Below are 136,000 nucleotides of genomic sequence, written 5' to 3'. Positions count from 1 at the left end.
TGTTCTTTCCATCCATTCCCCATCCCCACTTACCTGGTTAATTCCCGCTTGTTCTTCAGCTCTCAGTTCAGTCATCACTTCCCTAGGGAAGCCTTCTAATCACTCAAGTCCCTTATTACAGGCTTTCCTGTATTTCTTTTTCTCTGCAGCTCTTTTCACAGTTGTAATTTTACATTTACTCATGTGATTATTTTTGAAGCCCTGTAAGCTCCATGAGTGTAAGGACTGTATGCATTTTGCTCACCATTGTACCTTTCTTTAGAGGCTAAACTGTGCCTAGCATATTATAGGTGCTTAGTAAATATTGTTGAATAACAGATCACTGAGTTCTGACCAGTCAGATTCCCATAGCACCTTTCCGCCTTTAGATGAGACTCTTAAAATTGGGTGGGGAATGTGGAGAGGGTGGCAGGATCTGTTATTTCATAAAGATCATTTATGAGTTTGAATCATGTTCTTATGTTGGAAAATGCCTATATTGCGTACTAGATCTTTCTCTAATTTGCTTTCAAGAGTGATTCCTTTCAGCATTGTCTGGCAAAAGTGGGAAAATGTTGGGTCCTGAACAGTATATGGGAACTGTTTTTTACAGATGTTCATAAGGTCGCCAGATTAGATGGGATGTCAAAAAATCCTGCAGGGAAAAACAGAGAAAGTGTTCCAGTTAAAGATCATTTTGAATTAGAGGTACTTCAGGCACAATACAAAGAACTTAAAGAAAAGGTAAGTGATTTAACTTATGGTTTTTGTAGTTAATGCCTTCACTTATGCATGTGTTATAAAGCATTATACAATAAAATATATAAAAGCTTTAAAATAAGACTCCAGATTCATCCCCATGAAATGAGGGCAAGTTGGGGGAGGAGGGAGCCAGAAAATTGTGGTTGAAAGAAACTGTCCTGAGATTCCTAACAGCCAGGGCAAGAAAGGAAACACTGTATACCTAATCCAAAAAGAGATACAAATTTTCTGTTCAACTTATAGCATATGTCTTATATAAGAAACACCGCATCATAATGGTTGCTATTTTCATTAACAGTTTTGCAAAAAAGCAGACATCTTTCATCTTTCATTTATAAGTCCCTAGAAAAACCAAGAACATAATGTGGAATTTATTTTTGTCAAGTGTGCAACCCAGATTTTTAAATACCTATTAGAGCCTACAGGATCTGCATGCATGTGTGGACAAGTGGTATCCTAAAGCTATATTGCTGAGTATCAGCTGTCCCAGGAATAGGCCTAGCAGATCATGGTGATGTCTGGTTGGTACAGGTATATTTTGAGTACTCATTGGTCTCTAGGACATATTTTAAATGTGCTTTCTCCATCTCCCCAGCTCTATGTTGAAACAAGTACATATATAGTTTTCCCTTATAAACTTTTCACAAGATCAATTTGGGATTTATAGATGAAGGCAATGGAAGATGAAGTCCTCATTAAAAATGGAGAAATTAAAATTTTGCGGGACTCCCTGCATCAGACAGAATCCATCCTAGAGGAACAGAGAAGATCACATTTCCTTCTTGAGCAAGAGAAAACTCAAGCACTCAGTGACAAAGAAAAGGAATTCTCCAAAAAGGTGACCCAGAGCACTTGTTTTGCTTATCTGGACATCAGCTTTGCCTGCTCACTGAGTTCCTTTAGAAGCAATGACTAAGGTTGCTTGTAAATCTCCCAGGAAGATTTCAACAGTTGTTTGTCTTAAATACTTCCTGCTAATCAACTAATTGCATATACTTTTCTTTCAGGCTGTGCACGTGGTTTGGAAAAGGACTTAGGTGAAACTCTGCTTTGCTGTGGTAGTCTAAATCACTAGCTTAGACTTCCCAGAAACAGGTGTAAATTAGGGCCTTTGGTGGTGGGGGCAGTGTAGGGAGGCAGATCAGAAACACAGTTGACCTAGCTTGGGCCAAAAGGAAATATATTGGCTTCCATAACTAAGTCTGGGGAAGACAGTGTGCTGGAGTATTGAATGACTCAAGATTTGCCAGGACTCGTCTTTATTCTCCGTACTGTAGACAGGCTTCATCCTTATGGTAGAAGATGTGTTCTCTGGAAGCTCCAGGACTCACAGTTCATAGCTCCAAAACAGACCGAAGACTTGAGGTTCCTCAGCTAAAGTTTTAAAATTCTGGGGAAGGCTTTAATTGGTCCAACCTGAGTCAGAGGCCTGTGCCTGAACTAGTCACTGTAACCAGAAAGACAACAGCTCCCATTCAAATCACACATTCAGAGGTAGGGAAATGATGTTTCTTAGGGGAAGGAGATAATGTTCTGGGGAGAAAAACTGTAGATGTCCAGTATAGACCACTTTCCTTCAGCACTTCCTGAGGCTTCAATCTCAAGGATACAGGGCCTTATTCTGCCATTACTTCATTCAGCAAACTCAGCAAAGTTTAGCTGCCTTTCCACATACATGATGAAGAACAAAGGATTTACAGTTAAACAAACCAGAGTTTGAATCTAGCCTTTATCACATTCAAGTGGTGACCTCAGGGTAATGACTTACGATCTCTGACTCATTTCCCTTATCTGTTCCAGAAAGTAACCAGAAGGGTTGTTGTTAACCACTTAAATGGTCCTGCACTGGTGTCTGGTGCTGTGCCTGGCACAGATGTGCTCGAGCAATCACAGTAGTTACTGTTGGCTGTGGGCCCCACAGACCAGAGCAGCAGGTCTCCCCACACTGCACAGGGTTTTGGTAAAACTCTTCCAAACACTCAACCCAGACTTTCAGAAAGACCTGGATTGTGCACCATTCCGTTCACTAAAAGGTCAACATATTACTATGAGTTATGGCACCTTGTCATCATTCTTACTTAATTCCCCCAACCATCAAGACAGGTATTTATTACAGATAAGCTGAAGTTCAGAGAGGCTGAGTAAATGGTGTTCGAACCCTCAAAAAAATAACTTGCAATAGTTCGGGTCAAAATATCTTTCTAGAATACCATGCTGTCTTTCCAGAAGAAGGGTAGAGCTTGATATTTCAGGACATTTATGTCATGGTGAACTTCTAGATACCGTTTCTCATTGTTTTTCCTTTACTAGCTCTAGATTTTGAAGCCCGGAGATGTTTCTGTATATGTGATGGGGCCACTACAAGTATGCTACTTTTGCCTTCCAGCTCCAGTCACTACAGTCTGAACTCCAGTTTAAAGATGCAGAGATGAATGAATTAAGGACAAAGCTTCAGAGCAGTGAACGAGCAAATAAACTAGCTGCTCCCTCCATTTGCCATGTCAGGTAATGGTGGTGCTGGAGGGAGAGTTCAATTTTGCATTGCTTAGTAAAAAGTGATTAACAGTGTCAGGCTAGTCCTGAATGAGGCTGTTTAGACTCTGCCTCTGGGACATAGATCGTCTCTGCTGAAGGCTTCAGAGGCTAGAATGTTTGGGGCATCACAGCATAAAGGCCGCATACTCTAGCAGTGCCTTCTCCTTGTAGGTCTTTATAAACACAACTCCTTGGGATGAGAAAAGGCTGGGAAGATGATCTCCAAACTTGTGGGGTGAACCAGTCTTCATTTTTTTGTAATTTGTTTCAAATAAGTGATTTTGCCCCAATTGTAAATGTCTTTTAGTCCCAACTACTTGGAATATTTTTTCTCATTTGCTTCCCTGGGACCTTTGTCCAACAGCCCCCACCTTTGCTGCAGATGTGATCAGCTTGTTAATGGTCTGTCTTGTCCCCTGCCTGCCAGAGAAGTAGTATCAGCCTTGAAATTTGAACAGTGTGGGTCAGGTCATCTTTTTCTGGTATTGAACGTTCTTCTGCCTTTACTTACAATGGGCAGGGTATGAAATTGAACTCTTCCTGCCTTGCATAGTCCAGGTAAGACAGGAGAGCAGAGAGAATCCATCCTCACCTCTTCATACACCACTAACCTTATTGTCTGATCGGATCAGAGGGTTAAGACTGCTTCTCTAACATAAAGACCCTGGCACCGAGAAACTGGCTCAGTTTTCAAGTTGCAAGACACAACATACCTTTTACTAGATCCTCTTTCTACTGAAAATCTTTGAATTCAGTCCCTGACTATTAAAAAAGAGGTTGTCCCAAACTAATGGTTACCACTGGGGAGAGGAGAGAAGGGAGGGACAATACAGGGATAGGGGAACAGGGGTACAAACTATCAGATATAAAATAAGCTACAAGGATGTATTGTACAATCTGGGGAATATAGCCAACATGTTTTAATAACTATAAATGGAGTATAACCTTTAAAAATTGTGAATCATTACATTACACACTTGTAACTTACATAATATTGTATAGCAATTATACTTCAATTAAAAAAAAAGTTTGTTTCAAATTGAAAAGGTGTTTTGGTGGAATTAGAAACAGTAATGGAATTACAGCCAATGCTTTTGGGTAATTAGAAAAACGTGGAAATAAATCAAAGATTATTTTTCAACAATTTGGATCAAAATGCCTTAAATTTTGCACTGCTTCCTGACAAAGAATGACAAATGTGTAATAACAGATAAAACTTTTTGGTCATGTCACATAGACCTGAAAAGTTTAAGTCTTGTTAGAGGTTTTATAACCAAGTATTTTAAATGGTGTTAGCAGAATCATTACTTTGCTTTCATAGTTAACTTTTTCCAGTCCTAGGAAAAGCCCTTCTGTGGTTGTAAAGCCAGAAGCTTGTTCTCCACAATTTGGAAAACCGCCTTTCCCTACGAAGGAGTCTTTTAGTGCTAACATGTCCCTTCCCCATCCATGCCAGACAGAGCCAGGATGCAAGTCCCTGGTGGCCAGAGAGGGTAAGTCAGTCTATCCATCATCCACTGCTCTGAATCAGACTACTCAAACTTGTGGCTTGAAACAATGAGTTGTTTTTCTCATTTCCATGGGTCAGCAGTTCTGATAGCACAGTGGGGATGGTTTGTCTCTGCAAGGACTGGAATCACTGAAGGCTTGTCAGGGGTGGAGGGTCTAATTCAAAGTGGCTCCCTCATATGGCTGGCAGTGGAATTCCTCTCCACATGTGGGCCTCCCCACAGGGCTACTTGGCTGGCCTCATAGCCTGGTTGATGGCTTCCTCTAGCGCTAGCACATCCAGAGAGAGAGCTAGGTAGACGCTGTCCTTTTTATGGCCCAGCCTCAGAAGTCACATAGCATCACTTCTACACATTCTGTTTGTTAAAAGTGAGTCACTAAGTCTGGGCCATGTTTAAGAGGAAGGAAACTAGGCTGCACCCTTTGAATGGAAGTATGTCAAAGAATTTGCAGGTATATTTTAAAACCTCCACGGTCAGCATCCATTAACATACCAGAAACACGGCTAGTAGGCAGGAATGTGGGCTCCTTTCACAGCCCAGCCTTGAGTTTGTACAGCGAGTCCAGACTGAGGGAGTGCTACCACTTTCTAGAGAGAGACAATCTAGCGTTAGTAGGTTTTCACTCTAAGATTGTGCTGTGCCAGTTTATCTTACAGTTCAGATACATTGCCTCTCTCCTACCACCAAAAACCCTCTCAAATCACTGGCCATCACCACCACCCCCTGAGAATCACAGCTACTCACATTTTTGGCGTCTAGCAACTTCAGGAGCAGTTACAGGGTAGTGTTACGACCAGGCAGCAGAGCCCACCAGCCTGGCTGTGAGTCCAGTCACACTGCTTACTGGCTTGTATAATTTGGGCGAGTCCCTTAACCTCTGTGCCTCAGGTTTCCCAGATGTAAAACAGAGTTAATGATGACACCTCCTGGTAGGGTTGCTGTGAGGAACAAGTGAGCTAGCATGTGTAAAGCTCTCAGAACAGTGTCTAGCACATAACAAGAACCATATAAATGTTAGGGTTACTGCTTTTATGTCATTGCCTGATTTTAAAGTGGGACAGACAATTTAATTTTCTTTTCTTTTCCTTATGCAAGTTTCTGTTTTATATGATGATGGCAAAGATGTGAAGGTTCTTGGGTTGTGTTGGCTCTTGTTTTGATCCAAAGTTGAAGTGAAACACTGATTTAAACTTGTTACATTTAAGAGTTTCTGATATGCTGGTGCTTTTGTCTTCAAGTTTTGATTCACATTTTATCTAGTTTCAGAGACTAAGATCCATAGTCTGGGAGGTGACCCCATAAAGCAGGAAGAGTCCCAGAAAAGTCTTGTTGACAGCTGGATGCAGAAGTCAAACACTCAAGGTACCAGAATCCCTGCTCCTTCTGCAGGAGACCTACATGGGTCCTATCGTCCTCTGCAGTGCCGCAGTGGAAATTGCCCAAGGAACTGTCCGAGACTCTGAGGTCCAACGCCCTAGGCAGTCCTTTAGGGGGCCCAGGGGAGTAGTAATCTGTGGATTAAGCAAAAGACTGTAAAATGGAAGGGGCACAGAGCAAGTATGCCAGAGCCTTCAGCACCCACAGGCATCTCAAGCGGGCTTAGAGCTAGCTTAGAGGACAGCTGGCATCATAGAAAAGGCCTCCCACATCAGAACCTTCCACTGTCTCCTTGTCTTCTGCAGGTTCCATTTTGATAAACCTTCTCCTGAAGCAGCCTTTGATCCCAGGGTCATCCCTAGGTCTGTGCCACCTCCTCAGCAGTTGTCCTGAGGCCCCTGCCGGCACCTTGTTGCAGCTACCAGGGTTTGGCAGGTAAGCGTAAGACTCCTAAAAACCTTGTTTAGGAAGGAGTTTCCGGGAAGCAGGTTCCTATCTGGCCCTGACCAGCCTGGGAGGTCTGTGCTCTGGGCAGGGAAGGTAGAGAATTTAGCAGGCATGCTATTTGGGTCCTTTGACCTTATCTCCTCTCACACTGTGTTTTCTTTTGTGTCTGTTGCTAGTACCTTGATTGGGATTTCAGGCCTGAGGACAACAGGTTCTCGCGATGGGTCATTTCCCCTCTTGGCTCTGAGAGAAGCACAGAACCTGGCACTGACTGGACTGAATCTGGTGGCCAGAAATGAAGGCTCCTATGACAAAGACCCAGCAGAGGGAGGCAGAATGGCCTTCCCGCTCTGCCAGCTTCCTGGAGCAGTGCATCTCCTCCCCCTGGTACAGTTCTTTATCAGCTTACAATGCCAGGCTCTGCAGGATTTGGCAATAGCCAAAAGAAGCGGAGCACCTGGGGACTCACCAACACATCCCCCCTGCGTGAGCTCTGGGGTAGAGGCCAGCCCCGAGGACTCAGTTTGCAACCTGGAAGGCTTCTCTGTGGCTTCACTGAACATCCTTCAGCACCTGGTGTGCCACAGCGGAGCAGTTGTCTGCAAGTTACTGTCAGGAGCCGGTGCAGATTCTGCTGTTAGGGAAGGAGACCAGAGTCTGGTTCATGGACATGGTCACGGGAATGTGACCTCAGCCCCAGGGGGGCTTGCCAATGACCAAAGCCAGCATCCACTATTGAAGATGCTTCTTCAGCTCTTGGCTTTATCTTCTGCAGCAACAGGTCACCTTCAAGCCAGTATCCTCAGCCAGTGCCTTAAGGTTTTGGTGAAATTAGCTGAAAATGCTTCCTTCGATTTCCTGCCCAGGTATAACATAGCATGGGAGTCATGATTTCTTGTGGGTCTTACCTGACCTTTTGAGGTCTGTCCTGTAGCCCCTGTTCTTTCTCCCATCTTGGCTTGTCCATACTGCTCAGCTCTAAGCCTTCGTTTAGGTTCTGAGGCTTAACTCAGAGTTCTGGAGTGATGGGAATTGGGTCCAAGTGTTAGAAGAACTAAGAAAGTGGTTTATTTGGCTAAATACTACCTCTGGACAGCAGGTAAGCAAAAGACACACGTGATAAAAGAAGGCTGTTAGCCACTGTGGAAGAGTGCCCTGCCCCAATGACAGACAAAGGCTGAACCAAGAGGCCTTTGAACCTGGGGTGTGGATCAGGCACTTTGAGTTTACTTTGTATATGATATTGGAGAATGTTCTAATTCCATTCTTTCACAAGTAGCTGTCCAGTTTTCCCAGCACCATTTATTGAAGAGAGTCTTTTTGCCATTGTATATTCTTGCCTCCTTTGTTGAAGATTAATTAACCATAAGTGTGTGGGTTTATTTCTGGGCTTTCTATCCTGTCCATTTTTTGTGCCAGTACCATACCATTTTGATTACTGTAGCTTTGTAGTATAGTTTGAAGTCAGGGAGCATGATTCCTCCAGCTGTGTTCTTTTCTTCAAGATTGTTTCAGCTATTTGGGGTCTTTTGGGTTTCCATATAAATTTTAAAATTATTTGTTCCAGATCTATAAAAAATGCCACTCATATTTTGATAGGGACTGCATTGAATCTGTACATGGCCTTGGATAGTACAGTAATTTTAACAATGCTGATTCTTCTGATCCAAGAACACAGTATATCTTTCCATCTGTTTGTGTCATCTTCAGTTTCTCTCATCAGTGTCTTAAAGTTTGTGGAGTACAGGTCTTTTACCTTCATAGGTAGGTTTAGTCCTAGGTATTTTATTCTTTTTGATGCAGTGGTAAATCAAATTGTTTTCTTAATTTCTCTTTCTGATAGTCCACTATTAGTGTATAGAAATGCAGCAGATTTCTATATATTAATTTTTTATCCTGAAACTACCAAATTCACTGATGAGCTCTAGCAGTTTTCTGATGGTGTCTTTAGGATTTTCTATAGTATGTCATCTGCAAAGTGGCAGTTTTACTTACTCCTTTCCAATTTGGATTCCCTTCATTTCTTTTTCTTCTCTGGTTGCTGTGGCTAGGGCTTCCAAAACTATGTTGAATAAAAGTGGCAAGAATGGACTGATCTTAGATGAAATGCTTTCAGCTTTTCACCATTGAGTATGACATTAACTGTGCAGTTTTTCATATATGGCCTTTATTATGTTGAGGAATAGTCCCTCAGTGCCCACTTTCTGGAGAGTTTTTATCATAAATGGACGGTGAACGTCATCAAAAGCTTTTTCTGCATCTACTGAGATGATCATATGGTTTGTATTCTTCAGTTTGTTTATGTGGTATATTGCATTGATTGATTTGCAGATACTGAAAAATCCTTGCACCCGTTTCATATTTTTTGAATGAATGAATTCCAGGAACCACATTTTTACCAGTTCCTTTGGTAATTACATCATCATTCCATCCCTGTTGAGCTTGTCCACAATGTCATCAAAAAACAATGGGTGCTTACTGCAGGCCAGACACAGATGCCTCCTGTTCACTGGCTCGGGCTGCACACTGTGAGCACTCAGTGTCTGTGGAGTGAATAAACTCCGTGCTGAGGTAGGGAAACTTGTCTGAAACCCCAGAGGGAGTGTGCTGGATGGTTTCAAGCTAGTTAGGCTCCTGAGCCACCGTCCTTGATCACTGTCTGATGCCACCTCCCACGCTGTGCTTCTCGTCCAAATTCCTTGGTGTTCACCTCAGAGTGAAAGCCAGGGACCAGTGCTACCCGGGCTCTAAAGCAGGACACGATGCAGCATGAGTAGTGCCCACTGGGTCACAGGAAACGAGTATCAGCAAGCAGGTGGTGGTCAGCTGCCATTTGAACCCATGCTGTCCGAATCAAGTCTCTTTGTCCTGGCCTCTTGAATTTCCTGTTACCTCCAGTGCAAAGTGAGGATGAGTTACAGGATTGGTTTGGAGGTGTCACATCTCTGGACCCCTGTGTTTCAGGTTCCAGTGTGTGTTCCGGGTACTGCCACAGTGCCTCAGCCCAGAGACACCCCTGCCTAGTGTGCTGCTAACTGTTGAGCTCCTGTCCCTCCTGGTGGACCACGAGAAGCTCGCACCTCAGCTCTGCTCCCACCCGGGTAAAGCAGGCCAGGGGTGTGCGTCTGGACTGCTGCTGCAGGTTGGAGGGAAGGGTGGTGGCAGGGACAGGCCCCCTGAGGGCTTCTTCAGCTTGTACCCCAGGTTCTGGGTGAGAAGGGGGACCCTGAGTGAGAGGTGGGGCGTCCTTTCCAGAAGGCTGCCTCCTCCTGCTGCTGTACATGTACATCACGTCAAGGCCCGACAGAGCGGCCTCGGAGACACAGTGGCTTCAGCTGGAACAAGAGGTAAGAATGCCAGAGCCCCTTTGGTGGACTCCTCACCACCCACCCCACCCCACCCAAACCAAGGGCTACTTTTCCTCCTTCCTCTGGGGACAAAGGGAGCTTTCATTCATTTTGGTAACGAGTTTAGCCACTAACAAGGTAAACTCACTTTGGGAGCTTCAAACTACACAGATACAGTACAGGCGAACCCCAGGGTACCCTAGGACTTGGCAGGGTTGCCTCATAACTGATTCTAACCTGGCTTTGGGGTCTGGTGGCTAGAGGTGAGCCTGGAAGCAGGTGGGTCTTGGTGAGATACAGGTATTAGTCCTGTGTCTTGTCTGGAAAGACCCCACAACACCACCTCTTGGACCCCACTTGTGCAGAGAAGCAGTTGCTGAGGCAACTGGAGCCCTTAGAGAAACCTGAGAAAGCCCTTGCTTTGCCCAGGGTCTCGTTCTGCCATGGATGGAACAGGGTCTGTTCTTGTTCTAGGCTGTGTGGCTCCTGGCTAAGCTTGGTGTGCAGAGCCCCTCCTCCCCAGTCACTGGCTCCAGCTGCCAGTGCAACGTGGAGGTGAGTGCCGGGGGCAGGCGGGCCGACAGCGGGCAGCTTTGTCAGTGAGTGAGGGGGCCTTGTGCAAGGACCCCTGCTCCTTCACCAGGCTTAGACCCTGGTGCCGCCACACAGAACCTTCCTTGTGTGGGTGGCTGGAAAAGGTGCTGCCCAGCTGAGCAGGCACCATGAGACCTGACCTCAGTCTGCGCCCTCCCCCAGGTGGTCAGAGCACTCACAGTGATGCTGCACAGACAGTGGCTGACGGTGCGGAGGGCAGGGGGGCCCCCGAGAACAGACCAGCAGAAGCGGACAGTGCGGTGTCTGCGGGACACGGTGCTGCTGCTGCACAGCCTGTCCCAGAAGGACAAGCTCTTCACTGTGCACTGCGTGGAGGTCCTGCATCAGTATGACCAGGTGATGCCCGGGGTCAGCACACTGATTCGAGGGCTTCCTGACGTGACAGACTGTGAAGGTGAGCGGTGGCAGGGCCCCTTCCTGCTCCAGCCCACGTGTGGGGTTTGCCCCCAAATCCATGGGCAAGTCAGACTTCCTGGCCGTAGATCAGCAGCACTCCATCCACACAGCCTCTGCCAGCACTGGGGCCATTCTTGTCTTCCCGCTCTGGGTCTTCTCTGAGTCTGTCAGCCTGCCTTTTGCTTGTATCTGTTGAGTCAGCCTGGCAGAGCCACGGTTTTTCCAGAAACATCCCTATTTGAATTGCCTTTGTATCACTTTGCTTGCAGTAGCTGAGGGAACAAGGCCTGGGTGTGGAAGGGACTGGTTAGTTCCTGTGGGCCTGGCAGGGAGGAGAGGTGGGACCCCCCCCCCCAGTCCCTGTGCCTTCAGGCTTTCACCACAGGACCCTCGTCTTTTCTGGTTCAGAGGCAGCCCTCGATGACCTCTGTGCCGCGGAGACCGATGTGGACGACCACGAGATGGACTGTGGCTGAGGCCTGTCCCCATCGAGCCACATGGTGGCACCAACACTTCTTTCCTTCCCTCATCCACTGATTAAAAGCAGTGACTGGCTATTTGAGAACAAGCCAGCCTTGTTTCCCGAGTCTGATCTGTGTCGGCTGAGTGGGAGGGACAGAGCAGGAGGGGGACCCGGAGAAGACTGCGATCCTTCTTCCTGTCCCTGCCAGAGCTGAGAGCCAGCCCCATGGTAATGAATCTGCTTTGAGGAAGGAGCCCTGCCCTGCCCGTGGAATTGTCCTGAGTCATCGCTTTGGGCTGAGGCCATGGGAAGAAACCATTGTGTGGCAGGGAAGGAGGCAGCCCAGAGCCAAGGCCTAAACCAGGAAGGCCTGGGAAAGTGGGGCCAAGGGGTGGGTAGACATGGCAGGGACTCCCAGCAGACTGGAGCCCTGGAGCTAGACTTCTCCACAGTAGCCCTGTCCTCCGGCTGTGAGGGCCCTAGTGTAGGATGGGCCAGCCCGCAGGCCCACGGCTACAGATCTGAGAAGGCCTTGGGGGCCGCACGGCGGAGTGCCTGGGGAGGGACAGCCCAGGCTGGCTGACGAGCAGGGCGGGCCTTGCTCACGCCAGCCCCTGGGCGGGCTCAGGCTGAGTTTCACTTCCCACCACTGCTGCCAGCAGCAAGAACCAGCCAGAGAGCGTGTACCGAATCATTGCTGCCTGTCTGCCACTCAGTGGTAAGGACCCCCAAGGGGATGGGGTAGGGTGGGAGGGCCATGGGTACCTGCCCCAGCCCCCACCACCAGACAAAGCAAGCACCTGGGGAGGAGCCAAACCTTCCCCTAAACAGACGGCCGAGTGTGCTGGTCCCACTAAGGAAGCTACCCTACCCTCTCTGGCTTCCTGCCCTGAAAAATGGGTCCTGGTGCTAACCAACAGTACCAGTCCGTGCAAGGAAGGCCAGCGAGGTGCTCCTGCCCACCCCACCCCGACCTGCCTCACCCTCTGTCATTGGGCACTCACACACCCACCCCTACCCCCTGCCCCTCCCCAGGCTCCGTGGCAGTACCCACCATGGGCTCACAAGCCCCACCCCCAGGTCCCGTGCAGACTCTCATCTTCTTGGACCTGGAAGCCACTGGCCTGCCCTTCTCCCAGCCCAAGGTTACGGAGCTGTGCCTGCTGGCTGTCCACAGATGTGCCTTGGAGAGCCTTCCTACCTGTCAGGGGCCTCCTCCCATGGTGCCCCCACCACCCCGGGTGCTGGACAAGCTCTCCCTGTGCGTGGTTCCAGGGAAGGCCTGTAGCCCTGCGGCCAGTGAGATCACGGGCCTGAGCACAGCTGAGCTGGCTGCACACGGGCGTCAACGCTTCGATGCTGACCTGGCCTACCTGCTCCAAGCCTTCCTGCGACGCCAGCCACAGCCCTGGTGCCTCGTGGCACACAACGGTGACCGCTACGACTTCCCCCTGCTCCGGGCAGAGCTGTCTATGCTGGGCCTTGCCAGTGCTCTGGACGGCGCCTTCTGTGCGGATAGCATTGCTGCCCTGAAGGCCCTGGAGCAAGATGGCAGCCCCTCAGAGCACGGCCCGAGGAAGAGCTACAGCCTGGGCAGCATCTACACACGGCTGTACGGGCAGGCCCCGCCAGACTCACACACAGCCGAGGGCGACGTCCTAGCCCTGCTCAGCATCTGCCAGTGGAGGCCTCGGGCCCTGCTGCGGTGGGTAGACGCCCATGCCAGGCCCTTCAGCTCTGTCAAGCCGATGTATGTGGTCACAGCCTCTACTGAAACCAACTCAAGGCCATCTTCTGCCACAGTCACTGTACCCCTGGCCAGAGCCAGGAACACCCGCCGCAACCTTGGTGGGGACAGAAGCCCCAAGCCCCTTCCTCCAGTGAAGGGCCCTGGAGCCCCATCCAGGGAGGGACTGCTGGCCCCACTGGGCCTGCTGGCCTTCCTGACCCTGGTAGTAGCCACACTGTATGGGCTGTCCCTGCCAGACCCGGGCAGTAGGCCGTGAAGGAGCGTCTGACAAATAAAGATCCCCACCCCCAGCACTGAGTGGTCACTCACCTCTGTCCTCCATGGCAGTCTTAGAGCCTTCTGTACTTCTGCACACACTCAGAGGCCTGGGCCGGGGGCGCAGAAAGTGGCAGTCTTCTGTCCATCACCCTCCCCAGCAGGATGGTCAGATGTCTGAGCCCAATACATGGGGAAAATGTAGAACTCCAAATAGTGAGTGGAAATGGTACCTGACCTGATATTCAAGGCCAGTAGCTCTAAATATTTGCATTTATTATAAACAAGGGGCCAGCAGCTCTAAATATTTGCATTTATTATAAACTAGACTCTCCAACACATCAACAGGTACAAAGCTAAGACAGATGTGGTGAAACATTAACAGAGGGACAGGGAACACCGAGGTATTTGTGTCTGGGCCAGACCAGCCACCCAGGGTCCCCCTCCACCTTTGGTCCAGACGACCCCTTGGCCCAGGTGTCCCCACTGCCAGGACAAACCGTGGACTGGGCTGCAGGAGCTGGCGGTCTGCAAGGCTGGTGCTGGGGGAGCAGGGACTCAGAGGTCAGGTGGTCCCTCTCTCTAGGGCAACTTCCCTCCAGGACCCAGGGCTTCCAGCCTCACAGCAATTATTCCACACATTTTGAAACAAAACAGGCAAAATGTTCAGCTACAAATAAAACAAACACTGCAGGGAGGACACCTGAGTGTGTAGGTGGACAGAGGCCACCCTGCCGACCTGTGGTGAGGGCCAGGGCCAACCAGGGGAGCCAGAACCCTGGGTAAATGTGGCCTCCAGGTGGTCCCAGGAGAGATGCAGGAATAGTCTAGGCAGACAGCTCAGGGGAGGGTGGGGCTTCACCTGAGGATTTTCCTGTCAGGAAGCTGCTTACCCTCCACTGAGCATGGCCCAGGCTCTGGGGAGCTATGGGCCCACGGGCCATCTGCCAAAAGGGTTGAGATCCACCTGAGCTGGCTCCCAAGCCTCACCCATTTGCCTGCATCATGGCTCAGGTTCTTCCAAGACAAGCCTGGGGACAAGCCTCAGCCTCAGGTGGCAGCTAGCCATTCTTCTGAAACCAGAACACGTATGCATCCTGCCCGCAAAAAGCTGTGCTATCCTAGTGTGACAAGCCCCACCTGGTCTCCCTGGGCTGGTCTGGAAAAGAACTGTTCTTTGAATTCTGCTTGAAATTTCAGGAAGCATAATTTCAAGTGAGGAAGGGGAACAACAAGTGGGCCCAGCAACTCTGGCAAGGACTGTTCTCCACCTCATCAGCTTCACACGAAGCCTCGTGTACAAACAGGACACACACACACACCACGCATGGGGAGAAAAGGACCGTGCCTGCATACCCATCCACACACACATATAGCAGATTGAGTGGCAGCCAGAGATGCAGGGTTGTGTTCAGGGGGCTGCCTTTGGGGGTTCCATGTAGGCCGGATTGTAAGGAGGCTGGCTGGCAGGGTAGGGCATGGCTGCACCTCCTGAAAATGGAGAGAACACCAGTTGGCCATGGGCATGGTGGGCTGCAGAGGGTCGGGCAGGGCCGGAGTTGGCCGCAGTACTCACCAGCCACTGTCTCGTGGTAGGCCGGAGGGCCCATGGGCTGGGCCGGGTAGGGTGGTGGGTACTGCGTCGGGTAGGGTGCTGCTGGCACCCCTGGCTGGGGGGACATGGAGTGGTAGCCCTGGTATGTTGGTCCAGGGTAGCTGGGCGGCACACTGGGAGGTTGCGGGTAAGGAGTGTGCACCACTGTGGTGGCCGTGGTGGTGGTCACAACCGCTGCAAAGAGAGCCCCAGTTAGAACCCTCGGGCTTGCCACCTCTCCCTCCAGCTTAGCCAAATCAGGGCCCTGGTCAGCTCCCCTTACCACCCGGGGTCTGTGCCTGCACACAAGGGCTCACAGTGGGGCAGTGGGGCAGGGTCGGGGTAGGGCATGCTTACGACGTGGTCGGCGGCACATCTTGTACAAATAGCAGCAGGAGCAGGTGAAGCAGATGATGACGGTGACAACAGAGAGCACAAAGATGGTCAGACCAACAGCTACAGTTGTCCCAAACCTGCCAAAAAGCCAGTCATGACCCAGGGCCTCTCACTCCTACCCAAGACCAGCAGTCCACACCCCACTCATTCCCAAGGGGCACCGCTCTTGCTGGAGGAGACTCTGGGCCACACAGAGCAACTTCCAGGGTGTTTAACTTGAACTTCTTTCAGTATCACTTTCCTCAAGTGTCAAATGGGGTTGACTGGGAGTCCGTGTGGAACACCTCACCCAGGGTCTGCACCTCGCCCCACCCTCAGCAGCACGGGAGGGAGTGCTTCCAGTGCTTCCCCAGGACACATCTTGTCCACCCCTGCCACGCCAACAGCAGATGCTCAGAGGATGTGCCACGAGCACTGTGTGGCTTGAACCAGAAACTCAGCAGTGGGCAAGACTGACCAACTCACAGCCTCTGGGAGCCCACAGATCACTACAGGAGGCAGGTATGGGAGGGAAAAATTACTCGGGAAGCACAGGTGATAAAAATGGGGAGACGTTCCAGGAAAGCGGAGGCTAGTGTGGCCAGGACAGTGAAGAGAGGCGCTCAGCGAACACAGGGCAGGGCTGTTGGCCCCCGGAGTGGCAGTGAGCCTGCTGGGTGCCAAACGCTGTGCCAGGGGCTCACCCTGCACCCTGGGGCTCCTGCGCGCTCACCAGTGGGGCAGGTGAGTACGTTAAGAGCCAGTGGGGCTGGAGGAGCCCTGCTTTCCGGAAGAGGAGGCCTTCCTGCCTGACACAGGCCCCTCAGCAAGGACTGCGACAGAGAGGAGGGCCTGCCTCTGAGAAAGCTGGCCCTGGGTGAGAAGTTCACCAAAGCTGACTTTCAAGGGCAGCCAGAACCCTGAGCTGTGCCCCGTTCCCCAGAGGCCAATTGCTGTCCTAGTAAAAGGTATGTGCAGCAAGCATGTTAAGACATGTAGAGACATGGTGAACATCTGCCTCCCCTGAGGCTTGGGGCCCTGCCCAGCCCCACCCTGCATGGAGGGGCTTCCAATTCACAGACCCAGACAGGCAGCTGGGCCGAGTCACACCCTGGGGACAGACTAGGGACAGACCCTCACACCCCAGACTCAAAACGCCCAACTGCGTTAAAAAACAGGAGACACTGGCCTCTGTGAGGCCCAGAACAAGGCCCTGAGACAGGACCCTCGGAGTCAGGAGGTGCCTTCCCACCTAACCAGAAGGGGCCATCACTGCACCTACCCACAAGCTCCTCCCAGACCCGCTGCTGTTCCAGAGATGGAGAAACATACATGCACATTCACCCGCAATCAGTGTCCCCATCGCCAGTCTCTATCTTTCTCGCTCTCTCTTGCTCTCTTCTGTCTCTGTCTCTCTCTCACACTCACACTTATACACACACAGGATGGCGCCCAAGCTCACCCCATGTTAGCTTCCGCCTTCACTCAGGGGCCACCGGCACCCCCCAGACTTCCCCTTTCCATCATAGGGCCAGTTTCAATCTCCTCCCCTTTCGAGGAAAAGTAAAGCGAATCTCCTCCGCCCTCCCCTCCCCTTGACGTCAGCGGCAGCAGAGCCGTGGGGCCTCTTAAAGACACAGCGTGGCCCGGGCACCCCAGCTGCTCTCAGCTGCGCTCAAGAGGGGCCAGGAGAGGGAGGGAAGCACTTGGCCGACTTGCCAGAGCCGCACCCCCAGCCCAGCCTGCCCAGGCGTTCACCTCACTGTCTAGGACATCACTAACACGGGGTCCGAGAGATGTGAGAGATGCCCAGCCCAGAGTGCCCAAACCACACTCCTGCTCACCAGCTCAGCCCGCCAGCCCTGTTCCAGCCATCCCCTCGATGGGCACCTGCAGCTATCTAAGCCCACCAGCAGACCCAGGGGCCCCACCAGCCTGTCCCCTCCTCTCCGCCAGCTCATGCTGCAAGCCACAAACCCGCCTAAACCTGAACCTGCCTCACTGGATGATGAAGATGCCTCAAGTCCCCTAGGCCACGCTGCTGAGTCTGATCTTGTCACTCTTGCTCAAGAGCCTAGTATGGCTCCTGTAGCTCTTGGGATCATACAGGAATGTGCTCTATAATTTACTTGTTAAACTGTATGTGTATCTGTACTTTTCTGTATATGCATATTATAGTTGACAATAAAAAGGGGGGCGAAATCTAGGATTTGTCTCACTAGATAGTAATTCTTACAAAAAGGCAGATGTTAACCTTTAATTAAAAGTCTAAATAAAACTCGTGTGACCTGGGACTCCCACCCTCCCTCCTCTGTGCCCCAGCCACATCACCCTCCTTTCAGCTTTTTTTTTTTCTTTCAGCTTTTGAAAGCACCATGCTGTGTCCTACCTCAGGGCCTTTGCACATGCAGCTCCTCCTGCCTGTCTGCCTTTCTCTTCTTCCCATCCCCACATAATTAATTCCTGTTCACCTTTCAGACCTCAGCTCAAAACATCACTTCCTCGCCAAGCCCACATCTCACCTAATGGACCCCCACTTCCCCCTGTAACATCACAGCAGAGTCAGTTCAGAGGGTCTGCAGTGACCATCCGGGGCCTGTATCCAGAGGTTCTAGCTCTCAAGTGATTAAAAATACATCATACCCGCCTGACCATCCTGTGAGTGGCAAGGAGCTGGGGAGGGACAATGAAATCAGGACTCAAAAGAACCACGTCAGGGAACAAAGGAAGCTCCAGGAGGGAACCAGCCACTGACCATCAGCAGGGCAGGATGGGAGTCACCTGCTAAAGTGGGGGATGGGTGGAAGACCCACAGGTAACATGGACATGCTGTGGGGAGCATGGACCCCATATCGAGGGAGGACACCGCCTGTCCAGGCTGTGACAGGCAGGTATGGTCTCATCTGGATCTTTGTGCTCTGACCTGGTGCCTCATTCTTGGGGAACCCAAGGAGTCACCCTAAGGAAGAGCCAAGGGTGAGGGTCCAAGAACGAAGGATGAGGGGGTCAGAGGTGGGGAGGGGAGCAGAGTTGATGCAGGCCCCTTAGCACGTAGGGTCCCTCCCCTGTCAGGCATCCCCTGAGCTTCTAACCAGGGCTGGACCCCACCAAGGAATCATCGCTCCAGTGGACAAACAACAGTGCCCCTGGCCTAGGGGGCAGCACACGGGAGAGGATGTCTCCTTGGGGCCCAGACAGGCAGCCCACCTGGGGGCATTCACCGGAGACGTGTCACTGATGACACCATCCCTCCACCCTCCCTTGCTCCACCCTTGCTCCTCAAGCCCTAAACCTTTATAAGGCAGATGGTACGTGAGACGCTGGAGCTCTGCTCAGGAACCCGAGGAGAGATGGGGCAGGACGAGGAGAGATGGGGCAGGACGGGGTTGGGGCCCAAGGGAGGGAGCATCCTGTGCACTCCCAGCGGACGGCAAGATGGCCCAGGTGGGAGGCGGCAGGGCTGGCACACCTCCCAGAGGGAGAGGTGCTCCTGAGCTGGCCTGGAAGCCACGCCTCCTCCGCCCCCCCCCCCCCCCCCCCCCCCCCCCCCCCCGTTCTGCAATGTGGAAGCCACATTTCTCAATACTCACAGACCAGGTCTCCTCCTTCTTTCCTTCCACTTCTCTAAACCCTCCCTCTCAGCTCCTCCTGTGGCCATTTTTCAAATATTGCTGACCTCACACTCGGTCCTCAACACACTCAATCCCACCCAAATCTGAGCCCTTCACCCAAAACAAAACCCACTCCTCATCCATCCCATATCCCCTGTGCAGGGCAGAGACCAGGGCACCCCCCACCTCAGCCCCTCCCTCAGCCACCGTCCTAACAGGCAGCCCCGCCAGCCTTGCCCCACCAGCCCAGCCTCCCTCTGGCCTCCAACAGCAGGGACCAGGAAGCCATGGCTGCCTTCTGCTGGCCGCCTGCCACATCCTCCCCGCCTGCTCTTGGCATCCTCCGGGGAGCAGTCAGAGTGGTGTCCCTCTTCAAACACCATTCAGACCCCAGCACAGCCCAGAAGCTCCCATGGTGCCCACTGTCCTCAGAATAAGGCCCACACTGGCCGGACATCAGAATCTCCAATGGGGCTGACTGAAAGCCCACAGTCCTGGACCTCCGCAAAGGGCTGCTCCCTGGATGAGGAGGGAGGTGTACTTTTTCCCCTCCCTCACTCACAGGAGCCCTGCCTGATTCCTCTGCAGCCGGAGAGGCCCCACACTCGCCACAGGACAAGATGAAGCAGGACAAGAACCTGGACCTCCACCCTGCCACCCAACACAGACTGGAGCCCAAAGTCTCTTCCTCCAAAGGGCCAACCAGGCCTGGGTGGATCTTCTATGAGAGGGGCTTCTAGATCCACCAAGGTAGAGGGCAGACAGCACGTGGAACAGACTCCACCAGGAAAACACATGAACGGCTTCACGCCCATTGCATGTACATGAAACGTGTACCACAACACCCATCGTGGTGGCAACAAGACAGGGTGGGAGCCTGGCCAAGGGGACCGGAGCTTGGGAGACTAGGTTGTTTCCTGGTCCTCTGAAGGGAGGGCCCTGACAATACTACGACCCACAAACCTCGACACGGGGACTGGGCACACCATCATTTCTCCCAGCATCTTTACCATTATCACCCCATCACCATGCACCCCGCACCCCCATCACCCCCATCACTGTCAGTGCTACCACCATTACCCCAACACCAATACACATCTCCAACATTCCTATCACATCCCCCTGCCACCACTGCCGCATTACCACCATCATCACCACTGTCATTTCCTACCACCATACACCTGCCTGTCACCTCATCACCATACACAGCACCTTACATGCCCACAGCCCCCATTACCATCAGCCACTTGGCAACCACCCCTGCCCCATTACCACACATCCACCATCATCCACCATCACCCTATCACCACCACCACTGCAGCCACCACCATCACCACACACTCAGCACTGTAGCCCCTATCACCTCACCACTATCACCTTCTGCCACTATCGTCCCTATCACTGTCACTCCCTCCCCATCAACTACACCCACTGGTCACCAGTGCCCACTCCATCACCTAGGTCAATATGAGCCCCCATACTTGACCTTTCAATTGTCAACCCTCAACCAGTCACCCACACCTCCAGCACAATGATAAGGGCACCGCTTCTCAACACAAGGATCAAAGGTCCTGGAGGGCAGACATGGTGACAGCTCCTCTCAGGCCCCAGCCCCCAAAGCCCTCACCCTAGCCCACCTGAGCCCCCTCGTCACCTCTGCCAGGAAGATGCACCCAGCCTGCAGGTTTTATTTACCCTGACATGGGGTCGCTGTCCAAGCTGGAGCGGAACCTCAGCGCCGGGCCCAGCTGCTCCAGGGGCTCCATGTTGGTGGGGACACTGCCGAGAGGAAACCTCACATTTAACACGTCCGAGCCCCACCGAGCACATCAGGAATGAACACTACCCTGGTACACACACAGAACACGCACAAAAGCCAACCCCAGCGTGGGCCAGAGAGGGAGCCCTGGTGGCCACCTGAGGATGGATGTCACACACGCCAGGATCTCAGGCTACAATGCCACATGTTCTTCTAAGGGGACATTCTCCAGGACAGACCCCATAGGAGGCCACAAAACAAGTCTCAAGAGACTTGAAAAAAGAGCTATCATACAAAGTATTTTCTCCAACCACAACGGATGAAGTTATAAATCAGTAACAAAAGACTACAATGCCATAAAGTTTTTTTTAAAAGTTTTAAAAATCCCTCATACCTTGGGAAACTAATATAATACAAAAAAAAAAAGAAAGAAAGAAAAGAAAAGAAAGAAAACCACCACCAACAAAACCCCCCAAAACTGTGGGTTCAATAAGAAATCAGAGAGGAAATTAAGAACTCTGTTAAACTGAATGATAATAGAAATACCATAGGTCAAAATTTGGGAAACACAGCTAAAACGTTCTGAGAGGGAAATTTATAGCTTTACTAGTGAGATGGTGGTAAATTTAAGGAGATGGGGAAAATATAATAGAACAAATCCCCAAAATAAGGAAGGAATAAATAAAGATAAGTACAAAAATAAAAGAGAATAACAGCCACGGGAAATACTAGAGAAAATTAACAGAACCAAAGCAGGCACCCTCTGGCAAGACTAATCAAGAAAAGGAGAAAAGATGCAAAAAGATAAAAATACAGAATAAAAAAAGGGAAATAACTGTAGGTACAACAGAAATACAAATAATAATAACATAATAACTTTGAATTCTGATTTGAACAAACCACTTGTGAAAAGGCATTTTTCAAACAAGTGGAGGCAACTGAAAACAATACCAGTATTGAAAGCTATTAATGAATTACTGTTAATTGTGCCAAATGTACTACTGATACAGTGATTATATTTCTTTGGGGGGGTAGGTAATTAGGTTTATTTATTTATGTTTAATGGAGGTACTGGGGATTGAAACCAGGACCTCTTGCATGCTAAGCAAATGCTCTACCACTCAGCTATATGCTCCCTCTATATTTCTTTTTAAAGGACTCACTTATACTGATAAAAACTAACATTTAAGGAGAACATTTTATGTCTGGGGTTGGTTTTTAAATAATCCAGAAAAGAAAAGTAAGGCAGGTATATCAGAGCAACAGCACGAGAGCACTAATAACTATGGAAGCAGGTGATGGCTATATGGAGTTATTGATTATTCTCTCCGCTTCTGTATGTACTTGAGATTTTTCAAAATTAACAAAATAAAATTCAAGAGCATTAGGAACAACTATACTACAGTGAAGGACAAGTAAAGCTGAGAAGAAAGTATGTTTTACAAAATCAGTATGTAGGCTTTGGTGAGCACTAACACAGCAAAGCACACCAAGTTGAGATGCAGCGGTGGGAGGCTGGGAAGAGAGATCCATGGAGGTGGGCCTGGCATCTGGAGCCCTTTTTCTCGTGGGGGCTTTAGTTGATCTCAGAGGGGAGCGGAGAGCAGCACTTCTGAAAGCCTCAGGTGATAGATTACATCCAGAGGCCAGCAGGTAAGGAAGCCCTGATGAATCCCACTCACTCGGGCTGGGACCTGACAAGCAGGGAGAAACTGAGGAGAGAGCTCAGCTTCCATCATCTTCTCCTCTGCAGTGAGGCAGAGGTGACCTTAGAGTGCTTGTGTCCCTGGCAAAAGCAACATCACTCCTCCCTGGAGGAAGTCCTGAGCTTCAAAGTTCTACCATCAGTTCTGCAAACACGTTGTTAGGCACACAAGTGAAAACTACCAGGAGCACTAAGCCACTAGACAACATGACTAGAAAACAACAGAAACAATACCACAGGGGCTTCAAATATGAGTCATCAGACCCTGACATTAAAATAACACATACTTTGTTCAAGGAAATTAAAGGGAAAAAAATCAGGCAGTTCAGGAGACCTTGAAATATAAAAGAACAAGTAAAAATTCTAGAACTAAAAATAATACAAAAATTAATCATTTATTAAACACAGCTCAACATACAATTAATCAACTGGAGGATAGGCCCAAACAAATATATGTACACTAAAGCCCAGAGACACAAAAAGATGGTAAATGTAAATACAGAAGACAGTAGGTGAAGTATGGAATATAGTTTACAAAAGGTCTTACACAGTGTAATTAGTCCTAGAAGGCGAAATGTGAGAATGAGGCAAAAGCAATCTTTAAAAGATTGCAAATTTTCCAAAACTGATAAATAATAAGACAATGATTTCAGAAGTACTGTGAACCCCAAGTAGCATAAATTCAAAGAAAACCACACCTAGGCACATCACAGTAAAACTGCTGAAAACCATACAAAGAGAAAAATCTTAAAAAGCAGTCAGAGAAAAGGCATGTTGCTTGCAAAACTGACAGCTGATTTCTCAACCGAAACAAAAGACCTCAGAAGACAATGGAATGAGAGCTTCAAAGTGCTGAACAAAGTTGATAACTGCTAACCTAGAAATTTATAATCGGGAAAAATATCCTTTAAGAAGGAACATAAAATAAAGATATCAGACAAACAAAAACCAAGAAAATTTGAAATGCAACATTTCTGCATTGAAGGTAGAAGGAACATGATCTCAGGTGAAGCTTAAAGATGAAAGAAGCAATAAGAAGCAAAAGAGAAGATAAATATATGGCTAAATGTAAATAAATATACACTGTCAAAAACAATTAAAATACTGTCTCTGGAATTTATAATAGTATTACAAGAGACAAAGAACAGCATTACACATGATAAAATGAGCAATTCATGAGAAAGTCAAAACAATCCTAAATACGTATGCACCAGATTTCATGAATCCACACTGACAGAACTAAAAGAAGATAAACTACGTGTGTCTCTCAGTAATGGGTAAGACAAGCAGACAAAAACCAGTAAGAATAGAAAAGATCTAAACACTGTTATCACCAACTTGACCTAACTGATGCTTATAAAACACTATTCTCAACAAATGCAGAATATACTTTCTTTTCAAGTGCTTATGAAACACTCAGCAAAGTACAGTACATGTTGAGTCATAAAATGAGTCTCAATAAATTTCAAAAGACTGAAATCTTAAAAGAAAACAACACAATGAGATATTACTACCCAGCCACCAAAATTACTAAAATTAAAACTTTCTAGGAAATAGCAATGATCTATAGCTCGACTGAGGTGTCATATACAAGAAGTACGCATTTATCAAAACTCATCAAACTGACGCATTAGGATCTATACATTTTGCTTTATGTAATTATACCTCAATTTTAAGAAAAGATTTACAATGTCAAGTTTTGGAGAGGATGTAGAGCAAACTAGAACTCTCACTCATGGCTGGGAGGAGTATAAATGATACAAGCATGTTAGAAAACTGTTTAGAAGTATCCGCCAGAGCTGAGTACATGCACCCAATGACTCAGGAATCCCATTCCTAGATATTTACCCAGAAGAAATATGTTCCTTTTAAAAGGCACCAAAGATCTGTAAAAGAATATCAAAATAGCAGAAACTTTCCTTAATCTAATGAAGAAACTTTCCTTAATCTAAAAACAAAAAAACAAAAAAACCGCAGCAAACTCTAATGGTGAAATGAGACAAGGCTTCCCTCTGAGACAAGAAACCAGAAAAGAATGCTGTCACCACTTTCAATCAACACTGTACTAGAGATCCTGGCCAGTGCAACAAAGCTAGAGAAATTAATAAAAAACATAAGAATTGGAATGGAAGAAATAAAACTGTCATTATTTGCACATGACATGACTACTTTTGTAGAAAATTCTAAAGAAGTTTCAACTAAAATTATTCAAGCCAATAAGCAAATTTAGTAAGGTCTCTGGACACAAGGTTAATTTATAAAAATTGTATTTCTCTGTATCAATAATAATTAGAAATGAAAATTTTTAACTATATAGCATCATCAAAAAAATCAAATACTTAGGAAGGAATATAAAAAATACACAAGGCTTTAAAAAAATAAAAATAAGTAATAAAAAGAAAACAAGAAGAAAAAAATAAAAGAAAAAAATACACAAGGCTTTGACTTAGAAAATGATTAATGTAATTAAGAGAATGAAAGAAAACCTAAATACATTGACAGATATGCTGTGTTGATGGATTAGAAAACTCAAATCTAGTAAAATGTCAATTCTACAAAAACAGTCTATAAAGGCAATGAAATCTAAACTGGCTTTATTGACAAGCTGATTCTAAAATGTATATGGAAATATAAAAGGCCAAAAATAACTAAGACAAGATTGAAGAAGAATATCAAGCCTTATTATAAAGCTGTAATTATGAGTCTGTTTTAGTTCAAGGATAGACAAATAGAGCAATGTAATAAAATAGAGAGCCCAGAGACATACCTACGCCTATGTGGACACTCAATTTATAACTTGGCACAGCAAAGTGAGAAAAAAGGATAGTTCTCTCAAAAAATGATGCTGGGTCAACTGAATATCCATATTAAAAAGTGAAATTTGATCTCTACTTACATCTACTATTACTACTACTACTATGCATACTTAAAAGAAATGCATACACGTGTGCCCCAAAAGATATGTACAAGAATGCTCACAGCAGCGTTATTTGCAATACCCACCCCCTCAAAAGGAAACAATCCAGATGTCCATCAACATTAAAAGGGATCAACTGTGGTATAAAACGTAATACCATACCTCAATGGAACAAACAACCCAATATGGATACAAATCACACACTGAAAGAAATCAGACAGAAAATAGATGTATGATGTCATGTGTATGTCTGTACATATATATATTAACAGGTGTAGCAGGTTAATGGCTACCTTGGGGGATAACAGAGGAAATCCTGATTGGGGGCTTCTGGGATGCCATGATGTTCTAATCCTTGCCCTAGATAGGTGATGGTTACATGGATATGTTTACCTTGTAATAATTCACTGAACCGTACACTTCAGATTTGTGTACTTTTATGTGCATAAAGTATACAAGAACTTTTTTTATGAAGCAAAATACAGATTTTCAAACTATTAATCCCATTTTCACTTCTCCCCTCACCCAGCCAAAACCAATCACACATGTTCATTTTACTAATCCAAATTCTTTTCCTACAGATGAATTTTATTATTTTGTTTGTTTGTTTGGGGGGAGAGGTACTTAGGTTTGTTTGTTTGTTTGTTTACATTTACTAATGTAATACTTTCTCTTAAACTCAGATTTTTGGGGGGAGGAAGGAAATTAGGTTTGTTTATTTATTTCTTTATTTGTTTTAATGGAGGTACTGGGGATTGAACCCAGGACCTTGTGCATGCTAGGCACACACTCTGACACTGAGCTATACCGTCCCCTTATCATTGTTATTTTTTTTAAGTATAAGAATAGAAAGGAGTTTATTAGGGTACACTGTCAGACAGCGGGCCACACAGGCAAGCGGTGCCTGTGTGGGTTGTTAGGGTCTTTTATAAGGTCAGGTAACAAGGTGCCTGATAGGCTTGTGCACTAGCCCCTGATTGGTTGTAGGTGGGGTAAGGGGTTTAGGGTCTGTGAAGGGCCATGGGGTCTATGACTGATCCGTATTATTTTTTTAAATGAAGTATAGTTGATTTACAATGTTGTGTTAGTTTCAGGTGTACATTACAGCGAAGTAGTTCAGTTTTACACACACACACACACACACACATGTATTCTTTTTCAGCTTCTTTTCCATTGCATGTTATTACAAGATATTAAATATAGTTCCCTGTGCTATACAGTAGATCCTTGTTGGAAGAATGTTTTATTACTGTCCCCCAACCCCAATAAAAAACTATAGAACTTAGGGATGCACGTTTGGGTATTACAACTCTGAAGAAAAGCAAGGTCATAAAAAAGGTAGAATCATAGTTACCTTTGCAGGGTAAGAGGAGAGCCAGTGTTTGGGAGTGAGCTCAAGGGGCTGTCTGAGTTGCTGGTAATGTTGCGTGTCTTGGCCTGTGTGGTGGTTATACAGATATTTGCTTTGTGATAAATAAGTGACTTGTACATTTATTTTGTGCACTTTTCTCTATGTGAATTATATGTTGCAATAGGACAGTATTTTAAAAATCTCAATGGATAAATTTAACAGCAGATTAGACACAGCTGGAGAAAGAACTGAATGAACTGAAATGTTAGAAGACATCATCCAGAAATCAGCACAAGACGAAACTATGGAAGAGACCAGGAGATATGGTCACTGAAACAGAAGATGTAGCTTATGTCTACATGGAGGAGCAATATTTAAAGAATAGCAGATAATTTTCTAGAACTGACGAGACACTAAACCACAAATTTATAAGAAGCTCAACAATGGAGGAGGGATGAATTTGGAATTGAGGATTAACAGACAGACACTACTATATATAAAATAGATAAACAACAAGGGCCTACTGCATAGCATAGGGAACTAAATTCAATATCTTGTAATCACCTATAATGGAAAAGAATCTGAAAAAGAATGCATATTTATATACATGTATATCAATCACTTTGCTGTATACCTGACACATTGTAAATCAGCTATATACTTCAATAAAAAAAAACCAATTTTAAACCCTGAAAAAAAAAAAAAGTTCAACAAATCCATAGCAGCAAAATAAAAATAAATCCATACCTAGCTATATCATAATGTAACTGAAGAATACCAAAGACAGGAAAAAAAATCTTAAAAAGCTGTCAGAGGGGGAAAAAAAGATTTCTTTTAAATGAGGGACAACTGACTATTGATGATGTGTTAACAGAAACAGTGGAAGCCAGAGGCAATATGCTAAGAGAAAACAGCTATCGACATAAGTCCTGCTCAGATAAAATGTTCTGTAAGAATGAGATCAGTGTAATTTACCATATTAACAGAATAAAATAGAAAAATCATATGATCATGTCTACAGATGCAGGAAAAATATTTGACAAAATTCAAGATCTTTCATGATTAAAACTCCAAGCAAACTAGGTATAGAAGGGAACTTCTTAAACCCGATAAAGGGCACCTGTGAAAAAGTTACAGCTAACATCATACCTAATAGTCAATGCTTTTTCCCTAAAATTGGGAACAAGACAGAGATGGCTTCAATTTCTATTCAACATTGTACTGGAGGTTCTGGCCAGTGCAATGAGGCAAGAAAAAAGAATGAAAGCTTACAGACTGACAATGAAGAAGGGAACAGTAGAAGGAAAAAATGGAATAAAAACAAATCAAAACAACTCAGCAAGTGAAAAAGAAATATAGAATAGGAGAGACACGTAATACAAAATAAGATGTCAAATATAATCCCAGAAATACCAATAATTACATTAACTTTAAATGGAATCGATGCTCCTGTTTTTTTAATTGCCAGAACAGATTTTAAAAAAACAAACAAACAAAAAAAAAACAACAAAAACCAAAACAAAACAAAAAAGACACTTGCAAGATGTGCAGATACCAAAAGGGTAGAAGTAAAAGGGGAGAATATGATTCACCAGGTATGCAGCCTGGTGTCGCCACTCCCAAGAACTTGTTGGAAGTCCTTAGGCAGTAACTACATGCATCTCTCTAACCTGGCAATTCGCTCCAAGGTACTTCCAAGAAATTCCCACAAGGCTCCATAGAAGGAGGAAGAAGGAAATGACAGTGATGGGCACAGGTTAGATACACACAAGGCAATGCAGATGGGCCTTACAAACACTACACTGACTGCAAAAAGTAAGGGGGTTCATTGTGCCCATAGAACAATATAGAGTTTGCAACACAATCAAAAGAATGCAACAGACTGGTTGCCTATGGAGTGAGAAGGGAATGGAATGGTCATGGGAGATTAAAATAAATCTGTAAGATGGTGGGGGCTGCGCTTGCCCAGATCAATGATATCACCGGCCACGAGCTGGGAGTATAACCACGGGAACCCTCTACACCTAGAGCCAAACACAAACAAAACACAGAATTTGGCAAAGGGAGACACATGAAGGGACCTGGAACCTTGGATCCAGCCCGTGAAACAGTCTAAACCCAAGATGCTGTGTAAACCCACGGCCATGCCAAGTGGACACAGTGTGGCCCACAGTGGGGTACACGCCCATGCATGATGCCCCCCAGGACCCATAAGGTGACAGCTGCGCAAATCACATGCGACCCCCAACCAGGTGCACGCACATACTGCGGGGTACACTCACACCAAGGCACCCATCCTGAGGAAATATTTGTACAAGTACACACACGGGGTCAGCCACAAGGCCACTGACCCCTGAGAAACCCGCTCAGCCCAAAGCTAGGTGAGCTGGAGCCCTCGAGGGTCAGGGAGAAATGGGCAAGGGACCACTTGAGCAGGGTCTGGGATGTCCAGCCCAGAACCAATCCCCCACCCTCACTGCTTTGCCACCACTTCAGAGGGTTGAGAGGCCAGAGAGGCAGGGCTGTGTCTCTCGCACACACATGCCTGCTGAGGGCAGATTCATGCCAGCCACCCTGTGTGACCTCCGTGTACCCACCTGGCCTCCAGAACATCACACTCTTCCTCAGTCCACACAAATTTCTTCAGCACATCAGAGCAGCAGTACTGGTCATAACAGGTGCCACAGCAGAAATCAGGACAGAACTCGGGGAAGGGGTTGCGTCCATGGGAAGCCACACACACCTCACCATGGGCTAGAACAGAAAAACACTCTTGTTCATCTGTTGCCGCAGGATCAGGCCTCACATAGGCCTCAGCCATGTCCCAGCCAACACAGCCCCTTTCCCAGCAAGGCCAGCAGGCCCAAGCATGCTGGACCATCTCAGAGCCATCCCAGTCACCAGCCACCTCTGGCCACTGCCCCAGCCAGCCTTGCCCTCCCCACCCTGGGCCACAGCAGAGGTGCCTAACTGAGCTCCCTCCCCACCAGTCCACTTGCCTTCAGATGGGAGAGTGAACTTTTTAAGTATGAGTCTAACTGAGCCACTTCCCACTCTCTGATCATGGGATCAAGTCCAGACTCCACAAAGCAGGGTCTAGACTACAAAGGAACTTGAAGGTCACCCCATACTCTGCTCATATTCCTACCTGTCTCCCATCTCCCACCTTCAAACCTACTCATCCCTCAAGGCCTTACTCCAGGTCCTCTGGGGCAGAAGCCACCCAAGCCCAGTTACTGAATAGTAACACCCTCAACCAGCTGCTGGGGACCAGGCACTGGACTGACCCATTCTTAATCCTCATTCCTTGTCCTCACCAGTGACCCACAGCAGCCTCAGCCCTGGCTGGATGCTAGACTTCAGGGGCCGGCCCTCATAGACTACACCCTTGCAGCAGGCTGTCTCCTAACCAAGTCGCCATCGGCCAGAGTCACACCCACTACAGAAGCGTCCACGCAGCGCTCGGCCCTGGGCTGAGCCTGCAGCAGGCCCCTAGGAAAAGTCTGCGCCCTCAGTGGCCAAGCCTCTGTGGCCACGGCACCGTGTGGTGCCCCGGGTCCATCACAAGGCTCTTGGCCAGAGTTGAGACCTGTGGACATCCCCACAGGCTGGGGTCAGGACAGAGCCTCAGTATACAAGGTCATGCTGAGGGGACCTGGCTGACAAGTGTGGAAAACGACCCAGGGCTTTGGATGACCACAAAGTTTGCAAACTATCAGGAAGATGGTATAGCCAAATGTCCCCATGCATCCTTAGGCTATATTAGCAGAGATTTAGCACCCACCAGCAGGAAAGAATGGTTCCAGATTCTGCCTAGACAGACCCCAAATGGAACACTCAGTCCAGCCCAGATGACTATGGCAGACTGCAGGCAGTTCTGATGATAAACTCTCTACTCACCTGCAAACAGTCTTGGCACAGCTCCAGGATTCTGAAGACCCAGCCTGGGTCAGTGTATATTGAAGGGGAGCAGAATCATCACCCCCAAATATTCCTCTTTGGCATAAGGATTATTTTAAGCAGTTACATTTAAGAAACTGCAGACACAGGAAAAGCTCTGAAAACTGACTAGAGCTTACCCCGTTGTCAGAGACATTTATAAGGGAAATCTCCATTTGTATGGGGATCTCCCTTGCTGTACCAGAGAGAGGGGGTAGGACTTCATCTCTAGAAACTCTTATCAGTGCAGAAGGCACAGATTTAAATCTGCATAACAACCTTTCCCTTGTTTACTGGGCTTTTCCTAGTAACTTCCCTTAATTGACTCCCAATACCTTCTTTTGTCTTCCACCACGGGGGGCGGGGGATTTAGTTTGCCTGGGTCTCTTCCACGTATACAGGAGGTATACATGTTGTTAAACTTTTGTTTTTCCCCTGTTAATCTGTCTTACTTCAATTTAATTATTAGCCCAGTCAAAGAACCTAGATGGCAAGAAAGGAAAATGCTTCCACTTCATGCACCCTGGGGCCACTGGCAGAGCAAGGACCAAAGACAGAGGTACTTAGTGAACTCTGTGAAAAAGGACAACTAGGAATGGGGTGGGAGGTGGGGAGATGCTTTGTTCTTGGCAGCTCCAGGCAGAACCTGCTTTGGGCAAAGCTGTGGGGCAGAGGATGAGACCACCAACAGACACAGCCAGCTGTCCACCTGATGGCAGGTATGCTCAGCAAAGCCCAGGCAACCTACCTCCAGCAGGGCTTTTACAACCTTTATAACCACAGCCCAGCCCAAGCCTCTGAGCTGGGTCTGAAGACACACACAGGTGAGTTTGTTTGAGCCAAAAGCCCATGACTCAAATGTTCTTCTGACCCCCGGGCTCTCTAGTCCTCACTGGACCAGGGAACAGGACTGTACCCGGGAACAGGACTGTACCATCTCACTTTCCCACCCTAGTCCTCCAGATTCGTCCCAGCCCCCAGGAAATAAAGTCCTTCAGCCCGAGGAAATCACCCACTCCAGAAGGATCTTTAACTTCCTACAGCTGGAGACGGTAGGGGCGGTGCACCGCTCCAATTCTTACCCCTGAAAGGCCCCCCAGCTTAGCCTCCATCATTTGTGAATCATCAGTTTACAATCAACACACACAGTTAGTGTGCCTCCTCCAACCCCCGAGGCCAGCCTCAGCAGTCTCCAGGAACACCAGGGCCATAGAGGCAGACGGTGGAAGCTCCCAGCCAAAAAACAGAGGCTGAGGGAAGGCCTCTGGTGGAGAGGCCAGGCCTCCCCGCTGCCACCACCCCCGGCTAAGCCCAGGCAAGGAATCCTACGCCAGCCTCTGAAGACCCTTGGAATGTGAAGGAAAAGCCGGGCTGGTCTAACAAGGTAACTCACAAATCTAAGTATTGGAATACTGATCTGAGCTCTGCTGGACTAACTTGTAAATCTAAGTTAGTTAGTGTTGGTTTGCTGTTCATGTTTTTTTGCTAGCCAGCTGGGTTTTCAAAGATACATATCTGGCTTTGGAATGTTGGTTTGCTGCCTCCCCGCCTCCATTTTTGTGATGATAATGCTGCTAAAGCTGTTCCATGCCTATTGGCCTAATACCCCAAGCTTGTACTTTACTCTATAAAACCTCATGCGCACGTCTTGGAGGTGCTCAGAGCTTCCGAGCAGAAGCCCCTCTGAGCCCGCCGGGGTAATACATCTGAGTACTCCAACCCTCCGAGTGGCGCTTGTTTCTTGGCTTGCCTGTCGTTTCCGTAACAGGAACACTAGAGGACGGACCCCCTCCCTACCATTCCAGAACAGAACAATGGTGGCAGCTGCCTGGGGTCTGGGCAGGGTCAGTTCGGACGGGGAGGGAGGCTGGGGTGGAGGAAAGACCAGTCATGGGGTTGGAGATTGCCTCAGAGTTGTTAGGGTTCTGTGGCGGTCACTGCGGGGAAGGCAGTGCCTGGGCTCGCTCCGAGACGGCGCGGACGTGGCCGCCCCCCAGCCCTGCCCGGGACAAACTCCCTCCACCCGCCAAGGCTCACCACCCGGAGGCGGCGGCGGCAGCAGCAGCAGCAGGAGCAGCAGCACCAGGACCCGAGGAGCGGCGGCCGGCGCGGCCATGGCTGGGCGGACGGACTGACGGACGGTCGTAGCGCGGCCGCAACCTCGGCGGCCACTCGCTTCCTCGCCCCGCCCAGGCCGTTCCGGGCACGCCGCCCGGGAGGGAGCGGCGAGGAGGGGGAGGGCGAGAGAAGGAGGGGAAGCGGACGCCCCTCCCCGCCTCGGGGCCAGGCACACGTCCGGTGTCTGCCCCTCGGGCCGCTTCCCGGAGCAGGCGGGCGCGCGGTGACCTCAGAGTCTCCTTTCACTCTCGGAGCCCTGTCCGCCCCCACCCACAGGCGCCGCCCTCGGTCCGGGAGGGGTCTCCGCGGGGAACTGCATCCTAGCACTTGAGCGCCTGCTGGATGCTGCCGATGGGTCCAGCTCCTCCTGGCGCCTCAGGCTTCTCATTTGCCCGGTGGATCCTCACTCCCCTAGAGGTACCTGAGGGCCAAGACGGGTGACGCGGGGACAGCTCCCCGAGCAGACCTCTGCACACAAGTAGGTTCCTCACAGATGCCAGTATCCTTCTGGAAGCCTACTTCGGAGACTTCTGGGGACCCTCAGCTCCGAGGATACTCCATGCCCTGCCTCCTGGGGTGACACCCCTATCCCTGTGGTCACCCTACCCTGAGTCCAGGCAGGCTCACCCCTGCCTCAGGGCAAGCCTGTCTCAGATGGCCTGGTCTGAGGAGTAGGCACTGGCAGCTCCCAGGCACACGTTAAGCTACCACCTGGCTCAGGATTGGGCCAACTGGCCCACATCCTTGTCCCCTGCCAAGCATGTGCTCTCAGGAGACACCCTGAGCTGGGGCCTCTGCTAACAGGCCTCCACTGCCCCTCACTGTGGGTCAAGGGCCCCCACTGAGCCAGAGATGGGGAGCTGGAGTGCCGTCTTAGCCCCTTGGGGCAGCTAAAACAAAACATCACATCGCACAATAAACATTTATCTCTCACAGTTCTGTAGACTGGGAAACCCAAGGTCAGGGTGCTAGCACATTCTATGCTCTTCCACACCCTGGGTGTCCAGCCTTCTGCCTCCCAGACTTGGTTTCTTTTCATAACTCAGTACCTGCCCCCAGCCAAGCTCCTAATGAAGCAGGAGGGACGGGGCAAGGCACAGCCCTTAAAAGAATGACACAGCAATTGAGTATAGGACATAAACTGGTTAACACCCCACATGGTCCAAGATGGCAGAAAATCATCTCCCAGTAGCCCTTGCGGCCCAAGATGGCGGAGGGTTTGACCTCCGCTAGACTTTGAGCTTTATTATACGCTCATTGTAATACATTAGCTTAGTAAATAGTAAAACACACTCGTAGGCACCATGACAGTTGCGAGGCTGGCCATAAAAGGTTAAAAAATGGGTGGTGGCCCAACTCCTGGGAATCCTCGCCCCTTCCCCAAAATAGCTGGAATAATCCTCCCACTTGTTAGCATAGGAAGTTACCCAGCTCAAAACTAACAACCCCGCACCTCACGGGCGCTCTCTCGTCCTTTGAGGTGGCTTGCATCCTATGAAATGTGTACCTCCCTGAATAAACTTGCTTTCACTCTACTGTAGCTCACTCTTGAATTCTTCCCTGCTCTAAGCCAAAGACCCTCACTTGGCAGGGCACGTCCCTGGGACTCGCCTGAGACCTGGGATGGGGCCATCCTCTTGCCCCCACCCCCACTTCTAGGGGCTTCTCTTCCGGTCTAGTCCTCCCTGACCTTTTCGGTATTGAGTTCCCTCATGCCCCTTCATCTTCCCATACCTTAAAGATAGCCGCGTAAAACCTTCATGCTCGAGCGTGGCGGGGTGTCCAGGGCCCACCTAGAGCTGTGCATGGGCAGGAGGAAGTAGCGGTCAGGAACACGCCATGGCTTGGAAATAACAGTCTTGCATCCAACAGGCACGCACCCATTTGGGGGAAGGGAGGCCCTGTGGACAGGACCTGCAAAGCTGTAAACAGTCACTTTCACAAGTTGCCTAAAGAAATCTGCTTCTCCTGTGCCAAACACGGGGGTTTCAACAAGATTAAGGAGGTCCATGTCCATGCAAGAATAGGTTACTTAAGGGCCCAGACCAGCTGGAATAGCTTAACAAAAGAATGCCAAGCACAGGTGAGGGGCCTGAGGCGCTTGGCCCCGCCCCCTCAGACAATCTTTATCAGGCCCCTCCCCACCCCCTTTTAATTCCAGCAGGTGCCCTCCCTTCCTGCTTGGAGGCAGATCCTACCTTAATTTCTGCCCCTTCCCCATCCAGCCTACCCCAAACGGCTCACACTGTTACCAGAAAACTGAGTTCGCCTTTTGGCCAGCATGTCAAACCAAAAGACCTAACCAAGTCAAAGATCGGGAGAAGGAAGGCTTTATTATTACTTGCAGCAAATAAGCAGAACACTGGGGATACTTCTGGAAATGTCTCCCCTGAACAGCAAAATTGGGGAAATTTTAAGCTAAGGGTACGTGTATATTCATGGAGGGGCTTGAGCAGAGGAAAATTCAACATCGTCATTCCCTCCCAGCACCTGGACGTGGTGGGGCTTAGTCTCTATGGAGCTCATAGATACATTTTTACCTAAATTGCTTGAGGAGGAGCTAGAACACTGCACTATTGTTTCTTTAGGGGGAAAGGTAAATTACATTTACTTATTTTTATTGGAGCTACTGGGGATTTGAACCCAGGACCTCATGCATGCTAAGCATGTATTCTACCACTGAGCTATATCTGCCCCTTGCACTGTTGGTTCTTGATTGCTCCTCCTTGGTTTCTACATTCCCTCACTTTTCTGATTAGCAACTATTTGAATCTGCACTTTGAACCTCAGAGAAGGTCAAGGAGGTTGAAGCCTTTTTTCCTACAAACAAGAAACAAGGGACACAGAAAGGCTCTCATATGCAGGAGGACCCCACAGGGTGCTGCTCAGTTTCAACACCTCGTCCAACACCTCCCCCTGTCCAGGGTCGGTTACACCTCAGGGCCCTCTCCTCTGTCCTCACCCTCTTCCTCCGCATTTCTGCCTCACACTGCCTGCTGGAGTCCTGGACCATCTGTCTGTCAGCTTCCTTCCCTCCCACCCACACCTCTACTCTGGCCCTCCCCACTGCTCGTATACTCACCACCCACCAGTCCCCAAGCACAGTGGACCCTGACCTGCCCTCCCTCCCAGCTCTCTTGGTACATCTATCCATTCTATACCCACCCACTGCTATCTTTGCCCTGAGGACTTGAGACAGGAAGAAAGCAGGGCACAGCCGTGCAAGGAATGGCACAGCAATTAGCACCAAGATGGCAGAGATTTCAACTCCCAGCAGACCCTGAGGCCCAAGATGGCGGGAGATTTGATTTCCAGTAGACCTTGAACTTCATTATACATTCATTGTAATATATTAGCATGATGAATGACACACGCACAGGCACCATGACAGTTCTGAGGCTGGCCATAAAAGGTCAAAAAGTGAGCTGTGGCCCAATTCCTGGGCATCCCCACCCTTTCCCCACAGTAGTTGGAATAACCCTCCCATTTGTTAGTATATGAAGCAACAGAGCCCATAAAAACTAGCAACACCGAGACTCACAGCTCTCGCTCCCTCACCTACGGAGAAGGTACACACTCCGTCTATGGAACGTATATCTACTTTAACTTTAAACTAAGCACCCAACCCCACACCTTATGGCCTTTCTCTTGCCTCCTGAGAAGGCCTGCACTCTTGTCTATGGAGTGTACCTCTCTCTGAATAAATCTTTTTTCACTCAACTATGGCTCGCTCTTGAATTCTTTCCTGCATGAAGCCAAGCACCCTCACTTGGCAAGGTGCATCCCTGGGACTCAACTGAGACCCGGGACGTGGCCATCCTCTCTTGCCCCATTTTCCTGTATCACTATAAACAAAGAATGCTGCCCGCCACCTCAATTCTACAAGAATCAGACAAGCAGCCACAGCAGCCACCCACCGATGATGGTGTGCTGTGAGGGGAGTTCAATATGGAGAAAAAGAGGAAGCATTCTGTGCTTTGGATGGAGTCCCAGATAGTTAAGATGCGTATCTAAGGAATAATTTCAATGAACCCAGGTCCTTGCATCTTCCCATACATAGAAAAACAAGTGCTAAAACCCTTAACTTGAGATATCTCCTCTTTGTGATTAGCAGTAATCTTTACATGTTTGGCTACATGTTTTCGGGTTTTTTTTTTTTTTTTACCAGCAAAAAAACTGTATACCCCAGTAGACCTTGAACTTCATTATACATTCATTGTAATATATTAGCATTACCTCTTCGGAGCAGTTCCTCAATAAGCCGTCAGGCAAGAATCCTCAGTAAGATCCTGAATAAAGCTTAACACAACTCTTCCGGTGTTTTTTCAGTTGACAAGGCCTAGGGGGTGGAAGGGGCTCCCACAGAGGCAGGCCCCAGGTGCTGCTGCCTAAACCTACCCACAGTTCTGTGAACAGCTCTTTTATCAGCTGCTCTTCAAATACCCAGGATGATAAGAATGACTATTCTCTGCTGAGATCTTTACATATAGTGTGTGGCGGCCAGACTGGATATGGGAACTCTGCACAGGGCCAAGCAATACCCAATGATGCCCAGAAAGCCCAGGGCTGGAAAGGGTGTGAGTGGCAGGCTGTGGGCGGGGCCCATCAGCCCAGGACTGACCCACGCCGGCACTTTCCTCACAGACCTTCCCAGAGAGACCTGTGGCTCTGAGCCAGGGTTTGGCAGGCACCATTTCTGGTCTACCACAAAGTCATTTTTCACTTTTAATAGTTTTTGTTCAAACAAGAATGTGCCCAGCCCCAGAGGATGAATAATGGTCTAAACCAAACATGGCAACACTCCCCTTTACAGGTGATAATTATATTTTATTAATATATAATATATAATCATACTATAATTCAAATGTTACTGAAACCTATGCCTTTGTAAAAATACTTCATTCTATCTAAATATCCTCTGATCCTACCTGGTGGCCATCATGTCCTAGCAACTCAAAATGCTACAAAATTCTTCAATGTGACCATATATAATCACCTTTTCTTGGTTGTAGTAGAATGTTGGACCTGAAGACAAATTCTGAGAGTGTTATATTTTATTACTCCTGCTATTGCTTTGCTGTTAAAATCTTCAAAACCTTCAAAAAGGGCTGGGAAGCCTTCAAGGTCAGGCATCCACCCCAGGAACTCTGCCTGGAGACAGGGTAGGGACCAGTGAGCTGTCCCCCAACCTCACCTACCAGGAAGACGGCTGTAGCTGCTGTCACTCTGAGCCTGGGGATGACACCAGGGATTCCTGTCATCCACCATGACACAGCCACCCTCTGCTGTGACACACGGGGAGAGGCACACGTGGGCACCTGGCCATCTTCCACTTCATCATGTCCACGGAAGAACAGCCCTGCAATCGCCTTTCCAACAGCCCAGCCCCGGGAGCAGAAGGTGTGGAAAGTCCAACAAAATTCTGAGGCACTGGAAAGGGAATACCCTGCCCCTTGTGACCATCTTCCCCAACCCAGAAGTGATAACACCAGAGAACCAGCCAGCACGCCCCCAACCACAGCCTTGCACGACCCCTCCATCCTTGACTCAGCCCCAGGTTCTCCTCCTCAAGGATGCCAATATTTGGGACCGACATTTCCAAGGACCCCAGATCCTTCCTTACATCTGCCTCTTGCATGGGGGCAAGGGCCCAGCACCCCAGGCCGGCCCAGAGAAAACTGGGGCCCTGTCCATGTGTGCCAGGCCCAGGGCTCACTCCAGGGAAAGACAGTTTCTGCCCCACATCTCTAGGAGCCACAAGACACAACCTTAGATTATTCTTTATTTAAAAAGTTATTTATTGCAAAGAAGGCTGGACACAGTGTGATGTGTGGCTGAGCTCCAACAACACCCATTCCAGGGGGAGCAGGGAAAACATCTGCAACAGGAGCACATCGACCATCACAGGCAAGACCTGGCAGCCAACCAAGCGGGCTGCTGCCCCTGCAGAAAGGGTTCCAGAGTGAGTCCCTGCTGGGACCCCAGACTTCCTTCCGCTCCAACCCAGTCCTTGTCACACATCCGGGCCCAGCAACTCCTGACTGCACTCTGGACACAGAGAGAGAAGGACTCACTGGTCTCGCCTCAGCCAGCCTGAGGTCCTAGAGAGGCGGTGACATATAGATGTATGTGTCTCTGGCTAAAGGGACTGTTGGCCAACAAGTGAGTGTGTCCAAGTGACCAAAAGTCACAACTCCAGGGGACACGGAAGCAAAGGCTGCAGTCCCCATGTCCCAAAGGCAATGGCCTGGTCCTCTGGCCCTGGGGCTAGGGGCTTGGGGCTCTGCCAGGAGGTAAGTCCAGAAGGAGGATCCCGCCACAGCCCCATCTGGGACACCTCTCCACCCATGTTTGTCCACCGCTGCTACAGACATGAGGCCGAGAGACCAACAGCCCAGGCCAGGGACACAGGATCCTGGGGCCTGGCTTCACCAAGGACCACCTGTGGTCAGCAGGGCATCCAACTACACATCCGAACACTTTCTCACCCAGCTGCACAACTTGCTGGCCAGTCCATTTTCGCAGCTACAAAAGGGAGCCAGTACCTGCTGCCCAGCCCATCTCTCTGGGCCCGAAAGAACTCACGGGCATGAGAGCTGGCAGGCTGCCCAAGGTCATTATCATCAGGCTCCTGTGCACATGAATCAAAAGCTGGGACGCGGCTGGAAAACCCTCCTCTGGCTGGGGGCTGCTTGGGTTCCGGCCTTTACCCTGCTCTGTCCCACAGAATAGGCTTTACAGGACCACACAGGCTCTTCTGAATCCTTCACAGCAAACTCGGGTCCCTGCCGCCAGTGCACGCTCCGGTGTGGACACAGGCAGCAGTGGGCGAGGTAGCCTGGTGACACAGTGGGGAGAGGGAGACAGGAGGGCAGCCTCTCCCCTGAGCACTTGAGATGGGAACTCACACAACGGCCTCCCCCCGTGCTGTCCCGGGAGAGCAGTCAGGGAGGGCTGCCACCTGCTCCCACAGGTATTCCAGTGTAGGCATATGGGAAGGGGTGACCGCAAACGCTCCGCTCCCTGCGTGTTTCTGTGCATCCGCACATGCTGAGTGAGCACAACGCCGTCCTGAGCGAGACCCCAGGGGTCTGACCAGTGGAGGCGGCTGCCCTGCAGGAAGCTCTTTGGCTCCTGGAGGGGCGGGATGGGGAGGGCTGTCTCCCGCTCCCCGAGGCAGCAGCAGCTCAGGATCCCATGAAGACCTTCCCTCTGGCTCAGAAAGGAACCACCGCAGAGCCTCTGCAGAGGTACCTGGGGCCGCCCAGGCAGCTCAGCCGCAGTGGCTGGAAACATCACAGCAAGTGCTTTCCGTTTCACATTGTTGGGTTTCACACTCACAAAGCCCACCTGGCCGGTGAGAGAGGACCAGGTGCTGGGCAACCTCTGGCCGGCCTGGGCAGACACAGTCAGGCTGAATGATATTTAGCAGCAGGTTGGGCACCATGTACAGCCCTGTCACTGTCAATAAGGAAACAGGTAGGCTGGGGCGGGGGTTCTGGGCGCCACCAGCCACGTATGGCTTTGAGGGTGTTTCTGTGAGGTGACTGTCACACAGACCAGAGGGCCTGAAGTGATCTTGTCTGCAGAAGTCACCTATCTGGGAGTCACAGTGGACTTGACACAGTCACTGGTGAGCAGGAACCGTGACAAGGGCTTCCTCCGGAGGCCTCGAGATGTCTACATTCTGCAGAAAAATAAACACAGAACATTCACCCTGCGCCAAGGACAGACATAGCTGCCTGCTTTTCTCATCACTGTGGACTCACTCTCACCCAGAGGAGCCCCAGCCGCAGGACCTAGACCCCAACCTTCCCTAAGAGTCAAGGATCAACAGCCTCTTGACATGTGGTGTGTGGACAAACACCAGAACAAAGGCAGGGGGTGGAGGAAGCCCCGGCTCCCACTTGCTCCTTGCAGGCAGGTCAGGTGTTGCCCAGAGCCAGGCCATCCCTGTTTCCTGCCTCAGGTCCGGGTCAGATGGGGAGGAACACCTGGGCTGGGGGATATCCTCACCATGGGGGCGGGGAAGGGGACCAGCTCCGGGGAGCCCCCTCCTGGCTCTAAGTGTCAGTGGACAGGTGTCAGACACGGCCCTAGCAACCTATGGACATCTCCTGGTCTGTCCTCTCAGAACTGGGGTGCAGGACCCCCTGCAACTCCTGAACCACTCCACCCCCCACCTCAGCGCAGAGGCCCCCGCCAAGCAGCAGAGCCCAGTCCTGCCCACAACCTGCTGAGCTCAGGGCAGCTCAGGCATAAGGAAGAAGGGCCAAGACTTCCCTCAGCTCTATGTGACCCCTGATCCTGGTGGCCCAGTGGAGCAGGTCACCAATGACCTGGGTCACAGCCCTGAGCAATGTGAATGCCTAGGTCTGCAGGGAGGAGGACATGGCCCCCATGGCCACACCCCCAGGGCTCACAGGACAGGCCACTGGAATTGCAGGGACAGGTGCACTTCTCACTGGGGGCAAGCTTCCTGAAGGCCCCTTTCCCACCACAGCTGGCCTCCAAGGATGGCCCAGGACCTGGAGAACCCACCTTAAAGGGAACCGTCTGGGAGCCTGTGGCCAGCAGAAGTTTGCTTCTCAGAAGCACACACCCAGAGGCGGGCATAGTCTGCCAGCCACCCCACAGCCAGGCCGGCTCCTGCCCTGGGGACCAGGGGCCCAGCCCCTAATGCTTGCCAGGTCCAGGGGCCTCTCTCACCATTGGTCTGTCAGTGCTGGGGGCCCAACACCTTCTGGGCTTTCCTCAGCATAAAGGGACCTGTTAGCACATCTTCCCCTGTGACCTGTGTGTGCCAGACTGGGCCTGGACCAGGCTCTCAGGGCAAATGGGGAAGAGGCCTGCACAATGACCTGGGGAGGGGCAGCAGCCCTGGGAAGGAGGGGGACACATCCACAAACCTCTGCCCACGGGGCCCAAGGCCTGCACCCTCAGCAGGGACCCAAAGCCCAGGACGTCCCATCATGGGTGGCAGCAGGCATGACTGAGGCCCCAGAAGCCTTCTCAGTTCAGTACCCTGGGAAGGGGGCCCAGAAGAGACAGTCCTGCCCTTGGCCTCAGGGGGAGGGGTGACTGACGTGGTGGAGGGACCCCACAGGGGCACGAAGTGGTTCTGGGCAACACTTTAAGGAGCTTCTATCTTAAACAAGACACTGTGGGAACACAAGATGGAGAACTGTCCTTCTGCAGGAAGGTCTCTGCCCAGCGCGGAGACCCCCTGAGCACCTGCGTGGCCCTTTTCCCAACAAAGCATGACACTGTAAGTTTTAAAGGTGCTCGCATTGTGTAAGGTGCTCATGAGGCCTGGGCTGGTGCGGACATGGGCTCGCCTGCCCTCCCCCCGTAGGCCTCCAGCCTCTGTCCCAGCCACAGCCTCACCCCGACAGGGGAGCAGCCCTGATAGAGAACTCAAGCTCACTCAGCAGGCACCCCAGCTGGGCCGGGCCCTGGCAGATGCCCGACATGGTGGGACCCCGCTGCTACCTGAGGTCTGTCCCGGTGCGTGTTCACAGCCGCCACGTTCAGGAATATGGACTCCACTTTACAACCTGCCAGAGAAAAGAGGCAAATCCAGCCCCTCTCCTGAAAGGCACTGAGCCTCAGAGGAGAGACGCTTCTCTCAGGAGGAGGCTCGGGGTGCTGTGGGACAGAGCAGGCACCTCAGCCTCACTCCAGTCGTCCCACCTTAGCCAGCTCTGGGGGCCCCAGAGAAAGGACGAGGAACCTTGTCAGGCCCGAGTCTCTGTGTCACTCCCCAGCATGGGCTTGGTGAGGAGCCCAGGCACCAGGCAGGGCCACACCGAGGACAAGCGGCCTACCGGGGGGCTGAGGAGCCACAAGCCTGGCTCAGCAGGGGGTGATTCATGCAGTCCGCGGGGCCCCCAAACCACCTTCACTCAACCCTGCCGCACACACGAGGCCAAGTCACCATCGTGCCAGGGACTCAGTGCACAGGGGGACCAGGGGATTGACACACACTGGAATGACATCAGCTGCCACTGAGCAATGACAATGACCTCTTCAGTCCTGAGAGCACAGTCCTGAGAGGGTGCCTCGTCCAGAGACAGGGGAAGTAGGAAGCTGCCTGAGATCTCTGCTGGCAGAGCCCAAGGCAGCCACACATATTTAAGGCCCAGGTCCTGGGAGCTGTGGGACTTTGTGGGAGTTTTGGGAAAACCCGTAGAAAAGCCCCTCATGTGGTGGGTGATGGTTAAGGAAGGATCACGGGGGAGGCTTCCTGTGGCCACGGGAATTAAAGCAAAAAAAATAAAAAGGAGATGGGGAAAGCTCGTAGGGTGGAGGGAGGAGGAATGAGTTGCTAAAGGAATTTTCAAGGGAGGGGTTTGCAGAATCACAGAACCCCATGGAGAGCTAGAGTCAACAACCAGGTCACGTGCGGGAAGCATTCTCACCATAGGCCACAGGGGTCAGCTTCAGGACTGTGTGCAGTGGACACTTGAGGTAGGGCAGCTGTTCTGTGGACACAGACAGGGAGGGCTGGCACCAGGGCTGGCTCTGTCTCCCACACACCCCACCTCCCCGGGGGCGAGGGCAGCGCCCGCACCTGCTGCCTTGTCAAGGAAGTAGGCCAGGAGGCAGCGCATCACAGCCTGGTGGCAGATGACCAGCACATTCTCTTGCCTCTCCAGCTCCATGATGACAGGCTCGAGTCGCTGGACCAGGTCCTCATAGGACTGCAAGGACAAGGGGGCACACGTCCCTCAGCCCAGCCCCAGGGTAGGGATGGAGGCATCCTGGGTAGAGGGCTGCCTCCTTGCTCCTGGACTTCTCACCATTCTGGGAGGCTGGTGAGGACTGGCAGTCTGTGAAAGAGATCACCTCCCCCATCCCAGGGCCAGGTCCTGGTAGGACCAAGAGGGCAGGCCTGGGACTCACGCTGCACCCAAGGGGCCACCTCCAAGCCCACCCACAAGGCCCTTCGCTGAACCCTCAGCTGCTGGAATTCACATGCTGGCAACTGATGACTGATGGAAGAGACACTTCTCCCTTCCAGCCCACGGCAGATAGACTGTGCAGAACGAACCTTGGGGGTGGGGGGTAAAGTCTCCCAAACTTTCCAGATTGCACACTGTCAGAATGTCTGAGGTCTCCAGGAAGGACCCTCGCAGATTGCCTGCCCTAGCCCTCCCCTGGCTATGATGAGGGAGCCCTTGGACCAACCCCTGCACCTGGCAGGTTTATATTTTCATCAGGAGACACAGCCCTGGAGGTTCACCCCTCTTTGCACACAGCTAGAGGTCCTTCAGAAAAAAGGCCTCAAGCTCTGAGCTGAGTTAGCCCCAGGCTTTGATTGGGAATAATACCAACTGACTTGTGCTGGCCCCTGATATTTCTGGGGAAATCCTACATTGCTTCTTTTGGTAACTAATTTCCCTACCAATTTCTCCCCCTGTATTCTCAAGCTTGAGCAGCCAGCTGCTTTGTTTCTTTTCACTGTTATCTGGGTCGGTTCTAAATCTGCGCTCCGTCTCACAGTACATGTGGGGAAATGAATGCTACCCAGGACTGTACTGTTCCCAGGACAGCACAGCACAGATGGCTGTGAGCCTGGCATCGGGCAGAGAGCCTCCACATGTGTATGCGTATGTGTGCGCGCACACCTACGTGTCTGTGGGGGGTGTTTTTATTTGGCCACTACCCCAGGTCACCTCGTAGAAGTGGGAGATACAGGAATGAAAGGTGACCCCGTTTCTGCCCTGGGGCCTGGGCTGAGGTAGGAGCTAGTCTGAGGGGAGGTGATAAGTGCAGGTGGCTTGTGATGGCCGTGACTAACATGGGGAAGGTGAATCCCTAGGTCTGGATTCAGGGCTGGGGATGGTGTCAGGAGCCACAGGGAGAATGCGGTCACCCTGGGATGTCCCCAGGAAGGGGGAAAGTAAAGATGGGAGTGATGGGGAACAGGGATCCAATGGGTCTCAAAGATGGGAGCCCTGTGCAGCACTGCCCATCCACCACCCAAGGAGGGGACAGCAGTCTGGGCCACGGCCGGGAAGTGACAGAGACAACACACACACCCAGGCTGCCCGACCTGAGGCCACGCCCTCCTGCTACCCACGCAACCTCCCAGAGCCCACGGGGCCCTCAGTCTCGGGCGGTCCTCCCAGGCAGGCAGCAGGTGGCCGGGACAAAGCCCCCAGTCCCACCTACCTCGCCCTTGGGGTACCGGTACCGGTACTTGTCCTGGTCTCGCAGGGCAAACTCCAGTGGATAATGATCCTGAATTTCCTCGTAGGTCATTTCCTCACAGACGCCCTAAGGAGACACCACAGTCATCACCCCGCCCATACCAGGCCAGGGGATCAGCTCTGTGTTGGGGGGAGGGCACTTCTTGGGCTGGGGGCAGGGGCACACTCCCAGCCTGAAGCTTGGAACCCAGCTGGGAAGAGCGCCTGCTCTGGGAACGCTAAGCAGGTGCCGCTGCATTTGGAAAAAGCTATCACAACAGTCTTTCCCACCCGCTCATCATCCATCCATCCTGTTTATGCCATAAAAATAAACACAGAAATGTTAATTATGTGTCTTTCCTAATGTGTCTTTTTGTTTTCTGTGCTGTGGAAATATTGCTTCTGAGTAAGGATTACTGTACAAGCTATAAACAAGATTTCACTGGTGTCATTAAGGACACACACACTCGCAGCACAGAGAACCTTATACAAATGCCATTTTTTGGGGGGTGAGGGGAGGTAATTAGGTTTATTTATTTGTTAATTTTAATAGAGGTACTGGGGATTGAACCCAGGACCTCATGCATGCTAAGCTCACGCCCTACCACTGAGCTATACCCTCCCTCCTCTACAGATGCCATTTAAAAACAAAACAAAGGAGCCCAGGAAAACGTGTGGACTGACTGGTATCAGTCCTTCAAAGGCTCAAGCCAAGCGCTAGCACACAGGATGTGCCCAGAAAGGAAGCAATAAAACGTCGGTAATAAAAAGCTGCTGGTTTCTGCCTTTGTTCTAGTGTTTTTTTTTTTTCCTAGACAAAGCCTTGGGGGCAAAGTTGTCTATGAAAAAGGCAAGACAGAGAAGAAAATTTGTACCTGTAAATACCTATATCAAAAAAGAAAAACCTCAAAACAATAATTTAATCCTCCACCTGAAGATACTGGGAACAGAGCAAACTAAATCCCAGGCGAGCAGAAGTAAGGAAATAATACAAATTAGAACAGAAATGAATGAAATAGGAAACAGAAAATAGAGAACAGCAACGAAATCAAAAGCTGCTTCTCTGAAAGGATCAACAGAATTCACAAACCTTTTCCTAGACTGACAGGCAAAAAGGAAGCCCAAATTATTTAAAACCAGGAATGAAGGAGGGGTATCACTATGAAGCTTACAGAAGTAAAAGAGACTGTAAGGGAATACTATGAACAATTACACGCCATCAAATAAGGTAACATAGATGAAACAGGAGAATTCCCAGGAAAGCACAAACTACCTGCTGTGAGTTGAATGTGTCCCCCCAAAAAGATACGCGGAAGTCCTAACCCCTGGGACCTGTGAATGTGGCCATTTGGAAATCAGGTCTTTGCAGATGTAATCAGGTAGGTGAGGTCTTCAGAGTGGACCCCAGTTCAGTGACTGGTGTCCTTGTATGAGGGCCATGTGGCGACGGAGACAGGGATTGGAGTGATGCACTGTAAGCCAAGGCCTGCCTAGGAATGCTGGCAACCACCAGAAAGCTGGTAAAAACATGGGCATTAAGAGTGATTCTGGTGATGGCTCAGAAGGAAACGAAGGACAGTAGAGAAAGCTTCTCTCGTCTTAGGGAACACATGTATCCTCATGAACAGAATGTCACTAGAAGGGGGAGGGTACAGCTCAGTGGTAGAGTGTGTGCCTAGCAAGCATGACGTCCTGGGATTCAATCCCAGTACCTCCATTAAAAAATAAATAAAAATTAATCACACAGCCTCCCAAAAAGTATACAGTGCTACATGTCAGTTGTATCTCAATTAAACTGAAGGAAAAAAATTAAAAAAAAAAAGAATGATGCTAGAAATATAAAATGTTAAAGGTGCCTCTGGCAAGGCCTCAGAAAGAAATGAAGTGCATGCTATTGGATACTAGAGAAAAGGCAATCTTCATCATAAAGCAGGAGAGAACTTGGTTGAATTGTGTTCTAGTCTGGGTCACTATGACAAAAAAAGATAATGACAAATGCTGACAAGGATGTGGAGACATCAGAACCCTCATATACTGCTGCCGGGAATGTAAAATGGTGCAGCCACTTTGGAAAACAGCCTGGCTGTTTCTCATAAGGTTAAACACAGAGTGTCCATATGACCCAGCAGTTCTACTCCTGGGTATCTACCCAGGAGAAACGAAAACATGTACACCGATGTTCATAGCAACATCATTCTTAAAGCCAAAAAATGGAAACCACCCAAATGCCCATCAACTGATGGATGGATAAGCAACATGTGGTATATCCATGTAATAGAATATTATTCAATAATACAGAGGAATGAAATATGGATGCATCCTACCACAGGGATGAACCCTGAAAAAAACATGCTAAACAAAAGAAACCAGTCACAAAAGACCACACAGCATCGTATGACTCCATTTATAATGAACATCCAGAACAGGTCAATGTATAGTGACAGAAAGTAGATTAGTGATCACCTAGGGCTGGGGGAGGGGCTGGAAGGAAATGGGGAGATGGGTACAGGGTTGCTTTTGGAAATTAAATGTTCTAAAATTGATTGTGGCGATGGCTGCATAACTCTGTGAATATACTAAAAAGACTGAATTATACAGCTTAGGTGAACTGTGTGGTCAGTGAATTATATCTCAATAAAGCTGTTATTTTTAAAAAAGGAAAAATAAGGCAGTAAATTGTGTTTGGGGGCTAAGAAAAACAAATCCCAATGTTGACATAGAAGGCTGTTTACCACCACAGAAGAAAAGAAAAAAGATAAACATGGAAAGATGACTAATAGATCATAGATATCAGAATAGTTTCCAAACTTGAAAGATAAAGAAGGGAATCCAGAGTATCTAGGAAAATAATCAGATTAACTTCAAAGGGGAAAAAAAGTCAGGACTGCCAGGGCTTCTCTGCAAAACCAAATGCTCAAGCCGTAGCCATGTCCCTGGAGGGCAGACTCCAGGCCGCTAAGCGGGGGAGCTGCTGTTTGTGTGAAAAAGAAATCGGGGAGAGAGACTTCCCGTAACTCCCAACAGCCACAACTGATGGAAACGGGTTAAGTGAACTACAAAGTGAGTTACAAAAACTGCTTACTCTTTTGAAAGAGTTCATCAGTTCTGAAGAAGAGATAAGACAGATAAAAAATAAACCACGACACTATAATCTACCCAATTACAGTAAGGAAAAAACAAGCAGAAAGGAAACAAATGGAAATAACACACCTTCATCATTCCCAAGAGAGTCAAGAATCATTTCCATTACTAATTTTGCTAAGATTTATTTTAGTTATTCCTTTATTTATGAGCATTCTGCTTAAGAATGTTTTTGAGAAGCTTTACAGTAATGACTACTGGAATAAAAATACTGCCTGTCTTTCAAATCGCAGCAGAGATGATGTTTATACAGAAAAACAAAAAATTGGGATAAAGAGAAAACTGCAAGTTATTGAAAAAAAGAACAGCAATTATAACAATAAATGTAAATCAATTTTCATCTCTAAATGAAAAGATCTCTCAGGCTAAAAAAATAAATCAAAGATATGCTGCTTTCATCTAAAGACATGATACAAAAGGATTAAAAATAAAGGGGAGTATGTATAATCAAAAACAGATAAAAAGCAGGAATAGAAAATTAAAACCTAAATTAAGATCTAATAAGGGAGGGCATAGCTCAGTGGTTGAGCGCATGCCTAGCATGCACAAGGTCCTGGATTCAATCCCCAGTACCTCTACTAAAAATAAATAAATAAACCTAATTACCTACGCCCCGCCAAAAAAAAAAAAAAAAAAGAAGAAGAAGAAGAAGATCTAATAGCTCCTTGAGAAAAACCTAAGAGAATCAATTAAAACATTGCTAGAGTAAATAAATGAGAAAATAGAAAAACAACAGAATGGATACAGTCTGAGATCTGGTTCTCCAGGGAAAAATTCAATGAGTGATCAATCTCTCACAAATCTAATTTAAAAAAACTCCCACAATATCAAAGGATGGGAAAAGGGGTAATAATGGCTAATACTGAGATATAACTGCATGGGTATTACTCTATTATGTACGAATGACTTATCCTGATGAACAAATAAATTTTGAATAAAACAAACTATCAAGATGACTCAGGGGTGAAGAGATGGATAGGAAATGATAAAGCAGGAACTACAGGCGTACCTTGGAGATATTGTGGGTCTGGTTCCAGATCATTGCAATAAAGTGAGTCACACTAGTTTTTTGGTTTCCCAGTGCATATAAAAGTTATGTTTACACTATACACTATTCAGTGTGCAATAGCATTTTGTCTAAAAAAATAAAGTACATACCTTAATTAAAAAGTTCTTTATTACTAAAACATGCTAAGCATCACCTGAGACTTCAGCGAGTGGTAGTAGTAACATCAACTTACCTGACTGCAGATCACCAAACAAATGTAATAATAATAGCGAAAAAGTTTGAACTATTGCAAGAATTACCAAAACATGACCCAGAGACACTAAGAGAACAAATGTTGTTGGAAAAATGGCACCGATAGATGTACCGGATACAGGGCTGCCATAAAACTTCAATCTGTAAAAAACACATTATCTGCAAAGTGCAATAAAGCAAAGTGCGATAAAATGAGGTCTGCCTGAAAAAACAAAACAAAACAAAACAAAAGGTCTGCCTGAACAGTAAAAGGTTGATGGTAGAAGCCTGGGGGTGGGGTATGACACACCCTAAGGTGACTCCCAGTGAGTCAAGCTCTTATATAATCCCCTTCCCTTGAGTGTGGGCAGAAGCAGTGACTGGTTTCTAACCAACAGACTATGGCAAAGGTGGCAGAGTGTATAAACCCTGACAGCAGTTTTATTTTCCTTTTTATGATGCAAGTGCCTGACTCCACTTGGATCACAGAGGCGTCCAACTCAAAGGGGCATCCCCTTCAAAGCCGGCTATCTCCAATATACATGCTGCCAGACGTGTGAGGAGATAAAGAATCAGGCCACTGCCCCCTCCTTTGTTTTAGAGATCTTGGTTGATTCTGATAACTGACTCTTTGGGTCACTTGTTTTTTTTCTCTTCCCTTGCTTCTCCTCGCCCCTAACCACCCCCTACCCATCTACTGCAACCTCACTGTGTGGCCCCAGGTGTGCCATGTCATTTCCAGGTCTTGCAAGTAATGAGCCTCTGTTTTGTTTTTTTTTTTTTCCCAAAGTTCCCTGACAGTGATTGCTGAGTGAACCCTGCAATCGTAATACGAACCACAAGGGCCAGTACAACCACAACAACACTGGTTATTGACAGAGACTGAGACTGGCACAAAAGAGGATGTCAATTCTACCGTGCGATATAACATAAGACTCTGTCTTAACTCACTATGGAGAAAGAGACTCCCTACTGGCTTTAACGGATGATGCTGTTCCATTGTGAGTAGGTCACATGGCAAGGAAAAGTGAGTGGCCGCTAGGAGCTGAGCACCCCTTGGCTGAGAGCTATTAAGAAACTAGGCCCTCACTCCCATAACCATAAGGAGATGAATTATGCCAACAACCACATGAGCTTGCAAGAAGATCCCAAGCCTCAGATGAGACTAAAGGCCTGGCCACATCATGACTAAAGCCTGGTGAGACCCTGAGCACAGAGCCCAGCCACGCCTCAACAGACTCCTGACCCACAGACACCATGAGATAATTAATGTGTGTTGTTTGAAGCCACTAAGTTCATGGTAATTTCTTATGCAGCAATGGAAAGTTAATCGGGTGGGCATACAGGCATTCCTGTTAAAGTCTTTCAACTCTGCTCTTTGTTTAAAACTTTGAGGGGGAAGGAGGAAACCGTAATTTTCATGGAGGTAAAATTTACATACAATAAAGTTAACCAATTTTAAGTACAATTCAGTGAGTGGGTTTTACATGTATAAAAGGTGTATAACCGCCACCACAATCACACTATAAAACATTTCTATCATCCATCATGTTTGTGGCTTTCTCCCCTTTGCAACTGATCAACTCTCTAATTTTTACCCACTATTTCTGCAAAAGCTTTCTGTTCTCTCCACCATCTGTTTCTAGGACTCCAATAACACGTGTTAGAGTGTCCTGTATTGTCACACACCACTGATGCACTGTTCCTTTGAAACTCTCCATAATAAAATATTGGAGGACAAAAAAGATGACTCAAGAATATGTTTCCAAAATAGACCAAGGAAGATATTCCAATTGTCATCAAAGATATACCTCAAAGAATACAAAGCCCCAGGCCAGGGAGCTTTGCTGAAGGAAGAGTGAATCCCAAGGGCTCAGAAAAGACTGATAATCCACCAAATTTATTTCATCATATCAGCCCATTAAATTAAGACCAAAACAAGGAAATCTAGTTTGCTCATCACTTATTCCTGCCACCATGACACAAAACAGAAATACAAGATACTTAAACTGGGAAGGTGACAACTGGATTATCCTTATTTCAGAAGATCTAATAACTTCTTGAGAAAAACCTAAAAGAATCAACTGAAACATTGCTAGAGTAAATAAAAGAATTTGGTCACTTTTTTTTTTTAAACAAACTAGAGATATAAATAACCAGACAAGATCTTACAAGATCTTATTCACAATAAACCACATAGAGGCTTCCTCCTTGAGGTCAATAAACATAGTTAAAAAAAAAAATACCTGCCATAATTAAAACAATGTGGTACTGGTGCGTAAACATATATATATACCCTATTAAGAGCTTAAGTTAACCTCTATATTATAAAAGTAGATAAAAAATAAATTTCTTCTGTATAGCACAGAGAACTATATTCATTATTTTTGTCATAACCTTTAATGAAAAAGAATATGAAAACGAATATGAAATGAACTGGGACATCATGCTGTGCACCAGAAACTGACACACTGTAACTGATTATACTTCAATTAAAAAAAACAAAGAGCTCAATGTAAAATAGGTAAAATAAATCAGTGGGGGAAAAAGATGGATAGACAGTTACAGGTAAATGAGGTAACTAGGCAAAAATCAGATTTAAAGCTTATGTCAGGATATCAAAATAAATTCTGGTTGGTCTAGATAGTTATATGCCAAAGAAAGGAAGGAGGGAGGCAGGGAAGGAGTGAAGGATGAATCAAAACCCTAAATGACAACAAAATGTTAAAGAAAAAGCTCTCCCTGACCCTCAACTCTGTCATCCTAGGTGAGCACAGCCGTGCGCGGGGGCCTGGGCAGGGGACGGAAGAGACGGTGATTACCGCATCAATCTCGTTGAGAACCTTCCACTGCTCATAAGGCACACCCAGTGCCTCGGCCGTCTGGATTGTCCTCTTCATCTGGCTTGTCCAGACCTTTAGGTCCTTGATGTTCTGATCACTGATGAACTGGGCCAGACTCTTAGCAAACTGAAACACATCACCAGCAAATTGAGTGGCATGGGTCCTGAGCTGCCATCAAAGGACCCCACAGCCACAGGGTCCACGGAGTCATGTTCAGCCTCAGAGAACACAGGTTCGGTAAAAAATACAACCTAACCTCTCAATGACACCCACACCCACAAGTGCATTTCTTTTGCATTCTTCCCTGACCCTGAGTGTAGTTCCAGCTGGGGCTGAGTCCCCAGCCAGTGCTCACCCCACAACCAGGTGCCCTGGGCTGGTGGACCTCCCCACTGAGGCCTCAGTTTCTCTCCAGGACTGTGGCACAGCATCAGCTGCACTGTGGGGACTCAGGTCATGCCCAGAATTGGAAAGGGGCTCAGCTGGTGACATCTCACACAGAAGCCAGAGATCCAGGCATCTGCTGGGTGCTTGGTGACCTTCCCTAAATGCTGGGAACATTCCAGACTGCATAAGGCCACCCACCTGGCTTGCCCACTAGCTGGAGTCCAGCACGAGTACACACACACACACACACACACACACACATTCACACACACTGACCTCCCTGCCCCGGGGGGACAGGCCTGGGTCCCCGCCGATCCGGCCCTTGAGGTTGAGCTCACTCTCCCCGTGCCGGCAGAGGTAGATGGAGCGGGGCGTCACATGGATGTTCATGAGGTAATACACAATGCGGCTCTGGATGTGGTCGGCCACACGGTTCACCACGTAGCTCTGCCCCACGTCCATGATCTTGATGTAGGACAGATCCCTTCCCGACAGAAGGCAGAGAGAGGCCTGTGAGTGTGACCCAGGAGCCTTGAATCTCTGACCACCAGGCTGGAGACTGTGACACACAGGACTGACAACTGGTGTGCGAGTGATGGGGGTGAGGTGGGAGCAACGGGACGGGCGTGACACACAGACAAACCCTGTGAGAGGTGCTGCATACTCATCATGCTTGCAAAACGTGAGGGGTCAGTCCTACCACATCGGGACTTTCATCGCTGCTCTACATCCCCCAGGCCCCTCTTGACTACCTCTGAGCTCTCAACGCACTATCTGTAAGGTGAACAAGAGACAGTTTGCTCCAGGATTGACCTAGGAGTAGCTGGCAAACACTCATCCCCTCCACTCTTCCTGGTCAGCCAGGCCTGGTCAGACAGGCCTGGCCTTGCCTTCCACCAGTGATCCTCCCCCTGGAGCCCAGCCCGGGGCACCTATGTGTGCCAAGTGGCAGCCACACGCCACACCAGACAGCAGATGGACAAGACAAGAAGCACAGGAGGACGGTGCTGGTGGCAGCAGCCTATAAGCCCAGCTCGGCCACTTCCCCTGCTTGGATCAGTGCGGCACTGCAGTGTGGAGAACTGGCTTTGGTTTATGTCTGCAGGGGCGGGGGTGGGGGGGCAGCAAGAAGAAAGCGGGGCTTCTCGGGCATCGAGCTCCGGTTCAGCTGGGAGCCCCCCTGGGTGGTCTCATTTGAGTTCTCATTGTCTGGATGGTGACCTTGGTTTAAGTTTAGGGTTGTTATACTGATGCTACCAATAAAAAGAGCAGCATCTACTGACAAATCTAACAAGAGCTGCGTCAGAAAAGCCCCATGAGCCCAGTCTCCTCACAGAACCATGGGGAGAGATGCTGTGCCAGGGAGACCAGGAAACGTGGAAAAGCACAGAGAGGCCCGGCAGCAAGCGCCACCTCGCACCACCCCAGCTGAGGAGACTCCCAGCCAGTCCAGGGACTGACGCGTAAACACCCCAGAAACCATCCCTCCAACAGACGCTTGCTTTCCTCGGTCCGTATGCATTATATACTCATACATAATTATAAACCACCCAAACACCAGTTCACATTCCAGCCTTTTCATTTAATGCTACATAACAGACACTTTCCTAAGTCTCTCTGGCATGGATGCTAAGAACCATGTAAATGTCACTGTTACTCACTTAACCACTGCCCCTCCTTCCGCTATAATCGAGGAGCTGGCGGACCAGGGCCAGCAAGTCAAACTCAGCCTGCAGCCTGGTTTTGTAAGTAAAGTTTTATTGGAACACAGACATGCCCATTTATTTACATATTGTCTGTGATCCTTTGCACTAAACTGCAAAGTTAAGTAGCTGTGACAGAGACTGTATGTCTCCAAAGCCTAAAATACCTACCACCTGACCCTTTACAGAAAAAGAGTTTGCCCACAGCTGCTGTAAGAACCTCAGCCGAACACCCCTTAGGGGTGCCTCCTCTAAAAATAAATAGGTTAAACCTAATTACCTACCCACCTACCAAAAAAAAAAAACCCAAAACAAAAAAACTAAAATAACTTTATACAAAAAAACTCCAGATGGAGAGAAAAGAGCAGCCTTTCTCATCCCAAATCCACTCAGGAGCCCACCTGCCTCGGGGAGGCACAGGAGGCAGCCGAGTGGACCCCACCGCCCACCCACCACAGCTGAGGACCCAGTGCTGCCCCGGCTCACCTGTCCAGGTCCTCATCCAGCGACTCGTACGAATTCTCATAGCACTCAATGCGCCTCATGAAATCCTCCGTGGCCTCATCACTGTCACGGTTGACATAGTCAGGGCTGCCCAGTTTCACTTGCTGCCGGAGCCAGGCACAGAGCAAGGACACGTCAGGGTGGGAGGCCAGGCAGGGTCGGAGACCAAGGAGAACGCTGGGCAGGGGGTGGGGGGAGGCTGGGCCAAGGCTGGGGCGCAGGGCTGGAAGCTGATCCCGGGGGCTGGCCCCATTAGGAAGAGTCCAGCGGCTCCCTGGTCCGAGCTCCCACACCAGTGCTAAGAGACTATTACTGGGCACCCCATGATCACAGTCCTTCATCTTTGTGGTACAGGGAGGTGAGGCCAGAGGGACAAGGGGACTCGAAGCCCCTCCCCATCTGAACTGTCTCCCCAAACCCAGACGTTCATACCTGGGATAAACCAGGGGAGGGGAGAACGGTCAAGTTTCTTTCTCTTTCAAAATATAAACACCACCCCCCCCACCCCACTCTCCTACAGCCAGGGCTGAAGCTCCTCTTTCATCATCGCGGGGAGCATGACGGGGAAGGAGACGAAAGTTAAGAGAAAGAAGGAAGCATGAACGCCCACCAGCCACAGGGCCCTCCACACCAGCGGTCCTTGGGGGTCTCGGATCCCTGACCCAGCCATCTACAGCCTCCCCACCCCACCCCAATGTTCAAGGAGACGAAATTAAGACCAGCCCAGACATCCACCCAACCTGAAGAGGGACCTCAGTGTCACATGCCATCTTGGTTGTGTTACTGCCCCCACAAGGTCAGATGTACTACTCACCACGATGTTGGCAGCTATGACCTCGGGATCCACACAGATGGACTCGACAAAAAAGGTCTGCGGCAAAGACCGGGGCGGGCAAGAGGGGAGGAACCACAGACACATTTAGGGCCCTGGGCGTGGCTCCCCAGTGCTCCCTACCCACTGAGGGCCATGCTGACCAGCAGCCAGGGCCCCAAGGTCCTTCTCAGGGTAGGGCAGGGTCAAAGAGCATGGAACCAAAGCAGGTGCTGCCCTATCCAGGATTGTCCCACAAAGACCCCTGCCTCCCTGGAAAGAGAACCCCTGGTGGGGGGGGGGGGGTATATAGCTCAAGTGGTAGAACACATGCTTAGCATGCATGAGGTTGTAGGTTCAATCCCCAGTGCCTCCTCTAAAAATAAATAGGTTAAACGTAATTACCTACCCACCTACCAAAAAACAAAACAAAACAAAACAAAAAACAAAAAACAAAACAAACCTAAAATAACTTTATCCAAAAAAACCCCAGGTGGAGAGAAAAGAGCAGCCCTTCTCAACCCAAATCCACTCAGGAGACCACCTGCCCAGTGTCCTGCACACAGCAGCCCCAGAGGGCCCGATCCTGCCATAGCCCACCCAAGGAGGTAAGCCAAGGAGGCCTCACCTTGTAGCCGTTCTGTTCCCCAAAATTAAAGATGGTGGCTCTTCGTTCTCGGGTGGTATTTGTTGCATCAAAAACCTAGGACCAAACTGGGGTTAACTTGGCCTCTGGCCCTGGAGAAGGTGGGAGGAACCAACAGCTGCAGCACAGGGACTGCTCTTCTCACCAGTACCAGCCGCTGTCCGGCCCCCGCCTGGCCAGTCTCCTTCAGACCTGCAGCGGCTGGGCTGGTCCTCCCCTTCCCCGGGAGCAGGCCAAGGACACTGGAAGAAGAGGGTGCCTATGCTCCCAGCAGGGCAGCAGGCACTCAGCTCATGTTTGAGCAACAAGACTTTCAGGGAAACCAGTCAAACCTGGAGAACTGAAGCCACGTTTACTTCCACTCCAGCCTGAGACCCCAATGAAATGGGAACAGAAGGACAAAGAGAATACGAGAGGAGAGGAGATGGGAGATGTCAAGAGACTGAGAGCAACAGAGAAAAGCAAACACAAGCCCTCACCAACCAGAGTGCACCTGCTCGTGCGGAACCAAGAGAGTCAGGAATAGGGCACAGGCATCTCTGAAAAAAGGGACAAGTGTGTGGAGGAAATAGGGGGACTGGCTGGCAGTGCAACAAAGAGCAGGTGGGGCCTCGGGTCCTTCCTTTCCTCCTCCAGCCAGACTCTGCACCCCCGGGGCCTGCCCAGCACCCTTCTGTGCAGCCCACCCACTGCACACCCAAGCAGCTTCCAGAGCATCACTTCTTAAAAAGGGCGTTCGACCAGGGCTCGTGGGATACTCCAGCAAAACCTCTAATGTGCAAAACAGAGACTCAATCAAGCAGAATAAAAGGAACTTCAAGAAATGAGGACAAGTCACAGAACAGAAGGAAAGGTCAAAAAAAAAAAAAAGGTAATTATTATCTAAAGAGAGATATAAAATGCTATAGTAAGCACAAAACAAGAACAGAGTTCTAAAAAAAACTGGAACATTCAGAGAATAGGACATTTAAACTTTGGAAATTAGAAGGCGATCACAGGAGTTTTTGTTTTTTTTTTTTAATTCAGCCAAACACTTCTAAGATCATCTTGAGGAAGTTTCCCTGAAAGTAGAACAAAAAAAGACAAAAAGATAGAAAATAAGTGAGAAAAAAGATACAACTGGGGATCAGGTCTAGCATGTAGCCACCAGGAGTTCCAAAAAAAGCAGCTCAGAAAACAGGAGCGGAGTGAGGACTCAGGTGTGTGAATGTGGCAGGGGTGGTTTATCAAAGTAAAATACAAAATACACGGTTATTTCCCTGAACTGCTGGAGAAGAGTTTCCTGATGGAGGGAGCCTCCCAGGGACCCAGCCTTGCAGAGAAGACCCGCTATAAGGCACATCACCTTGAAGACCCTAAAGGCTACCCCAAATACAACACTGCAAATCAATTATACTTCAATTTAAAAAGTTAGTAAAAAAAAAAAAATTTTAAAAGCTTCCCCAGAGGAAGAGACACAAGAAGCCCCCAGTTCTCTCTAAGAGGTGTTTTAAGGAAGATCAGCAAACCAGATTGACATCAGACTTTCCCACAGCCACTGTAGTGGCCATCATACCACAGAGCAACTTAACAGAAATTCTAAAGGACTGGACTTGCTACCGAAGGATGTGCCCCAGCAAAACGAGTCAGTAAACCAAGGAAATGGAAGACATGGGATCCAAGAGCAGGGCATTCAACTCAGGAGGGAAGAGAAGGAAATTCCCAGGGTGACGGCTGTGGCAACTGATCCAGATGGAGATGAGACGGAGAGCTGCGGGATGCACGTCTCCGAGAGGGAAAAAGAAGTGTTTGACTGCATAGGGCTGGGGTAGGGCCCTTTCCCACAGGCACCCTTGCTCAGCCTTGTACCACCCATCCATCTGACTGGTGGGGCCAACACGAAGGTGGAACTCCCTTACTCTGCATTCAACTGGTTCCTGGAACCACCATCAAGGGACGGGCGGGATACTCTCTACACCAGGCGAAATCACATTTGCTAAAGACTTAGGTAATGTGACGCCTCTAACTTGCGCAGTATTCTGAGGGAAGTCCTGCAGGGTCACACAGGACCATAAGCCCAGAGGGAAACTCCTGGCCCGGGTGCAGCCTCTGGCTTCCTCCTGCAGAGCAGCTGCGGACTTCTTCACCAGGGTTGGCTTCCAGGGGCATTGAGGGCCACACACACCCTGCCTTCCTCTCCCAGATGTTACCAGGGTATTATACTCACCGCCACGTGTCCCCCCTCCTCACTAAGGAACCGCCGAACATCGCGGAGGGCTGCCAGGGCACACTGCCTTCAGGAAAGACAAGATGGGATCAGCCAAGCACCTGACTGGCTGCAGGAGGGCAGAGGGTCAGGTTTATACCCCACACCACATGGGAGAGGGGACAGCTCCTGGGGCCCCTTCTCTCTTTTCTCAAGGTTTGCCTTTCCCTGGGAAGATTTTCAGTGTTTGGTAACTCTGCTCCTACAGGGAGAAGGCTACAGGTGTGTCCCCGGCCCTTGGGAATACTTTTTGAAATAACACTTTTCTGGACTTTCCTTCCTCATTTCATCATGCACAAATCCAGGCTGCAGGTTTGCCCGATTCGTGATTTCTTAGAGCCATGCATTTTCCCTGTTTATCAAAACCAGCGTTTTTAAAACCAGACACTTCCTTGTTGTGTGTGTTGGGGGCTGCTGGTGGGAGAGGAGGCTGTCAATGGATCCCAGGGCAGCATTAAGCTTCGTGTTCAATTTTCTCTCCTAGTAGGGAGACGTGGACTAAGAATGCAGCCTGCCACATCATTTATAATAAACTGTTCCCTTTATAATAAACTGGTAAACAGAGCTCAAGTATGTTCCTGAGCTCTGGGAGCTGGAACAGTCATCTGCTCTAGCAAATTACTGAACCTGAAGATGGGGTTGTGGGAACCCCCAATTTATAGCCAGTCAGTCAGAAGTCCTTGGTGGCCCCCCAGGGACTTGTGCCTGGTGTGTGATGTCGGGGCAGTCCTGAGGGACTAAGCCTCAACCCGTGGGAACCGACGCTAACTCCATGTAGACAGGCCAGAATTGAACTGAACTGCTGGACACCAGTTGGTATCGCAGAACAAGTTGGTGACACAGGAAACAGCCCAGTGTCCCCAAGCTCTCCTGTGTAGCATGTGACTGAAAAGGCATAGGTATGATTGAACGTGAGCATACAGGGTATGTCTGTGCATGCACCCATGTGCACGATTATAGGTTTATGTGTGTGTCCAAACACGTGCATAGAGGATATCAACATGTGTGAATGCCCACAGGCACACCTATGGTGTGCGTGCACGCCTTCCCACAGTGCATGACTGTGCATGCATACACAGAGCATGCTTGCTGTGTAATTATACACACACCCACATGTCTTTATAGAGTGAGCACACATGTGTACGTGTCCACACATGTGCCTAGGAGACCCGCAAGTGTGTGTGTATAACGGGTATGATGTGTGTGTGCACCCGCCTTCATGAGTGTGTGACTGCCATGCGAAAAGAGGTAACCTAGCAGGCCTGAAACTCCTGCCTTTGAAAGGCCTGCTGGCAAGGTTGGCCCTTGACTGGCGTCTGGGAACTGAAACAGTTCCCTACACCAGTGAACTTTCCCTAAATAACGAGAGTGGGTCTCTGTGTCTCAACAGTTCACGCAAACAATACGCTTTCTGCCGAACACCTGCTTTCCTTTTGGGATTCTGGAGTTTTGGTACACGCTAGGCACAGGGTGCCTACCTGACCAGCCCCAGTAGGAGCCCTGGGCATGTGTCTCTGAGGAACTTCCCTGGTAGACAACGCTTCACATTGTGTTGTCACAATTCGAGGCTGGAAGAATTAGGTGCATCCTGTGTGACTCCGAGGGGAGAGGATTCTTGGATGCTCGCACCTGGCTTCCTCTGGACTTAACCCCACACACCTTTTCCTTTTGCTGATTTTGCTTTGTATCATTTGGCTGTAAGAACCTTAGCCAGGAGTACGACCACGTGCTGAGTCCTGTGAGACATCCTAGCAAATCAGCGCCGCCATGCTTGAGTGCATTATGAGGTATGCAAGGGTGTGTATTCGCCCTTGTGTGTGACGTGACTGTGCGTGCGTGAGTCTGAGTATTTATACGTGCAGGTGCCCACACGCGTGGATTCTCCCATGTATAGCGTGGCTGTGTACACATGGGGCTGATGTGCGGTTGGAGATGGCACACATGAGTATGAATGGGCCTGGTGGTGAATGTGTACCCATGACCTGCGTGTGCACATGTGGCATGCATGCCCTCTTCTAGACCTCCCACCATGCCCAGCGTCGGACAGACCGCCACACTGTGTAGTTCTAGGAACCTCAACAATGTGTAAGTACCTGGATCTCTGGGAAATGCAGGCATCTTCCCAGGTTTCCCACTTTTAAAAAGTCTGACCTTTCTGTTTTGCCAATTATCTCTGGGACATTTCAGGCTGGTTAATGGGAAATGGTCCCACGGCCCAGTGGCCAGACTTGAGCTTTGGATACACGAGGGAGAGTCTGAGGGTGTGGCTACAAGAGAGGCACGTGTGAACCTGCCCCCAGCTTCTACTGCTGGGGCCGCTGTTCCAGCTGGGTGATCTTGGACAAGCTCCCTAACTTCTCTGAGCCTGGGTTTCCCCATGTGAATTAATCCCCATGTTCCTGCCTTCGATGGGCAGTCGGAGCAGAATGACTGGCGGGCTCTGGCAATGCTAGCTCCCTCATTCTCCCCACAAACACTCCAGATTCAGACAAGCCCGGCTGCAAACTCCGAGTGATCCCAGACAAAATCATCACTTTCTGACCTCAGTCTCAGCATTTGGGGTAGTGAGGCACCACCACACACTGCAGAGATCACCCCACTGCAGAGATCAGATCAGCTAATGAATGTCCACAACTTGAGGCTGTTGCAGAATTTGCATCTGATATAACGTTTGACCTACTAATTGGGTAATACTAGAATAATGGGCAGAACAGTTTTAGTGTATATGTGCTTAGGTTTAAGTCTGGGCTCTGTGAAGTAATCTGGTATTCTGTGTGAAACCTCTGAGCCTCAGTTTCTTCATCTGTAAAGTGGGAGGGTAGCAATAGGCACCACACACCCAGCACACTGTAAGAGTTCAAGTATCAGTCCCTCCCTTTTGTCTGGATCGATCTCTCACCAGAGAGTCCACCCTGGAGTTTTACTCATAATTAGGCCCCAGAGACAGAATGTCAGGCTTTCCCTCCCTTCTGGTGCAGCAGCTGGCCCAGCCCCATGGACCCAAGAGCAAAGGTGCTGAAGGGCCAAGCCCCACGGTGGGGGAGCTCCTGCCCCCTGGTGGCCAGAGAGGGAGCAGGCTGACCTCAGCGATAGACAGGTGGTTTCCGGCCTGGGGCTGTGCTGGGTTTGGGGAGGTCCCTAGAGCTGAGCCAACCTCAGCTCAGTGCCCTCACACAACGGCTGGGCCCAGAGCAAGGGAAGGAAGCTGACTCTTCAGGTGACACCTGCCAAGAAGAGCACCGTATAGCTCACCACACGACAGCTGGAGCTCAGTTTCTCTGTAGAAAGCATTCAGTTCAAGTCTGAATGGAGAGGGAAGGAAGGGCGGTACTATATGCAAATTTCCATCTCACGAATAACAGCGAAAGTGTGAACTAGTCACCCGGCAACACTGAGGCCACTTCAAGGCAAAGCCGGGCCTACCCTACAAGGTCAATAACATGCCAAGCCTTCTCCAGATACACAGGAAGAGACTTATCCTGGGCCTGATCCTTCAGAAGATGTCAAGAGGTGGTCCCAGTCCCACTCTGCCCCACCCCTGAGGCCTGTGTATCTCTGCACTACCTCGGGCTCCCCTCCCTATCAGAGGCCATCCCCACAGAGGGCCTGGGGTAAGCAAGTGTGGCCTCTATGCGGCAGACCTGCCCTGACTAAGCCTCTTCCCTCTCCCTGAAGCTCCATCCCCGCCTCCCACAGGTATCATTATCAAGGGCTCATTAACACCAGGACGGGGGTGGGGGGGGTGAGCCACCAAGAGGCCACACACCCTCTCCCCTTGTCACCAAAACCATCATATCTCCACCCCCACCATATCCTGAGAGGTCAAGAGACCAGCCCCGTCAGGGGAGGCCAAGGCCAGGGCTCAGGAGCAGCCAGCACTGGGGCTCCAGGGCCTTCCCTGCAGACACACATACATATACACATACACTCACTTCCTGATTTTCAGGCCCTCTTCATTGTCTGGAAGGAAAAACTCAAACGACTTGTACGTCTTGACCATGTTCCGGCGATACTGGCCAACGTTGAATTCTGGGGGAAAGGAGAGGCTCAGCTTCACACAAGGGCTTCCCTCCCTAACCCCTGACATTGACCCATGCCCTGCTGCAGTCCAGTCTTCTCACTCCTCCCCCACCCCACCCCTCAAAGCCCCCTTGGAAAGCCAGGGCCCCGCTTCACCTCGCGTGGGCACACCAATCCAGTTCAGGTAGCGAGTCAGCTTCTTGGAGATATAGGTCTTGCCCCTGGCAGGCAGCCCCACCATGACAATGAGCGTCGGGCAGTTGGTCATGCAAACTGAAAGGCAAGGAGCACAATGTCCCATGAGGCTGGGACTCCTGCCAGACGGCTCCTCCCTCTCTGCCCAGGGTTCCTCAGCCTCAGGGCACAGGACCAGTATCAGATGTGCCTTCCTAAGGTCCTGGCATCAGAGAGCCCCCTGAGCACCCCCAGACCATGGTCCCAAGCCACTGCTGGCATGCCCCGCTCCCCGGGCCCATCTAAGTTCCGGCACGCACAGCAGGAACTTGCCAGCCCTTATCCTGATGTGCACCACCGGATACAAAGCTGGAGCTGCCACGCCCCTGACTAAACACTGCTGGGGAGTTCCCCTGGCATGCAGGACAGAGCCCAAACCCAGCAACCCAGCAGGGGATTCAATGCCCACCTGTCATTCAGGAGTCCACGTCCCCATCCCAAGAGTCTTTTAGTATTCCCGCCAGCACGGTACCACCACTTATACTCCCTGAGGTGAATTTCTCTTCATCTACGAGGCCAGGCTTGAAAGCTCAAAGAGTCCTTCCTCCAAGGCACCTCCATGCCTACCTGGTGAGCCCTCTCCCTCAACATAGTCATCTCACCAATGAGACTGCTCTCCACACTGACCACTTGGAGGGAAAGCAGCCCTGCAGTGTCTGGGTCATTCAGGATCCTGGGGTCCAGCCCAGAGTGGGTACCCAAAAATTATGGGCGGGGATGGGGAGGGAGGCATCTCAAAACCCACCAGGGTGAGGGCCTCGAGGGGCTGGGATCAGAGACCCAGGCCAGTGCCCACAGAGCAGTCTCTCTGAGAGCCACCCACAGGCATCCCATGTTCCAAAAAGAGAAGTTGCTGAGACTGGAGGTGGAGACGAGTCTGGACCCTGCTCCCCACCATAGATACCAAGGCAGCAGAATTGCCAGCCTCACGTGATCCAGCTCAGCTTTCAGTGCAGTCTCACCTCAGAAGCCCCAGGAAGTTTCCTTTCATCAGGTCCTGGGCCAGGTGAAACCACAGCACAGACAGGTGGACAGATATGGGACCTGCCCCTGTTCCTCCTTGGCCCACATGGCTGTGCAAGCACCTTCACCTGGCAGCCCTCCTCAGACAGACAGCCAGGCACCCCCTTCAGTTTGTCTCCTTTGCTGGAGCTGGAGCACAGGGGCCCCAGGGGCAGCCCTGCCTGGGGGTCAGAGTCAGACATGCCTGGGTTCCCATCTCACCTCTGACAAAGGCAACTCTGAGCCTCAGTGGCCTCACCTATAAAATGGCATGATAATCCCTCAGTGAGGTCTAGCACTATCTTCACATAAAAGCTGGACCATTTCCAGGAAGCTGTGCCCTCTGCCAGGCCTTAGCAGCCTACCTGGCTAAGGACACAGATGCATCTCAGGACTGCCCTGGGGACTTGGGGCGCAGAGGCACCTGTCGGTCCCCAGGCAAGCCCTGAAGAGAAGTAAAGGGCCTTCCTTGCCAGTAAGGAGCTCCATTGCTCCTGTGCATGACCTTAAGGCAAATGTGACCCAAACTGTGAGCTCCAGGGGAGGGAAGAGGGGATCCCGCAGACACAGGCTGACAATGAGCAAGAGGGAGGAAACTTGCAGGAACACCTCAACATTGGCTAAGGTGACAGAAAAACAAGTTAGGCAAGGCCCTGCATCCAGTGATTCTGGGCCTGGGTTTGCACAATTCCTGGCTGGCTGGCCAGGACTCTCTAACAACCAGAGGGCAGTAGGGCAGTGCATCAGCCACTAACTGTGGGGGAAACCTGCACCCACCCTGCTCCCTCTCATGAGGCCACCCCTCCTTTATGCTCCCTGAAGCACTTTCCCACAACTTGCACCCCCTTTTCACATCTTCTATCTTCCCAGAGATGCTCCTCACCTCCTCCCATGGCATCTGCTGACAGCATCCCCCACCCCCACCCCTTGCACAGCCACAGAAGGCAGTCAGGGCAGCAAATCAGGGCTGGGTGCAAAACAAGAGCAATAAATTCCCTATCACCTCTGTTCCTTGAGATAAGATCCTAAGGAAATGACCCAAAAGAAAAATCAAAGTTCAAGTGCATTCACAACAGCCCTGCTTACAACAGCAAAACATCGGGAAAGTCCCAGCAATGGAGAAACTGCAAACAGAGGCCCACTGGGAGGGAACATACTTGAACTGAGGGCGCGTGGGCCAGGCGAGCTGGGGCGTGAAGCTGGAGCTGCAGCTCTGGGTCCTCAGGACCTCGACATTGAGCAAGAAGACAGCGGAACACACAGTTTAGAATACGGGACACGTGCGGAAGGAAATCTGAAGACATGTCAACTCAGCTCCTCTTGCTAGTTCCTGTAAATTTCCTGCAAATTTGCTTGAGGCCACAGGAGCCCAAGGTGTCAAGAGGTGTGAGATAAACCTGGTGCTGGACAGAGACTACTTTCTAGCGGAGCCTCCATAGGGGCAGCCACAAGTCCCTGGAGTGGGTTCCAGAACTGAGTCCCGACCTGCACCAGCTCTGACTTCCTTGGGCCGGGCTGGGGAAGGGAGAGCTCTTTAAAATAAGGCAACCTGGCATCACTGTCCTATTCAGCGGGGACAGAAAGTTATCCCTCCTACTGTCCTGTGCACACACCAGTCCTTACCCAGGAAGTCTTCCCACTTCTGGCTAAGAAAAGTTATCACACACTGTCCTTCCTGCCATGTTCCCAGAGTCCCCTCTCCACCCGCTACTCCTGCACCCAGAGCTCCTCCAGGTCAATGACCAGGAAGGTAAGAGCTTCCTTCACCGGCCCTCAGGTGAAGCTCTGACTTTTATCAAAAGGAGGAAGAATTGCTAATGGACAGTGGGGGTGGAGGAGACAGGCGACAAAACCTCAAAGATAAGCCACCACACAGCACAGACTAGCAGCGGGCCCCACATCTTCTTCTCTATAAAAATCGGTGAGCAAGTCAACATCTACCCACTCCCACCCTCAGGTCACCAGCTGTCCCTGTGGTCCTCGTTAGATGCCCAGCATGCAGAGGGGAAAATGCTGCATGAATGCAACTTCAGGACCTGAGGTGCTGGTTCTATGTTCACTCACTGCTTACTCCTCCCTGCTATGAACACCCTATAGGGCCCTAGCCTGGGGTTTAAACCCCTACACCTTCTGCAGGTCTCATCTTTAGCCTCTTGTTACCTCCTCCTCCAGGAAGCCCTCCTGTGCCGGGCCAGCCAACAGTCCAACCCCCTGCAACACCCTGAGACAGTGCCTGGCACAAGTCCCTCTGCTCAGGCCAGAGCCTTACTTTAGCCACATACTTGGAGCTTGGAGAAACACAGGTCCTTCCCCAGGGCCAGAGAGACCTGGGCAAATCCTCGCCTCACTGGGCCTCAGATCCTTTGTCACCTGTAATGGGGGTTGGCTCGGACCTTCTGATGCTTCAATCCCTGACTTTGAGGTATGGAGATCCAAAGAAAGACTGGTGATGAGGAAGTTACAAAATTACTTGCTACCACTTATCAAGCACTTATCAAGAGGCTCACAGCAGCTTCAGGGAGCAAGGATGATGACTGTCTCAGTCCCACAGGTAAGGAACCTGCGGTCTAGGGGGTCAGCTCTTTGCCCAAGGTCACCCAACTGAGCCACGATGCAGCTTGAGTGTTCCTGCCTCCAAAGTCCATGTTCTCGCTCCTTCCCCTTGATGTAACAACAGCAGCAGCCCCCTAGTTAGGACAACAGTCTGAACACAGGCTGGCTAGAAGCACAAGAGAAGGGGCCTGGGCCTCCACACCTCCAGAAGAGTCTGGAAGAAGGGCTGGCAAGGGTGTGGCCCAAAGTCCCTTAGGACTGAGTATTGACTGGAAAGCCATGGCCCCAGGGCTAAAAGCAGGATCAGTTTCAGCATCCCACAAGACCTGCATCATGGTCAGAGCCATGACCCACCAAAATGTCTGGTCAAAGCCACAGCCACCCTTACCAGGACCCACAGCGTCTTAAGAGATACACACACTCCTCTCCAAGGACACAGAAATCATGGTCAAAGCCAAGGCCCCCAAGCTAGCCTCAAAGCAAGACAAGAACCATGCATTTCACTCCTCTCACGCCCAAGCAGAAGTCAGAGGGGCACGGAGACCCCAGCACATAACACAATCTCCTGACTGCCATTTCCAAATCTGTACCAGCAGTTGGACTAAATGTTCTCTGAGGACCTTACCAATTTACAAATTCATGACAATGTTGCAGTTACTCCTAAAATAAATCTTTGTTTTTCTTGGTAGTAAAAAAGTTGCAGACTCACTTAAGGACAAGCAGAAAGTCCATAAGGTGGATTAAACACCTAGGACCCCAGGAAAGGTGAGCGCTGTAACAGTTCTAGGAGTTTCAACCTATCTCCTAGATGTTTCCACCCTCCAATTTTACCTTACCCACAACCCCACACGGATGCTCACACACCCAGGGACACAAAGACAGGCCTATATAACACAGTGTACTCACTGTCTCTATCCTGAACACATCTACACTTCCCTGAAATTCCTCCCAAAACTCGATTTCAGGCCCAGAGATGGGCCTTCCTCCCACCCTTGGGCCTTTGAAAGTTCCGAGCTCAGAGAAGCAAACCGATTCTCCTAGGGCCAACACAGCTCAGACCGGGGTCTGCCCACCTGGACCACTCTGTCTGGCCAGCAGTGAGGGTAGGACCGAGACTCCAAGCCCTCGCTTGGCCTGAGGCGGTGGGGATAGAGTGGGGTGTAAAAGGTCCGGCGTCCTCCCCGAGGTGATGGCGGCCAGAGTAGCCTCCGCCGTGCTGAGACGGCGCCACACACCTGTCCCCGCTTCCTGCTCTGCTACACCTGTCGCAGGTCCCCTACCTGTTCCTGCTCCCTACCTATCAGTCACAGCAGCCTCACCTGTCGCCAGTTCCCGACCTGTTCCCGACTCCCTCTCCATACGAGACCACTACCCATCCCCATGCACCGCCCTCCCCCTTGCCCGCGGACCCCGCCTCACCACCGCGCTGGCAGGCATGCAGAACGGGCCGCCCATTGCTGTACGGCATCCAGATCTTCTTCAGGGGGTTCTGAGTCAGTTCTCGTGGGGACGCCATCCTAGGGCTGGGATGAGTCGGACTGCGCCGCTTCCAAACCAGCAGCCCGGCCACCTCGGGCCACTCGAAGCCCCGCCCCAGCCCCGCCCCCAGCCCCGCCCCTCCTGTAGCCGCGGGGACGCGGATCCAACTCCCCGCAGGCTCCGCCCCAGAACGAGTCGGCTCCACCCCAACTGAAGAGGGCCTGGCCTCCCACCACGCATGCCCAACTTCCACATGAGCCCATTTTGGACCAAGTGGGCCCGCCCTTCATGCCAGGATGGAGGACGCGCATGCCCAGCTCCCCAAAGGTTCCAGGCTTGGAGAATGCAGGCCCCGCCCTGGATGCCGGAGCCCAGTACACCTAACTCGACCCCGCTGATTTGCATGGGACTTGTCCTGGGCGCCGCAGCCTTGCCTCTTGCCCCCAGGACACCCGGGGTTCCACTCGTCGCTCTGCGGGACTTCAGGACCCCCGGCAGGAGGGGTTTGCATGACTTGGGGCAGGCCTGCGTGACCCGCAGAGCTTGGTTGGTCAGGACCAGCCTGGAAGACCCGGGCAACTCTGATCACTGGCCTGGGTTTTCAATTGCGCCGCGCCCCGCCGGCCTTACGTCCCCGACCCTCTCGTCCGTTCCGAATCCTGGGACTCCACCCTGCCCACAGGAGCTACCTGCTCAACCACGCCGAAAAGGCTCCTTTATCTCCTGGACAGGGACACAAGAAAAATCTCAAAATTGATCGTGTTTCTCTCTGCCTTAGCTGCTGGGGAGCTGGGGCTAAACCCCAGCCCACCTGGAGCACGTGAATGGGACCTGGTAACCAAGCTCTCTGGGGACTCACTGAGCCCTAGCTGTATCTTACTCCTTCCAGGACTTATTTTTACCAATTAAATTTTAAATTGTAAGTTCATTTTTTTCCCTCTAATAAGCCTCTATCTCTTCATTAGGAAATTGGAATACGCACTGTCATCAACCTTACCAAGATTCTGGTGTGGATGAAACATGTCAATGTCTGAGAAATCCATTCTAAAGCACATTCATGTTATCATTTATTACGTTACTTATCTCCCTCCGGTCTCTAAAAATGCAGTAGGGGCCAGGGAGAGATCCAGAAATTCAGGAACCCCTGGCTCATTCTCTCATGTCCTCCTTCATCTGTCTCAGCCCAGTCTCTCCAAGCTGTACACTTTCTGCCCCAGGCCTCGCCCAACACTGCTCGGGCCTGGGTCACACTGCCCTCTAGCGACATCCTCCACCACATCCCCTGGCAGGATCACTGCATCCTCAAGTTCTCTCTGCCTACAGTGTGCCCAGCCTGGACCCAGGTGCTGAGGCACAGAGAAAAGGCTCCACCCAGTGCACCATGGAGGCAGCACCCTCTCCCTCTGCCCTCCTTACCACACTCCTGCCTTTGGTCAGTCCTCCGAGTCACAGCCCAGCCCTTCAGTGCCTGGTAAGGACCCCTAAGATGACAGATATGACTGATATAGATGTCTTGCCTACTTCACAGGAAGTAAAGGCTAAGGAGGTCCCCATGCTGGACGCCCACACAGATCTTCCCTGGAACCAGCTCTGGCCACCTACCCTGGGGAATGCCCTGCCTCAGACAGAGTCGATCACTTCCTCCTTCTTCATCCTCCTTCTTCAGCATCCACCCTCCACTTCACTCTGCCTCATGCCCAGCAGCTGGCACACCCATGGGCAGCTCCTGATGGGCAGGATGCCCCGAGTGACCTCTCGCCCACTTCCTACTTCTCCAAAGCCAGTCATTCTGTTCCTGACAGAGTCAGCCCTCCTGTCTGTCTCCTGGCCACTGCCAAGGCCATCCTGGGGTCACCCTGGCTTCAGTGACCTTGTCACCACACACCTACACACCCTGGCCAACCCTTAGCAACTCATGGCAAGACTATCTCCTCTAATACCACAGACACCCCACCCCGCACCTTCTCAGGCCCACTATCCTCCACCCCAGCCCTCTTAGAATTTTAGTCAAAGGCTGGGGGCAGCAAGCAGCCAGAGCAGGGGAGGAGGCCAGGGCCATGTCTAGGAAGCCATCCCCAAGTCCAGCAGTCTGAGTCTGGCTTTCCAGGAAAGGCAGTGGCTCTGCACCTCCCACTCTTGCCCGAACACTCTGACCCTGGGCTGACCCAGACGTACTCTCCCAAGTTCCTATATCCAGTGTAGGAGCTTGTAGCCCCTCCCCAAGGCCAGGGTCTACATCTTCTCTAAGGATATATATTCCCCACCACCCCTCCCATGGCCCCATTTCTCAGGAGGAAACTGAGGAAGGGGAGAAGGGCCCAGCATCACAGAACTGCCAGCCCATGGTGCAGGATGGACTCAGCTCAATTCCCAGCCCTTTAAAACCTCACCTCCCAAACCCTGTGCTATAACCACACATCCCTCCCTCACACCTGCGGTCTTGCACGTTCCCTCCATGGAAATGCTCTCCTGGCTTTCTGCCCCCCAGCCTCAATAGACATCCAGTAAAATAACTGGCCTCATGGCTTTTCCCCTTGGAGCCGTCCCAGAGTGAGCCAGCTCTCCTGGGGTAGGAGGTGTGCTGCGATGTCAGTGCATACTTGTGTGCAAAACCTGTCCTGCTCAGCCTCTCCCCACCATGAACCTGCCTGGCCTGGCTCTGGAGGGCTCCTGTGGTACCCTCCACACTGACCACTGAATCTCCTCCCAGTGTCCCAGGATACAAACTGTGGGGTGGCCGGAGTCTTCAATCCTCAGTTCTTAATGCTCAAACTCTTCTCAGTCCCCAAACCACCTTTTGCAGCATAAAGGCCCAGGGACCTCCGTGCACACCGCCCAGACCCACACACCAGTGCATGAAAGCATGGTGTGTACACAGCCACGCGTGCACACACGATAACAATTTCTGCACCCAGACCAGCGCAGAGACAGGCCAGCTGTGGTGAGGCCTGCTGCTCTCTGCTGCCTCCCTTTCCGTTTATTTCCCTCCTCCTCTCCCCTCTGCTGCCACTGAGAGGTTGGGGAGTTCCCAGGAGTTCCAGCTTCCTCTGGCCATTTCTAGCCAAGGATCAGCCCAGGTCTTCCTGGGTCCAGAGCTCCCACAGGGTGTGAGGTTCCAACGTGGGGGTAGGTAGGGAGCCATGTGACCCAGCAGCCTGTTAACCTGGGTCAGCACTTGCTGATTCCAGCTGGCACAGGGCACACAGTAGGTGCTCAAAGTGACAGGACCAGCCAGGGAGTACAGTAAGGATTCAGAGAAGTTCCAGACTGAGCCAGAGCACACAGTAGGTGCTTAGAATATCTCAGGACCAGCGCAAGGCACACAGTAGGTGCCCTAGACACACTGGTGTAAGGGCTAAAGTCACATCATATGAAAAACTTCCCAAACGAGCCTCTGGACTTCCCCAAACTGGTATGACCCCTGAGGGGGGACCTGGACAATCATGACCCCTTGGAGGCCAGCAAAGGGCAGAGCAGGAGGCCCCTGGGCAGCTCCAGCTGGCTGTCCCTCCCCCAGGGCTGGAGGAAGAAGCTATTTATAGTTCCCCCCCTTGGCCCAGCTCCCTCTCCCCTGCAAGGCAGCAGTGTTCCTCCTTCTCCATGCCACTGACAGACTGATGCCCCTTCAGGGCACCCCTATTCCTAGAGAGATCCCCAATACTTTCACACCCCTCCTAGCACCACCCCCACTTCACCCAGGTCTTCTCCCAGTCCCCCCACCCTCTCCACCCTGCCCTGTGCCTACCCGGCCTGCTGCTCTTTGACCCAGGGTCCGTCAGGGAACGGCCTCCTTCCGTGCCTTGGTTCATCCTGCAATCAGACTGGCCTGGGCCGCCACCCCCTGCAGCTTGGATTCGGGCAACCCCGCCCTCCAGGCTTCGAAGAGCACAGCCTGCCTGGTGGCCCCGCCTCTCCAGCCCCGCCTTGGGCCCGCCCCCCCCCCCAAGGCTGCTCACAACTCTGAGATCACCGTCTGTGCCCCCGGCCCTGGGCAGCCACACTTCCGACAGTACTGCCTCTCTCTGCAGCCAGAGCCCACTGTCTGCCCTCGTCTCCAGCTGGAGTTGTCTGCACTACCCAGAGTACCTGCCCCATCTGCAGGAAAGCCTGTCCACACTCTCCATAAGGTCTGTCTCATCTCCAGCCCAGCAATGGAGTTGGGGTTGTGAGATTAGGCAAAACCTACTCCTTTCAACCGAGGGACAGGTCAGTGAAATTTGGGAGGGGTGGAGTGGGTAAAGGGGCAGCGTAGCCAGCTAGCTGTGACTCAGCCCTCGTGTGTCACTGCCTGGATGCACACGACAGTGATTTTTGCCTATCCCATTCTCCAGTCACTACATTTATTGAGTGTTTATTGCATGCCAGAACCTTCATGTTTGTTAACTCAATACTCACAAGAAGCTTGGCATCACTCTGCTTCACAGAGGAGGAAACTGAGGCTTGGAAAGGTGAGTACATTTGCTCAGGACAGTTCAATGAGGGAGGGGCAGTTGGGCCGGTGCCCCAGCAGCCTGACCCCCTCTGCCCCGAGGTCTGTGTGTTGAAGGGCGGAACCCGGGTAATGCAGGGGTGTGGGGAAGACAGTGCCCAGCTGTGTGCTGAGCGTGCTTCGTGCAGGTTTAGGGGACAAGCCCCTGTTCCTCCCAGCCCCCTCACATGCCCTCACCTTGCTCAACACACATTCACAGTTGTCAGATACACAAAGACGCAGACACACATGTAGGCACGCCCTGCCCACCCCCACAAGACAAGGTTGCCACAGCCACAGACCGCCCACGTATGACCATCCATCCTTGCCTGGAGATGCCCCTGACAGCCCCATCCATCTGGGGTGGATGCCGCCTCATAGGGCACAAAACATGCATGTGACCCTCTGCCAGCACTTCTCTGTGTGGCGACCTGTGGGTGGCAGGCAGATCTATGGATCTGGTCTTGGGTGGGCTGGTCTCCAATGCAATGATGGGCTCTAGTGTTGAGGTTCCTGAAAGTGGCATGACAGTGACCACATGTGATGGTGTCCAGATGCTCTGACTGTGGGACCCAGGCATGACAGGACTCCACATGGTAGTGACCTTCCATGGTAGTGTCCAAGCTGCCCAGATAGACTGTAAGTCTGTGGGGCTCCTAGGAGTGCCTAGGCTCCACTTGGCGACCCGACATGGTAATGTCCAGGCTGTCCAGACCCACTGTCACTGAGGCAATCCGATGTGATGTGACACCACACGGCAGTGACCCCAGGTGGCGGAGTCCAGAGGCACTGGGCCCAGACGTAGTACTGCCCAGCTCCGCCACTGCCCTCTGGGTCTCCCCATCCAGGGTGGCTCCGTCACTGTGACTCCCTCCCTCAGGCTCAGCGGCGGCCAATGTGGGCCAGGATGCGGGCGTTGGCAGCAGCTTGCTCCCGCGCAGCCCTGGCCTGGGCCTGCTCCAGTAAAATCTGCAGGAGGCCAAGGGGTACGTCCAGCGATAGGGTGATGTGGGGACCAGGGCGGGGGCCAGGGCTGGGGTGGCCCCAAGCAGCAGAGAGGCCTGTGGTGCTGGCTGAGGGGCTCTCCGAGGTCACAGGGCAGGGAGTAGCCTGGGGAAAGTTCTCAGGGAGGAGCTGGAAGGCTGGGATAGGGGTTGCTGGGACAGGCAGGGTCCTGCCCAACGTCAGGACCATCAGCACCAGCAGAGCCCAGCTGGTCATCGTGTGGTCAGGCTGCGAGGAGAAAACAGGCTCAGGGCAGGGGCTCTGGTCAGCCAAGGCCCATGGACAGAGACAGAGGAGGAAAGGAGAGAGACTGAGAGACTGAGAGGGTGAGATGAGAGCGGCCAGGTCCAAGACAGACAGAGATAGAGATAAGATGAAGGGACAAGAAGAGAGCCAGAGGGAGACAGAAAATCAAGACAGAGCCAGACAGAGAAGGGGTCAGAGAGACAGAAAGAGTGAGAGAGATAAAGAGACACAGAAACCCCAGGACAGAGAGCCACAGACACATCTAGATGCAGATGTATTTTAGAGAGAAAGATGGGGGAGGAGAAAGAGGAAGAACAAGAACCAGAAGAACAGGAAGAAGAAAGGGAAGGAGGAGAAGAGGGAGAAGGGGAGAGAGATGGGGATGAATGAGAGGGAGGCGGAGCCAAAGAGAGGGAGACTGGGAGAAAAAGACAGAAACCACCCCAGAGACATAGTGCTGGAAACAAGGAAGCAAAGGGAAAGAAACACAGAGCGACAGAAGGAGACTGCGGTCTGAGAAAGCCTGTAGCAGATCCAGGACAAAGAAAGGCAGGAATGGGGGGGGGGGGTCCCTGAGGTGGAGAAACAGCCAGAGACCCCAGGGTACCCCCAGCTCCAGAGGCCTCCACTGACCCAAACCCCAGATCCACTTAGCCCCAAAGGTCCTGCCCTCTCCCAGATTCCAGTCCTACCAGTAGCAGCCTCCTCTGGGGTCTGCTGGGACCGCTGTGGCTGCCTGGGGCTGGTCTGCCCCTCTGCCCCCTTCAGGGCCCATTTATCTCCCTCAGTCCCTGGGCTGAGAGCTGGGGCCTGTCTCCTGGCATGAGGCAGCCCATCACCTATGACTCATACCCTCCTGGGGGTCAGTGAGGACATATCCTCAGCCCCTACACTGTCTACTTCTTTTGGGGACAAGTTAGGGACTGAGAGTCACAGGAGAGTGACCAGGGCTGGACAGAGGGACTCTGGACCCACACAGGATAGTACCAACCTCCCAGGGAAAACCTGCCCTCCTGACACCCCCACCTCCCCAAACAGTCACAATAGGGGCCTTTTAAAACAGCAGCTTTAATGCCCCCCCCCCCCCAGAATCAGCACCATGTCATCACAGGCTTGGGTCAAAGGGTGGGTAAGACGCAGTCACATCCACTCACTGCCCACAGCCACCCCCACACTGAGTCATCTGCCAGGGAGGCAGGAGCCACAATGGGGGTTTGTCCACAGGGGGGAAGGCTAGACCCACGGAACAAATCACTGAAATAACGGACACGCTCATGCACGCTCACGTGCACACAGGCCTCTAGCACCAAGGGGAGGGACAGCAGGGTCCAGCTGAGACACCACCTCTCCAGGGGATGCTGAACTTCAGCTCATTTTCTGGCCTCAGCTCCGGGCAGCACCTGGCGGGCCGGTTGGGAGTTGTCTTCAGCCGTCTGACCTTACCCAACACGTAGGCACAGAGAAGCATGGGGCAGAGGATGGATGGGGAGCTGGGAGCGTAATGGGAGTGGGGGCTGTGCCCTCAGAGAGGGGTCCTGCCTCAGCTCTTTCAGGGAGGGAGCCCCGAGGGGGTCCATGCTGGGAACTCTACAGCTGAGGTTCTCTAGTCAGCTCTTTCCTCTGGGGGTCTGTCTCAGGCCCCCCAGTCTGAAGGCTTCTGACCCAGGACCTGCCCCCGGACGTGATCTGGGTGGGTTCAGTGCCCAGGCCCCTAATGGGGTTGGGGGGAGCCTCTACCTGTTCCCTGGCTCTGGGCCATCCGGGGCGGGCAGCGGCGCTCACAGGCCTCACGGGTCCCAAAACGGTTGGCATTCCCTCCGCAGCCACCATAGACAAAGGGGTGACAGGCCTCCATGCCACCTGGCATAGCCCGATGGTACCAGCGCAGGGTGTAGGCAGTACAGGAGCCCTCGTCCAGTGGAAGAGAGCAGGGGTCTGGGGCTAATGGGGGTCAAAGAGTTCAGCAGGGATGGGCTCTGCCTGCCCCTCCCCCAATCCCTATGGGCCCAGTCCCCTTTCTCACCATCACCATCCCATGGAGCCTCAGGGTCCTGGTATTCCTCCACGGAATACTCAGAGTATTCATACTCATCGTCCTCGGGGGGCAGCCGGCCTGCACGCACCGTGGGGTGTGCTGTGAGCGGGGCCACTGTGGGGCCAGGTTCGTGCTGCCCAACCTTGGCCCTTGGGGCGGAGCGGGCAGCACGGGTCTCCCACGTGTGTGCGCAAGAGTGTTCCCTGCATTTGGGCCCCACGCGTGTGGCACAGGCCCTGCCCCCATGAGCAGCCCTGTGTATGTCTGCGCGCTCCCCACGCACTCACGGCTCCAGCCGTCCTCACCTTCCTCCTCGGCATGAGAGACACGGAGCACAGGCACAGCATGGAGCTGGGGGCCAGCAGTGTCTGCAGCATAACTTGGGAGGGGTCCTGGAGCCAGGAGCAGGGGCACAGGGCCCTGGGGTCAGCTTGGTGGCCACCCCAGCCAAGCCCCAGCTGAGAGGACCCAGGTGATGGGCACCGCAGGGCCGGGGTGAGGAAAGTTTCGAGAGCAGAAAAGACCAGAAAACTACTCACGTGATCCAGATGCGATAAACTGGCCCTGGCAGGCTGGAGGGGGCAGAGAGGGGCAGGGAGAGAGACAATGGCAGAGAGCAGGAGACAGAGATGGAGAGGGAGAGAGACAGGGAGAGACCCGGTCAGGGGCCAGCAGGCACAGAGACAGAGTGAAAGCAGCACAGACAGAGATGGAGGGAGACAGAGCTTCACTCTCCGATGACTCTCAGGGCCATCAGCGCCCCCACCTCACCCCTGCTCCATGTCAGGCCCCGAGAAACAGCTCTGCTCACACCTCCACCCCCTCTACACACATGGCCAAACTGGGCATCCAGAACACTACCTGTCCATCCACCTCTGCCTGTGTCTCCTGTCACCATGTCTGTCCTGAGGCACCTGTGTCCTTCTGTGTATCCATCCATCTCCACCCACCTCCTTGACTGCTTGCCCCCCCGGAAGTTCTGGGAATGCTGCCTCCCCTGTCTAGGGGCGCTGGGATGAAGTGGGGATGGGACCCAAGAGACTCCGGGCTGGGCCCCACTTACCGCAGTGCTGACTCATCTCCTGACGCACAAGGCCCCGAATGTCATCCTCCTAGGAGATCAAGACCACAAGGGTCACGAAGAATCCATGGATCACAGAAAGACAAAGGGTACATGATGCAGGGATCACGGAAGGACAGTGCTGAGTCAGAGGCCCAGGGGTGAGGGTATTGGGTACAGGAGGCAGGGCCCCAGCCCCGCAGCCCCACACTCACTGTCAATGCAGCTTCTCCCTTCTCACCACGGGGGCCCGGGGGTCCTGGCCGCCCCTGTGTGCAATGGATGGGACCAGGCTGTGACCTCTGATCTCAGGGACACCACTGGTCACCCCAACCTTTGACTTCAAACCCAGGAATCCCCACTCACCTGCTCCCCTCTCTCTCCAGGGGTGCCAGGGGCCCCAGGGGCACCCACCACACTCTCTCCAGGGGGACCTCGCTCACCCTGTCAGACACAAGGACTGAGTGAGCAGGGTCAGAGGCAGTGGAGATCAGAAGTAGGACAAGTTGGGATCATAGGTTCAGAGGTTGGAACAAGGATATTGGGGGGTGGGTTGCAGAGTCAGAGGTCAGGGAGGTTGGAAGCGTCATGGAGGTTCAGGGGTCAGGAATCAGTCAGGACCCCTCACCTTCTGGCCCTGAAGTCCTTCAGGGCCTTTGGGACCAACACTGCCAGGTGGCCCAGGGGGACCACTGGAGCCATCATTGCCTCTGGGACCTGGGAAGCCTCCAATTCCTGGGGGTCCCTGGGGAGAAATAGGTCAGGGTCAGGGATCAGAGCTTCCAAAGATGACCTCAGTTCCAAAGAGTACAATCCCCTTAGTTTACCATGACCTTGGCCTCAACTTACCCGCTCCCCTTTCTCACCCTGGTCACCCTTGGGTCCTGGCTGCCCATCAAAGCCTCGATCACCCTAGAAACAAAGAAGCATGAGAGACCCTCTGCCCTGGCCTCCCTCAGCTGAACCCCCATGAGCCCTCAGGCCCAATGCTCACAACCTCAAGCACCTGAGCCTGAGACCCTCAATCTGCCATGATCCCCATGACCCCGACCCCTGTGACATCCCTTGCTCTGCCTCCACCTACTTCCTTCACACTGACACACCAGCCTCCTCCACTGACTCTACCCACTGTAACCCCTGAGCCCTGAGGCACCTGTCCCCACTTGCTCTACCTCTCATCCCCTAATCCTAAATCTCCACTGTGATCCCAATCCACCCTAAAACCTCAAGACCAGCCCCACTCCACCCCTCAATGTCCCAACTTACCACAACCTTCCTTGACCTAAAACCTCCACAACCTTACCGTGCCCTTCCCTACCCAGTCCCAACCCCCCACAATGTCCACTGTTGAGAGACGCCATACCTTGGGACCGATCAGGCCCTCCTTCCCAGGGGCCCCTGACTGGCCCGGGACACCTGGCTCCCCCTGGAGAAGAGAAGACATTAGCCAGGCCCTGGCTCACCCATTCTCTCCTCACTCTGGGGGTGCCCCACACTCACCATGTCTCCTTTGCGTCCTGCCAGCCCCGGGCGACCCAGGGGACCTGCTTCTCCCTGTTGGCATCAGGTGGAAGGGTCCACATTAGGCCCCAGGCCCCATAGCCCCCTGCATCTCCGCCCACACCCCCCATCACCCCTGTACCTTATCTCCCTTCTCTCCATCCAGACCACAGGCTCCCTTAATCCCCCGTTCACCCTGAGGGACAAAAGAAGTGAAAAAGTGACTTCCAGATAACTTACCCTATAACCCGTTGACCCTGAAACCACTCTCCAAACTGGCCTTAGATCCTCCAGCCTCTGACCTAACACCTCACATACAACAGTGGATACTCCCAACATCTGACCCCAGATAACTGACCTGTGACCCCATATACCTCACCCTCCAACATTAGGCCCTCCTGACCAAGGGTAAAAAACCAGTCCCTTTCTCACCTTGAGGCCCCGGGGACCCATAAAGCCAACATCTCCTTTGTCTCCTCGGACACCAGGGGCTCCATCCTTTCCTGGGGATCCCTGGGGCGAAAGGGGTCAGTGTGAGGTCAGGGGAGGTCAGTGAGGGATCAAAGGGCATTACTCTGGATGTAATGGACAGAGAACACCACGGGGGTGAGAGTTACCACTGGGGACCAGAGCCAATGGAAGGGCAGGGTTTTCTATGCGGACAAGGGTCACTGTGAGCAGGGTCGCCACATGGGAGGAACCATCATAGAGGCCCCTGGGCAATGTGAGGCTACTGATTCCCTATAAGGTCAAAGGCTACCACATGAGGATGGGGGCTTTGTGGGGACTAGGGGTCACTGTAGGAGCAGGGGTGTCTTACCGGGTCACCAGGGATCCCAGCAGCACCAGGCTCTCCCTGTGGGAAACACAGATAGTGGAGGATGGCCCTTCAATGTGGCTGTCCCCTAAGCCGGCCTGTCTGCTGCATGTGTAGCCACTCAGTGACTTGCAGCCAGGGCCCAGGGTGCACACAGACCCCATGTGAACACACAAGTGGCCAATGGCAAGGGAGGCTGGGAACCATCCAATGCTCAGAGGACACCCCTGGGACAGGTGTGTGTGACATATGGCTCTGAGTCTGCACCTGGGGCAGGACTTGCCTTGGGTCCCGTGAGTCCACGTGCTCCCAGCAACCCGGCTGAGCCCTTGTCACCAGGCTCTCCCTTGGCGCCCTGTGGGAGTGATCGGAAGAGGGTACACAATCAGCACCAGGCCAGGCTGGAGGCTTGGAGCGTGCCTGGAACCTACCAGCTGGGGCAAAGCTTACCAGTGCCGCTCTCCGACTGCCCCCAGCAGCCCCTTCCCTTCCTGCCCAGGCCTCAGCAGGCTGGAGCTGGGCACTGGAGCCCATGGAGGTGTTTATTTCTCACCCCAGGACCCCCAGATTCCTGCTAGTCTCTCTTTACTCCTGGCTCCCAAACCTATCTGGAGTACCCCTGACAACCAAGGAGCCCCTTCCTGTTGGCACAGGGCCTCTCCTAGAGCCCCAGTCCACAGACTCCCCTTTTGACCTCACACTGAGGCCCCGAGCCCTCCATAGAGCCCCCATCCTCTCAGCCACTCCACAAAACCCCCTCCCCTCTGACCCCCAGAAAGCCCCCCTCTCCCATCCTCCCCTCCTGTCCTCACAGACCCTCCAGAGAGCCCCACAGCCTGCAGGACCCCCCTCCTGACCCCGTATACAATACCCCATCCTCTTCCTCATACCTTCTCTCCAGGGTCCCCACTGTCTCCCCGAGGTCCTTTGTCACCATCTATGCCCCGAGGTCCTCGTTCACCCTGGGTCAGTGTGGGAAATCAGGGTCAGGGGCTGGAAGCTCCTTACCCTCTGAGGGTTTGAACTCTCAGATCTCCCAGCCTTGTCTCCCCAAAAGCCCCTCCACATCCAAGGGAGACCCCATCTGCCCATGGACCAGGCCCACTCACCATGTCCCCCTTGGCACCCCGTGGCCCTGGAGGCCCCATAATCACAGCTGAGTCACCCTGAGTGGACAGGGGCAGTCAGAGGAGTCAGGAGCACCCTGAGTTCCCTGCACCTGCCCTCCCCTATGCCCACACTCACCTTCTCACCCTTTAGCCCTGGGGGTCCAGCATCACCCTATTAAGTTGAAGAGTGTGAGTTTCACCCAAACACAGAAACCCCAAATCATGATTATAGGATCCATCCCTGCACACACTCATCCCAGGGGCCTCTTCCCCACATCCTTACCTTCTCCCCACGCTCCCCCCGGCTGCCTGGGGGGCCCTGTATGAGAGAAGAAGACAGTGAGCTAAGGGAATTTCGGGGGACTAGCACGGAGACAGCTCAGGGGGCAGGGGAGGACCAATGGGGACAAAGACAAAGGAGAGACAAAGACCAGTGAGCAGACAAGAACCAGAGGGATGCGGAAGGCTGCAGAATGTCCTGAGGGCACAGAGGGCACAGGTAGGGGACTGAGCTGAGTCACACCCACAGCACTTTCCCCACGGGGACCCACCAGGAGTCCTCGTGGTCCCTCCAGGCCAGGGCGGCCATCTTCACCCTGGATAATGACATTAGGTTCAGTGACTCAGAAGTTGGAAATCAGAGGCAAGAGCCTTGATGAAGGGAGCCCTGAGGTGGCTCCCAGCAACGGCCCTGGTGGCAGAGCAGAACATACGCACCCGGACACCTGGCTCCCCACGCTCGCCTCGGGCCCCGGGAAGCCCTGCTCCAGGGTCTCCCTGGAGATCAACAGGACACAGGGGATCAGTGAGGGGAAGCGGTGGGGGACAGAGGGTCATGGGAGGTTGGTGGAGGTTGGAGGTGGGGTGATGGAGGTCAGTGGAGGCTGGAGGGGGTGACAGGGGTACAGGAGACAGCCAATAGCATTGTCCCATCTACCTTGTCTCCTTTGAGTCCAGGGGCGCCAAGTGCTCCCTGTGGGCAGAAAGGTGAGGGTCCTGTGTCCCTCAAAGGCACACACACCCAGCTACACATAAACCCCCACATGGACAGACTCCAACACACAGGAATCAGAGATGGGCATTGGTGCATTTCTACTCACCGCTGACCCTGGTGGTCCAGGTGGCCCTGAGGGGCCTGGGGCTCCCTCTCTCCCTGGGACGCCTGCCAGACCCTACCGGAAAAATGAGATGACAGGCAAAGGGTGACTTAGGAACCTTTCTCCCCTGCTGTTCCCCCAAGACTAGGAGCCCCCAAGGCAGGCCTGGGCCCCCTTCTCCTCCTCACCTGGACCAGAGCCAGAGGTCCTGAAGTCACCAAGTCCCCACATGTGCCCTAGCACCCTTACCCGCTCTCCGCTGGGGCCCGGCTGACCCATTTCTCCTCGAGGGCCTGTCTGACCAGGGAATCCCACAATCCCAGGAGCACCAGGAGGTCCAGGGGGGCCTAAGTCTCCCTGGAACAGAGATAGCAAAGGGAGGAGTGGCCCCAGCAGGACCCTTTCCCAGGCCTAGCCCCAGAATACACTCTTCCTCTCACCTCCAGGGTTACCCCACAAGCTGCTCCCTCTACCACTAGTAATAGGGCATTGACTTACCTTCAGACCTGGAGGACCAACTGGTCCAGGGGGCCCCTGGACTGCAACTCCTGGGTCACCCTTCAAGGGAAAGAGGGATCAGATTAGGCTCAGGGAGTCTCAGGACCATGACCCCCGGCAGGGATGCTTTAGGGCACACATACCTTTTGACCTTTGGGTCCTGGAGCCCCTTTCTGACCCTGAAAAAACAACATAAACAGCACTTGAGAGAGTAGGAACATGAACCCAGAGCTTAGGTGTAGCCCAAAAACATTCCTGGAGAGCCCAGAGGTGACCACAGACTCCTGAGTGCACAGTCAGAGGGAAGCTCAGAGGTGACCACAGACATATGAGACCAAGGACACGAGTGCAGCTATACAGGAATGCAGACAAGAACAGGAACTGAGACAGGCCCAGGAATGGTCCTTCACATCCACGACCACACTCTTCAAGCCAGACTAAGACTCGCCCAGACCCCAGACTCACATCTTCACCAGGGTCTCCAGGCTCTCCCACACGGCCGGCTTCACCCTGCAGAGAAAGGGTGATGAGGCTGTCCGGTCACTCAACTGTAGCCCAGTGCTCAGGCTCTGGGGCCAGGCCCACCTCACCTTCTCGCCCCGAGGCCCTGGCAATCCTCGGTCACCTTTGGCTCCCTGTGGAGACAGAGGTCAGAGGGCAATGTGGGTGTCAGGGTCACAGATGGTGAGACTCAAAGAGGGAGCATGAGGCCCCAGTCAAATGTGGGTTGTATTATGGAAGGTGAGGGTCTCAGGGGTGGGTGAGCTATACTGTGGAGGGTCCACACTCACCGGCTCTCCCACCAGGTCTCCAGCAAGGCCTCCAGGAGCTCCCTGACAAGGGAGAGGGGTCAGTGGGATTCCTCGGCCCCAACTACTTGCCCCTACCCCCGGCCTCCCACACACTCACCTTCTCTCCCTTTGCTCCAGGGGGCCCGACCACAACCTGTGGGGAACACCTGGTGGGTCACCGGGCCTCTCACCCTCTCCGCACCCCGACCCTGCCATCCTGATGGAAGCCCCAAACTAGGCTGGGGGTGTGGGGCTAAGAAGCTGCTGCAGAAGGTGGGGGTCAGGATTAAAAATCACCTGTCCAGGGGTCCCCATGGGTCCAGACTCTCCTTTAGGTCCGACAGGGCCAGGCAGACCTGGGGACCCCTATGACAGAACGGTGGGTGGAACTCAGTGCCTCTCCACCACCCTGTCCTGGCCTTCCTCTTCCTCCAGGCACATGGCTGGGCACAGGGCCCCATCACAGGCCTGCTCCCCCCAGAACACACACCGGCACACCAGGGGCTCCTCTGTCTCCATCTTTTCCACTGACACCGTCACGACCTGGCACTCCCGGCTTCCCTGTCTCCCCCTGAGAGGGGAGAGCTCTGTCAGGGACCTGCCCGCTGACCCTGACCTCTAGAGCCCAGCTCTGACCCCCACCCCCAGGACTCACCACTTGTCCAGGCAAACCTGGTGCCCCTTGAGGACCCTGAAGGAAACAAGTCAGATGTGAGAGGGACATGGAGAGCATGGGACCCAGAGGGAAGGGATATGTTCCTGCAGGGGCCTCACTCACCACAAGGCCTGAAGGACCAGGGGGGCCAGGAAGTCCCACAGGTCCAGTTGGTCCAGGAAGGCCCTGGGGGAAGCAAAAGTTCAGGGCACTGCCAACTCCCCCCCATTCCCCCATGACTACCCCAAGGACTGGGCCACTTACGCGTCCTGGTGGGCCTGTCTCTCCGGGCTCCCCCTGCCAAAAACCCAGAGACTGAATGACCCTACAGACAGACGAGAGGCTCCTCAGGCCCCGTCCAAAGCGGAGCTCACATTGGAAGGGGCACTTTGGTGCATATGCACATTGCAGGGCAATGACGTCCCCAGAGGTAGGCAGGTGTTATCCTGGCGCAGACAGGCTGCTCTAAGCTGCCTCCTCCTTCCAGACACACACCCACACATGTCTGTACTCACCTTTAGGCCAGAAGGTCCCTGGGGTCCTGACGGGCCAGCAAGACCCTAGAAAAAAGTGTCAAGGGCAGGGAACAGGAGTCAGAGTTATCCATGTGGACTCTGGAACTAACTTAAACAAGGCCTGGTTCATCAATGGGGACCAATATCTGTCCCACCCCACCTAGCGGTGCTTCCCCATCACTCACCGGGGCACCAGGCGGTCCAGGGTCTCCGTGGCCACCCTGTGGGAGGGAGGAAGAGCCAGATGAGGGGGAGCCAGTCCCACCCCACTGAGGAAATGTAGGCAGTACTGCCCATTGTAGGGGTTGGGCACTGGGGTAAAGACTCTGGGATACTCACCACTGGGCCAGGGGTTCCCCTTAGACCTTGAGGACCCTGGAAAGAGAAAGGGGCTGCTGAGACTCAGTGGGTTCACTTGGGCCTGTTCCTGTCCTCTGGAAGCCTTTGCTTGGGGCACCCACTTCTGCCACCCCACCTCTCTGGGCTTCCATTTCTGCACTTCCACCTCTCCCAGGCACAAGTCACTCTGTACTGGTGGACCGCTCTGATGAATAACACACACAGGCCTGTGCACACACATCTATCATGCATCTGCACTCACACCCAGCACCCAGGCACCACACCCCCATCACTGGTCACTTGTGATGTGTGCACACAGCAGCCAGCATACAGCAGAGGATGGCTGTTTCCCAGAGCTTGGGCCAGGCTGTTCCTGCCACCACTCACCGGCTTCCCTTCAGGCCCAGCCACACCACGCTCTCCTGGTAGACCCTAGAGAGAACACATTTAAGGCCACACTGTCCTCATTCCCCTATCCCGGCTTCCCCGGGACAGTCCCAGGCAGGGCAAACTCCAGTCCAGGCAACGCAAGTAAGAGCCATGTGCCTGCACATGTGTGGTCCCTGGGGAGAGGACTCACCGGACTGCCGTCCTGACCCCTCTGTCCAGGCTCTCCCCGGTCTCCCTTGATGCCTGGCACACCCTGCAAGCAGAGTATCGTGCCCTGAGCCTCCATCACTGCCACGTGCCCACGTACATGCCATCCCGCCATGCCCCCGCAGAGGAGGGGAAACGTGGTGGGATGGGAGGTCTCACCCTGTCTCCTTTGGGGCCTTGGTCACCTTCACTGCCTGGCTCCCCCTGTGGAGATGACACATCAAGCTGGGCCTTGGCACCCCAGTAGGGGGTGACCCTGAGACTGATCCCACACACTGACCTTAGCACCCTTGAGCCCAGGGGGTCCTTGTTCTCTAGAGAGTCCAGAACCTGCCTCGTCCACGGTCACCTATAAGCAGAAAGTCACAGGGAAGAGATGTGTCTGCCACAGAGACCTGGAGGGGTCATCCCAATTCACAATGTCCCAGAGGGTTATGGAGTCAGAGTCACCACATGGAGTTTCTGCAGTCCAAGCCAATGGTGGTGTCCTGGGGACAGCAGTCAAAGGCCTAGGGCAGGGCTGAGGTGATCACCTTGGGGCCAGGGGGCCCGGGGGGTCCAGGGAGGCCAGGAGGGCCGTCTCTGCCCTGCACAAAAGGAGGAAATGGGTGGCTGTCCCTGCACAGCCCACAGGCAATCCCTCCCTATGAAGGCCCCCAGCTCACCTGTTCTCCACGTTCTCCTTTCTCTCCCCGTTCTCCCTGAAGTGCAAATAACAGGGTGGGGGCTATGCCCATGGGGAGTCCCACTCCTCCTGACCCATATCCCCAGCCACCCCAGGCAGCCCCCAGGCTCACCCTCTCTCCTGGTCTTCCTGCCTCTCCCACACTCCCAGCCCGGCCTGGGAGCCCAGGAATACCAGGCTTCCCAGGCTCCCCGGCAAGGCCAGGAGGTCCAGGGGGACCCCTCTCCCCAAGGGACAGGCCAGGTGGCCCCTGAGGGCCAGGGTCTCCACGATCTCCCTTCGGCCCGCGGTCTCCAGAAAAGCCAATGGGGCCCTGGAGGAGAAGAGTAAATGCTGGTGGTTCGTCAACCACATCCTCCGCAGGACACCCCCGGGAAGCAGCCAACACACACCTCCTTGCCTGGGGGGCCCCGTTCCCCTGGGTCCCCCTTGGGGCCGCGACGCCGTTCAGGCACAGGCAGGAAGCTGCCAGAGCTCTCATCCCAGGTCTCCACAATTTCCCGCAGTGCAGACGTCTGAGTGACAGTGAGGGGTCAGAAGAACACACCCATTACTGCAGCCACCCATGTGCTGGCCTGGTCCTGTGGGCATAATTTGCCCCATGGGGCTCCCATCAGCCCCCCGCTGAGTCCCCAAACAACCTACCTTGATGCCAATATTTTCCAGCAATCGCTCCACATTCTGGGGACACAGACTGGGTGAGGGGCTGCCAGCAAAGAAGGAGACCCAACACTGCCCCCCCAAAACAGCCTCCATGCCCTCTTCCCCAGGCCTCTTGCCCAGAGGACCTTTTAGCCCCCAGTTGAAGGAGCTCAAGTCCACTGGAAGCCCTTCCTTGGCATGTCCCCAGGGCCCAGGTTCCCCTCGGTGTAGGCTGCAGGAATCCCAACAGGGCAGGGGACCAAGCACACAAGGCAGAACCCGTGGGGCCCCATGGCAAGTGGAAGAGGACAGAGGTGGCCCCTATAGGCACACAAATAACAGTCAAGGACCAGGTCCCCAGCTGCACTCACCGGCAGGCTCCCAGGCTCTCCTCTCAGACCACGCTCTCCAGGGAGGCCCTGGAGACATTGAGAGGTAAGCTGCTGGACCCAGCTTGTGGGCATGTGTGTGCATATGTGGGTGCTAGGGTTACCTGGACAAGGGAAAAAGGTGGGGGCCTCACCTGTTCTCCTTTGGGTCCAGTCTCTCCACGGTCACCCTGAGAACAAATAATGACCAGTGGGGAAAATGCCCCCACCCTGGGAAGCCCCTCACCACACCCCCAACCCAGTGTCTGCACACTCACCTTGGGGCCTGAATTTCCCGGAATGCCAGGAAAGCCCTGACATGCGACAGAACACAGAGGTCACACAGGATCACGGTGTCCCAGGAAGGTATTTGATGGCAACATAACAGCCCCTCCTGGAACCACCCTGGACACTCACCTGGCCAGGAGGGCCGACCTGCCCCGGAAGGCCTGGGGGGCCCTGGAGTCCAGGGCTGCCAGGAGCTCCACGCTCACCCTTGGGGCCATCACGACCCTGTGGAAGATGCAGCCAGCATCAGGACCCAGAGACCCCAGAAAAGAGTGGAGCCACAGAGTCACAGGGTCAGGGTCATGGTTCAGAGGTTACAGAAGATGCCAGTACTCACTTCTCTCCCAGGGGGGCCCGAATCTCCCTTCTCTCCCTAAGGAAGACAAGCGTGCTTCAGACACAGCCCCAGTCTGAGCCAGAGCAGACTCCAAGCGAGGGGCTTTACCTTCCTCCCGTCTTCGCCAGGGTCCCCAGGTTCTCCCTGCAGGCAGAGGACTCACATCAGACCAAGCAGAATTATGAATTGCCTGTGTGTCTTGGTATCTGTGAGTCCTGTGTGCATCTCAATACGTGTGGCCATATGTATATGAGTGACCGTGGATACAAATGCACCTGTTGGTATGTCTCTGCATGTATCACACGTCAGAGCCTTGGATGTGTGCCTCACCACGTCTCTACAGAGGTCCACATGCAGCCCCGGGTCTGCATCATAGCACGTGTCTGAGTGTGGGTGGGGATGTTTATGTGTCAACATGTCTCCAGTGTCCCTGAATGTGGCTTCACACCAGTGTGTCTGCATCTCTCCATGTCTATCCTGACACTCACGTTTTTCCCATTCAGGCCAGGCTTGCCATCCTCGCCTGGCTTTCCCTGTGGGAACAGATCATTGGTGAGAAGACAGGGATGGGGTGAGGGCAGTAAGGGGGCAAAAGGGTACCATGAAAGTGGGACTCACTGGTGCTCCTGGGGGGCCAGGGGGGCCAGAGAGGCCCTGTTCTCCTCGGAGGCCTGGAAGTCCCTGGAAAAAATCTTTGCTGGATTGAGAAGGCCACTGAGATAGCCCCTAGGGCACATCCATGGATTTGGAGGATCTCACTAAGACCCTCCTCCGGTGTAGAGATTCCCTCAGAATTAAGAAGTGCCACTGAGATCCCAAGGTTGAGATCCCATGGGTTGGGGTCCCCTGCTGAAACACCCAAGGGAAGAACCTGAGGATTTGAGGAGCCTACTAAAGCCTCCAAGGCGGAGACAGTTAGTAAACAGGACTCCGATCAAACCTGCCTGCAGGGACTGGGACTCTCCCAAGGTCAGGGCTGGACCAACTCCCCCTGACGTTGTGACTACGACGACCAGCTACAGTTTAGCTGGACCCCTGAGCCACCTTCCATCCTAATATCTCCCCTTACTTACGTCTCTCCCTGGGTCCCCGGCCTTGCCCGTAGCACCCTGAGGAGAAACTCAAAGTCAGGGAGTCCACATTGGTTATGGGGTCAGGGGCACTGCCTGCTGACAGGGCCACTAATTTCTGTGAACCCAAGGCTTGCCAGACAGTAACATCCCCCACCCAGGCGGGGTACTAGGGGGAGACACGTAACCCATCTGGCCCCAAAGCTCATCAAGATCCAGCAGGGAGGAGGGTACAGCTCAAATGGTAGAGCGCTTGCTTAGCATGCACAAGGTCCTAGGTTCAATCCCCAGTGCCTCCTCTAAAAAAATAAATAAATAAACCTAATTACCCACTCACCAAAAAGAAAAAAAAAGAAGTATTCACTACAGTAACTTTGAAGAAAAAAAAAGAACCCAGAAGACTCAGGTGAGACTGAGCTCATATAAAGGGACAAGGGAAGGGATGTGACCAGGTAGAGACCACCACAACTCACCTGCAGCCCAGGGGGGCCAGGGGCTCCTGGTTTCCCATCCAGCCCACTGCGGCCATCCAGGCCAGGGGGACCTCGGTCACCCTGAGGAAAAGCATAGTAAGAGGCTTCAAAGGGCTGGATCTGAGAGACCAGGCTCACCATCCAAAACAGGGCTCCACAGCCCTCTCACCTTTTCTCCTGCTGGGCCTCGAACACCTGGGTCCCCCTGAAGGGAACAAGGTCAGTGAGAGGTGAGGACAAGATGGGGACTTAGGCTGATGGGCAAAGTGCGTCACTCACCTGTGGGCCTGGGGGCCCCCGAAGTCCACTGATGCCCTGCAGATGGGGAGGAAGAAATCAGAGCAGGCGTTCCCAGGCCCACACGTCCCCAACAGGACCAGCCACACTCACCCTCTCCCCAGAGGCTCCAGGGGGGCCGGGGTCACCCTTGGGTCCTCGAGGACCCTCCTGTCCACGGTCCCCAGGCTCTCCCTGTGGCAGAGACAAGTGTGTTGAGGGAACAGCACCGGGGCCACAGGCATGCCCAAGGTAGAACCTGTCATGGGGGCACTGAGATGCTTTTCCTAGGCTCACAACTTCACTCCACCCCCAGAACCTGATACCTTCTCTCCGGCTCCAAGTCCCATGTCCACCTGTGGGGGGAATGGCGAGTGAGAAGAATTATTTAACTAGGGGAAGTGGGCTAGGGACGGGAGACAGAGCTGCAGGATCAGTGAAGATACCAGGGGGCAGAAGGAGAGGTGGGAGGGAGTCAGTGGAAGGGTTAAGGGGACACTGTGCAAAGCCAGCACAGGCAGGTGAGGGAGATGACAGAGGATCAGACCCACTCAACCCTTACCAGCCGTCCAGGGGGTCCTGGGGGACCCTGGGGAAGGAAATAATCATAGTCAACAGGAGCCCAAAGGCCCCAGGACACAGCTCAGATTTGCCCCAATCTCAACTCTGCTCCCAGATTCCCTGAAGCACCACAATGCCAACCCCAGAAGGCATGTCAGGCCTGGAGGTGGCCACCACGGCTCCCTACCGTGACCTCCAGGCCCTTTATGGAAGTGCTGACCAGACGGGCACCGGAATCTTCCATCCCTACCAATCCTGGAACACAGAACTACTCACTGACTCCCCACGGTCGCCCTTGGGTCCAGGTAGTCCAGGACTCCCCTGCAGAAAGTCAGAGGGTCAGGGTCCCAAAGAAGAAGAAGCAACAGTTTGGGGAGCTTTGGACTCACCCTAAGGACTCATGAGGATCCTGGTGGCCTTTGGGGGTTGTGACAAAGGGGTCACAGGAAATGAAAACTGTGAGGGTTTAGCATTGCAGGGTGGGGGTGGCAGGGTCAGGGGCTGGGAATCAGATGGTTGGGGATTGAAGCTGGGGTTAGGGGTCAGAGGTCAGGACTCACATTTCGTCCATCCTCTCCAGGATCTCCCTGGTCTCCTTTCTCACCCACAGGCCCCCGAGTTCCAGGTGCCCCCTGAAAAGAGCAGCTCTTCTGAGACAGACCTTCCCAGCATTTTGTAGATTCCCCCATGACACCCCATACTGCCCCAGGTTCTCCATCACCCTGAAACCCATGCCAGAGTTTCCCATCACCACAACCTCCCTCCGGACTCTCCCATCAGCCTTTCTCCCCTCAGAGTTTCCCATCACTTCCCTTACTTCTCCCTGCCAAGCCTCACCCGAAGGCCACGCTCGCCAGCTTTTCCAGGCAAACCTGGGTCACCCTGGTGATGGAGAGAACGCCACATTGAGCAAGCAAGTTAGTCTCAAGCTAACTCAGGGAGTGGTGGCAGAGAAGGTCCTGGGCATCAACTGGACAAGAGGCAGGGGGATGGACTGGACAACCTGGTGGAGCCCCCAGCCCACTGGGATCACAGTTCAAGGGTAAAGGATCAGAAACCACAGCAGGAAGGAGTCTCACCGGGGGACCCTCGTCACCTTTCTCTCCAACTTCACCCTGTGAGACATGAGAGTCAGCCCTGGTCCTCAAACCCTGAATGATGTCAGCAATACCCTACTCCTCATCCCCCAGAGCTCCCCCAGTCCAATCCTCTTACATCTCGTCCTCGGGGGCCAACAGGACCTGAGGAACCAGGCCGCCCAGGGTCTCCCTTCTCTCCAGGAGGCCCCGAGTCACCCTGTGGAGGAGGCAAGAGTGAAGCTGCACATCCAGCCAGCCCTTGAGGGGAGATGACCCCAGAAATCGTGATATCACCCAAGATCACAGGTACTCACTGGGGGTCCTGCTCTGCCAGTGAGGCCGATGGGACCCTGCAGTGCATGGGGAGGGAGGACAGGGCTTAGTCCCAGGCACCACCTCATCTCCTTCTGTCACACTCCCTATCCCCAGTTACTCACCCGGTCTCCAGGGTCTCCCTTGGGGCCAGGGTCTCCAGAAAGAACCAAGCCAGGTGGGCCCTGTGGGAGGAAGGGTCAGAGGTCAGGAGACACAACTTTCACCTGCCCTACCCCCTAAACACTTCCCTGCACTCACCCGCTCTCCTTTGACTCCAGTAGCTCCTTTGGGCCCAGCCGGCCCCACATCTCCCTAGAGGTGACAAAGACCATCAGTGTCAGCCCCAGGCTCTGTGACCCCCACCAGCCAGCAATCATGCCATAATCCTCATGACCTCCAGGGGCCTCCAGGTAGGCCCCACGACCTTGAGCTCAACCTGTAACAGCCTCCCTTCACTCTCGCCAGACTTGCCTTCTCTCCTTTGGCTCCAGCACCTATCGGTCCCTGAAAACAAACAGGAGAGACATGGCTTGGTCCCCCCTAGGGATCATAGTACCACAGCCTTGATTAGGGTTGGGGTTATACAGAACTAGAAGTCTCTGCTCAGAGGTCACAGGATCACCGCTGGGAGGAGGGCAGGGGTTACACAGGGCTTTCGACCTGTATGGCGGTCATGGGGTCACAGGATTGCAGCCAAGAGTTGGAAGGCGTGTTATAGCATAAGGAGAGCCACAGAGCTCTGAGTCTGCCCAGGTCCCGAGGTTATCGAGTCACAGCCTGGATCACTGGTTTCTAGACAGGTCACGGCTCAAGGGGCTGTGCTATACTCAGAGCCCCACCCTCCCTTCACTCACCACTGCAGGGTCTCCAGGGCGACCAGGCTCCCCCTGTGGAGAAAGGATAGCAGGGAGGGGAGGGGTGGTCACGGACACACCTAGAAACCCAAGGTCCTAGTATTCCATCTGCCACAAACCCTGGCACTGGAGGGGACTGACCCCCAGCCCATCCATGACCCACCTTCTCTCCTCGGCGGCCAGTGGGTCCTGGTGGCCCCTGCACATGGAGAAAGCGTGAGCCCAGGAGGGGAGGGACACATGAAAGCCCCACTCCTGGTCCCACCACAGTTACACACTCACTTCAGGACCCTCAGCTCCAGGACGTCCAGCAACTCCCGGTGGTCCCTGGGAAAGAGGAGTAGAAATGCTGATCCAGGTGGGCAGGGGCAGGGGCATTATGGCTGAAGGGCTAGAGGCTGGGGTGGGGATCACAGAAGATCAGGATTTAGGTTGGCAAGGGTCACACTCAGCAGGAGGAGAGACACCAGATCAGTGGAAGTCAAGGTTGGTTTAGCAGGATAAGAAAGCTAAAAATGGTTCCCTGGGGTTGAGGGTTAAAGCCTGCATCAGCGAGATTAGGAGTCATGTGAGATGGGGTGGAGGGGCAGGGGCAGGGGTAGTGGAGGTCAGGGGCGACAAGTCAAAACCAGGAGGGGGCATACAACCCAGGTTAGATGGCACTGGCATGGGGGTCAATAGCTCACCTGGGGTCCCATTGGGCCAGGGGATCCGCGTTCGCCCTGTTGGAACACAATGGGTCAGACCCGAATCTGGGCCCTGACCCTCTAGGGCCCTGAGAGCCCCCCAGGCTGCACTTACCTTCTCTCCAGTCTCACCCACAGCCCCTTTCAGTCCTCGGTCACCCTGAGGGGAGAGAGATGGGAAAGGGGCCATGACTGTCGAACCCCAGACAAGGTCTCTCAAACTCCAACCATCCACCTCTGAAACCACAACCTCTGATCTGGAAAGAACCCTTATCTCCTGATCATCCCAACTCCCCTAATCCTATTGGGGTCCCAGAGTGTCACCCCTCATATCTGACCTCTCCCAAAATGACACTTACTTTGGGGCCAGCATCTCCAGGAAGTCCCCGTAGGCCCTGAAAGGCATTCAGAGATTTGGGTTTGGGCATAAGGATGGAGTAGAGGACTGATGGCTGAGGGTTAGGGTGGAGCTATGCCCACCACACTCAGAACCCCTGGCCCCCATACTCACCCGCTCACCCGGGGTCCCAGGTTGCCCTGGGAGGCCTGGGGCTCCATCCTCACAGTCGCCCTGAAGGAGAAACAGATGGGTAGGAGACCCTACCCCCAGCACCCAGAGCCCCCCACCCCAGAACTGGGGCACCAAGAAGTGAGGTCTCCCACCTTTTCTCCTTTTTCTCCAGAGGGGCCAACTGGGCCTTGGGGTCCAGGACTTCCAGGAAGACCCTAGGAGAAAGTAAGTAAAACTGTGAGCTTTAAACTGAGGTCCAGCATCCACCCACTGCCCTAGCAGAGCCTCCAGCTCCTCTACCCACATCCCTCAGCAGGTCCCCCAGTGTCCCCAGCAGACCCTCAAGGCTCCCTCACCGGCAGCCCAGGCTCCCCTACAGCAGCACCATCACCTGGTCCGGGGGGACCCTGGGAAAGAACAGCAGGTCAGGGGATGGCCAGAGAGAATTCAACTCTAAGCCACCCCAGCATACCTTGCCCTCACTTACCCTCTCCCCACGATCACCTTTGTCACCCTGAAAGACAAATCATGACCCATGACCCTAGACCACACCTCCAATCCCCAAGATATCGGGAGGAATGAGGGTTGTGGGGTCAAAATGGATTACAAAAGTCATAGAAGAATTGAGGGGTTGCAGGTTGGGGGTGGTCAAGAGGCCATATGGGTTCAGAGTGACCAGTAGGGGTTGTGTGGGTTCAAACGGGGTCAGGGGTCACCAGGTCACTGGATCACATGGAGGTGATGAGACCATGTGGTAGTCATGCTGTCACCTTCACTGAAGTTCCAGGTAGTCCTGGGGGACCACGGGGTCCTGGGTCCCCCAGTGGGCCACGAGATCCAGGGGGGCCCTGATGGAAGAGACAAAGCATAAAGTACAAACCCACAGATCCCTACTCTCGCCCCCCTAATGGTTCCCCCACCATATGTCACTTGCCCCCACATAATCTAAAACTTACCGGTAGTCCAGGGTCCCCTTTCCGCCCAGGAAGCCCTGGTCCCTCGCTTCCAATGACTTGTCCAGGCTCTCCCTGCAGGACAGAGAACAGAGGGCAGGAATTAGGGTATGGGAACCCTAAGGTGGGAGAAGCTCTCCCCCCAAAAAACAAAAACAAACAAACAAAAAAAAGGTGGGAGAAGCCCCTAGAGGTCCCTAGCTGTTCCTTATCACGCCTTAGGCCCTGCACAGTGCCTGGCCTCAGGCAACCCCGCTCCTCCATGGGACATCCCAGCTTGGCTCCCTCCCTCTTCCCTTCACCTACCGGCTCCCCCTTCGGGCCTCGAGGCCCTCGCTCTCCCTGAGGACGAAACAGAGCAAAGGGTAATAATTGGTCTGTGCATTTTAGGGCAGGCCCCCATGGACCATCCCTGCTTCATCACCACAGGTCCCCACCCAGCCGAAAGAGCTCTGGGAAGACCCTGGGGGGAGAGCAACTTACAGGTTCTCCACGAGGGCCCGGCCACCCTGGGGAGCCCTGAAATGGAGACCAGAGTCAGACCAATCAGACCACCCCACTCACTCAGGCAGTGTCCTACCATGTGACCTGCGAGGCCAAGGCTTGCTCACCTTTGGGCCAGGGGTTCCAGGAGTCCCAGGGCGGCCAGGGCTGCCTGGAGGCCCATCTGCCCCAGGGAAACCCTAAGGAAGCAAAGAGGTCAGGGCAGGAAGGGACCCTCTGCCCAGTGCCCCTGGTTTGATGGAGGAGCCTCAACTATTCTTCACCTGGACTCCTCACCCCATAGGCCCCTAAGTGTTGTTGAGGGTGGAGCAGTGAGCTGAATGGAGCCTAACCTCAGACACAAGGGCGGCCATGAGGCCAATGCCATTTCCCACGTCTTGGACTTAGAACTTCCAGCCAGGCTCTCCAGGGGATGTCGAAACCCCACCTGCCCCTCTCTACTTCAGACCCTTCCCCAAATCTTTGTTGTGGTTTACAATGTCCATTTAGGCTCCTAGGAAGACCCTGTGGTTCTAACTCTGACTTTTTCTTCTCTCTTCTAAAAATCCCGAGGAACCTTCAAGGAAACTCTTAGGGGAACCTCAACGGTCTCTACACTCACCCTCTCGCCCTTTGCAATGGTTCTTCCAGGAGGCCCCTGGGGGCCAGGAACACCAATCCTGCCCTGAAAGGAGAGAGCGGGTAAGGAAGCAGTACATCGGTCAGGGTACGGAGGACAGGTGAGGGGAGGCACTCACCGGCAGGCCAGGGGGTCCGGGAGGCCCAGCTTGTCCTTTCAGGCCCTAGGAAGGGTGATCAGTGAGCCCTGTGCTGCTGACCTTCCCCTGCCCCACTGAGCCCCGCAGCCCATTTTCTACCCCCAACCAGGGCCACTCACCATCTCTCCAGGTTCCCCCTTCTGGCCCTAGGGAAAGACATGTTGGACAAGGGTCAGGGCAGCTCATCCCAAAAGGGGCTCTCAGCCACCCACCCAACCCTGCACACTTACCTTTGGACAATGCACCGAGCAAGGCTCTGGCTGTGGCTGTGGACACAGGGTCTCCTTGAGACTAGGCAGTTCTACCAAGAGCCTCCCACACCTCCTCTTCTCCATCACCTAGTCCCCCAGAGGCCCCTTCCTAACCTGGGTGGTCAAAGCTGTCTGACACAGGGCTGTTGCCAGACTACTGACTGCTCGGTCCAAGCTTAGACCATCATCCACAGCAAAGAAGGTCTGGACAGGGTCCATGCCTGGCACCAGGCGACGCAGCTGCTCTTGGTCAGCTCCCGCCAGGCCCAGCATCATCACTTTGAGCCCTAAGAAAGGGTCCGACAGCCTGTATGACAACCCTGCTGAGGCCAACCCTATTCCCAGGCCCCATCTCCACCAACCCTGCTCCTCACCAGCAGCCTGGGCCTCACGGATAGGGCTAAAGATGTCACCTCTCAAGGGCTCATCCACTAGCAGAACCATCACCCCAGGCACGTGCTGGCGGCGCCCAGGAGCATCTGGTGCCAACAGGTATCTGTGAGCTGTAACCACAGCTGTGCCTGGGAGAAAGGACATGTCAGAACCCAGGGCCACCAAGCTCCCAGTGGGGAAGCCCCAAGAGTCTATGTCCACTGTAGTCTTTACCCAGGTTGTTCCCACTTGGGTCCATGTAGGGGATGTTGCGGATCTTTTGCAGAATGACACCAAGGTCATGGGAGCTGTTCAGTGAGAACAGTGGGGAAGGCCGGTGACTGTAGGACAGGAGGCCAACCTGGTGTAGGGGGAACACAAAGTCTGGGGAGGATGACAGAGCAGGGATGGGGACACAGAGCCTGAGAGGAGACACAGAGCCCAGGGTATGCGACTAAACCTGAAATGTGAGGGGGTCAGCAGTGATAGTAAGACAGGGAGCCAACCAGCAAGAAAGAAGATCTGAGCATGGGGAAGGGCTGGGAGAAAGGCCTGGACAAGTGGTGGGGCAGGGAAATGGGAGCTGGTATGGAGCCTGGGATGGGCAGGGCCAGGTAGGGGTCTGGCTGCCTGTAGGGCCAAACCTGCACTGCCTGCGGCCCAAGAGGCCCAAGTGCAGACACCAGACGCTCCAGGGCTCCCCTCACAGCCTCTGCACGATGAGCATTGTCTCGAGTGGTATGCAGCAGGAAGACCACATCCATCAGGCCTTGGGGACACACTGCAGGAAAGCAGCTTAGTTACTGAAGCAGTCGGCCCATCTACCTATCTTCTTAGGCTCCTCCACTGTGCACCCCCATACCTGGGTTGTGTGTGACAGAGGCCTCATGACCCTGTACACCTTCCCGGACAGGTGTCAGGGAAAAGATGTAGGAGGTTCCAGGCTCTAGCCCTGTCACCCGCTGGGAGTTCGAGACCCCAGGAAGTGTCTGTGAGGCCACAGGCAATTCTACAGAGGACAGAACTCAGTTAAACAGGAAACCCTCCATGGAGCCCCAACTGCCAGCCCACCCCAATCCTGGCCTCCCTTTCACCTTGGCCAGGGCCTCTAAGTGGCCGCCAGGATAGGATGTAGCTGGATACCCCAGACACTGGGGTCCAGGCCAGAGTTACTGAGTCGATTGAGGTGTCCACCACACGCAATTCAGTGCTTGGGACACGAGGCAACTCTGAAAGAGGAGTCAAAGATCAGGGATCAGAGTCTGTGTCCTGAGAACCCAGAGGGGAGAGATCTAAGGAGATCTAGAGGCAGATTCATCTCAGTGAAGGAAGGTCATGCTGCGATCACCCTGGGTCAGGATTGGTAGGAGGGCTATAGGAGGAATCACTCGGGGTCATGGGGTGCAAGAAATCAGAGTAGGTCATCAGTAGGGGGAAGAACACACCAGTGTACGCAGTCACTTCCGAGGGGGCGCCTTCTCCAGCTGGCCCCAAGACACTCAGCCATATGCGGTAGTGGGTTGCTGGCTCCAGCCTGTCCAGTTCATAGCTGCTGAGCTCAGGCCCCAAGACCCGAGACTGTTCCTGGCCACCTAGGGCAGGTGTGAGGGTGGGGATGGAGGCACCTGAGAAGATGCTAAGATGGGCATTAATGCACACGCCCACCTCACTGACCTCTACCCACCTTACTAATGATGACCCCACCAGCCTGCCCACTTTCACTGACCTTGCTCACCTAGCCCACATCCCCGACCCCATCCCTGGCCCGCCCCCATTGGTCCTTAACTCCCTACTGGGGGTGACTCTTACCCTCAGGTCGCCAACGCAGACGAAAGCCACGTGCCCCGGGCACCGGCTGCCAGCCCAGCCTCAGCGAGTGCTCCCCTCGCTGCACTACGCGAAGTGTCTCCAGGGCTGGCGGAGCCGCAGGTGCTTGAGAGAAAGTGCACGGATCAGGGAAGCCCCGCCCCCACCGATCCCTGCACCAATCCCAGACCAACCCTGGAACAAGCACTGCCCCCAGCCGGCTCCTCTGCCTATCCCAGGCTGCATTCCTTTTCCCCTCGAAGACCCCCGTCTCCACAGGCTCACTACCAATCACTGGTCTCTTTTCCATTCTGGAGCACGAACCCTGCCCCCAGACCATCCAGGTCACCAATCCAAGGCTCTCCCCAGCCCAAGCTCCACCTACGCGTGGTGACAACAATGGAGACAGGTGCGCCCTCACGGTCCCCAACAAGTGCAGTCACTCGCACTGAGTAGCTGACTCCGCCTTCGAGGCCCCGAATTTCTGCGGAGTCCGTATTTCCTGGGAGCATCTGCTCTCTCATGGGGCCACCTGGCCAGGTGAGCACAGGGCAACGGTCAGGGGTAGGGATGGTTGACCAGAGCAGGCAATGCCAGCCAGGAAAGGCAAGGGCAGGGTCGGGGAACCATACCCTCGCTCCGGCCCCAGGCCAGTCTGTAGGCTGTGGCTCCAGTGACCCCCACCCAGGTGATCCGCAGAACATCACTGGAAGCATTGATGATCTGTAGCTTCGACACACTGCCCACGGGCTGAGGGTCTGGAAGCAGAGGCAGGGTAAGGGGTCAGGGGCCACTGGATGGCTGGCAGAGAATAGGGTGGCAGTACAGGCACAGTCAGTGCAAGGAGGTCTGAAGGTCAGTGTGAGGTGAGTCTGGACAGGTTAGTCAGTGTAGGCAACCCCTGAAAGGGAGAAGTTCAGTGCCTCGGAGTGGTCAGTGTGGAGCAGCCAGTAAGTCACTATGGGTGGACACCTATTCATTGTTGGGTAGGTCATTGTGGGAAGATTATTCATGGGAAGAGCTCTGATGAAGTGATGAAGTGGGCTGCGGGAGCAGTCAGGAATACACAGCAGGACAGAGTAGCCAATGAGATGTGGTTGGCAGCAGGCCAGAGTCCACTCACCAGTCCTCACAACCACAGAGGCAGGGGTCCCATCCACACCAGCCGCATGGGCCCACACACGCACCGTGTACTCCATATCTGGCTCCAGCCCATCCACTTCAGCCAATGTGGCCTCCCCAGAAACCAACTGGGATTTCTCTGGGCCTGGGAGTAAGGATAGAGTCAGCTCTAGGGCTAGCCAGACTCTGCCGCCCAATGCCCCACCTGGACCCCTAAGAAAGAAATCCCTGCTCCCATTCCACCCAGACCTGCCCCTTACAACCCTCCAAAACTTCTGGTCCCTTCCAAAACCCCTGCCCCACCGTGGCCGGACTGCCAGGAGATCCTGTATCCTGTGGCACCAGGAACCCTATTCCAGGTGATGGTGACAGATGAGCTGCTGGCTTGAATCACATGGACTGTCTTCACTGGGCCCAGTGGGTCTGAGGGGGAGAGGCAATGGGGAGTCCCATGGACGAGGCAGTGAGGGTTTGATGGTGGAGGTACTGGGGATTATCTAATAGGGGAAAGCAAATGGAGTCTAACAGAAGGCAGGGACTTGATAGGGGAGGCAGTGAATGGGTCAGATGGGGGAAGAAGTAAGGGTTCTGACTGAGGAGATAATGGAAATCCGAGGTGGCAGGTGAGAGAAATCTGAGAGACAAGAAGGTCTAACAGAGAAGGTAATAGGGTTCCAATGGAGGTATTAGGAATCAGTGAGGGGGTCTACCAAAAGAGAAAGTGCGAGTCTGAGAGTCAGGTCCAGCAGAAAAGGCAGTGGGGGTCTGAGCGATGACATAGTGGAAATCCGAGGGCAAGGAGAAGGGGGTCTTAGGGGAAGCTGAAGAAGGTAGAGGCTTGAGAGGAGGCGAGGAGACAGAAGGGGGAAGCAGGGCCTCCTAGGGAGGAGGTGGTGAGGATCTAAAGGGGGAGATTGGAGTTCCGAGGAGAAGCAAGGGTCTGAGAGGGAAGGCATGAGGGTCTGGAGGGGCACTGGAGGTAGAAAGCCCTGACCAGTTCGAGCCACAATGACCGCAGCAGGGCCCTCCTCTCTCCCTCGCAGTGCTGACACAGCCACCTGGTAGGAGGTACCGGGCCTCAGCCCCGTGATATCTGTGGCTGTAGACTCTGGGGGTAATGTCTGGCTGGACTCCAGACCTAGGATCAGAGAGAAATGTTGGCATGGCTCCTGCCTGCTCCCTCGGTCCCCTGCCCGCACACCCTGATGGTTCCCCTCAGTAACCTTCCCATACACCCCACACTGACCATTGTCTGTTCTCCAGCTAATCCGAAACCCACTGGCTCCAGGAACAGGTCCCCAGGCCACCCTCACTCGTGTTGCATCTGATGCCACAACCCGAAGCTCTGGGATGGCAAGTGGGGTTTCTGGTTCTGGGGGTTAAAGACAGAGGTCAGGGATCAAAACCAGAGCCAGAGTGAGTCAGACAGCAATCCCCTACTCTTCTGCAGTGCTCACCTCGGTGGACAGTGAGGACGCTGGCAGCACCTTCACGGGTGCCCACTCGAGCCAACACCCACACCATATAGCTCAGCCCAGCCCGGACGTCATCCAAGTCAAAGGCTGTCTGACTCCCAGGAAGCACCAGGGTCCGCTCAACCCCTAATGGAGAAGGGAGGGTAGGTGGGCAGGGATCAGTAAGAGACAGGGATGTGGGAGGAGGAGGCCAGTGATAGACAAAGATACAAAGTGAAAAGAGTCAGTGAGGGATGGGACATGAGATGGAAAGGGTGAGAGAGGAGGACATGGGAAAAAAGGAGTCAGTGATGGACAGCGACACAGGCTAACGGGGCCAGTGATGAACGGGGACACACAACAATAGGGGTCAGTGGACAGGGATACAGATGTAGGATGAGAGAAGTCAGTGGACAGGTCATCAATAGACACTGATGTGGGGTGCCGGATCAATAATGGATGAGGACATGGGATGAGAGGTCAGGGTGGACAGTAATCAGGGCTAGAGTAATAGAAGGGCAGGGATTGACCTTATGATTACAGAGAAGGATGAAAGCCATGGAAAGGGACTGCTTTCCATGGAGATAGATTCAGGCAAGGACAGGGCAGGCAGACAGCGTGACAGGTCTGGACTCAGCGCCAACTTGGCAGGCAAATGGACAAGGACACAGGAGGAGGCTGTAGAGACCCAGGAGTGAAAAGAGGTGGGTTGAGGGTGCAGTCAGTCCCCAAGGGCCAGAACTTTAGTGTGTGTATGGGTGCATGCTGTGTCCACCTCACCCTGGGTGCTGCGCACAGTGATGCGGTACTCGGTGGCACTGGGAACTGGGCTCCAGGATACTCGCATCCGCTGCCCAGGCAGCTCAGTCGCCTGGAGGTCCATCACTGGGCCCACAGGCATCTCTGACCCTGTTGGAGAGCACAGCATGAGAGGTAGTCTGGGGTCCCTGTACCTTCCCCTCTCACTTGGCTGGGCCCCCAAAGCCCTCACCAGTGGGGACCACGGTTGCAGGCGTGGCCACCTCACGGCCCTCCAGCAGCGTGTAGAGAGTGAGGCGATACTCAGTGCCTGGCTGCAGCCCATCCAACTGGTAGCGGGTCACATCAGAGGGCAGTACCACCTTCTGTGGTACCTCCAAGCCTACGAGATGATAGGGTCAGGTCAGCTGAGGCCAGGCCCCAACCCTGCCTGGCCACCCCTCCCTCCTGCACTGACCACTCTCACGTCGCCACTCCAGCCGGTAGCCACGGGCCTCAGGCACCAAGTTCCAGGAAAGAAGGATGGATGTGGGGCCCAGGATGACTGCACGCAGGGTCTGCTCAACGGAAGTGTCTACCCAGGGCACAGGGGACTTCAGTGGCCTCTATGCCCTGCCTGCCTGCCCACCCAGCCTGAAGAAAGCACCCAGTCCTCTTACCAGTGCGGGCAGTCAAGGAGGTGGCAGGCCCCATGCTACGGCCAAGCAGGGCCCTCACAGTCACCTCATAGTCTGTGCCAGGCTCCAGGTCACGCAGCAACACTGACCCCTGCCCAGGGCCCAGCTCCTGCTGCTGCGTGGCCCCACCTGCACAAGGGGTGGGCACAGAAGGATTAGTGGGTTTTGTAAACTCAGGAGCCTACAATCCTGTCTGCAGTACAGGGACTCCCTTCAGCCCACATCTCTCACTCACCACTGAGGACCCGCCATGTCACACGGTAGCCAGTGGCACCTGGCACAGTCCGCCAGGTCACCAAGAGGCTGTGGGCTGTGGTGTTCTGGATGGTCAACTCCGGCCCCTCCAGGGCAGCTAGGGGAAGGTCCCATCAGGGATTAGTGAGCCCAGAGTGGGGAGGGGTTACTGGGATGGGTGGTTAGGTGAGTGGGGTCAGAGGTTAGCAGAACTGCTCACTGGTCCGAGCTGTCCCGCTCACGGCCTCCCCGATGCTGTTGGCGTAGAGGGCAACCACAGTCACTTGGTACTCAGTCAGGGGCCGGAGACCCTGCAGCCGCACGTTGGTCTCACCAGCTGAGACGCTCACCTGCCCAGGATCAGAGGTCACTTCCCTTTGTCCAGCTAAGTCCCCAGTCCTCCACCTACCACTCCTGACAGCCTTACCTCCCGCCGCTCACTTGACACTGGCTGTCCCAGCCCTGTCAAAGGCGCATACTGGACCTTGTAGCCGGTCACAGGGCCACTAGCCGCTGTCCACTGTACTCTCAAGGACTGACTGCCTGGCTCAGACAGCACCAGGTCTCGTGGACCTGAGGTCAAGACTTCGGCTGGGAAAGGAGTCAATCAGTCAGTCAGGCAAGAGGACCAGGGATCAGCACTTATGGTGCAGCTTTAGGGGTCAAGGGTGAGGAGCACGAGGTCAGGTCAGCACTTCCAGGGCAGGGTCAGAGGAGAGCGCCTCTGGCTTGGTATCAGGAGTACATGGGATGGAATCAGCACTCCCAGGTTGGGGTTTAGGTCAAGGTCTAGGCCAGGGCACACAGGGTGGGCAGGAACTCACGGGGCAGGGTCACAGGCACACCACCAGCAGTCATGCACACCCTCCGAGAAACGAGAGGCAATAGCGTCCTCAGGATGCTGAAATCGTTGACGAAGAAGAAGAAATCGCTGGTCGGCTGTGAGGCGACTCGCTTCAGCTCCTCGGGGTCAGCATTCTTGATCCCTGAGGTGATGCCCAGTCAGGACTCAGTTGCCCACATGCCTTCTGATGGGTCCCTGCCCCAACCGACCTGTCACTTCAGCTTGGTACTCACCCACAGCAAACAGCTTGATCCCCTGCCCCTTCAGCCTCTGGGCAGCAGGGTCCACCAGGTCCTGGGACTTCCCATCTGTGATGAGGATGCAGACCTGGAGCAGGTGCAGGGTCAATTCAGGGCTGCCTCAGACACAACTTGGGGATCACCTTGGGAGGCATGGTAGGGTGAGAGATCACCTTGGGGACACCAGGTCGAGCCAGCTGGGGCTGGAAGACATGGTCAGCCACGTGGAGAATCGCAGCCCCTGTGCGTGTGTTGCCTCCCTTGTAGCTGAGCTCACGGATGGCACGGATCACATCACTTCCTGAGCCAAGCGCATCCAAGCCAAACTCTGTCCTGTGGGGAGAGGGGTGGCAACAGGCTAGGGACAAGGACCTTTTCTGGTCCTGGCCTCTAGGAGGCCTCTGGGGTGAGGGTTGTATCAGGCCCTCTTGAAGGTCCTCTTGGTTCTGTGATTCCTGTCCTCCACCTCTGAAGCCCCCAAGTTAACAGACTCCCTAGGTGCCCCTCTGTGTCCTGCCTGTGGCTGGGCCTGGGCAGGCCTGGAGCCCTTGAGGCTCCCAGGCTCAGGGCCCAGGATGTCTGGTTAATTAAATAATGGTAGGAGAAAGGGTCCCATTGTAGGGAGGTGGACACTGGCCAGACAGGGAGGCCCTCTGCTAAGTGAGAGGCTGAAGGGATCAGGAGGCTAAAACATGGAGAGTCCTGCAGAAACAGAGCATCTGAAGCCCCTGGGCTCCCCAGTAGCCTCTCCATCTCCAGATCAGAAAACATAGCCCCCATCTTTGGCACAGCACTAGTCTAAAGAGGTCTCAGATATGAGGGCTCTACCTAGGAGATTCTTGCTTCTGTCTTAAGAGGAGGTCCTGCCTGGAGTGGGTGGGGGTGGGCCTCTGGGTTCCCCAGATAGACTAGGGGTTTTTGGACTCTGCTTCTATCTGAAGGAGGGGTCCTGGTGAGATCTCTGGCTCCCTAGCTCTGGGAATCCACTCACCGTGGGTCATCGCTGTACTGCACGGCAGCAAAGCGGACACCCTGTGCACCGGCTGCCCCAGAGAAGGGCAGCACCAGCCCCTCAAGGAAAGCGCGCACTTCACGGAAGTTGCTGCGACCGATGGATGAAGAGCCATCGAGTAGGAACACGATGTCAGCAGCATAAAGGCGCGTGCAGGTCACTGGGGCAGGGAAAAGCAATCACGATTTCTTCTTGGAGCCCACTCACCCACTCCCCTCACTGTGGTCCCCTGGGGCTGGGGAGAGGGGAGTAGGCTTCATCTGCTGTGCAAAACAGCCCAGGCTGGCTTGGGCCTGAGAGCCCTGGAGGGAGCTGAGGTGGAGCTCAGAGCCAACTCTCCCGCGGAGCAGAGGACTGGTGGGGAGGGAGAGTCGCAGTGTGGGTGTGGGTCTGGGGATCTGGGACTGAGGCTGGCCTCAGGGTACAGCGTGGAGTGACATAGGGTAGGGGACTCACGCATAACTGGATACAGTTTGGGAGATGCAGCATGGGTCTCGGAGGGTTTAGGGAGTCCCAGGAAGAGTCAGGAGAAACACACACAGGGTCGCAAAGGGGTGGGGAGCAGGATCCAGGATGAAGGGGGAATAGAGCTGCGGGTGACAGGGGGCAGTGCCTTGGATGAGGTCCTTCCCTGCCGTGCTCACCTCTCTCTCGGTGCTGGGCCCGCACTCGGGGCGCCCTTGCCAAGATTCCAGCGCAGAGCGCGGCCACCAGGAGCCGCAGCCTCATCCTAGGTGAGGGAAACAGTCAGCCAGGACTCCCGCCTCTCCCTCAGACTTGGTGGGGTCAAGCCCAGTGCTCTCCCAACCCCCCAGTCTCGGTCTTGCCTGCTGATCCGCTGGCTCCCGCTGCCGTAGTCCCGCCGCCACAGCAGAGAAAAGTCCCTGATCCCGTGGGGGCGGAGCAGCGGGCGGGGACCCAGGCGGCCCGCCCCCACCCCTCACCCCGTCCCAAAGGTTGCCGCCCCTGCCACCCCTCCCAGGGACAGATGATTTGATTCTACTTAAGTGTAAAGCATCCCCAACTCCTGTGGTTTCTGGGATTCCCCAGGAAGGTTCTCTACAGATAGATGATGAGAGCCCTTTTCCAACCCCTTCTAGGGTCAGAGAACTTAGTTGCTGTAGGTCATAGACTAGGAGTGACTGCTGGGGACTAGACTTTGGATAGGTTCCAGGGGATCAAAGATGTAGCACGATGTCAGTGGGGGAAAGCTGCAGCTGGAGATGACTCACCTCCCCCCCCAACACCCCCACCACTCTGTGCCCAGACAAGCCCTCAGGCCATAAGTCCCGCCGGGCCTCTCCTGTGATTCAGCCATCCCTGTCTGTTGGTTCTCCTGTGTCTCATCCCAGTCCCCTCAATGGGCCTAACAGTCCCCAGCAAATGAGGGGCTCTGGGCTCATCCAGGGAGAGCAAGGCACCACTGGGCTGCATCCAAGTAATGCCCATTCCCACTCTGGAAGAGGAAGCCAGGAGGAGAGAATCTGTGTCATGCTTATGCATACTTGTCCATCTCAGTGTCCGGCACCCCCTACTCTGCCCTGAATCAGCTCCAGGCGGATGCCATCCAGCTGTGCCTGCAGGGAGGGGTTATCCACGTGTGGAGAGTAGACCACCCACAGTGACAGCTCATCTCTCAGGAATCCACCCCTTCCTGTCTGCACCCCCATGGGTGAGCCTGTCCTGCTCCAGCCAGGCCCCCCTACCTACACATCCTCATTCTGGCCCTCCAGTCTCCTCCTTCAACCTACTCTTCTTAAAGACCCCCTTCCACCTATCATCTTCATCCTGAGCCCTTCCCTTCCCTCCTAGCTGCCCTCACAGTCCACCTGAGCTTCCACCTTCATAACCTTTAACCAGCCTGACTTCACACCTGTCTCCCTCAGCTTGCTTCTGATTACGGACAGTCCCCTCAACAAATCCCCAGGCCAGGGACACTATCCTGAGTAAGTCAGTCTTTGTATACACATATGCGTTCATTATAGGGGTTGATACTAAAGCACAGAGACACTCCCAAGAGCATGGCGCCCATTCCTTCTTTCTGCCACTCCTGGGTAACTCTGGGAAGCCCGGAGAATAAATACATCTACCTTCACCACTGCCACCAGGCCCCTTCCAACATGCCTAACCCCTCTGCTTCCTCTGGGGCCCCACAGGCTAATGAGGGAGAAATGGGGATGGTATTTGTTAAACTTGTCTCCCCTAGATGCCTCCAGGGACTGAGATCTCCGACTTATGGCCAGAGTTGGGGTCAGTGATGACCATCCATGCTTCCTTCTTTGTCGTTATCCAGAAGGCTGGAGCCGCAGGAACAGCCCCAGGTTATCATGGGATACAGCACTGTGATCCACAGGGCCCAGAACCTTTGTCCAAGGTCAAGGGCTCCTCAGGCATGTTCCAGGAATCCCTCACCCCTTGAAGGTGTCCTGCAGGTGAGGGCTGCAGAGACCAGACGAGCCCTCATAACAGAGGCAGCCTGAGAGCTAGCATATGCAGTGTGGACACACACACACACACATTCGGGTTCAGTCTTTAGGGGAGACTGGAGGCCAGCTGAGGTGTTCAGGCAAACTTCACCAGAGCCACGAGGGGCCCCAGAAAGAAAGGAAGGGCTGCCTGCCTTGGGGGGGGTCACTCGAAGAGTACTAGGAGAGGCTACTGGAGGTAGAAGCAGGGTTGACTGCATGTCTGGAGCTCCCGGGAGGCTCACAAGCAGGGCCGTGGTCCTCTGAGGCTCCCAATCACAGCCTCCTGGCAGGCACACAGCCTAGGACTCAGCCTCAGAAACCAGCTCCCTCCATTAGGGCAGTGGGGCCCTGAGCTTTTAGTCTTTCTCCCTCCCACACTCCCCTGCACAATTTTCTGGCTTCAGTCACTCCCTCTGCCAGATAGCACCATGTGTCACCAACTGGGGTCTCTTTTGGGGATTCCAGACCCACACATCCCACTGTCCCAGACATCTCCAAATTTCTCAGAACTGTGGCCAAAGCTGGGCAAGTCTTCATCCTCCAACCTACCCACCCTGCCCCATGGAACCCTAGTCCTGCTGGGGATGCGGTCTTGCTTGGGTCCCTTGAAGCCTACTCCAGCTCTTCCTACAGCCTTGACAACTACCCTGCTACAGCACAGCTCACTGGGACATCACAGAAATACACACCGAGTTCCCATGCTAAATCTCAGCTTACCAAATCACTTCTCTTCCCAGTAATCTCTAGTGCACCTACCCCAACATGCTTCCAGAGTAAAGATCAAATTCTTGGTCTAGGTATGCAAGGTCTATTAGGAGCAGATCACCCCCAAGAGTTCAAGTGCTCTGTATCCAGCACACCTGTAGCCTTTGAGGGTCAGTCCTGGGCTTAACAGAAAAATCAAGCCCTGTCCTCCAGCTCAAACTTGAACTTGGGACAACAGGCTTGGCACTTTGCTGTTCCCTCAGCCTGCATGTACTATGTCTACAAGCACCCAGGGGTGGGCCAGTCAGGGTTCTGCACTGTCCAGCAGCTTCTCTCCAGCTGGTCATAAAGTAGGCAGATGACCTAAGTCCCCGAGCCCTGGGTTCTTTAGAAAGCACTCAACGGTTATTTCCTAATTGACAACCTGCGGCAACAAACGGGTGAAGGAAAAGCACTGGAGTGGGGTGGGAGTGAATCAAAGGTTGTTTTGGCTACTGCAAGGCTGGGATGCTAAGGGACTTCTGGGTAGCCCTCTTCCCAACAAACCTTATCCCAGAACCCTGTTCATGACCGTCAATAGCACCTTCATGTTAGGCGAATCGGGCCCCAGACTTCCAATCCCCCCGGGCTTCCCAGGGGCTGTGGAAGGGTTGAGGGGTGCAGGAAGAGGGGCCTACCTGCCCATCTGCCTTGGGGACCAGAACCCAAAGGTGGCACTAGACAGCTGAGAGCTCCACCAGGTCCTGGCTGCCTCAGGGAGATGGGCCAGCAGCTCAGGACTTGTCTGGGACAGACTTAGTCAAGGAAGGGGGCTCAGGCCCCACTGAGCTCAGAGATATTCTTGGAGCCTGAGTCAGCGGCAAATCGAGGCAAAGGATTCTTGCCTTGCCTGTCTAGGCAGCAGTTAAAAACCAAATGGGAACACTATGCCCCAGGCTATCCTCCCAGAATCCAGAGTAAATATATGAAGGAGTCTTCCTCAGGGACAGTCCTTGGCCTCTCCTGGTCCACCTGGGGGACCAGAGACCACCAGAGGGTGACTGCACAGGACCCACAGCAAGGGGCTTCCTACCTGAACCCCCTGAGTTCCCAGGCTGGGACCTATACCAGGGCAAAGGTCCCATGCAGTTCTCATGGACTCCCACACCCCACTCTTGGGACAGACTGGCTAGGAGCATCCGCCACGTGGCTAAGTGGAAACAGCTGGCCTCAGCTCCCTGCAGGCATCAAAGGCTTCCGGCCTCCATGCAGCAGCCCCCACTCTTGCCCCTGGCTGAGGACACATCAGCCTGTGGGAAGGCGGAAGGATCCAGGAGACACAGAACGGGGAGAAGTCCCTGCTCCCCTATCCAGTGTCCAGTGGACTCTATACCAACGCCAAGAGAGGGATAACGCAGTTCTCAACACAGGACTTTATTGGTGGTAATCCGCAGCACAGGTCTGGAGAGCCGAGGTGGTATGTTTGTTGTGGGGAGGGGGAACCGCGAACCCTGGCCCCGCCCTCTTGCCTGCACAGGCCTCCTGCCTAGAAGCGCAGCCAGAACATGCCGCTACGGATCCGGTTATAGTCTGGAAGCTGCTCAATGGGGCCTGTGGGGATAGGGTGGGGCGTCAGGGTGGGGTACCCGGCTTATACAGGGACACCTGGCCCTGCGCCGCACCCCATTCAGAGCTGCCCAGAGCAGCACAAGACAGGCTTTGAGTGGAGTGAAGGAAGAGAACATTCCTCCAGGGGGTGCTGAGCCTGTCCCTTCATGCTCTGACCTTTGGAGCCCCACCCCACACGCAGGGGTGTCCGTTACCTGGCGGGTGTAGGGTATTGATGGAGGCACCTTGGCAGGGAGTCAGGGAGCTGCTGGGACAGGTTTTCTGAGCAAGTACTCCCAGGCAGCCAAGCTATTGGGCAGAGCCTCCTGGGGGCCTCAACCTGCTGCTCCCAGGGTAAGCTGGAGGGTAGGGCAGCAGAGGCAGAGGGGAGGCCATGACAATGGAATGAGGACAAAGAGCAGACCTTCTAAGCTACTTACCCAATCCAGCCACTGCTGGACACTGGTCATAGAAGTACTTAGAGCAGACCTCACGCACCACACTGGCATTCACCTCCTGCAGGATGAAGCAGAGGTCACACTGAGTGATAGGCACCTGGGACCACTTCAGCCAGTCAACAGTACCCAGCCAGCTGAGGTCTTACACAAGTACCCCTCACCCAAAAAGAGAAAGCAGAAGGGCTCTCCCTACTACGTAGACCTCCATGGGCCTCACCCACCTCCATAGCCATCAGTGCCTCTGCCCTACCCTCCAATTACGTCACCCTGGTAGCAACACTGCCTAGGACGCCAGGAGTGCCTATAGCAGCAGTCTGCACTGCCACAACTTCCCGTTCTCTGGGAGTCTGCCAGATCGAGACTCCAGAACCTCTCCCGGGGCCTGCGTTACCGCAATCCGGCTTTCCCACTCAGCCAGAGGGATGCGACGGCCGTACGTCAGGAGACTCCGTCCAATGTCCTCACACACAGGAGTGGTACCTGCAGGGCGGGGCAGGGAAGCTTATGGGTCCACACGGTCCAGTCCTGGACCACAGGTACACAAAGAACCTTCAGTTTCAGGATAGCCTGAACCTTGGTCTGATCCTAGATCACAACACTCACTTGTACAACAACCGGTCATTGTACCAGTGGGCTGTTGATCTGGCCACCCACACCTGCACCTGAAGCCCTAAGCCCCTGAGGGAGGGTGACTGGTGGGATATGGCATGACCTTCAAAGTTTTCCCTTCCAGTGTTGGTTAGGAATGGTGGCCACATTGGGACTGTCACTGCCAGGATGCACTCCACCCCTTGCCACAGGGCTGGAGGACTCACCATCCAGATGAGATACCAGGGCATTTCTGAGGATGTTTTTGCCTCGGACCACCTCACTCTCTGTGGCACTGGTGCACAGGCGCATCCTACAGCAGGGGTAGGGTGGGATCGTTCTGAGGCAGTGCTGCCTCTGAGCCTCCACTGTCCTGCTCAAAGGCCCCTATCCCCAACCTGCAATGCCAGGCTACCACTCACCACTGGCCCTGCAGGAAGAATACCATGTCATCGATGCTCATGTGGTCACAGACAAAGTGTGCGCCCAGCAGCCCAGTCTCTGCGTAGCAAATGTTGAAAGTCTGGAAACTCTGGCATAGCTTATTGGTTGCGACAACTGCAGCCAGTGGGCTGGACAGGTGCTGCCAGGAGCAAAGGTGGTCAGCACCCACCTCCACTCTGTGGCCCACACCCTGAGCCCCACAGTACAAGTGCCCACAGCCCAGCTCCCTCTCTTCCCTGAAGGCAAGGCCCGTCCCATGCCCACTCGTGGCACTCACCGTACTGCCGCCATAAGTGCAGTCGTAATGGCCGATGATGGCATTGGCCACCTGGAGGGCCACGTTGTCCGGGTTGGTCCAGCCAGGCCCCTCCACTGCAACGGCCACATGGGCCAAAGGCAGGGCATCATCACGGTGGCGGATCTGAAACAGGACATGGAAAGGCTGAGGGACAGCCAAACTTCCCAAGTAACCAGCAAAGGTGCCAAGTGTGGGTGGAGAGTGCACATGCAAGTGTGAACATATGTGCCCATGAGGCAGTGGCCACAGGACTCCTTCCCAACTCCCGAGGCAACTCCGAGGTTGTGGAGATGGCCATGCATGCGAGAGTTCCCCCGCCCCGAGGCCCAGGCTGAGAGTACCACCCCCACCCGCCAGGCAGCCCACCTCACTGCCAGTGAAGCGGCATGGAGCGAGAGTAGGCACGGCGTCCTCTGTGTATGTCCCAGACAGGCTGCTCAAGTGCTTCTGGGCGAGGTCCAGCAGCTGCCGGTGCTCCACCCCTGCAGACAGACAGCAGTGTTACCGGCCAGCCAGGGCCCACGGCACAGGGTCGGGGGAACCACGGGAGTCGCACAAGGGGAGGACCTCGTATCCTGTCTCAGCAGCAGACAGCAAAGAAAGATGTGACATCAGGATAAGGTGAGGAAACAGGACCCTTCACAGACACACGCTGTCTCATGACATGGCAGGCACCTCAGGGTCAAACAGCTGCCATGACCTCAGTCACAGGGAAGCAGCAGCAGTGTGCGGAGCTTAAAAACAGGTTCCCAGGTGATGCATTCTCACCAGCATCACAGACAAGACTGGTGCTCCCTGAGCGTAAGGGACCTGCCCTGCCTTGTCCCTCTAGCCCTTCCTCAAGCACATCCTGGCTGCGGCCCCCGTGGAGGGTGGCAGGTAAGAGGGTACAAAGAGGTGCTCCGCAGGGCCACGACTAGCTCTGGGGTCCCCTAGAGTCGGGGACACTTCCCAGTAGCCTTATGAACCCGTGTTTCAGAACCCCTCCCTGACCTCACCTCTGCAGGAGGTGGCCTCTGCTGCCCCAGCACCTGGACGGCAGGCACTGCAGCAGTCAGCAGCCTTCCCCAGGGACCGCAGGCCAGGTGCCTCTGCCTTTTGTTCTTTCCTTCCCTGACCTCAGATCCTGCTGGACTCCACAAAGTCTGACATGTCAGGAGCTCCAAATGCTCTTGGTCCCCAGGTCCACTGGCCCCAGAGCCACCAATTGTGCTCTTCCTATCACTCTTTTTCATCCAGCAAGCTGCTGCGACCTAAGCTGGGGAGGTATCGACCCTGCTCCCGTCTCTTGCCCGCCACGTCCAGACCTCCGTGAAGTTTCCATCTGCAAAACCATCCTGAGTTCATCTGCTTCCCTCCCCTGCTCCTGCCATCTTCCACCAGGTGCCTGCCCAACCCTTCCCGGGGTCTGCTTGTTTCCGCTCTAGCAGGAGAGCAAGCCTCGAAACACCCATAGGCCATGACACTGCTCTTCCCCTGTGCTCAGGGCACCCCCAACCCTGACTAAACCCCATTGTGCTTTAGGCCTCTGTTCAAATGACACATGCTTCAAAAGCACCTCCTTAACCTCCAACTCCGAGTCCCCCATTAAAATCCCCCTACCACTCTGTGTCTTCCTTTCAAGGTCCTTCCCATCTGTCACCCAGTGTCCGGTTTCCCACTGGCAAGGCAAAGAGGAACAAGCCTGGGGGCTTGAATTTCCCACCAGCCTGCAAACTGGGTCTCCTAGGATTGGGTGGGGCTGAGAAAGGCCTGAGGCCTGTACTCAAGAGAGGAGCAGCATCCCGGTGTGGTCAGTCCCAGGGGTGGTGGCAGAGCAGAATCGTACCCCACCTCAGAGAGCACAAAAGAGGTCACTCCCCTCAAGTTCAGAGTGGGAACAGGGCCCCCAGAGTGGAAGATCCCCTATGGTCAGAACCAGAAGACAAGGCTGGAGCCTACCCACCCGTTACCACAGGGCTTGCATGAGCCCATCGCTCACCTCCAGCTGCCGCTAGCACCATTCGAGGGGCCTTGTAATGCCGGTCCAGGTACTCAGTCAGGTCTGCCCGAGAGAGCTTCCTGCAAGACATACAGCCTATGGGTTACCACAGCTCCCAAACCAGAGTGATGTGGGTCATATAAAATGGGGCTGAGGAGATAGACAAGGAGAGAGATGGCTTCCCTGGAGAGCAAGCCCTAGCACACCACTCAATCCCTCCCCCATTCCTGCCACCTGCCACTCTGGGGCCCAGAGGACAGCCCTCATCTGGCCTCCCTCACATCTGACCACAGGACAGTCTCCTCTCAGGAGGGTGTAAGCTGACATGGTGAGGGCTTATCCCATCAGAAGACAAGATGCCATGTGGATAAGATACCCAGACACACCCTCCCTCAGGCTGGCAGAACAACAACAAACTCATGTGGACATGGCCTGGCCAGGCCAGAAGGAGGGCACGAATTCTACCCCAGGCCCAGCTCACTCTCACCTGACATTCTCACTGGGTCCCTCCACGGTCTGGGCCAGAGGTGTGCCCTGGAACGCCGTGGCATGCAGGTAGTCGAAGACCACATCCCGCATAGATGCATCATTCTCCTGCAGCTCCTGCAAGATCACGTCACGCTCCTTCTCAACCTGGGAGTCTTCCAGGCTGCAGTTCTGCACAATGTCGGCCAGGAGCTCCACAGCTGGACGTGAAAGAAAGACATGTCTGGGCACCAGGTGGGCCACTGGAGACCAGTAACAACACAAAACCCTCAGGCCTGAACACCACTGGTTGCTGTGCTGCAAGTCCATACTCTAAGGGCAACCCCGTCCCTCAGCCAGCCCCGGGGCTCCAGAGTGCCTGCCCTCTGCACCCATGGAGACCTATCCCATCCCTGCCCCACCCTGCAGGCGTACCTTTTGGCAGGTCCTTGGACAGTGCCTTAATGTAGTAAGCTGTGTGCTCCCGGGTGCTGTACGCATTAAGATGGGCCCCCATGCTCTCCACCTCCTTCTCCAAGGCATTTCCAGGCCGATTCTTTGTTCCCTAGAACCAGACATCAACAGGACCCATCAGGAGCCATGTGAGAGCCCAGGACTCCCATCCTCAAAGGCTAAAGTCTCAGTAGAACCACTGGTCCACAGGTACCTCCTTCAGTAAGACTCTGGGGATACAGGGCCCAGAGTCTGTGTTCACCAAGTGCTAAACAGGACTTGAGCTGATCGAGGCCCCAGCATTCTGGGCCAACAGAGTGGAGACATCCAGGAGCCAGGAAAGAAGCGCATGGCCAAACCAAGTGTTACCTGAAATCTAGAGCTCCCATAACAGCCTGATCTTACCAGCACTCCCTTTCCTCTTACTGACAGTCACGGTCAGGTAAGTTCACACTTCGTTCAGGTGATGCTACCACTACCACTCTCCCTCACGCCATTCATATGACTATGTGTGTGCTAGCTGCCTCTGTGGGACTCAACCCTAGTCCTGTATGTGTGCATACGTGGCAGTGGTGCTGTCCAATGACACACATTCATATGCTGAGACCGACACACGTCTGTAATGCTAGAGCTGGCAAGCTGCCCATTCCTGTTCCACAACTCCAGCCATTCTGTATCATCTTCTCCATTTATTCATTCATTTAGAAACTCAGTCTCTACTCCATGCTCACATAAGCTGGCTTAGCGGCTGTTCCCTTCCTCAAGAAACCTCAGTATTTACGTCTATAAACGAAAGATGAAGAGCATTTCACACAAACTAAGTCTGTGTGTTTGTTACAAAACACGTGTATATCCGCAATTCTACATGCATGCACGCACACAACATGGACCTGGCCTCTGGTGAAGGGTAGGGCTCCTGTGGCTCCCCAGGGTTTTATTTTTTTTTTTTTTTTTGGCTCTAGGTGCCTTGTGCAGGCACTCACCAACTAGGCTTCACTCAGGAGAGGCCAAACCCATGTGGCTCCTTCCAGAAAAGCCAGTCAGAGATCACCCCACCCCCAACCCCAATGAAGCCCATAATTGAGAAGGCTGACTTTTCTGACATGCATCTTCAGGAGGGACAGCAGGAAGCCCTAACCCCGGGGGAGATTCAGGTCTTTAGGAGCCTCACCTTGAAAGCCAGATGCTCCACAAAGTAGCCTGCCCCGTTGTTCTTCTCAGTCTCGTAACGGCTACCAGCGTCAATCCACACCCCGACCTGGACAAGAAACCCCCAACAAAGGTAACAAACCAACCAACCCAGCCCCCCACTTACAGCCCACCCTGTGGGTGACTCCACAAGCCCCAGGGTGGGGAAGAGTTTCTCAGCAGGACCCTTGTGCTTGGAGGCCAGGGCATTAGCTGAATGACTAGTCACACTGCATCACCTCTCCTTCCTACTCTATTTCCTGACTGGTTATCAAGACTCCCAGGGAAAAGGGAAGTTTCTAACTGCACAGCTGCCTGTCCCATCACCATAGGGAATTCTTAAAACACAATCTCACGTTTCCACTGATCTTTGTTTCTCCTAGGCAAGCAACTAATCATTTGCAACAATTTCTTCTCCTCCTTCCTAAAAACTATACCCTGCCTTTGTTCTGGTGATTGTGTCCTTTTGCCATTAGAGGAGGCGGCTATTTGCTCAGACACTGAACACTTTATCATGTTTAGGAAACAGCCTTCATTCACACTTAAAAATAAGAACAAAAAAAACTTCTTAATCAGCCTTGGACACCTAACACTGCCAAGTGTTTCCCTGGCACCCAATGAGAGAATCTTATAATTTTCTTAATAGCCTGGTGTGCTATGAAACACACACCATGCTACTCACCCCATATGGTAACACAGATCTAATCTTTTAACTACTATTTGTTCATAGTTGATTTAAAATTTTCCCATCTACTTTCCTAAGAGATGTTGATGTATATGCCACACATCATAAATTCTTACACGAACGTCTATTTCATCTAACATATTGGAAAGCAAGATGCATTTTACACAATCCAAGACATCCTTTGATTGTAACAGACAGCACTCCTCTGGCACTAAAGCACAGGGATATTTCTTACAATCTATAGCACCTTACTGCCCATGAAGTACAGTATTCTCTACCAAGCTTTCTTAACAGGCTGTGGGTCAGCTTATACAGGTGCCATAGAATAAGGAAGCTGCCTGTCACCTTTTGCTGTGTTCAGTGACAACTTATATCACAGGACATTATTTGTTCCTGGAAAACTGAAAGAATCTGCCAGTAAAACCACTTAGCCCTGGAGTTTGGGGTGAGGAGACAGAGAAGGATCACTTCTTGAGAATATTCTGTTTATCTAGTCAAGATTTCTACCTTTGAGTCAATTTTGAGGGTTTGTATTTTTAGGAAAAACCAGCAATTCAACTGGAATATTCAAGTGCATTTCTTCTACAATACAGTTCCGGTCTAGCCAAGATACTGACTTTGGCCGCTAGGCTGGCAGTCACTAATGTCTCTGAATCCCATTTCCTTCACTACGCACATGGGCTGCGTAAGAAAAAGCTGAAAAAAGAACTTGGCTTGCTGACTGGCAGGCATCACAGCTAAATGAGTGTTGGTTACAGCGAGGACTGCCCCCGATAAGTCAAAACGTGGGCCGGGATTGTGGAGGAGAGTCAATACAGCAGTGACTGAGCAGGAGTCTGACCCAAACCACAGAGCACCTGTGCCCAAGGTCACACCCTGACCTATGAAAAGACGCCAGGCCCAATATGGAGGCGCCCTCCCGACCGCGGCCCCTACTCACCGTGCAGGTAGGCTGGGAGGACTGCTCGGACGCTACTCGCAGCCCGTTGTCCAGCTGGCTGACCTGCGTCTCTGGCACGCTCTGGAGGGCTTGGGCATAGGTGGCGGTGCCCCGCAAAGCAGGGGACCTCAGCAGGGCTTGCCGCTGGAAATAGGCGACCAGAATAGAGAACTGGGTTGGGGGGTCGCTCCTCAGCTCCCAGGCCCGCAGTGGCATCCCCGTCCCCGCCCTCAGCCATGACCTTCCCACGGCCCTGACCCCGCGACCTCCTCATTCTCGACCCGCCGCCGCTAAAAGCCCGCTCCCAGTCCGCGTCCCGAAGCCCCACGACACATAGCTCTGCGCTCTTGTTGCCACCTCACCGAGCGGCGGGTGTGCAGCAGCACTCGCGTCCCAACGCTGACCGCCCGGCAAACCGCGGAAGCCGCCATCTTCTAGCTCCAGTGGGCGCAGGGCCGCCCTGCGCATGCGTAAAGTAGACGCGACGGCGCCCAAGGCGCAGGCGCAGGCGCAGTACGGCGGACTTGGCGGTCAGCCGCCCCCTGGCGGAGGAGGCCGGGAATATTCACTCGAGGCTGGCGCCGGTTCTGTCTTGACGGCCACGGGTACCCGCGCGCATCAATCCGCTTGGCTATCCATCGTCCTGGACGGGTCCGTCCGCGGTGCAGTCCCTCTTTCTCTTTCACCTATAGGCAGCAAGAGTGCGCGATGTTTCTCACAAATCGCGGGCGCCCGGAATCCACTGAGTTCTCCGAGCGGCCGAGCTCGGGCTCAGCCACAGCACGTCTGGGGATCGCAACCCCTGGGCTAAAGCACCATCGTGGAAATCCTGGGACTATGAGACTGCTGCTGAAAGTCAAAGTTTTCTCAAAGGAATGGAGTAAATGCAGACTGACGACATGGGAAGAACTTAACAATATATTGTTTAGGAAAAAGCAACAGTTTTAGAGGCTAATTTGTGAAAAGGATTCCTTGTTTGGAAAACAAAACGCACACAAAACAAAAACAACTTGCTTTTTCTAATGGTCTACATAGAAAAAAATCCGGAGGAACTTTTAATATGAAATTTAAATTTTTACCAAAAAGTCTGTATTGCTTTTGAAGTAATAGCATACTTTTGAACTCTGCTTCCTTTTACAGGTATACATAATTTATTGCGCTCCTATTTTTGTGATCATTCAAAATACCATTCATAATTAAAATAGAATGTTCTTTTATAAAAACCAGACAAAAGATGCTTAAATGTGCATTGATTAATATTTTGTGGCCTAAAATTATGTTATGATTGAGACATGAAAAAATAAAGTGAAATAGAATCTCCTAATTGGTTCATCTTTCCACTTTTTAAAAACTAGTTTTTAGAAATTTTATATTTACAGGAAAATTGAGCAGATAGTACAGAATTTCCCATATATTCCCACAACACAAACGGGTATACACAGTTTCTCCTATCAGTAACATCTTACTTTTGATACATTTGTTACAATTAATGAACCAATTATTCATTATTAAAGTCCATAGTTTGTTTAGATTCCCTTAGTTTTAGTTTTTACCTAGTTTCCTTTTTGGTTCTAGGATTCTATCCAGGACACCACATGACCTTTCGTTGTCATGTCTCCTTCAGCTCCTCTTGCCTGTGACACACCTCCTCTAGTGACCAGCGCACTCTACACTCTCCATCTAGCAGAGCTCCCGCAAAGAGCTCTGCCTCCAATTCCTCTCCTCTCATTCTCTCCCAAACCCACTTCAGTCCAGCCCCAACTTCACTCTTGCAAAACCACACCTGTCAGAGTAATCAGTGAGCTCCATGGTACTAAATTCAACGGTCAAAATGCTAAGTCTTGTTTAACGTGTTTGGCCACTCTTTCCTCCTTAGAGCTTCATGCATTCTCCACCTCCAGGTTCCCATGCTCTCCTGTGCTTTCCTACCTCTCTGGACACTTTGTCTTAGCACCTCTGCTGGTTCCTCCTCACCTCCAAACTTCTACACAGTTGAGTTCCCAGGGCTCAGTCCTGGTGCTTCTCCCTTTCTTGATCAAAACTTGCCCTCTGGTCATTTTGTCCAGTCTCATGGCTTCAGTGCTGTCTGTACATACAGTGGCCCCCATTTTCCCATCATTTACTCACCATCTCTCCTGGAGGGCCAACAGACATCTCAATTAAGCATGCTAAAACTGAAGGCTTTCTCCCAAGCCTGTTCCTCCCATAATTGTCTTCATCTCAGTTAATGGCACCTCCATGAACCCAGCTGCTCATCCTTGACTCCACTCTCTCAAAATCCACACCCAATTTTTTTTTTAACAAATCCAATAATTTCTAAATCCAGTAACCTAACCCCCTTCCCCACCCCTACAGCTCCCCTGGGCTGAGAAGGGAAGGACAATGAGACAACCAGGAAGTGTCATGTGCTAGACGCCCACGGAAGGACATGTTTCAAGAGGTTGGTCAAAAAGGAAATGTTACTAAAAGGTCACGTACAAGCAGTGGTCCTTGCAACGATTTGGCAAGAATCTTCAGTGACTCATTGATTTTCTGGAATTTACTTGGCATATGGAGTGAGGTAAGATCAAAATATCCCCTTCCCCCCTAAATTACAAACTGAACTTTGTAACAGCAATTCTTGACGAGACCTTCTTTCTCTCCTCATGTCTGAGACTCCATTAATTATCCACAGAGATTCTCAAAACTGTAAAACCCAGTTCATGTGGGCTGCCTGAGAGGGCTGTGGCAGGCCCCCACTTTCTCACTCAACATTTATTTGACATACACACCAGTGCATTCTTCTAGGTTTATTTCTGGGCTCTCTATTCTATTCCATTAGTCTGTGTGTCTATTCTTATGCCAGTACCACACTGTTTTGATTACAGTATCTTTGTACTACATTTTGGAAATCAGAAAGTATGAGTCCTTCAACTTTGTTCTTCTTTTTCAAGATTGTTTTGGCTATTCAGGGTCCCTCGAGATTCCATATAAATTTTAGAATGGGTTTTTCTATTTCTCTAACAAGACACCATTGAGATTTTCATAGGGATTACACTGAATCTATAGACCACTGGGTAGTACTGCTACGTCCAGCGCAGCTTGGGACCGTGTCTGAGGGCAGGCGACACAAGACTTAAGAAACAAAGAGACAAAGTAAAGAGCAAAGATGGGACCAGGGGACTCAAGATCTTGTGGATCTAGAGTGCTGAAAGCCTGGTCACAATCATATTTATTAGGAGTATACAGCTCAGAAAAAAAAAAACGCAAAGAGGTGAGGCTTTAGATATCCCATGCAATAAGCACAAAGTTCTGCTTGCTGATTAACTGATTAATTTCAGGCCTATCCCTTTCAGGAACAATCACCCTCCTCAGGGTATGCAAAATTTCTAAGTCTGTCCTGTTATTGCCTCCGAGGCATCTCGAGATAGCAAATACTTCCCCTGGGTTAAACCGCTTGCTTTCACGCCAGAACAAAGTTCTGTTAATGGATGATCTGGCTTTCCAGGACCATCCGTTGTTTTACCCTAAGGAAATATCTGCCCTCCTTCGTGCCTTTATGGTCAATCTCAGGATTGCCCCTTACGAATTTTCTTTAGCATAATACGTGTTATAGGTCATCTACTACGTAAAACACTAAAACAAAGCAAGCATGTGCATTTTAAGCAAGCAAGTGTGAATACAATGTTTTAAGCTCATGGAAATCTATGTGTGGCTTGTTTTCTAACTGCTTGTTGTCCAGTGGCTTGTTTCCCGGCAGCTTGTTTCCCAGCATAGTACTGTCATTTTAACAATATTAAGTCCTCCAGTCCATGAACATGGAGTATCTTTCCATTTATTTATGTCTAATTTCTTTCAGCAAAGTATTAATACCGACATCCATAGTAGTTTTCTATTGCTGCCATAACAAATCACCAGAGTTAATGGCTTAGAACAAAACAAATTTATTATCTCACAGTTCTGCAGGCCCAAAGTCCAACATCAATATCACTGGGCTGAAATCAAGCTATCAGCAGGGCTGTGTTTCTTTTTGGAGGCTCTAGAGAGATTGTGTATTCAGTCATTCAGGTTGTTGGCAGCCTTTAGATTCTAGTAGTTGAAGGAGCAAGGTTTGTTTTCTTGCTAGCTATCACCTAAGGGTCATTCCCAGCTTCTACAAATCACCTGAATTCCTTGGATCTTTGGATGGTGGGAGATCTCTTCCACTATCTCTAAAGACAGCAGCAGAAAACTAGTATTTTTCACACTTTGGATCTGTCCAACTTTTCTACCTTTAAGGGCTCATGCGGTTATACTGGGCCAACCAAAATAATCCAGAATAATCTTCCTATTTAAATGTCTTTAACCTTAATTCCATTGGCAAAGTTCTTTTTTGCCATGTGCTATAAGATATCCACACGTTTCATAGACATCTTTTTTTGTTTCCTTGAAGGGGGGGATAATTAGATTTTTTATCATTTTATTTTTTTGATGGAGGTACTGGGGATTAAACCCAGGACCTCATGCATGCTAAGCTTGCATTCTACCACTGAGCTGTCCCCTCCCCCGCTCCATGGACATCTTGAGGGGTCATTATTCTACCTACCACCACCTCCCTGGGAGGCACCAACTCCTGCCCCTCTGGAGGCTGCTCCCTCCTGCTCTCCATACCTCTTTCTTCCACCTGAAATCCTGACCAGCGTATACTTTCTGAAACAGGTCAAGTTCTCTTTCTTCACCAGGCCCCTATATGTGCTTATCTTTCTGACTGGAGCACCCTCCCCTCCTATCACCCCACTCATCCTTCAGGTTCCAGCAGTCAGCTCACACCTGCCCCACCCCAACCTGTCAGCATGCCTCTCTGCAGAGTAATTGCCTTTTTGAGCCTGTTTCACTGCTGCCGCCACCCTTCCCTAATTGTGAGTGGGTGAAGGGGGAGCCAGTTCTGTTCTGTACATCAGCAGATCCTGCCATCCACAATAGGGCTAGCAAACAGTAAGTGCTTATTAAACTTTGTAGAATATAGAAGTGCATCTAACAAGAGGCTGATGAAGCTCAGCTTTCAACACCCTTCATTTCCAGGCCTTGGGAGGAGCCCTAGTCGGGTGTCCATGGGCTCAAGTATTTTTGGAAAACTTGCAAGGTTATGGTCATCTAACTCCATCTACTTAGGATCTCTGTCCTTTTCCAGTCAGACTCCCACGCAGTCCACTTCCTCTCATATGGGGGACACCAGGAGGCTATGATTTTGGGGGTCTAAGAGGTGGATTGGGAGGATTGTGGATTGTTCCAGCTTGGATTCTCTGGGAAGCAGACTCCAAGAGGGAGATGAGGCTGTTTACCAAGATGGTTCTTAAGATTGACATCTGAAGGAGGGAGAAGACTGGCTATACTCTCAGTGGCTGGCAACAGCAGGCCTTCCTTCAAGGGGAACCCAGGCGGCACATCTCTCAGTCTATCATAGGGACATACTTGGTTTGGGTTTAGAGGGACATGTTTATGTGGTTTGCTTCACTCCTATATACAGCCAGCTTATTGTTCCTGTCCTGGCGCAGGAATGGCCTCCAGGAACCTCCTGCTGGATCAGAGCTCCTGGTCAAAACATAAGTGCAAGGTCCTGCTGCATTTAGACCCTGCCCTCACCATACTCAATGCTAGAAAAATCGTGAGCTATGGAGGGAGAACAAGGTTCGAAATGTGTGGAGCCAGAAGCTCATTTGTGGAAAATTCTTTCAAATCATACAGCTCTTATAGGACAGAGAGTTGATGACAGTTTCCCAAAACTGAAAACAAGTCAGACCTTTTATGTGACACCATGAAACTAATTTTCTAAACTATCAATAATTAAATCACAAATTTCAATCAACCAGGATAGAAGAAAGACTGAAGTATCTTTCTATTCTCTGTATAGAAAATGTTTCTCCCCAAATTGTGAAATCCTTATCCTATGTAGAGGCCACCGGGGAGAGAACAGCCAGAAAACACGGAGGAGAAATATTACAGAAATGTATCAGGAAGTCACCACAAAAATGTTATTGTTCTGGATTTTGTGTTGTAGTATTTGTCAACTTTTAAAAATGTGTACGTTGTCATGATTTTTCTGATTTTAATTATCTCTGTTTTTGAATTCATAATGTTGTATTCTTTTTCTAAAACAGAAACCCTCCAGATGCATAGGCCTCAGTACCTGCTCAACCGGGACTACCTATGGTAGAAGGAAGAGAGGAAGGGGGTGAGGGCCCCTTTGGGGAGGTTCAGCCCTCACCCCACTTCCAGGAGCCTTAGAGCAAGGGCCATTCGAGTGACACAGCATGTTGAGATGTCACAAAGTTGATGGCAGCCAGGGCCCACCCTCTACCCCCAGCCCCAGCTTGGACCCAGCATCCTCAACCAGGAGCCCTAGCTGACTCAGCCAGGTGGTCACCGCCTCCGGGCTGCCCTCCGTGAACCACTCAAGTCTGCCCTGATGGCCAAGTCTTCTCCTACCACACTGGGGCCCCTGAGGAGCCCCAGAGGAGCAGTTGTATTTGTGAGTGGGATCCTTAGAGAAGAGGGGTCACTTGGTGGGGGCCATGGAGCACTGTGAGCCAGCCCCGGCCCTGCCCGCCCAGCCGTCCTGGGCACTGAGGCTCTAAAAGTAGGAAAGTGGCACAGGGGCCAGAGAGGCCTGGAGAGAACAAGACACATGGGCCTGAGACTGGCCCAGAGCCTCAGGCCATCCCCTCCCCAACAGGCCACCAGGCAAAGAGAAGCAGATGTTGGCTCACTCGCTCTAGGCAGGAGTCCCCTTTATTTGGGTTCGCTGCTTGGTGGCTAGACGCTGCAGGTGGCCCTCGATGTGGACCAGGAGGGCATCCAGCATATGCAAGACCCCAAGGAGCAGGGCGCGGTCTGAGACAGGGCCCCGTCGTTTCCAGGGCACACAGGGGTCAGCAGTCACCTGTGGGTGCTGAGGATAGGACCAAGAGGCAGGAGTGAGAACAGAGGAATAGGACAGAAGTGTGGTGGGAAGGGGGACTTAGGGTGACGGAGGATCACAGAGGGTCTGTTGTGGGCTAGTGTGGTCATAGGGGCCCATGGAGGCTAGATGAGGAGTAGGGAAATTAAAGGGGGAGGATGAGGCAGGGTACCATCCGTGGAGAGAGGTCAGAGATTGTTGTTTGAGGACAATGTAGGGACACTGGGGTGTGAGCGATGGGGGGAGGGCAGCAGGAGGCCCACAAGATTTGAGTGGGAGGATGGGTGGAGGTAGAAGGCTGTCGGGGACAGAGCAGTGCCAGGCTTACCTCACTCTTAGTAGCCTGTGAGCGCCGCCACTGCATCACCACACGGCTGAGCATCAGCATCATGGCAGTGGTGACCGTGACCCCTGCCACAGGGTAGATGCGGTTCACCCCCAGGCCCATCCAATAGCCGGGACAGCCCAGGCTGCCCTCACAACCTTCCAGGCTATTTGGCTGGCACCCCCAGGGCTGTAAGTCCAGCCCCACCTGGTACCACAGGGGCCGTGACCAGGCATGGGTGTGGACAGGCATCACTAGCGGAAGCAGCCACAGCAGGAAAGACTGTGCATGCACCATGGCGGCGGCAAGTGCCCGGGGCCGGAACCCGGGTGCCTGGCAACAGGCAAACACCCCTCCCCCGGGGGCAGGCTAGGCAGCAGGTTCCAGCAGGGCCCATGGCTTTCGTGAGGGGCCACCTGGCCAGAAGGTATAGGACAGGGGATTTGTTCCAGGGCTGGGAGGATGGCGTCTTGGGGCCCAGGGCTGAAGAAGTGCCTCCTTTCCCCTCTTCCGCCTCCTCACCTAACATCCAACCCCTGAAACCCTCACCCCAACGGCTCCCCATGCTGCTCTCCACCCGCCCCTAGCAGAGTGCACAGAGCATTCTGGTCCCCTCCACCCAGCTCAGTTCCATAGTCCTTGCGACAACAGAGTGAATGCTAAAAATGTGGAAATAAAGCTTAAAGGCTCACCCTTGGCCTGTGAGGTGCCTGTGCTTTGGCTTCCTAGGTGTTCCTTGAACACACCCGCTGCTCCCGACGCCAGGAGCACTGTCCTGGAAAGAGACTTCTCATGGCTGGCGTTTCAGTTCAAGTGTCACCTGCTCCCTGAGCCTCCCTCCCAGGACCATCCTGGGTAACACAGTCCCTTCTCTCTCACAAGACCCTGTTTTATTTCCTCCAAAGCATTTCTCTGTACAGGTGTACCTCGGAGATACAGTGGTTCAGTTCCAGGCCACCACAATAAAGCGAGTCACATGAATTTTTTGTGTCCCAGTGCACATAAAAGTTATGTTTACACTACACTGTAGTCTTAAGTGTGCAGTAGCATTATGTTGAAAATAAAGTACATACCTTAGTGCAAACACACTTTACTGCTAAAAAATGCTAACCAGCAGGCGAGCCTTCAGTGAGTCACCATTGATGTCAGATCCACATAATAAATATAATGATAATGAAAAAGTTTGCAATATTGCAAGAATTACCAAAATGTGACACTGTCACAAGAAGTGAGCAAATGTTGTGGGGTAAAATGGCGCCGACAGACTTGCTCAAGGTGGGGTTGCCACAAACTTTTCAACTTGTTAAAAAAAACACAAAAAACAAAAAATGCACTACCTGTGAGGTGCAATAAAGTGAGGTCTGCCTGTATCTGCAAGTTCATGTTTGAGGTTTACCTTCCACTCCAGCACAGAAGAGTCAGTTAACCAGTATTTACCAAGCACCTCCATGTGCTAGGCGCTGTTCCCGGTGGGTGGATGCAGCATGACAGAGAAGACAAAGAGCCCTGACTTCCTGGGTGAGGTTGGGGGGGTGGGGGTGGGGGTGGGGAAGACAGATGATTTGTGAACACAATGCACGGCACTGACTCAGGTCAGGATAGAAACAGCCAGGCAAGGGGATGCCTCCGTGCGTTGCAGGGCAGGACAGCTTAGCTTCTGTCCTCTGGCCCAGCACCGAGCCCAGCACTTGGTCAGCACTTGCCAACGGCAAAGCTCTCATGTTTTGGCAGGTGACATGAGCCTAGCACTGTTGCAAGCCTTTTGTGGCATTTACTCATTTAATACTCATTGTGGGGGGAGGGTATAGCTCAGTGGTAGAGCGCATGCTTAGCATGCATGAGGTCCTGGGTTCAATCCCCAGTACCTCCATTTGAAAAAAAAAACCTAAATAAATAAACCTAATTGCCTCCCCAGCCAGAAAAAAAACATTCATTGAGCAACCCAGGAGGTGGGTACTATTACCATTCCTGCTCGCTTGGTGAGGACACTGAGGCCCAGAAAGATTCAACCCCCACCCTGGGCCCTCAGTCACTCAGTATCAGCTGGCCTGAGGCCCCCTGCTACCCACTAGACCATCTGGCCAGACGCTGGTGGTTTACGGCAGAAACCAACACATGGTCCTTGGCCAACAGTGCCCTGTGAAGCCCAGGTGATCTAATTATACAAACAGGCATTTTACCCCTAGTAAAGCAATTACTCACATTCTTACTTTTAAACGCAGACCAGCAACCCCTGTGAACACCTGCACTGTCTCAGTGGGTTGCTCAGGTGTTCACACCACACCCTCCAGGGGCTGCCCAGTGGTACCCTGCCTGCCCTGCACCTTATCGGGTGTCCCTGAGAACAGATCACTCCTGAGAAGCAGCACTTACTCCATCTAGCTTATAGCTGAGGACACAGGCGCTGAGGGCTGTGTGCGGCTGGGGAGAAACTTGGACCTGGGAAGCCCCCACCCTGGCCCTGGCCCCATAGCTCTCCCTCCTGCTCTGCACGCCCCCTGCTTGACCCGGCCCTCTCCACACCTTCCTCCCAACTTCTGACTCCAGCCCCAACTTTGGGGCAGAAGAAGGGTCTGGAGCCAGGACTGTGGATCATTCCCCTGCCCCCACCAAGCCCCCACCAAACCACCGCAGAGCCTGGTATTGGGCAAACAAATCTTTATTCCTGAGACTAAAAACATGCATGCTCCTCCAACTTGCCCAGTGCCTCATCGCAGGCCTAGAGCATTGAACTTGGAGTCCCAGGACCTCCATCCCTGAGTTGTGTGTGTGTGCATGTGGAGGGGACTCCTGGGGAACACGTGGAGGCAGCCCAGGGGTTGGGGGGTTCTCATGGGTACCCCATCACAACCTCCAGACGTGAGCAGTCTCAGGCAGGGGGCAGCACGGTCAGAGTTTGGTAACCTGGCCAGGGAGAGGAGGAGAGAGGCTCCTGTCAGTTTCCAAAGGACACATACCACCCTCTCTCCCAGGAGCAGCTTCATCTAAAGGCAGGAGGGAAAGGCAGGGGGTCCACAGGGGACAGAGCCATTCAGAGCCATCCAGAGCCATCCAGGCAGGGTGGACTTCCTGTAACCGGGCTCAGGGTGGGACAAGCAGTAGATAAACAAAAAGAGCTTGGCCAGAGGTCAGCTCACCGAAACAGGGCTGACGGGGCCGGACCTCAGACGCTGGAGTGCAAAGATGACAGCATCGTGGACAGAGGCAAAGAGATGCTGCTTGGTGATAGTTGCATCAAAGAAGTGCCCGGCCTCAAGCTGGGTGATCACAGGAGCTGGAGGTAAGGAGAGGTCTCTCCTGACTCGCAGAACCACCAAGAAACCCAGCCCCCAGGCACCATCAGAATGTCACCTTGACTTCCACTCCTGAGGCTTATAGCTAACCCCCAACTCTTGACCCTTGACCTCTGCCTCCCAGGACACCTCTGACCTCCAGTTTCAGATAAAGACTTTCTCCCTGTGTCTTGGCAAATACCTTGGTTGGAATCCCCACACCCCACCTGGACCACTCCTGGTGTCCCCACCCCACGTACAGTGACAGGAGGCCATGTACACTTCCACCTCGATCTCCCGGAAGTCACGGAAAATCTGCAGCAGAAAGGGGTACCGGCCTCAGGGGGAGGCTCAGGGGTTCTGAGTGGGGACTCAGGTAGGCGGCAGGGGTCAGAGGGGGAGCTCAGAGAGTTTGGGGATCAGGCTCAGAGGGTTCTTGGAGCTTGTCAAGGGGTCAGAGTGGAGGGGCCTCGTCCCCCCTCAGGGCCCATCTCAGGGGTGCCCCCAGCCCCTTACATTCTTCAGGCTTTTGAGGAACACAGTGTCCACAAAGGAGAGGGCGCCCAGATCCAGGATGAGGCTGTGGAAATCTGGCTGAGGCAGGCCCAGGGCCTTCAGTGAGGACATGTCTGGGGCCTTGGCATCTTCTGGACCCCTGGCTGCCATATCCTCTAGCTCATTCCCTGCAGTCCCCTGCTGGGGAAGCAGACACACTGTGAGGGCCGCCCGTGGTGGGTGAAGGCAGAGAATGTGCAGAGATGTGCAGAGACGCACAGGATCAGATGTGGGAGCGTGAATGTCAACTCCCACATATATGGGGCATGCAGGGGATACATGAGGACATGGACACAAGGAGCCTGTATGTCAAGACAGGAGGGACACATGGGGACACACAGGAGAGGATGCCCAGACTCAGGGAGCACACGCAGACATGCATCTCCTGCTCTGTTATCCCCGGGTTCAGCCTTCATAGGGATGCTTAAGAAGAAGGGGCGCTGGGAGACCATGCCCCATCTTTAGCCAGAGTGGAGTGGGCAGGGGGCCTGGGGATAAACCAGAAGACACATGTGGACACATGTGGATACATAGATATCTTGGACTTCGCTTGAGCCTCTAATTGAGATTGGTGTCCCCTTTAATCCCAGATTTTTCCCACATGCCTCATCCTTTCCCTCTACCCATGAGCATAGACTGCAGGGTCTTATGGAATCCACAAATTCAGGGTCTTCACCTAGGCCTCAGATTACAGACCTGAGAGCCACAAGCAGAACTGGGTGGCACATCACTAGAGATCTCCCCACAGAGCTTCCGATCCATTGCCCCATTCCTCCTGCCAATGGCACAACAATCTGGAACCCACAGTTTGTGGGTCTACGAATTTCCCCACAGGTCATGCCTGGGCACCTTCATCTCTGCAGCGCATGGCTGGCCCCTCTCCCATCTCCAGCCGCACCTTGGCCTTGGAGTCCTCTGCATTGCTGCTGCCGATGTCGGTGACACTGGCGTTGACATTGATGGAAACCGAAGTGCCCTTGGAGGCGGCAGCCTAGGCCGGGGAAGAGGGGTGCGAGAAAGAGCTGGCCCAGCTGTCGTATGACAGGCAGGCCTGGTGTCGTCCGCTGGCTTTGGGAAGGTAGGTGGATCAGGACCTGAAGTTCGGGACCCAGGGCAGCCAGGCTGAAGGCTGTGGGGTTTGGACCAGCTTCAGGGACAGCCATAAATGGAATAGGACTGTGGCAGTTCACGCTGTCACCAGCTTAGCAGGTGAGAGAAAGACAAAATGGCCCCTCTAGAGCCTTGACCTGCCAGAGGAGTAAAGCAGGGTCCCTGAGAGCATCAAGGAGAGAGGAGGAGGGATGAAGAATGAGGTGGGAAGCCAGGAGGCTGGGAAAGGCTGGGTGGGGTCAGCGGCAGGAGTCGCTGGCTCAGAGGGGCCCCTGCCTGTTTCAGGAGCTTATTCTCCTTCTGCAGTCGCTTCAACTTCAGCTCCTGCTTTCTGAGCAGCTTCTTCTTCTGGGAGATGAGGTGGTCCACGTCCACACCGCACTAGAACAGAGGGCAGGGCAGGGGATGTGGACCCTGGGGAGGTGAGGAACCCTCTGCCACTTACCCCGTGGACCCCAGGCCTCACCCTCTGCTTCAGCGCGTCACTGTAGAGCTCAGCGTTGGCAAAGTACACGGTGGCCGAGGAGCGGAACACCTTCACGCCTGGGACCTCCCTGGCCTGCAGATGGGTCAGGGTTGGGGGTGGGTGAGCCCTCGTCTCTCCTAGCGGCATCCTGTTCTCCTTTCTTTCTTCTCTGTGTGCCTCCCATACCTGTCCCCTCCAACCCTCTGCTCCCCAGGGAGATAGAGGCCCAACCTGCAGCCCAGGCTGCCCGGGAGCTGGCCGGGTTATCCTGACCCCTTATCCTGTTCCCTCTGCCAGGCCCTCAGCCACCTTTCTCTTCTTCCTTCAGGGCATCCTGAACCTCTCCTGCTCCATTTTCCCTGCCTTTCTGCCAACACCCAGGCCAGGTTTCAAAGGCTCTCAGCCTCCACTTGGGTCTCCAGTCCCTGCACTGTGGGCTGTTTTCTGCGTGTGGACAGACAGACCTGCCTCAGCTGCCAGACCAGCCAAGCCTTCCCTGGCTCCCACCCGAGTCAGGCTCCCACTCCAGGTCTCTGCTCAGCATTTGGGCCCAAGTGATGTCCTCTCCCCACCACTTCCCTTTCCATTCAGCTGAGCTGCTCCCCTGATGTCCTCCCCTCATTCTGCCTCATCATATTGTGCTCAGCCCTCAAGGCTCCATCTCAGGCAGAATGATCTGGTTTTATTCCAGAGCCCCCACCTTTGTTCCCAGAGCTTGGCATGAGACTTCTCAGGCAGTAAATGAGGGACAGAGATTCAGTAACCCCACTGATCAGATCAAGAAACAGCCTCCCTACATCCTGGTGCCCTAGAGCTTGCTGCTCAGCATTCCTGACCCAAGGCTATTCTGCAGGATGAGGCTTGTACGGCTGCCTCTAACACAGACCCTGTCCCCCAACCCCCAGGCCCATACTCTGAATGGAAGGGTCATAGACCCAAATTTCTCCCTTGAAATTCCAAGGCCCAAAGCACCCTTAGTGCCCCGCTATGCTGCTTTTGTCCCACCCCATCCACGCCTTCCTCTTGCTTAGTCCCTGCCACTCACTTCTGAGTACTCTGCCACATCTCTGTAAATATCCGTGTCTGGCACCTGGCCCAGGACAGAGTAGTGGGGCCTGTGAAGGAGAGAGTGAGTGTGAGATGAGAGTGGTGTTAGGAGAAAGAGTGACAAGGGGGTACTAAGGAGCCTGGGGTCACCCTCAAGATGTAGGAAAGCTGGGGGAAGCCAGGGTGGACTCCCTCATCAGCTGGAATGAGGGTACCGAAGCGGCGACTCACATCTGTGTGCGGACCACCACGAGCAGCAGGGAGAAGACTACTGCCACTACCAGACCAAGGTCCAGGTTCAGCAGGATAGTGGCTACAAAGGTCACCAGCCAGATGAGCTGAAAATAGAAGGGCAGGGGTCAACAGGGTCTAGATGGACCACTGGGGCTGAGGGGTCTGCTCCTGCCCCCGGCACCCAGGCCTCTCACCAGATCCACTCTATTTGCCTTCCAGAGGGAGCATATGTCTCTGAACTGCATCAGCATGCCCTTCAGATTCACGATGATGACGGCTGCCAGGACTGCCTAGGGGGCAGGGGCGCGGCAGCAGGGACTGAGAGGTGCCCGGAAGCCGACAACCCAGACTGCCTGGGCATCAGCCATGCTGATCCCAAGAGCCTCAGTATGACCCCAAGTGACACTGACCACCACCTGCCCCCAGCACCTAACCTGCATCTGACTCTGAAAAGTTCTCACCCATGACCCTTGACTCCAAATTTCACCCCAGAGATCACAAGCTTGACAAACAGCATGACCCTGTATCCCTCCCCCTTACCCAGGACCCAAGTGACTGAGCTGCATCCCTGGCCTGGCCAAGGCCCTCAGGCCAGGCTGGGTGGGGGTGGGGGTGGGTGTGCAGGCTCACCTTGGGCAGGTCTTGGAAGAGTTCACCAAGTTTGAGGATGATAATGAGGATGAAGAGGGAGGAGACGGCTCCAGCCACCTGCGGAGTGGGGGTACGCAGGGAGTGGGCCCGTGTACAGGGGAACTGGGGGAGCAGGGGATAGGGGGAGAGAGGGAAAGGGGAGGCACAGACGCACACCCTCACCCACACCTGAAACCCACCTGTGTGTTGCCCCCGGTGCTCTCCTGAACCAGGCTCCGGGACATAGAGCAGCTCACAGGGAAGCACTGGAAGATGCCCCCAATGAGGTTACTAAGGCCGAGGGCCACCAGCTCCTGGAAGGGGGAGTCCAGGTGTGAGAATCTTTCACTAGCAGTGCCTGGTCACTGCGTCTAGGCCCACCTCCATCCCCATTCAGTAGACCCCAAAGACTTGGCTGCTGTCCCCTGCTGTCCTGCTCTCCCATCCTCAGTCCCCCTCCTGGCTGCAGCCCATCTGTTTGCTGTTTCCCTGTGTCCTACCTGGTACTCCATCCCCCTAGGCCCTGGGGTCCCTGTACACCTGCCCCCTCATGTCCCTCATCCCATCCCCCAGACCTGGTTGCTGTCCACCCGGTAGCCATGCCTCAGGGCGAAAATCTTCCCCAGCGAGATGGCAATGGCGAACCCAACCACAGCGATGGCGAAGGCATTTCCCACAAGCTTGGCAAACAGCTGGGGGCTGGGGGCCACTGGAGGCACCATCCTATGAGGGGCATCCATGAGGCCACAGGAAGGTTCTGGACCTGGCCACCCAAACCCTCCCTGACCCAACTGGGGCCAGAGCTCACCCTGCAGGGATTTTGCCCACGACATCCACCCCAAATCTGTGCTTCAGGCCCACGCCGTAGGAGATGCCCGTGGCCCCGATGAGCTGGCGGGGAGAGGACAGAGTCAGGGGAGGGAGGTGCCAGCACCATTGTTAAGGGGGATGGAGAAACCACTCTGGGGGTGAAGGAAGAAGCCTGAAGCGAAATCTTCAGAGGGGTGGGGAGAAGTCAGCAAAAGGGTGAGAGACAGACACCGCCATTTGGGGAAAGGGGAGATGCTGTAGGGGACTGTCTGCTGTGGCCTCCCCAGTCCTCAGGAACGCTTACCACTGCCCACTCCAGCTAGTCTTTCAATACCTTGTGGATGCCCACGTGGCACGGACATATTCTCACTTGCCCTTCCCCCGTGCCCCAACACCCTGAGTTCGAACCGTAAGCAGCTCCCCGGGGATCGGCAGGGGCAGATGTCGACGTAGTTTGTCATTCAACAGCTTCACCAGCACGAGTACCACCCCTGCCACAACTGCGGTCACCATGGTGCCCACCACGCTCTGGGGCAGCTTCCAGCAGACCTCCAGTACTGTCTGAGGGGAGACAGGGTCACAACCAGCACTCAAGGTCCTGGGCACACCCATCAGTTCCTCCTCCCACCCTCCAGTCCCTCCTCCTACCCTCACTCACATAGATGAGGGACAGCGGCCCAGAGCGGCTGCTCAGATAGAGGCCAAACACATACTTGAGCTGCGAGACGAAGACATGCACGGATGCAGCTGTGGTATAGCCGCGGACAAGAGGCTCAGACAGGTAGGTGACCACAAAGCCGAAATGCACCAGGCCTAGCCCCACCTGTGGGGTGGATGGGGCAGTCAGGGGAGGAGAGGGTCCTAGGGGTGGCCAGAGCAGAGCCCAGGGCAGGTGGGATCAGAGGGGTATGAGTGATGGAGGGGGAATACGGTGATGGCCCGACACTCAGGGGAACTGGCAGATGGGGTTGGGGCTGGGTTGGGCAGTCGGGGGCATGTACTCCTGACCTGGAAGAGGCCAACCAGGACACTGAGTGTGGAGGCCAGCTGCACCCGGGCAGCGTCTCTGGCCGTTACATTGACTGTGGAGTTCAAGTCCTGCATGAAGGCCTCATCTGGGGCCAGCGATTCTGTCACACTGCCCACCATCACGGACATGATAGCAAAAGTGCCTGCAGAGACAGAGCACGGTAGGTCTCAAAGATAAAGGACACTGCCCTGCCCTGCAGCCCTGGTCTTAAGGGAGAGGCCAGGAGACATGCAATTCTAGACAAATATCCTCAGACTAGGCCATGCAAATAGAGGCAAGGCTGTCAGTCAGACATGAACCCTAAGTTCAAAGCTCCTGAGGGCAACTAGAAATGTTCAAGGGCTCTTAAGTGCAGCCCCCATCATCTACCTTGACCGACCTGTGTCCACTGGCTCAGGACCGCTCCCCTCGTAAAAGGTGGAATGGGGAAGGGAGCATGACCTGCCTCAGGCTATCAGTTCTGTTCCAAGTCTGGGCCCCTTGAGTTGCTTCACTCACCAGCTGGCCCTGGCCCAGTTGCTCCTAGGCCAGGGCCTCTATGGAACCTGAATCTGTGGCTCTGTGGTCAGAGGTCCAGTGCTGTCTGGGAATGACCCTTGGGCCGGCCTCCCAGCAGCCCAGCACCAATGCCTCCCTCCCTCTTCCCGATGTTTCCTTGCCCTGCTCAGCCCTCCCTCACCCTTTCCTCTGTGGAGAATGTGAATAGCCTCCTGTAAAGCTGGGCCTGCTCCACTCACCCACGGAGATGTGCCGGGAAGTGCCGAATAGGAAATAGATAAAGACAGGGTAGAAGGAACTGTAGAGGCCAAACACAGGGGGCAGTCCAGCCAGAAGGGCGTAGGCCAGGCCTGGGGATGGAATGGTAGCAATGTAGGCTTGGAGGCCAGGACCTTGAAAGGATGAGGGAATCCCAGCCCTAGGTCATGGGCCATAGTTCCAGGGGCAGGGGTCATGGCTTCAGGTTTGGAGTAGGGGGTGTTGCAGACCACAGGGCCTCCAGGCCAGGGCCTTGAAGGGTCAGGGTCACCACCCAAGGGTTAAAGGTGCAGCCTCGGGGCCAGGGGTGGCTCACCCTGTGGTAGCTGCATAATGGCCACACTCAGGCCAGACAACAGGTCACCCAGAAGCCACTCACGCACTGGATACTGGGGTAGCCAGGCCAAAATTGGGAGGTATTGGAGCAGAAGGGCTCGGGCCCGAGCACGGGAACACCTGGAGACACAAGGGTAGGTATTAGGGACAGGTGCTACCTAAGTCCTGCAGGGTTCCCAGCCCCCACCCACCTCACCGAAACCAGATTCGCCATTGGCGGGTCCCAGCTGCTGAACCCCTCCTTCCCAGCTCCTCCAGCCGTTCCTGGTTCAGCAGTGGCCGCTCCACATGGTAGTCTCGCCTCCTCAGCTCCATCGCGTGCGTTGTGGACAGCAGTGCCTGTGTGTCCCTTTGTCTGGGGTGGTGAGGCCAGAGACATAGTGAGGGCACTCCTGGCCCAACCTCCCCAAGGGACCAGAAAGTCACCCACCTGACTTCTCTAGGTCCCAAGATCTAGGTAGGTCCAACCCCCCAGCTGGTTCCTGCGGGCTCCATGCCCACGCCCAGCCAGGGGCAGTACCTGAACTTTGGCTGGTGGCGGTCTCTTCATGGGCCAAAGTCCCCCACGAAGACAGCAGGATGAGCGCAACCGAAGCTTCAGCCCAGCTGTGACTGCCCAGCCCTGAGTGTTCACCAATCTGGGTCCCAGGCTGACTGCCCCTCCTAGCCCCCTTCCCTCAGGCCCTTCTCTTCCCCAGCCAATCCCTGTCTAGTCTGAGTCCTTATCCAACTGCCCATGAGCCCAGAGCATGCTGTCTGGGAGCACATGCAAGGAAGGAATCCAGCAAACTAGGCAAGCTTTTCGTCACATGAGGAGGCTCTAAGAGAAGGTAAGTTTTGGGGCTAAGATTGCCCCTGGGCCTCTGGCCCCAGGGTCCAGACTGTAGACAAGTTCAGGCCTCTTCTGGGAAAGCCAGGGGTGGCTCTCACCTGGAAGGAAAGGTTTCTGCCTGTAAAGGCAAGCTCCCATCTGAAGGGGGAACGATCTCACCTAAGGGGAAGCTCTCACCTGACAGGAAAGTTTTCACCAGTGAGGTAAGTTCTGTCCTGGGGAGAATCTCTCATCTGCCCAGTAGCTACCACCGAATAAGGGGAAAGATCTCACTTGGGAATCTAGGAGATCTGGGGAGAGGGAGTTCTTACCTGGGGGAAGCTATCCCAGGAACAGTTCTTACCTGGGAATAGGAGCTCTTAGAAGGGGAGGGCTTACCTGGGGGAAAGCTTTCACCAGCTGGGAAAGTTTTCACCTGCCAGGAATGTCAGGTCTAGAGGGGATTCTCACCTAAGGGAAGCTCTGACCTGGGGGAGGCTCCCACCTATAATGGGAGAAAGCTTTCACCTGGGAGTGGATTCCAGAAGGGGGAGTCTTACCTGGAGGGAAGCTCTCCCCTGCTGGGAAAGCCTTTACCTGTCAGGAAAGTTCTGATCTGTGAGAAACTCTGACCAAGGTGGGGGATCCCACCCGAGTGGCAGGAGCTCACCTAGAAAAGGCCTCTAACCTGGATGTCCCGGTTGGAGGAAGGAGTGGCGAGGGTGCAAGGACGATCCTTGGAGACTCTGCATCGCCGTCTCACAGAGATCTTTGAGCCCCCTCGCCCCTCCTCCGTGAGTCACTCGAGGTCTTAAAGGGCTCCCCGACACCCGGCACCCCACCCCCTGCAGGATCCGTGCTCGGAAGGCAGGGCTGAAATCTGTGGCCCCACCCGCCTGGGAGGGCCCGGCAGGCCGAAAAGCGGGAGAACTTATTCCAGGACCAGTTGCATCGCAGGGTAGACTCAGGATCCCGTTATGGACACTCTTGCAGCGACCTCCCGGGCCCCAGCGCGCATTTCCTGGGCCGGGGCTCCTCTGCACGCAGCCGCCTACGGGCGGTCCCCGGCTAACCCTCGAACGGCGCTCAAGCGGCTTTCCGCACAGCCCGCAGGAGCCGAGGTCGCGCCGGCTCCCGCCCCATCCCTCGCTACAGCTGGGCAGCCGCCTGCGTAAGACCGACAAAGCGGTAAACCGACGCGCGGCAGGCGGGAAATGCCTGCTTGGGACTCAGCGGTACCCCTTCCGCGCTCACCCAAGCCGGGCGCCTGCGCGGGGGCCGAAGGGCGGCCCGCGCCTCGCAGACTGGAACAAGGGGAACCCGGGCCCCGCCCTGCACTCACCCCGGCGCTTCCGACAGCCCCATGGCTGGAGGGCAGCCCAGAGGCGGCAGCTCCTACACCTCCGGCAGGAGGCCGCTACGGCCCGAAAGGCGAGTCCGGGACCAAGGCAACGCCGGAGGCGCGCTCCCAGCGGCCAGTCCCGGGGCAGGACCGGGAAGGCGTGGGCCAGTCAGCGTGCCGGGGCGGGGCCTAAGGGACGCTCTCAGGGTGTAGCGACCTTCAAGGAGGGAGATTTAACTCCTTCCTCCCCCTGCGGCTTGGCTTGTGCTCCCCCTCGTGGCCCGCCGAGCTCTCCTCCCTGAGCCCGTTGTTACCGAAAAACTGGGACTAAGGACCCGAGCTGGCCTGGCCGTATCCGCAGCCGCAGCCCCAGGTCCCTGAGTGGGACGAGGCTGATACCAGGTCTTGGCTTCTTGCGGAAGGTCCCCGC

General features: G+C 53.3%; 10 protein-coding genes and 1 non-coding gene across 26 annotated transcripts in view; 3 read left to right on the top strand and 8 right to left on the bottom strand.

Moving 5' to 3' along the window:
• CCDC51 (coiled-coil domain containing 51) overlaps window positions 1–6,021 on the bottom strand; it is a 20,598-nt gene extending 14,577 nt beyond the window's left edge. Inside the window, exons 1-2 of the mRNA XM_014563999.2 lie at window positions 5,280–6,021; window positions 34–634 (exon numbers count right to left, since the gene is read on the bottom strand). The gene's annotated coding sequence lies outside the window, so the exon portion shown is untranslated. The remainder of the gene's footprint in view (window positions 1–33; window positions 635–5,279) is intronic.
• The window catches only part of ATRIP (ATR interacting protein), a 13,203-nt gene extending 1,666 nt beyond the window's left edge, over window positions 1–11,537 (top strand). The window contains exons 2-13 of one of the 2 annotated variants that reach the window (XM_014563987.2): window positions 593–723; window positions 1,409–1,579; window positions 3,128–3,246; window positions 4,612–4,769; window positions 6,048–6,149; window positions 6,470–6,599; window positions 6,788–7,477; window positions 9,576–9,712; window positions 9,870–9,958; window positions 10,433–10,513; window positions 10,715–10,967; window positions 11,378–11,537. In XM_014563987.2, the coding sequence (XP_014419473.2) occupies window positions 593–723; window positions 1,409–1,579; window positions 3,128–3,246; window positions 4,612–4,769; window positions 6,048–6,149; window positions 6,470–6,599; window positions 6,788–7,477; window positions 9,576–9,712; window positions 9,870–9,958; window positions 10,433–10,513; window positions 10,715–10,967; window positions 11,378–11,445 (2,129 nt within the window). In that variant the 3' untranslated portion in view covers window positions 11,446–11,537. Of the gene's footprint in view, window positions 1–592; window positions 724–1,408; window positions 1,580–3,127; window positions 3,247–4,611; window positions 4,770–6,047; window positions 6,150–6,469; window positions 6,600–6,787; window positions 7,478–9,575; window positions 9,713–9,866; window positions 9,959–10,432; window positions 10,514–10,714; window positions 10,968–11,377 lie in introns of both variants that reach the window. The other variant, XM_006174159.3, reaches the window with a different exon arrangement.
• Window positions 11,538–11,565: 28 nt separating this feature from the next.
• Window positions 11,566–13,472, top strand: TREX1 (three prime repair exonuclease 1). Of its 3 annotated transcripts, none has more exons than XM_006174185.3 (2): window positions 11,566–12,150; window positions 12,468–13,472. In XM_006174185.3, exon 2 carries the CDS (start codon window positions 12,488–12,490, stop codon window positions 13,436–13,438), a length of 951 nt encoding a protein of 316 aa, XP_006174247.2. In that variant the 5' UTR covers window positions 11,566–12,150; window positions 12,468–12,487; the 3' UTR covers window positions 13,439–13,472. The 3 variants fall into 3 exon arrangements, with proteins under 3 accessions (XP_006174247.2, XP_032314467.1, XP_014419506.2); XM_032458576.1 differs by having other exon boundaries at window positions 11,674–12,150; window positions 12,610–13,472; XM_014564020.2 differs by having other exon boundaries at window positions 11,674–12,150; window positions 12,572–13,472.
• A 264-nt stretch (window positions 13,473–13,736) lies between these two features.
• SHISA5 (shisa family member 5) lies at window positions 13,737–32,914 on the bottom strand. Of its 5 annotated transcripts, XM_032458577.1 has the most exons (6): window positions 32,726–32,913; window positions 29,347–29,503; window positions 20,713–20,796; window positions 15,389–15,504; window positions 15,014–15,226; window positions 14,697–14,928 (listed from the first exon to the last, which is right to left on the bottom strand). In XM_032458577.1, exons 1-6 carry the CDS (start codon window positions 32,802–32,804, stop codon window positions 14,849–14,851), a joined length of 729 nt encoding a protein of 242 aa, XP_032314468.1. In that variant the 5' UTR covers window positions 32,805–32,913; the 3' UTR covers window positions 14,697–14,848. The 5 variants fall into 5 exon arrangements, with proteins under 5 accessions (XP_032314469.1, XP_032314468.1, XP_032314470.1 ...); XM_032458579.1 differs by lacking the exon at window positions 20,713–20,796 and having other exon boundaries at window positions 32,726–32,914; XM_032458578.1 differs by lacking the exons at window positions 20,713–20,796; window positions 29,347–29,503; window positions 32,726–32,913 and adding an exon at window positions 16,689–16,784 and having other exon boundaries at window positions 13,737–14,928.
• A 5,672-nt stretch (window positions 32,915–38,586) lies between these two features.
• Window positions 38,587–71,672, bottom strand: PFKFB4 (6-phosphofructo-2-kinase/fructose-2,6-biphosphatase 4). Of its 5 annotated transcripts, XR_004312178.1 has the most exons (15): window positions 67,749–67,918; window positions 62,697–62,813; window positions 62,453–62,549; window positions 58,482–58,548; window positions 56,258–56,332; window positions 55,633–55,689; window positions 54,801–54,922; window positions 52,888–53,095; window positions 52,204–52,350; window positions 44,984–45,088; window positions 43,380–43,509; window positions 43,228–43,290; window positions 42,299–42,363; window positions 39,392–40,493; window positions 38,587–38,749 (listed from the first exon to the last, which is right to left on the bottom strand). XR_004312178.1 is itself a non-coding variant. In XM_032458568.1 (14 exons), the coding sequence occupies exons 1-14, from the start codon at window positions 71,615–71,617 to the stop codon at window positions 40,434–40,436; spliced, it is 1,377 nt and encodes a 458-aa protein (XP_032314459.1). In that variant the 5' UTR covers window positions 71,618–71,672; the 3' UTR covers window positions 38,587–40,433. The 5 variants fall into 5 exon arrangements, 4 of the variants coding, with proteins under 4 accessions (XP_032314459.1, XP_032314458.1, XP_006174220.1 ...); XM_032458568.1 differs by lacking the exon at window positions 67,749–67,918 and adding an exon at window positions 71,554–71,672 and having other exon boundaries at window positions 38,587–40,493; XM_032458567.1 differs by having other exon boundaries at window positions 38,587–40,493.
• Window positions 71,673–72,143: 471 nt separating this feature from the next.
• Window positions 72,144–74,466, bottom strand: UCN2 (urocortin 2). Its single transcript, XM_032458566.1, has one exon. It carries the CDS (start codon window positions 73,495–73,497, stop codon window positions 73,159–73,161), a length of 339 nt encoding a protein of 112 aa, XP_032314457.1. The 5' UTR covers window positions 73,498–74,466; the 3' UTR covers window positions 72,144–73,158.
• Window positions 74,467–74,577: 111 nt separating this feature from the next.
• COL7A1 (collagen type VII alpha 1 chain) lies at window positions 74,578–104,548 on the bottom strand. 5 transcript variants are annotated; one of them, XM_032458560.1, is made up of 119 exons: window positions 104,498–104,548; window positions 104,315–104,400; window positions 103,650–103,830; window positions 102,832–102,991; window positions 102,653–102,746; window positions 102,400–102,561; window positions 102,003–102,166; window positions 101,796–101,925; window positions 101,577–101,693; window positions 101,324–101,470; window positions 101,122–101,238; window positions 100,897–101,046; window positions 100,686–100,814; window positions 99,909–100,052; window positions 99,698–99,823; window positions 99,446–99,589; window positions 98,755–98,874; window positions 98,453–98,596; window positions 97,962–98,087; window positions 97,715–97,861; window positions 97,333–97,455; window positions 96,969–97,115; window positions 96,618–96,752; window positions 96,386–96,532; window positions 96,168–96,304; window positions 95,758–95,884; window positions 95,526–95,672; window positions 95,266–95,438; window positions 95,131–95,166; window positions 95,020–95,046; window positions 94,880–94,924; window positions 94,744–94,806; window positions 94,250–94,321; window positions 94,122–94,157; window positions 93,945–93,980; window positions 93,642–93,713; window positions 93,456–93,533; window positions 93,173–93,199; window positions 93,042–93,092; window positions 92,838–92,900; window positions 92,686–92,745; window positions 92,534–92,569; window positions 92,290–92,334; window positions 92,175–92,210; window positions 91,771–91,815; window positions 91,652–91,687; window positions 91,489–91,521; window positions 91,106–91,138; window positions 90,893–90,946; window positions 90,757–90,816; window positions 90,634–90,669; window positions 90,456–90,536; window positions 90,320–90,355; window positions 90,078–90,122; window positions 89,801–89,872; window positions 89,517–89,561; window positions 89,242–89,268; window positions 89,006–89,035; window positions 88,794–88,874; window positions 88,683–88,718; window positions 88,573–88,608; window positions 88,404–88,484; window positions 87,934–87,969; window positions 87,479–87,541; window positions 87,349–87,393; window positions 86,969–87,004; window positions 86,861–86,896; window positions 86,653–86,748; window positions 86,514–86,549; window positions 86,391–86,426; window positions 86,239–86,286; window positions 85,871–85,906; window positions 85,618–85,740; window positions 85,338–85,538; window positions 85,206–85,241; window positions 85,074–85,127; window positions 84,821–84,889; window positions 84,700–84,744; window positions 84,524–84,586; window positions 84,331–84,375; window positions 83,944–83,979; window positions 83,790–83,825; window positions 83,605–83,649; window positions 83,354–83,386; window positions 83,213–83,275; window positions 83,090–83,125; window positions 82,925–83,005; window positions 82,732–82,800; window positions 82,553–82,588; window positions 82,435–82,476; window positions 82,234–82,278; window positions 82,109–82,153; window positions 81,787–81,822; window positions 81,644–81,703; window positions 81,395–81,502; window positions 81,149–81,220; window positions 80,986–81,021; window positions 80,766–80,825; window positions 80,600–80,644; window positions 80,332–80,367; window positions 80,185–80,220; window positions 80,049–80,105; window positions 79,830–79,901; window positions 79,223–79,294; window positions 78,943–78,978; window positions 78,555–78,635; window positions 78,265–78,318; window positions 78,123–78,176; window positions 77,986–78,048; window positions 77,472–77,534; window positions 77,251–77,367; window positions 76,989–77,066; window positions 76,838–76,891; window positions 76,626–76,674; window positions 76,102–76,134; window positions 75,868–75,954; window positions 75,551–75,676; window positions 75,265–75,468; window positions 74,578–74,965 (listed from the first exon to the last, which is right to left on the bottom strand). In XM_032458560.1, the coding sequence occupies exons 2-119, from the start codon at window positions 104,397–104,399 to the stop codon at window positions 74,898–74,900; spliced, it is 8,901 nt and encodes a 2,966-aa protein (XP_032314451.1). In that variant the 5' UTR covers window position 104,400; window positions 104,498–104,548; the 3' UTR covers window positions 74,578–74,897. The 5 variants fall into 5 exon arrangements, 4 of the variants coding, with proteins under 4 accessions (XP_032314451.1, XP_032314455.1, XP_032314454.1 ...); XM_032458564.1 differs by having other exon boundaries at window positions 74,578–74,927; XM_032458563.1 differs by having other exon boundaries at window positions 75,551–75,640.
• A 3,692-nt stretch (window positions 104,549–108,240) lies between these two features.
• LOC102514495 (cytochrome b-c1 complex subunit 1, mitochondrial) lies at window positions 108,241–116,447 on the bottom strand. Its single transcript, XM_006174156.3, has 13 exons — window positions 116,293–116,447; window positions 115,931–116,074; window positions 114,289–114,375; window positions 113,100–113,229; window positions 112,687–112,885; window positions 112,200–112,279; window positions 110,585–110,700; window positions 110,198–110,341; window positions 109,899–110,059; window positions 109,704–109,789; window positions 109,280–109,368; window positions 108,871–108,946; window positions 108,241–108,433 (listed from the first exon to the last, which is right to left on the bottom strand). Exons 1-13 carry the CDS (start codon window positions 116,359–116,361, stop codon window positions 108,369–108,371), a joined length of 1,446 nt encoding a protein of 481 aa, XP_006174218.1. The 5' UTR covers window positions 116,362–116,447; the 3' UTR covers window positions 108,241–108,368.
• A 5,702-nt stretch (window positions 116,448–122,149) lies between these two features.
• TMEM89 (transmembrane protein 89) lies at window positions 122,150–124,200 on the bottom strand. Its single transcript, XM_006174155.2, has 2 exons — window positions 123,175–124,200; window positions 122,150–122,837 (listed from the first exon to the last, which is right to left on the bottom strand). The coding sequence occupies exons 1-2, from the start codon at window positions 123,466–123,468 to the stop codon at window positions 122,661–122,663; spliced, it is 471 nt and encodes a 156-aa protein (XP_006174217.1). The 5' UTR covers window positions 123,469–124,200; the 3' UTR covers window positions 122,150–122,660.
• Window positions 124,201–124,969: 769 nt separating this feature from the next.
• Window positions 124,970–125,041, top strand: TRNAA-AGC. Its single transcript has one exon. It is a non-coding gene; the product is annotated as a tRNA-Ala (tRNA).
• A 773-nt stretch (window positions 125,042–125,814) lies between these two features.
• Window positions 125,815–136,000, bottom strand: part of CELSR3 (cadherin EGF LAG seven-pass G-type receptor 3) — a 37,609-nt gene continuing 27,423 nt past the window's right edge. Inside the window, 20 exon segments of the mRNA XM_032458559.1 lie at window positions 125,815–126,075; window positions 126,309–126,445; window positions 126,704–126,758; window positions 126,960–127,139; window positions 127,897–127,989; window positions 128,385–128,489; window positions 128,575–128,667; window positions 129,620–129,689; window positions 129,853–129,959; window positions 130,050–130,145; window positions 130,486–130,563; window positions 130,686–130,799; window positions 131,061–131,208; window positions 131,294–131,376; window positions 131,704–131,856; window positions 131,954–132,118; window positions 132,304–132,467; window positions 133,063–133,173; window positions 133,398–133,537; window positions 133,614–133,772. Of these exon segments, the coding sequence (XP_032314450.1) occupies window positions 126,061–126,075; window positions 126,309–126,445; window positions 126,704–126,758; window positions 126,960–127,139; window positions 127,897–127,989; window positions 128,385–128,489; window positions 128,575–128,667; window positions 129,620–129,689; window positions 129,853–129,959; window positions 130,050–130,145; window positions 130,486–130,563; window positions 130,686–130,799; window positions 131,061–131,208; window positions 131,294–131,376; window positions 131,704–131,856; window positions 131,954–132,118; window positions 132,304–132,467; window positions 133,063–133,173; window positions 133,398–133,537; window positions 133,614–133,772 (2,266 nt within the window). The 3' untranslated portion in view covers window positions 125,815–126,060.

The sequence above is a fragment of the Camelus ferus genome, chromosome 17, assembly GCF_009834535.1.
Source record: "Camelus ferus isolate YT-003-E chromosome 17, BCGSAC_Cfer_1.0, whole genome shotgun sequence".
NCBI classification, from domain to species: domain Eukaryota; kingdom Metazoa; phylum Chordata; class Mammalia; order Artiodactyla; family Camelidae; genus Camelus; species Camelus ferus.
Note: the sequence above shows the minus strand (reverse complement) of the source record. Positions and strands in the feature narration are given on the sequence as shown.

Coding starts and splice junctions, on each gene's coding strand:
- TREX1 (XM_006174185.3), top strand. CDS start 12,488: ATGGGCTCACAAGCCCCACCCCCAGGTCCCGTGCAGACTCTCATCTTC.
- COL7A1 (XM_032458560.1), bottom strand. CDS start 104,399: ATGAGGCTGCGGCTCCTGGTGGCCGCGCTCTGCGCTGGAATCTTGGCA. Junction 90,670..90,756: donor AGGGAGACCCTGGAGACCGG/GTGAGTAACTGG, acceptor CATGCACTGCAG/GGTCCCATCGGCCTCACTGG. Junction 80,368..80,599: donor AGGGACCACGAGGACTCCTG/GTGGGTCCCCGT, acceptor TCTCTCATACAG/GGCCCCCCAGGCAGCCGGGG.
- SHISA5 (XM_032458577.1), bottom strand. CDS start 32,804: ATGGCCGCGCCGGCCGCCGCTCCTCGGGTCCTGGTGCTGCTGCTCCTG. Junction 20,797..29,346: donor TGTGATGTTCTGGAGGCCAG/GTGGGTACACGG, acceptor TCCTCTCGGCAG/TGTCCCCACCAACATGGAGC. Junction 15,505..20,712: donor GACAGCGACCCCATGTCAGG/GTAAATAAAACC, acceptor GCTTTTTGGCAG/GTTTGGGACAACTGTAGCTG.
- LOC102514495 (XM_006174156.3), bottom strand. CDS start 116,361: ATGGCGGCTTCCGCGGTTTGCCGGGCGGTCAGCGTTGGGACGCGAGTG. Junction 112,886..113,099: donor GTCCAAGGACCTGCCAAAAG/GTACGCCTGCAG, acceptor TTTCACGTCCAG/CTGTGGAGCTCCTGGCCGAC. Junction 108,434..108,870: donor TCCAGCAGTGGCTGGATTGG/GTAAGTAGCTTA, acceptor CTATCCCCACAG/GCCCCATTGAGCAGCTTCCA.
- PFKFB4 (XM_032458567.1), bottom strand. CDS start 67,845: ATGGCGTCCCCACGAGAACTGACTCAGAACCCCCTGAAGAAGATCTGG. Junction 55,690..56,257: donor GGGAACAGAACGGCTACAAG/GTGAGGCCTCCT, acceptor TCTTTGCCGCAG/ACCTTTTTTGTCGAGTCCAT. Junction 40,494..42,298: donor CGCACCGGGACAGACCTCAG/GTAGCAGCGGGG, acceptor ATTTTTCTGCAG/AATGTAGACATCTCGAGGCC.
- UCN2 (XM_032458566.1), bottom strand. CDS start 73,497: ATGACCAGCTGGGCTCTGCTGGTGCTGATGGTCCTGACGTTGGGCAGG.
- TMEM89 (XM_006174155.2), bottom strand. CDS start 123,468: ATGGTGCATGCACAGTCTTTCCTGCTGTGGCTGCTTCCGCTAGTGATG. Junction 122,838..123,174: donor CACAGGCTACTAAGAGTGAG/GTAAGCCTGGCA, acceptor TCCTATCCTCAG/CACCCACAGGTGACTGCTGA.